Raw genomic sequence first — 144,179 nt, 5'->3', positions numbered from 1 at the left:
TTCACTGTTTTCATTTGTTCTGTGATGTTATTTATCTTGGCACCAAGCACATCTACAGTATTAGTAGAGCTAATGTGTTCGTTACTGTTGTTTAACTCTGTAGATGATGGAATCGGAGCCTTGTCGTCACTGTACCCATCTCTAGCTGAATGTGACATCTGTAAGGACATTGACATGTCTGCACCTTTTAGTTTTTCTGGATCTTCAAACGATTTCAGAAAATCTGCCATTGTGTCCACAGTTTTCACGTAGTTCAAAGTTTCAGCTTTCAAATTCATCAGCAAAACAGATTTCTTTATTTTCTCTCTTTTGTAAGACGTTGTTCTGTTCTCTAGCATTCCAGTGTCTCCTGTCTTATTGGTAAAATATACTTGACATTTATACTGGTGTAAATTACAGGCTGAAGTATAGGAGAAAGACAAGACCAGTTCTCCGTGATGTTTGGAAAGTTTGCCCTCAGATAATATCCCAGATATTTTATAATCGCGAACCTTTGAATCAGATCCTGAAATAGACGCCAACAAAATCTTCCCTTCAGATTCACTGATCCTATAGACTGACATGTTGACAAGAGCTGACATCTGAGTGTCTTCTGTTATGTTTTCTGTACACTGGAGTTGTGCACAAAATAAACTTTTCCCATGGTAAAAGTGTTCTCTGGTCATATCAACTTTAAGGCCTAGAAAACAGTAGACAAAATTAATTACGTAATATCTAACGCGTTCAATAAATTAAATATTGTGTACACATCAGAGAGATTATGTGATTTCTTAAAATCTCCAGTCCGGGAACCGAACTCGCCACTTTCCTGCTAGCAGTCGAGCTTGCCACAACCCAATTACGAAGTTCCTTCATCATTCAAACACAATAAAAACATTTCTTTGTTAAATATTGTTGAAAATTATTGTACTTAAGTTTAATTGTTTAAAAATAAAAAATTACAATCTGTGGGTTTTAGGGTCATCCACAAAGAACGTCACCTTTATATGTAGGCTACATCACTGAAGATTTCGGATGTGATGCTTAGTGAAAGAAAACTAAACGAACTCTCCTTTCATAAGCGGAAGTCACAGTTATGTCGCTTTGTGATTTTAAAATTTTTAAACCTTCTTTTATAAATACTATTGTATTACATAAGATCTGAAATCCTTTAACCTTTGAGTTTATCTTTATAAAAACATCAGTTTGCAAAAAACGATTACCTTTGATTAAAATAAAATTCTGAAATAATTATTTTTTACAATAACAAATAATTGTGAAGCTTAATTAATAAAGATCAATGAACTAGATACATGCGCGTTTCTGATATGCTATTTTTTTATAAGAGGAAATATATAATCAGCGGAATAGCCTTATTGTTTCGCTATCACCATTTAAAGGGCAACAACCAAGTTAATATTTTCTGGATAATCAACCACACCGATTTGTATCCCTTTATGTACACTTTCTATCTAATGATGATGCGTGGTACATGGAGCTGAATTGTCCAATCATTTCAAAATAATGTATTTATGGGCGAGTCATATTAAGTGTATTATGTTTATATTGTTATTTTAATGTTAAAATTTAAAACAAGTTCTTAAGTAAATTAATTTCTGTTTTATAATTTTAACATGCGACAAATGCACTATGTCTTACAAAAATGCATAAAAGTAATTAATTAATAATAAGGCTAATTAAGTAATGTTTTTATCGGCTAACATTCGACTGTTCCGTTTTAAATGATAATATTTTCAACTTGGTATAAAAGGCCTAATATAATTAAATTTAGCTTACCAAACGACAGAAATAAGTTGACGGCTAACACAGCAATAAAATACAAAGCAGACATTTTAATCTATTGCAATAAAATCAACTCAGCTGAGTACGTTCTCATAGCTGGTTTGTTTGTTAAATAGTCTCGTACTTATATACCGACCAGTTAAAAACATACATAAGTTGACAGGAGGTTGAAGGTCAACATGCACTTGTAAACAGATATCACGTAATGAGTTTGCCGCTTGAGTTGGTCACAAATAAATGTCTGAAGTTGAAACATGATGTCAGATAATATCACATAGATTTTTTCGTGTAATCGTCTCATTACATATATACTAGACTAAGAAAGTAGTCGCATCAAGAACCGACATGTAGTTACTAGCACGATACCGATTACTCTTTCATCGATACCAACATACTTATCAAAGTAACTAGAAACGGAAAGAGCAATTTGCCCCAGTTAAGAAAACTTGAGTTCCCATCACGAGTGACGTTTTCTAATTAATAAACATTAATTAAATACTGACATGTAAGAGTCAGACATTTATTTTTAACCTTTAACATGTGGTGTGGCAAAATACCGTAAGACCTCATATTATTGTCTTCATTTGAAAACATTGTTAAATTTGATGAATAACATGTATTTCTTATTGTAACATTTAAAAATATATTTATGAATATTATATATATATATATATATATATATATATATACATATATATATATATATATATATATATATATATATATATATATATATATATATATATATATATATATATATATATAAACATTTAAAATATTATATAAATGTATAAACCAAATTTTCACTAAAATATATATGTCAATTATACTACCATTTGTACAATTTAGGGGTCGTCCATAAAAGACGACACGCTTGGAGGGTGAGGGGGGGGGGGGTCGTAATTTTGTGACGGTGTGTGATGAGGGGGAGGAGGGGTTGTTCAAATGGTGCGACGTCACACTTTTACATTATAAAAAAGCAATGTTAGTAAACGAATTTTAGACGTTTTTTCGTGTTTTGGAAAACTGTTTAAATAAATTGTAATATGAATTGATTAAAATACTCTATTTTGACAGAGTTAAGACAAGATTTTGGAAAAATATCGATGTTTAAAAAAGAAATTCAACTGCAATTTTGAGGGGGGTTGTAGGCTGAGGTGTGACGTCATTTAAGGGGGGGGTCTGGCTTTTTGTAACAATGTGTGACGGAGGGGATGAGGGAGGTAAAAATAGTAACAAAAAGCGGGACGTCATTTATGGATCACCCCTTAGTGCATAGTTTTATGTTTACAACCTATATTTTAAACTCATGTGTTAACCTACACAGGATCAAGGCGGAGATAACTCCCATAAACTTTATCGTGTATTCAAAACAAACTTTATTGGTTTTAATTGGATTATTTTCTGTTTGCGATATAATCGAGTAATAGAAACGTTAGGTATTTTGAGACAAAACCACCCGTTTATTTAGAAAAAAAACCCCAGAGGTATTAAGTTAGTAGAATATACTACTTTAAAGGGAATCTATATTTCACTCAAAACGAGCCAATGTTTACAAAAGCAATATATATATATATATATATATATATATATATATATATATATATATATATATATATATATATATATATATATATATATATATATATAGAGAGAGAGAGAGAGAGAGAGAGAGAGAGAAATAGAGAAAGAGAGAAGTGCGTTAAAAGTCACCAATTTAACTTTTTGGGATCTAGAGATAGGAATTGTGAACCTTTTAAACTTAAATTTATCTATTAAAATAGTTCTAACAAATCCACATTATAATATAAACATCCTGTATAACTTGTCATAGAAACATTTTACCAAGGACTTAAATTAACCCATATTATCCCAAGGTCTCAAATTTTTATAATTTTTTGATATAGTTTAGCTTTTGGGCACTGAATGAAGGAATGATCATGGATTTTTTTTTAAAATCAATACTTTTTTAAATATCGATTTTTTAAAAAACGTCCCATAAATGGGACGCTAGCAACGAACGGCCCCATGTACATTTATTGAAAAATAAAATCATTTATCACGAAATATGGCTAATCACGCGAAAATTAAGCTGCATACTGATTTTGAATTGTTAGGCCAATGATTACATTGTTTAGGACAGCTAAAAATAATGATAATGATCAATTGGGTTAGCCATACCATGGTCTAAAATGCAGACATTTTGTTCAAAAGTCTATTTTTCTTTCAATCTAGCATCCATCAAAGTGAACAACACTTGGAAATAAGTAAAGCTGTGACTAGTACATCTAATTATACACATATGATCACAAATATTGTTATTATTCACCGAAACTGTAATATAATTAAATATAAATAATTGATTTTTTGGGGGGCGTACTTGAAATTTTCAGGGGGGGGGACTTAAATTTCAGGGGAAGGGTGGACATTGGTAAAAGTATGTTATGCATATAAATTCCATTTTGATCTGGGTGCAGAGCCCCCCCCCCCCCCACTCCTCTCCGAAATGATGCCTGAAAGAAACTCTGCCCTCAGTGAATTTGCAAAAGACGATCCTTTCCAGTCCCAGATGTCATCCAGCCATCTTCTCTTTTGTTACCCTTGCTATTCCCCCCCCCCCCCCCTCACAGGCGTACATTAGGACATCAGACATCTTATGTCTAGGGCACGGATCTGTTTCTGGGGGCTTGTATTGAGTGTTCATGGCTCTCATCCATGTATGCACCTCACTATGTGAACAGCTCCCAATCTAATACCAGGAATCTCCTTAAAAAGTTAACAAAGTAAAACTGGTATCGGTAACCTTTGGATGGGAATATTATTGGGGCATGACACTAGTACACGGCTAATTCACATTTCTGCTATATGTAGCTTGAGCTCTTATATGAAGAGAGTTAACCAACCCCCTTGACTGAATCATTTCACCTCAATCGTGGCCATTGTTATTATTCTGGTTTGTTATAATTTTAATATCACGCGCTAGTAAATTTACAGCAATACTAAATTAGTTTGTATTCAATGGTATTAAATACTTCAGTAAGCGTAATTCTGAAAACTTAAAAATAAAATGTAAGTTTTTCAATATTTGCAATTTTTTAATACAATAATATATAAGAAAATATAGCTCAAGGTCATAATTAAATATCTATAAATACTACTTAACACCCTAAAGTCAACAGTTAACAAAGTCAAAGATTGTTTCACCATAATTAACAATTTAACATGAATATTTGCATCTGTGTTTCTCGCTAGTGTCCAATAAATGTGACGTTTGTGTAACAATCTGCATAAATATAGGTCAAGGTCATAATTAAATATCTATAAATAGTACTTAACACCCCAAAGTCAGCAGTTAACATAGTCAACAATTGTTTCACCATAAATAACCATTTAACATAAACATTTGCATATGTGTTTCTCGCTAGTGTCAAATAAATGTGACGTTTGTGTAACAATCTACATGGGGCCATTCGTTGCTAGCGTCCCACTTATGGGACGCTTGTTGTACACTTGATATAACGAAGTAGTAAAAAAAAAATTTATTCTTAAATTTTTATCAGATAGAAATATGGTACTGCTACAAGTTTCAAATGTATTTTGCACTTAAAATGTTAATATTTTAGAAGATATGCATTTTCCTGTGCGCATGTTTTCTTTTTTCCGCCATTTTGACAAGTCCTGCAAATCCGCACTATAACATTTTTCTAAATTAATTTTTTTCATAAAACACACACAAATTCAATAGTCTAACCATTTTCAAATACAATGAAACATAATTTGTGTTTTAACTAGTTTTTAATAAATTTTAGCAATTTTTTTTTACAAGCGTCCCATAAGTGGGACGCTAGCAGAATATGGGTTAAAGCAAAGCTCTTTTATAACCACTTTGGTAATTAATAAAGCTTTATTTATTTAACCACAGCTTAAAATCACAGAAATAGGTCACATAAATAAGTAAACTGTGCTATATGTGTCCACGTCCTCAACCCTATTTGCCACTGTAGTTCTTGCCCTCTACAAATCACCACGCGATGTAATTGATACGATTAACAATGTTCGTAGTGTGTAATGTGCCGCGATAGTGCGAGTCGCAAGTAGGTATGTATTGTGTTTGTTTTTAAAGTCAGCAGCAATAGTTTTTTAACGCATTAGATCTTACTTAGGGTTAGGGTTAGGCTTAGAGCGGTTGGTTAGGGCTAGGGATAGTCTAAATATGATTTATTTCATTACAAATATTAAGAATTTCAACTGCATTAATAAAATAAATTGGCCTATCTTTTGACGTTGATATCAGCATTTTATGTAGGAGATTTTTTTGTTTTTCCTCAAATTATTTCGTTACAATGTTGACGAAATAGGCAAGGTCGGGGAAATAAACACTGAACTTATTTCCTCACATCCTTATGTGGATATATATATATATATATATATATATATATATATGTATATATATATATATATATATATATATATATATATATATATATATATATATATATATATATATATATATATATACGTTACGTATTTCCTCTATTGTTCGCCAAAATAAGGATTACCTTGCTATTAGCTTTGCACGATGTATTGCTAGCAAGTGAAAATGTTTTACCACTATTATTTATCTGTGGTATGTGACCATGATTGATCGATAATGTGTTCACGAATTCAAATAAGTTGTTTAAATAAGTCCTTCTTAATAACTTTAAATATACAACAACTTAGTATAGCTACATGTAAGCCCCTAACGGCGCCTCAAACAACCGCTACAGCTGTAACATTGAGATAAAATACAAACACAAAACAACACGTTATAAAAACAATTTCTTTTAAGTAGGCCAGGCCACATACCACGTTGGCTCTACACACATCGTATGTGTAGTTACAGGAAATGTTATTGGGAAAACTGTTAGCCTGTGACGGTATTGTTTTGTGCTGACCCGTTAGACAGAAAAATTGATTTTATTTATTGATTGATTAGCCTTTAACTTAGTTGAATGTTATACTGAAGCATACTACATTATAATTTAAACCTTTGTAATCTACAACTATGCTATTTATTGTATATTAATCTGTATTATAAGCCGGATGTTGTGTGTTGTATTACTGTAGCCGTCATTTAACGTAGATGTGATCACATTTCTCTCTATACATTATGCATAAGACATGCGTTGACATTAAAAACACAGAAATCACTTCTATCAGTTATACAATTTAATCAACACATTTCAAAAATTACAAAATAAAATGTATAAATTATATATATATATATATATATATATATATATATATATATATATATATATATATATAAATTATATATATTATGTATATATATATATACATTTATATATATATATATATATATATATATATATATATATATATATATATATATATATATATATATATATATATATAAATTTAGATACATATACATGTATCTTTACAAATGTATCTTTATTTGTATATAAGTATATTATATATATATATACATATATGTATATATATATATATATATATATATATATATATATATATATATATATATATATATATATATATATATATATATATATATTATATATATATGTGTGTGTGTGGGTGTGTATATGTGTGTGTGAGTGTGTGTGTATGTGTGTGTGTATATTGTGTGTGTGTGTGTTATTTGTGGACGTGTGTGAGTTGAATTACTAACCAGCACTTTAGTAGTTGATCAGCTCACCGACTCAGAAACAACAATATTTTTAGCTGATGTTCATGATAATTAAACAATACAAATGCTACACATCAAGTATCAATCCAAATACCGTGTTAAGCCATATTTATATGCATTTAACACACATTAAACATGGACACATAAACACATACTTACAAACACTTATTCTAATACATAATATACGCATGCTGATACACTTACACTGATACATACAGAAACATGCGTATATATAAATATATACACGCAAGCTTACTTACACGCATAAATATATAGAGCTTTGTATACGTAGTGAGCGGGAGTTATAGATGTGAGAAGAGAGCGTGCTGGTGGTTGCGGGACGTCGTTCCAGTTAAACTTTAATTGGTGATAAGGGGTCATCCATAAATGACGTCACACTCGTAGGGGGGAGGGGGGGTCCGTAATTTTGTGACGATGTGTGATGAGGGGGAGGGGGGGGGGTCAGATGTTGCGACGTCACATTTTTGCATTATAAAAAAGCAATGTTAGAAAACGAATTTTAGACTTTCTTTCGCGTTTTAGATAATTGTTTTAATAAATTGTAATAGTTTAGACAAGATTTTGGAAAAATATCGGTTTAAAAAAAAATTCAACTGCAATTTTGAGGGGGGTTGTAGGTTGAGGTGTGACGTCATTTTAGGGGGGGGGTCTGGCTATTTGTGACGACGTGTGACGGAGGGGAGGGGGGAGGTAAAAATCGTCAAAAAAAAGCGTGACGTCATTTATGGATGACCCCTAACTTAAAAATACTTTCTTATCAAATACTGTATTATTTTAAATAGCACGTATATATCTAGGCCCTATTTATTAATACGGAAAGAAAAAAAAACGCCGTACCTCTCCTTAAACATATTGTGTAAATTGAGAGGTTTGAAGTTTGACATAGTCAACGTTCAAAGTGAGAACGAGTGCAGAGGGGCACAATGTGTATTAATAATTTGTGTTACCCAAAAACTGAAATAAAAGTTATAATTTCGTCAAGCCGCAGAAAGTAAGTGATCTGTAACCCTTATAATGTAAACTTGTTTTCTAGATAGTGTCATTAATGGTCTTAATAGCACACAATGCACGCTGTTGTTGATTTGTTTGGGTTACCATTTCTTAAGGATCAAAGTGTGTCGCTTGTTTATTTAAAAAGGGTCTACGACGAATTCCCGAATTGACTCTTGACCGAATGCGACAAACACCCGAGTGGACACTTGCTCGAATGCGACAAACGCCCGAATGGACACTTGGCCGAATGCGACAAACGCCCGAATGGATACTTGCTCGAATGCGACAAATGCCCAAATAGACACTTGCTCGAATGCGACAAATGCTCGAATAATCACTTGCTCGAATGGGGCAAATGCCCGAATAAACACTTGCTCGAATGCGACAAATGCCCGAATAGACCCTTGCTCGAATGCGACAAATACCGAATGGACACTTGACCAAAAGCTGTTAACATTTTATATTACCAAATAATCATTCGTAATCAATTTAATTTTGAAATGTTGATAAACAATACATATCTAAGAAAAAGAAAGGGAAAAAATATTATATATTACCACTCAAACAGTAATTTGTGTTTACTGTATAAAAAGTGTACAAACATATTTTCTCTTCCATCTATGAAACTAGACAAAAATACCATTTTCATTTATCTCAAGAGTTTAAAATTAATTTTGCTTTCCTTATTAAGTAATCGCTCCAACACAATTGTCTTAACAAGGTGCATTAAATGGAGAAAAATCATAACTGACTACCTTTAGTTTTAAAATTCTCCGCCTAGACCGCGCCTAGTTCTGTTGTGAAATAATCACCACACAAGTTAAGCATAACAAGAAAAATCAAACACACGCGAATCTGTTCAATGTTGCGAGACGCCGCACCGCCAACACCGAGTCAGAAAAACTATGTAATCACCCAACACGTCGGCTAGGCAAGGTGTACAAAACATACATCAAAAGAATATAAAGACACCGCCGCCAACATCGCCTTACATTTATTAAAAAATCAAGATTGAAAACTTGAATTGATTAAGAATTTCTATTTGGTAATATTATTTATTATCTAATATTAACATTTTTTGGGCAAATGGCCTTCGGGAGTGTCCATTCGGGCAATTGTCGCATTCGGGCAAGTGTCTTTCGGGAAAACGTCCGGCTCTTATTTCAAAATAGATCTTCAATATGTGGTTAAGGTAACAACTGTGGTTAGTGTTAGATTTGTCATGCGTTATGTTAGTGTATATTTTGGCTTTAATTAAAAATATTGATATCTAAGGATAGTTCTTTATTAAATTGTTGAGGCCACTTTTCTGGCTAGACATTAGTAACATTTTCAAAAGCTTAATAAAATTCAGAGGTTTTTTTTTTCAGAAAGCCGATATACATCTGCACAAGTAAAATAGCTTTTAATGTCAAACATGTCAGCTTTGCTTAACGCTACACAGCAGCTAATGACGGCATCAAAAGAGGGTGATGAGGACACTATAAAGCTGCTGATTGAGAACGGGTGTGATGTTAATGCTATCGACAGTGAAGGATGCAATCCTTTAATGCTCGCCTCCTTTAACGGACATGAAAAACCGTTAGAGCTTCTTATTAAAAGTGGATGTGATTTTAATGCCTTCAAACGTGATGGGTTTAACGCATTAATGATGGCCTGCGAAAAAGGACATGATAAGTGTGTAGAGCTTCTGATTAAATATGGCTGTCATGTTAACGCTACCAACAGCGAGGGTTGCAATGCTTTAATGCTTGCTTCAGTATACGGGCACGAGAAAACTCTAGAATTGCTAATTAAAAGTGGATGTGATGTTAATGCAGTAAAATGTGATGGGTTTAACGCCTTAATGCTAGCGAGCGAAAAGGGACATCTCAAATCTGTCGAGCTTCTTGTTAATAATGGATGTGAGGTTAATGCTGTTGATAGTGAAGGATGCAATTCATTGATGCTTGCTTCAATATATGGACATGACACTATTCTTATGCAGCTAATAAAAGGTGGATGTGATATTAATGCAGTAAAATGTGATGGGTTTAACGCTTAAATGCTAGCGAGCGAAAAGGGACACCCCATATGTGTAGAACATCTAATTAAAAATGGATGTTTTGTGAATTCTGTCGATAATGAAGGATGCAATTCATTAATGCTTGCCTCTATACATGGACACGACACTATTCTAATGCAGCTAATTAAAAGTGGATGTGATCTTAATGCAGTAAAATTTGATGGATTCAATGCTTTGATGTTAGCGATTTACAATGGTCACTATAATGCTGCTGAAATTTTAATCAAATGTGGATGTCAAATAAGTTTACAGGAGAATAGTGGAAATGATTTTACATTGCGACAGTTTCAACAAATAATATTTTCTCTGATTAAACATGACTTCAATTTTGTAAGTATCGATAAGTTAGATTGGGTTGTGATTTTTAAAAATGTTCTAATTACCCTAAATTTCTATTAATATTATTGTTGCTAAACTTGGGTAAATATTTTTTATATTTATTTAATTATATACATATTTAATATATAAAAATGTGAATAAAAAGAAAACAAATACTGTTTCAGAGCCTATTAAATTTTTCATTAAATCAAAAGTAGATCTTGTGAATGTGTCCTTTAGGTTTTTGTGAAAATTATCAATTCAAAATTTATACCGCAGCATGTATAGGTCTTCCAAAATACTATTACTAGAATCGCTTTGCTTAGATTTAGTATAATTCATATTAGGTAAATTGATTTGATGTGTATATATTTAATTGAAAAATGTCTACGAGTCTTGTATACATATTATATACAATTAAAGCAGGTCGAGTGAGAAAACAAGATAAATAACACGATTTATATTCCGTTGCAAAAAAAAACTTTACAATCCACTTATTCACCAATAGTTCTCATCAGCAATAATGTAGCAAAATAGGAATAAAAAGAAACAATGGTGCAGGTGCTTTATTACATATTTTTCTAGTACTCCAACCAAAGTTAATGTAAAATAGCATTGAATACAAAGATAATGAAATTTTCAAAATCTAAAAATAATATGTGTAAACGAAGCCGTTAATTCATGTAAATTAGTTGACTAAAATGTTCAAGACATTAGATATTATTCCTGTACTTTTAAAATTATCGTTTCAGATACCAAATAACATTTTTTATAAACAGTGTAACTCGTATCTATTGGATGACGATATATACAAACAAGATTTTATTATTGCTGTTCTACTCAAGTTAGCCTGCAATGAAAAAGCAAAAGATGGAATGAATAAAAGCGATGAACTGATAAAAAACCTAATTAATTTACAAAGATCTGGAACTGTGTTAATGAGTAAAAAAATATCTTCGATTTTCTGGCACATAAATAAAAATTTAGTTCAGCTGCATCCTAATATAGGTATGTATTTCATTTTTAAAAAAGTGTGTTCTGCCTGTTGTGCATTCGACGCCAATACAAATATTAGACTTAATGCTACTTTATTTTGAAATTTCAATATAAATAATTATTTTAGTAAGGCAAATGATATTATTCTAAAAATTTCAGAAACTCACAAATTCACAGGACATATATATATATATATATATATATATATATATATATATATATATATATATATATATATATATATATATATATATATATATATATATATATATATATATGTGTGTGTGTGTCTGTGTGCGTGCGTACGTACGTACGTGCATGTGCTGCGTGCGTGTGTGCGTGTAGTTGCGAGTGTATGTATAATTAGGTAAGTATATTCCTGTTGCTTGAAAGATTTTCAAGTATCAATTATATTGTTGTACCAATGTACATGACCGAGTTGACCAGAATGTTTCCATTATTATTGTTGATACGGGTAAAAATCATGTTTGTATTAGATCTTGCAATCAAAGTTACTATAAAATTAAAAAAAACAATAAATAACTTAATTAAGCCTTAAATAATTCAGAAATATGATACGTTTAGTATCAATGTTACAGATGCAAATCCAAAGAACCAGAAAAAAAATATTTTTAGTTTAAGGCTAAATATCTTTATGCCTAAGTTAAAATCTGACGTTTCACTTTCTGACAAACCTTGATTGGCTGTACAGGGACTCCCTTATCGATATTCTTGAAACATCACTTCATAAAAATTTCATAGTAATTTGTACTCGATATACATTTTTTTTTAAAAAGTTCAAGACTTAGTTTAGCCAGTTTTGTTTTTCATTTCTTTGATAATGTAAACAAGTAAATTGTTTTTGGCTTTTAAAAAATTATATTTCGCTAACTAAATTACCTAAAACATCAATTACATCAAATCTTCAGTAAAGTCCAACAAAAAACAAACAGTCAGATTTTTAAAACCATATTTATTTTTATAATATCCTATATTATTTAAAAATATTTAATAATAACTTTGAGAAATTTTCGGAAGGCCATTGAGTAACACAAAATTATGCGTTTTTTTAAAAATTCTTTTCTAAGTTAGTATTGCATTATTTTTAGTTATGAAGTTTGGTTAAAATCAAATTTACATTTTTTGAATACAAAACTTCGAAGATTCTTGACTATCCCATGTCCTATAATGTTTAATAGAGCCGCAATTTGAAAATTTATAAGCAAAATTTCAAAATCATATAAACATTATGTTTAGCATTATCTTACTAGATTTTACACCAGTTTAGTGGTAAGACGCTCACATTTAAAAATAAAATTGCAATTAATTATTTTTTAATTTTTTTTTACTAACTAACAATTTATAGAAGAAGTATATATATATATATATATATATATATATATATATATATATATATATATATATATATATATGTATATATATATATATATATATGTATATATATATATATATATATGTATATGTATATATATATATATATATACATATATATATATATATATGTATATATATATATATATATGTATATATATATATATATATATATATATATATATATATATATATATATATATATATATATATATATATATATATATATCATATGTTATTGCTAAAAAATAGCATGTGGATTTTTCCCTGCAAGAAAGCTTGCCATTTTTATTTCACAAATCTGTAATGTGTAGCTCGAGTTTAGTCTTTACTTTTCTAAATTTTACTTTAATTGTACAACATTTACATTACAATTACGTCATCAATTAAAATATTAGAATATTATATTGTTGAAGAAAGGTCGTCTTAAGGTCTGTCTCCATTTTTTGCTTAATCATGGGACGGCATGATCAAATGTTTAAGCTTTCGACTTCTTACCCAAAACTCTAGAGTGCGGATCCCAAGTTTGAGTCCCTAAGTCGTCCCTGAGTCCTCCCACCTCTTATGGGCACTTGAAAAGGTGTTTAAGTGTCTGATTTATCATATGAAATATAGTAAACACATTTTTCTAATTAAGGTATATTTCAATATAGTTAGTCAAGCAATTCAGAATTTTACATTTAAACATAAAAAGTCTTGACAATAAGAAATTTTAAATATTTTACCACTTCTCTGTAGATTCCTTTTATCACTACCCAGTACCAAAAATTTGGAAACTAGGCAGGCAAATGGGACGAGGTTCCTTTGGTGAAGTATGTGTGCTGATAGATGAAAACAACCCAAATGATGAAAAATTTGTCGTTAAGAAACAGAACGTCGAAGAGGCCAAAAAAGATAAAAATAAAGTATCATGAAATTTTATTATATAATTTTACTCTCAAAATAAGCTGTTCTTCTTCTTCTTCTTCTTCGTTCTTAATTATTAGTGTTGAGGCGGATCGAGATTTATCTGCCAGTGGGTTTTATCGAGACTTTTGTTCGAATTTATCAACCATGAGCTTTCTTGCCGACTCGATTAAGCGTTACGTGTCAACTGGTTATGCGCCATTGAGGCCATTGACTCCGATTTCAGCCTGCTTTTCTTTTTGGATTTGCTTCCATAGCCTTTGTCCAACCAAGAACAAACTACAAGGCAGCAGTTGTTTAATTTTGGAGTTGTCTCTCCTAGAAGAGTGGCTGTCCCCAACTAACGAGCCTCATCTGCCCGAGGGTTCGAACTCGAGACTTTTCGGTTTAGCAACCATGAGCTTTACCGACTCGACCACGCCGACCCCTCAATATGCTGTTAAATTAGCATTGTCGAAAGTACCGGTGCATCTAATCAGAGACGTAGCGATCTATTCCGGCGCCCGGGTCTGACTTTCAATTTTGCGCCACCTCCCACCCATTTCTATATATATTTTTCATTTCTGTCTGTGAAAAAAAAAGCCCACCCCCATTGGAAAGGTTACTATCCCGTAACATTTTCTTTCTCGGTGTCACACAATTGTTAAATCAGTGTGTAATTTAGTTTCAAGCCTTGAATGCGTTTACTTACGTAATATTGATTCAATACTTCAGTTTAAAATTTTTAAAGTAATTTTTTTTACCATTTAGGGCAGCCGAGGTAGTTGTTCTTGATTTATTGTTAGTTGAAACGTCATGCCTTGTTTAACTTATTCCAATAATTTTAGTTCAGTTTCTGTTTCTCATATTATTACTTGTTTAGGCTTATGGGAAAAAATATTAATTTTAACTATTTGCTGTAATATAATTTTTAAAACTTTTAAAAGTCTTAGTTGTTTTAATTTGAATAATAGTGGAATTTGTGTGTCTGCCATAGTTGCAATATCTTTTAAACTTTTTAGATAATAGGCACTCATTGAAAGAACTTAGTAATCTTTCATGCATTATTTTTTCAATAAAGAATTATACATATTTAGTATGTATCAAGTATTAGAAATTGTATAGTTTACCAATAACTGTAAAATAATAAGCATAAAAATTGATAGTCTAATGTTAACTTGAAATGACGAACATACCTATGTGTTTGTTTAGAACACAGCTTATCAGAATATGAATAATGTTTTTGAAAATATTTATCTTCTTCAGAACCTTTTAGAGTTGCAAATTTTATTAAAAATAGAGCATAAAAGAATCGTGTCATTTTATGGATTTATTTTTGAAGACAATTACCTTAACCTAATATTTGAATGCCTAAAAAAAGTAAGTATTATAAACCTGTGAGGATTTATTCAGATATGTTTCGACAATTACTTGGTCACTAATATGTTTAATTTGTTCAAGAATATTTAATAATAAAATAAAAAGATTTATAAAAGAAATACATTTGCAATATCTTCGTATTACAAAGAATACCGTGTTTAGATTAAAGTAATTGATATCGATGTCATGACATAAATGTAAACTTCATGAAAGATAGTATAATATATTAGCTACCTTTATGTACACATAAATGTTTTCTTTTATTTCAATAAAAGTGCATGTTTGAAATATTGCACGTTTATAAAAATGCCAATACAGTATATACATTAATCAACTACTTACACAAAGTATACATTTCATTTTTTTAGGGTACTTTAAGAAATTTTGTTCACTGTAATCATCCGCTAACAGAAGTTAAAATAAAACGTTTTACAAGACAAATACTAGAGGGCCTATCATATTTACACAACTGTAAACCTAAGATTATACACAGAGATATCAAAGGTAAGAATGCAAAGTGTTAAAATTATATCAATAAAATGTGAATTGAAATTAACAACATGAAACTATACTTTTACACATGATGCCAGGCTAAATTAGTTCCCTTACGTTTGTTAGATAATTTTATTTTTAGTTGACTCAACGGGGATTACCAAACTGAAAAATACATTTTGTCGTGTTACATTTTTAACTGATTATATGTATAAAAATCAACAATTAAGTCACTTATCATTGCGGTGGGGAAGAGACACCAGGGAAAAGATGTGTGAACCTTTAAGAGAAACGCGTGTTATATTCTTTACTTAATTCAATAAACAGTTTTAAACTTAAACAGTTTGTTTAAGTTGTCATTTAGATTACGGTTAATTATTAAAGCTGTGCCAGAAATAGCAGATCAGTATATATATATATATATATATATATATATATATATATATATATATATTCTATTATATTGGCTGGTTAAGCACCCGATAATAGACACAGTGGCGGCATCAACATGTCTTTACAGCATTGTTTTTTTCCACAAAAATGTATCGCATAACATATACAAATAATAAATGACGTGGTATGAGTCGTATTTTTGTGCAAATTATTACTACCAGGTTTAAATACAATAACTGAATTGTTATTGTTATATTAATTTTGTTTTTCTAGGTTCGAACATTTTTCTTGATGATGAAGAAAATATCAAACTCGCAGACTTTGGACTTTCTCGACTAATCACATTGTCCAGTGCTCCAAAAACTGATGGTGTTGGAACAAACAAGTGGATGGCGCCTGAAGTGATGGATCCAAATAATGAAACGTACGATGAAAAAGCTGACATATGGTAATTTAAATTCCTATGCATTAAATCATTTCTTTTTAATTGTTAAGTTGTCAGTTGTCCAATGAATAATTTAAATGTACATTTTTTACCAGGAGTACTGGGTGCACAGTGGTTGAAATGGCAACAAAAGAACCACCGTTTGCTGAATTAAACAACGCCCAGGTTATAATAGTTGTAGCTGTGAACAAAGTTAAACCGAAATATGATTTACCGGAAAATTCATCAGAAGAGCTAAAAATGTTGTTGAAAACTGTTTTCAAATTTAAACCAGATAAAAGACCTTCAGCGGACAAGATATTAAACATGGATTATTTTAAGGAGACTCAGCCCTAATAAAGGTTTTGAAAAAATAACACTTCATTTTAAAAAACAAATATCACTAAAGAATTATGCATCACAAATAAGTAGTAATGATATTTTGTTTATCTTACTATACCCAAATTTACTTTAAAAGAGTGACGTAAACATTTAATAAATATTTAATAATATTATTTGTAATTAAATAAACAGTTATACAATTTTAATTTCTCTTACATCTGTGAATTTAATTATATATGTATTGAGTTTGCGTTTGTTTTTTTGTTTGTTTGCGTGTTGCGTTTGAGTTTGTGTTTGTATTTTCGTTTAAATATCTTGATTACGTGTTTCTATGATCACAATGTATTTTTGTATGCTTAGTAGGTGATGACAGGGTATGTCGTATTGAATTCTTGAAAGACCTCACTGGTCTGTTAAGAGAGGTTGGTCTGTTGTTAGGTAAGACTAGTCTATTAAGAGGGACCTGTTCTGTTCAGAGAGGCTGGTCTTTTGTATGGCAGACTGGTCTGTTTAGAGTGACTCGCCTCTTGTATAGTAAGAATGGTATGTTGGAAGAGACTGGTCATTTGTATGGTAAGACTGGTCCTTTGAGAGGGGCTGTTCTCTTGTATGATAAGACTGGTCTATTGAGAGAGGCGCTATATTAAAAGATAAAACTGATCTTTTGTTTAAATAGTCTTCTTCCTCTGCTGTATGGTGGCTTCAGAAAATACATTTTTAGATTATGTAATTAAATAATTTCAAGTTTGATCTTAGAGTACCGGGCATAAGACTCAACTGTTGTTTCCAGCTCTCTTTGTGCATTTTATCTTTTACAATTTGTATTTCTGTGAATTTCAGAAGCATATCGCTTGTCATGCTGATGATGTTGTTTTGTGTCTCTGGTTTGCAGAATGCTAGCCATTCTGCTGAAAGCTTTTAATAGGAATGTACTCAAACTGGAAATTATATCAAATCACTTTATCCCAGTTCGTTTTTCTAGCTGAGGACACGTGTTGTTTTTGCCTTGATTCTCAATGGCTGGTGCAGGAATAACTTGGACATCTCTGGTTTTTCGCGGGTAAACATTGGACATCCATTGTTTTTCCATTGTGGCATGTTTTTAAAAACCTAAATATTGCGGTATTGAGCTGAGTTTTTGCTTTCATATTTTTGTACAAGTTAGTTATGCACTCGTTTTAAACGAAACGGACGCTAACTCAAAAATTTCAAAAAGTGAACATCTGTGGCTTAGCAGCCGTGGACATCAAATATTTATTTATTATTTAACATAATAACTCGATACAATTTGTTATTAAAACTAAGTTTGTCTACAATTAAAATTTAATATATTATTATCATAAATGCTGAAGAATCAAAGCATAAAGAAGTTCGTAAAAGCGTAGTTGATATTTAAGAACATTTTAAATTTTAAATTAATTTCGTATATAAGGTGATGACTCTTTTTCTTTGTATTTTTACGTTTAATATTGTTCCTCTCTTACCGCCGCCCCAATCGAGAAAGGGGTTCGAGCGGTAAGAGCAGGTTTATATTAAAAAATACATACAAAAAATAATAAACCATTTATAGATTATCATTTTTTGATGGGCACATCATATTCCTATTGTTTATATCATTTACTTCTTCTTCGTTCTTAATTTTAGTGTTAGAAGGGATCCCCTCAATTCTCTCAACATAATTAAATATACGTGTCAACTGTTTGTGCGCCATTGACTCCGATTTCAGCCTGCCTCTCTTTTTAGATTTGCTTCCATAGCCTTTGTCCAACCAAGAACAAACTACAAGGCAACAGTTGTTTGATTTTTGAGTTGTCTCTTCTAGAAGAGTGGCTGTCGCCAGCTAGCGAGTCTTATCTGCCCGAGGGTTTGAACTCGAGACGTTTCGGAATAGCATGAGCTTTAACGACTCGCCCACGCTGACCCCTTATCATTTACTAAAAGAACACCATTTAAAAATTGGTTAAATTTGCGGAGGGAGTTTTGACAAAATAGGGTTAACATGGGTTGATATGTTTTACTGGTGGGAAACTAATACAAAACGCCTAAATGAGAGGAAGTTGCCTTGGTAATGGTGAAATGTAAGCTGTCCTTTTTTAGAGCACACGTGTAGACATACGTTATGCGGTCTTTGTGAGGTCCTTCAATTATTCTGTAGTATATACATCGTCATAGCAGTGGCTACATTGTTTAAGGTGTTTGTGAACGGTACTTTTATAAAATTCAATTACCGCGATTAATGTGTATTGGTTCTCGCATTATCTGCATTTGACTCATTCTCTTTGATGGGGTTTTGGACTAATTTTTTTGTTGTTTTGGTAGAGCTACTTGCCTGATGTAATTTCCCTGGTGTCTTTTCGTTAACTTTAGTTTGCGGTTTTGGGGTAAAATGGCTTTTTTCCATTCTTCACTTCTGTGATTTACTTGTGTCAGTCTTTGTTAGAGGTGGTGTTATGTTCACTTGTCTTTTGTGTCTACTCGATTGCTGTAGAAATTTTGGTATCAAGATATTATCTGCTTCTATCTTTGTCTCTTTATTTGGTAATGCTTAGGTTATCTACTTTCCCTTTTTATGGAGCTGCTGTTTTTGGGGGGGGGGGGGGGGTGTATCGGGTACAGAATGAGTAATTTTTGGTGTTTTTGTTATTTTCTCTTGTTCCGATGTAAGGCTGTGTTCAGTTTTTCCTTTTTGTTGAAGTGTTGTCAGTTGTTAGTTGTTAGTTGTGACTGTGGTTTACTGGTGTTTGCTATTGCTGTTTTCCCAGCTGGTACTTCCCCTGTAATCGATGTTGAGACTGTTTGTCTATTGGTTTGGGGTCCTTGCTGGTGGCTTCTGTATTGCTATCTCTGTTGCCTGTGTTATTGCTGGGTCTTTATGTTGCGATGGCTATTGGTTTGTTGCCTGACAATGGTTTGTCCAGTGTATGTTAGACCCGCATTTTTGACATGCTTGCCGTCTGCCTGGTATTGCGATTAAAAACTTTATTCTGTCTTCGTAAGTGATTTTAATGTAGTGTGGGATGTATTGTGGGTTGTTATTGTAGATGGTGAATTTTCGATTGTTAGTGTATGGGATTGTAGTGATTGTAGGTTCTGTTTTTTCATTGTTCTAAGTGATTTGAGTATTGTGTAATTAATAAGTGTAGAAGGGACCAATCTGAAGGTGCCGCTGACTTTATCTTTCTGGTGTATGGAGAACTCAAATGTGTTGTTTTGTGTTGTAGTCCAGATCTGATGCTTTCAACTTGTCGGACGTGGAAATCTATTGCCAGTATTTAATAGATGTTGTCTTTCTAATAAAGAACATCCTATTGAAATCTTACTACATTTAAAATATTAGCACCACTAAATACCGGGCTATAAATACTTGTTCCAGTCAAAATGTAGAAAGTGTTTACAATTGAAGCTGTTTAGTTTTTGGTTATAAAGAATCGTTTAGATTCAACATTAACATCAGGTAGTAATATAGAGACTGAAAAAAATTTGATATTACAATAATGTACATTCAAGCTTCAGAATAAGCTATAACATTTCCAGATTTGCTGGTATTTACACTTTAAGCGTATTTTCTTTTCAACGGTATCTAAAGTGTGTTCATATCTTGATATGTCGTCCCAGGTTATTCCTTGCGCACCGTCTCTTCTACCCCAGACACCATATTTTACATTCACACTTTCACAATTGTTATACCATCAGCTACCTTTACAATACTCTTGAGCACAACCCTTACTGATCAAAGCACGCATATATTTAATAAGGTGATCGATGTTCACTTAATGTTTTTAGAAGAATCAACCACAAAATATTGTATAACGGTAGGCGTATTTCTGTTTTCTTAATACCGTTGGTGTAATTCTGTTTTCTTCATAGTGTCGGTGTTTTTCTGTTTTCACCATACCGTTGGTGTATACTAGTCTAGTCTTACCGAGGTTGTGTTTAAATGTCAAGTTTTACTCATTTAAAATCTGTTATCTTCTTTCTGTATTTTGTTACTCTGCTTTATGTGCTGTAGTGTCTTCAATGTCATGTATATACCTGTGTTTGTAAAATCTTGCATGTGTGTCTTCAAAGCTTCTCAAACCTTTCCCGTCGTCTAGTCTAACGCATGTTGCCCCGCCCAAACCCCTCCATACAGAAGTGTTACGTTTAAGGATGACCTCTTAAAATCAAACTTCTAATAATGTGTTTTGATGCTGTTTTGTGTAGTTATAAAAATGAACACACAAAAACTCATTGCTTACATTGAAATCTTTAGTTATAGAACACAGAGACCCTTCACAATTAAAGAAGAACGTTTGGGTGAATAGATTTGTCTGATAAAAATAGGTCTTCTACACAAACATAAAGCTATAGCTATATTTAAAACATATTCAGATACTTTGTTTACACTTGACGTACTTTCATCTCAACTGAGTCTACAATATAACCATCACTTGATAGCTCATACCAGAATATTCCTGTAGTAGTTTCTGCTGTACCCCAGACGCCATTTAAAGCTGCTTCTCTACAGTCTCTAAACCACCAACCACCTTTAAAAGTTCCAGCACAATTTTCGCTCAACCAATCATTGTCCCTGTCGAAGGTAGAAAACTTCATAGCATGATGATAGCTTAGTTTGTCTTTAACGTTTCCACTGAATGACGACATGTATATTTTATACGACGCTGCTTCGTTGTCTACCTTGAAATGATCATAATGGGCGTAGTACTTTATACCTTTTCGAGTCATGTCGATTCTCAGTTCATTGTACCCCTGTAATATATATAATTCATGTAATATATTTAACTTTTAAAATATGGCTTTGGCCTGTGCGTACAGATTATATTTTTCTAAACTCACCATCATAGTAAGGTTAGAGATCCAGTCATTCCCAAGCCAGAAATCTCCAACCAATGAACCAAATCCATGTTTATAGGCGTTCCAATCTCTCGTAAAATTCACGTCACCCAAAACACGTCTCTAAAATAAGATAGTTTGCAAGATATTGATAAACTCTTTTAACCCAAAATAGGACAGATCTAATCTATACAAGATCAAAACATTTTCATAAAGACTTTAAGGTAAAAAAAAATGTTTCCAACCTGAAAAATGATCCAACCTCCACCGTCAGTTTTTGTGTCGCACAAAGCCAATTTATCTTGACCAAGTCTGACGGTCGTTCGTTCTGGTACATCAGTTTTGTCGTTCTTTTTACACTGTTTATAAATAGAAAGATGTTTGTTTTAACACATGACTAGAAACGAATGAGATTATAATCAAAGACTGACTGATATTATTTGAAGTCTTTATACCCGCACATATTTAATGATTCTAAACAATTCGTAAAGTGTATATTCGTTGATTTAACTCGCATTAAACACTTAAAAGTGCTAGTTTATGTCGAAATAAAACTATTACCTGAAGTGTCGTCCGTGACAACAAAGGATTCATGTTGTAGGTCTTTTTACTTTCTTGTACAGTTGTGTTTAAAGCTTCTATCATTCGGTTTGTTTGGTTGTTCCTTGTGATGGCCTCATTGAGTTTTACGTCTATTGCTCTAAGTTTGTCATTCACTGTTTGCATTTGTTGTGTGATGTTATTTATCTTAACATCAACCACGTCTATTGCTCTAAGTTTGTCATTCACTGTTTGCATTTGTTGTGTGATTTTATTTATTTTTACATCAACCACGTCTATTGCTCTAAGTCTGTTATTCACTGTTTGCATTTGTTGTGTGATGTTATTTATTTTTACATCAACCACGTCTATTGCTCTAAGTTTGTTATCCACTGTTTGCATTTGTTGTGTGATGTTATTTATTTTTACATCAACCACGTCTATTGCTCTAAGTCTGTTATTCACTGTTTGCATTTGTTGTGTGATGTTATTTATCTTAGCATCAACCACGTCTATTGCTCTAAGTCTGTTATTCACTGTTTGCATTTGTTGTGTGATGTTATTTATCTTAGCATCAAGCATGTCTGTAGCATTATTAGAGCTGATGTGTTTGTTACTGTTGTTTAACTCAGTAGATGATGGAATCTGAGCCGTGTCGTCACTGTACCAATCTCTATCAGAATGTGACATCTGTAAGGACATTGACACGTCTGCATCTTTTAGTTTTTCTGGATCTTCAAACGATTTCAGAAAGTCATACATTGTGTCCACAGTTTTCACGTAGTTCAAAGTTTCAGCTTTCAAATTCATCAACAAAACAGATTTCTTTATTTTCTCTCTTTCATAAGACGTTGTTCTGTTCTCTAGCATTCCAGTGTCTCCTGTCTTATTGGTAAAATATACTTGACATTTATACTGGTGTAAATTACAGGCTGAAGTATTGGAGAAAGACAAGACCAGTTCTCCGTGATGTTTGGATAGTTTGCCCTCAGATAATACCCCAGATATTTTATAATCGCGAACCTTTGAATCAGATCCTGAAATAGACGCCAACAAAATCTTCCCTTCTGGTTCACTGATCCTATAGACTGACATGTTGACAAGAGCTGACATCTGAGTGTCTTCTGTTATGTTTTCTGTACACTGGAGTTGTGCACAAAATAAACTTTTCCCATGGAAAAAGTGTTCTCTGGTCATATCAACTTTAAGGCCTAGAAAACAGTAGACAAAATTAAATACTTAATATCTTATGCGTTCAATTAATTAATTTTATTGTACTCATCAGTGAGATTATGTGATGCCTTAAAGTCACCAGTCCGGGAACCGTCCGCGTCATTTTCCTGTTAGCAGTCGAGCTCGCAAACACCCGATTACAAAGTTACTTCATTATTCAAACACAATAAAAACATTTCTTGTTAAATGTTGTTGAAAATCATTGTACTTCAGTTTAAATATTAAAAAAAAACAACAATCTGTTGGTTTCGAGTGTCATCCATAAAGGACGTCACGTTTATGTGTACAGTACTCAAGATTTCGGATGTGAAGCTTAGTGAAATAAAACTAAACGCACTAACCTTTCATAAGCTGAAGTCACAGCCGTGTCGCTTTGTGTTTTTCAAATTTTATAATTATGTTTTATAAATACTATTGCATTGCATAAGATCTGAAGTCCTTCTACTTTTGAAAAGTTAGCATAAAACCAGTGGCGTAGCTACCGTAAAGATAGCGTAAGCAAGGCATAGGGGCCCGAGGCATTTAGGGGCCCTTTTCCTTTTAAAAAAAATATTTTTTTTACGTTAGAATTTTAATATTTCTTTTATATAAATAAGTTTAAACATAAAATGAATATTTCGTTTCTTTTCTAAAAGTACCAAAAAAGCCCCAAGTCCTTTCTTACTTTACAATTAGTGGGATTCAGTGTGTTTGAGGGGGGGGGGGGGAGGGTCGAACAGGGCAAATTCTTAATATTATCACTATATCTTTACTTTAATGTTGATCTAATTAATCTTTAATCAATATGACGCTATTAACACTATAAGATTTTGGTTTTCATCCAATCGCCAAGAAACTTTTGTAAATCGTTAAGAATATGCCAAAGGAAGAGTGTTTTTTTCAAAGACATTTTTCCTGAAAGAAACTCTGACTTTGGAGATGTTTCTGCCATTAAATTTTATTTTATTTCTGAGGGCGGCGCCCGGCAGTAAGGCCGTGCGGTTTGCCACCCAGAGTTTCCCATTGAAGAATGTGCAACGGATTTCGGGCCCATGATCAACGCGACATACCAAAACATCATGAAAGCAAACTACATATCTAGTGGGTTCTTGAGCAATGGATTTTGATTTGTTTTTTTAAAAAGATTTTTGACGGCGAAAGCGTGTGATTGGTTGTAGGAGAAAGAGAACTCGGCCTTGACAATAGAATGAGAAAATGAAATACAATTATAAATAATTTTTTATATACATAAATTTGACGACAATTTTCGAGCTCACTATTTGGTCCCCACCCCTGCCCCATTCCCGCCATAGGAAACTTTGAAGGTCCGGTTAAACTGTAATAATGCCAATGTTTTCACGTGTTGCACGACCCTAATTAGCTGCCAAAGGGGATTATCGAATCACGGAATTCACTCAAATTTGAAATTTTGCCTATATTTTACACTATAGTTTGTGTAGTGGTTTTTAATATTTTCGGAACAGCTTGGTATATTGACTTTAAAATAGTACCGCAGCTACAGTATTTTATGTTTTTAAAAGATAATTATGGTCGACTTTATGCCTCCCAAACGGCCTAACCCCCCTCTACCCCCACATTGCGGGATCTGGCAGCATGGTGGTCACCTCCCCCCATGTTACCACTGGTGTGTAGAGGCAATGATCTCTACAACAATAGGTTAAGATCTGGTGCTGTTAGATACACCGGCCTCTCGCATAGAATCAAAACTCCAACGGAAAGAGAAGTTGTGGCTGATGTACTAATGATTTGTGTGCGTGAGACAATTTCTACCATATTAACCACCAGTCGTTTGATAGGCGAACACAAATTAAAACGCCCTCCCCCCACCCTTCTCTTAGCATAAGGAAGCAATGTATGTATAAGTTCCAAAGAGACATAAATAAATGTATCTCTAGCAATATACTATAGTAAGTGTAGTCTGTAATCAAGGAAGAAAGAAATCATAAGATTAGTTGATAAAGACTTACTCTAGAATACACTCCTGCTTTAATTCAGCATAATCAATGACTAAGTGGGGATGGTAGAGCACTAGACTACTAGTGAACTTTACTTACTACTCAGAGCCGGAGCGAGTGTGTGAGCGTGTATGAGTGCGTGTGTGAGTGTCTGTGTGTGCGTGCGTGCGTGTGCGCGAGCGCGCGCGTGTGTGTGTGTGTGTGTGTGTGTGATACCAAAAGAACAATATTTGTTCATTTGATAGTAATTAAGTAATTTAGCCTTGTGTCGTTGTTCTTACTTTTCTTTTTTTTTTTACTGATTTGTTATTCATGATTTGTGATATGTTAGATGGGTTATTTATCTATTTTATTAAATGTTGTGTGATATATGGCTAAAATCAATTAATATTTCTTTCACGGATTTGTGTCATTGACATAAATATTGCAAAATTATTAATTCTTTCACATGCAATGTGTAGATTAACTGATAATGCAATATATGGATTTTATATTTTCGGTAACATCTATTACTACGCCTTGTCCAAGATGTCCGTAAGTCTACGGCGTGTTAACCTACCTGGTGAATGTGCTAAGACTATCTAAAATTGTTTTTATTGAAAGAGAGATTGCGCATGGACGATGTGTACCCTGCATTTTTTTAAAAGGCCTTCGTGCCTACAATTGTAACAGTTTTTTGAATAAATTTGAATTTGAATACATTTGAATTTGCCTCTCGATTTAAAGGCTTTTTTTACTCACCATTTTTTCATAAAGAGTCAGAGATTGCAAGCAGTCATCAATTTTTTAATTGAAGATGCCGTAGACCAAACTTTTTACTGTCATTTGTGTCTGTCTTGCAATCAACGACTTTATCGCTCATGTAAATACAAGTAATTAACGAGACGTCATTATATTACTTTTACTCAACTTTACGCTGCACGTGTTTCCTTAACAAACCGCCTCTCCCCGTTTTTGTGGTCGCGCTGGCTGTTAGCCCTACACACGTGACCAAGCGAACACGTTATACACGCGATGTTATTTAAATATGTACATTTTTTTTCTTACGCAGGCGGTAGAATACAGCTACTTTTTTTATACGTTTACCACAAGAACTGCTGATTTAATTTATAATCTATATTTTATATGTATTTTAAAAAAAAATTAAATTATTATGGTTTAGTTCCGCATGTGGAAGTCTACATTGACCCCCACCCCCACACCCCTCCCTCACACGCGTCAAAAATTCCAGACCTAGCTACACCACTGTTACTACTACCTAATAATGACTGAGAGTCAAACCACCCTCTGACAAAACAAACCACATGTGGACAGACAACCTCTGGTTTTATCTACACGTACCACAAAAATGTACTCACCACAGGTTAACATTGCATTAAGAACCACAAGAACCGTCACAAACACAGCCGACATTGTAGAGCTGTGTAGTTTCTGTGTTCCCACAAACCAGAGAGTTCTGTAAACAGCTACAACTGTCTAGTGGTAAAAATGACACTGCCATTTATACACAAGACCTCACAACACGTAAAATAAGAGAAATATTTTGATTGAAAACACATGTTGGATCTCGTCTCCACGTTCCCGTGTGAAAATATGTTTCAGCAATTGTAAAAAAAATTGTTCCAGCAGTGTTTCTCATATCTTGTGTCAGTAAATCTAGGACAATCTAAGATTCTTTGGGTTTTTTTCTACTCCGTAATGGAAAAATGGTAAGTGATAAAAATAATTTGAGCTGAAGAAAAAAGTATGGAAACCCGTATTAAAATTTCTTGAAACAATTCACTTCACATACATTTATTGAAATATTTAGCTTCATTAAATTATGTATTTTGATATCGCAGCAATAACAAAGCAAATTATTTTGCCATTTTGCAGTAAAACGGTAATCATTCACTCTTCTCAATGATGCAAGAAATAAAAGACCACCGACAAATAGGCTACGACCTAAATTACCCCGACTAAGTACCACCCAAGGTAGTGTTTATTCCGTCTAAGCGTGAGGCGGCGATAACAAAGTGAGTATAGGCTCAAAACGGGGGTTCTCCAAGCTTCTATTTATAGGCATATATATTTTTAGTATTGTTGAACGGATGTTTTTTTTCCCTCCGCATAGTGTTAATTTAAGAAGTTTTTTAATCGCTACGTTGCATTATCGAGAGCTCGGCGGCTATCATGTAGATTTCGAGTTCGGAACTGATTAGAACTGTTTTTTAAAAGCATTATATTTCGTTAGCGTTAGTGGTGTTTGGTATTAAAAGTTATGGTTATGGAACCGCGTGGCATAGCGGTAAAGACGGCCTACCTAAGAGTCTCGATTTCGAAACACTGGAACGTCCCTGAATCCTCAGACGTAAATTTACGTTAGGTAACAAAGGCGGCTATGCATTGTGTTGACCACACTGTCACTTCATATTCCGAGGTCTCTGAATCAGACGAACTCTACTTCATCTGCCCCATGAGAAAGTGAGGTGGACCAGCTGTTTCCGTGACCTCGGCATATGGAGTAATTGTGTGGTCAGCATTATGACCAGCTACCATTACTTTCCTTTATGTGAGAGCTGGGTGGACTCCAGTGTTTCTTCCAGACTTTTTTCTCCGGGGGGGGGGGGGGGGGGGCACTTGAAATCTTCGGGGGGGGGGGCGGTAAATTTTCTTCGGGGGGGGGGGGGGCGGACACTGTTAAAAGTATATATTTTCTATATAAATTATATAAATTTCATTTCGTTCGGGGGGGGGGGGGGCGGTAAAAATTTTCGGGGGGGGGGGGGGGGCTAAGCCCCCCCCGAAGAGATGCCTGGAAGAAACTCTGGTTGACTCAGGTATGTTCTACGGACTTAAAGCAAAAAAATAAGCACAGTGTCTATTTCCTAAACAGTCCGTGACAGGATAAAAGCTCTTTGCTTATTTCCTCTACCGTTGTCAACAACAAGCACTACCGCCACCCAAAAATCACACTTCCGATAATTCAACCAATGACATGGCTTAAAACAAATGCTACTTTTAACTAACATAATGTATGTACTGTTGTTTGGAGCAAGATGAATATGTAATGAACTACAATTGGTATATATATATATTTATATATATATATATATATATATATATATATATATATATATATATATATATATATATATATATATATATATATATATATATATATATGTGTGTGTAACACATATGGTTACCAGCAAAAGGGGGATAAAACTATGAAGTTTTTATTCATTGGGTTGCGGCCCCTGTGGGACTGCAACTGAACTGTTGACGTTTTTTTATGCTTTTGTGAGCGAAATTACCTGTGTTCCATGTCATGTGACATGTGCCTAGTCGTGTCGCACACGCAAGGCTGCTGTCTGTGGACCAAGATGTAGACCTAATGAAGGTAGTGTAGATATATAAATTATGTTGTTTAAATACTTATGTATTCCTGCTAGTGCTGCATGTGCACACTAGTTAGGGTGATGTATTAAATTAAGTATTTATTTTGTAGTACTACTTATTGGTACTTGTTGGCAGTACTGTGTACTGGCCGAAAACATAATTTATTGTACCCGTGTATATTGTAGCTTACACGTGGTGTTGTCCTGAATGTAACTTTTTTATTTTACATTTGTTTTAGGGCTACAGTTTCTGTTTCTATTTTGATCTTTTGATCTTTTGATCTTTTGGTCTTTTGGATTGTTTGAATCTTTTGGTCTATCTTGGCTAGTTCGTTTTGTGTTGCATCGCCGTCATGGCTCGATGCTATAAATAAACGAGTACTTGACAACAACTGTCGGCGTCGGTGTGTACTTAATCTCAGGGTCAGCCCGTCTTAAACCACAACACCTCAGTGGGTAAAAGCCTCCCCACTGAGTGAGGGTTACATTTGGCGCCCAACGTGGGGCTTGACCTTGGGAGGTAGGATGGAACACAGCGACCCGACGTTGGAGAAGTTGACGGAGGAGCTGGCCAAGTTGACGGCTAAGATGGCGGCGATGCAGGCAGATGCGCAGCGGCCCGTGAAGGTGGAGGTATGTGCTCCAGCACACAGCAAGCTGAGTGTGTTCACCGGCCTTCCACCCACTGGAGGAGGGGAGGTGAATTTCCCGGAATGGGAAACTCAAGTACAGTGTTTGCTGCGGAACACCAGCGTTCCGAACCCGTTGCCACCCGTTTTAGGCAGCCTGAGAGGGATTGCCTATGAGCGGGTGAAGCAAGCTGCGAGTCCAGAGGAAGTGCTATGCCTCCTACAAAGCACTTTTGGCGACACCAGATGTGCCGAAGACAGGTATCTGCAGTTCAACCGACTCACTCCACATCCAAGGGAGTCAGCGTCGGAATTTCTCTGCCGACTGTGGTCAGAGATGACGAAGCTAAACCAGCAGCGTATCTTTACTGAGGCCGATGCCCAGAAGAAGGTGTATCACACTTTCTGCAAGGGGGTTTCACCTCTTCTGGCGCTCGAACTTCGCGGCACATTTGGTTTCGCAGGGGAAGCCAGTCCGAAGGTGGAGGACGTTCTGAAAGCTGTTAAAAGGCTGGACGGGACAGCTGAGTCCCCAGTCGTAGCCACGGCAGCAGCTAACAGGACTATCCAGGTCGACGCAGTAACGGCAGCTGTTCACCAATAGACGACGCCGCCGCTGATGCTCACGGAGGAGCAACTCGACCGTCTGGCGCAGAAGGTCGACGCAGTAACGGTAGCTGGTTGCCAGGAGACGACGCCGCCGCTGATGCTCACGGAGGAACAACTCGACCGTCTGGCGGAGAAGGTGGCAGATATCCTAGCCAGGAAACAACAGCCCTCCAGAGGAGCTTGTTACGGGTGCGGGTCCACGAAGCACTTCGTCCGCGACTGTCCGAGAAAAGCAGCTAGGCAACGGGGTCAGCAGCAGGGAAACGCCAGTCCATCAGCGTCGGGGAGCGGATGCTGATGCGTGTTCTGCCAAGCTCCCAGCCCAAGTTTACGCCACCGAGATCATCACAGTGTCGAGCAACCACAGCTCAGGTTACCTCGCCTAGCGGCAGGAGGTACGGCTGTCGGGTGTTCCACCGTGGAGGAGGGTTGCAGCCGGAGGGTGCGCGTGAGAAGGGTAGACAGCCACACTATGAAGGTCAGTCTCAGCGCGAGCAAGATCGTCGCTTGGGAGACAGACATGACACAAGCAGAGGTCGGAGACGCCGCCGGAGGAGAGGCCGACGACGTGGTGGACGCCGCCGTGGTTGGCAGCGACCCGACTATACAATGTCGAGTGCTGAACCCACTGTGGCGGAGGGGGAGCGACGGAGAGAGATCATCCCAACCAGTGAGGCAGATGAAGGTGAGGAACTGACAATCAAGGTAGTGGTCCCAACTGGACTTCGGCCGGAGGCAACGCCTTTCGTGCCAGAGGTTGTCGCCCGGGACGGACAAGAAAAGGAGATGGTCAGGCCAGCCCCACATCTGAATGAGGTGAATGCGAGGGACGAGGCATCGAACGAGGATGACTCTTGGATCAACCCAGAACCACCAGCGGAGCTGCGGAGGTCAACCCGTCAACGACGACCCGTCGAGCGACTCAACCTGGCGCATCAAGTGGTGACCAGTACCTGCACTGGAGCCTCTACCGGTTTGCCGGGAATAATCTATTTGAGTTGAAAGGACTTAATGTCTGTGTACTAGTGTACTGAACTTTTTTTTTAAGTACTATTATGTATGAGTGTAAATGTAAATGTAAATGTGAATTCCATTGTACATTTATTTGTGAGGGGGGCTGTGTAACACATATGGTTACCAGCAAAAGGGGGATAAAACTATGAAGTTTTTATTCATTGGGTTGCGGCCCCTGTGGGACTGCAACTGAACTGTTGACGTTTTTTTATGCTTTTGTGAGCGAAATTACCTGTGTTCCATGTCATGTGACATGTGCCTAGTCGTGTCGCACACGCAAGGCTGCTGTCTGTGGACCAAGATGTAGACCTAATGAAGGTAGTGTAGATATATAAATTATGTTGTTTAAATACTTATGTATTCCTGCTAGTGCTGCATGTGCACACTAGTTAGGGTGATGTATTAAATTAAGTATTTATTTTGTAGTACTACTTATTGGTACTTGTTGGCAGTACTGTGTACTGGCCGAAAACATAATTTATTGTACCCGTGTATATTGTAGCTTACACGTGGTGTTGTCCTGAATGTAACTTTTTTATTTTACATTTGTTTTAGGGCTACAGTTTCTGTTTCTATTTTGATCTTTTGATCTTTTGATCTTTTGGTCTTTTGGATTGTTTGGATCTTTTGGTCTATCTTGGCTAGTTCGTTTTGTGTTGCATCGCCGTCATGGCTCGATGCTATAAATAAACGAGTACTTGACAACAACTGTCGGCGTCGGTGTGTACTTAATCTCAGGGTCAGCCCGTCTTAAACCACAACACCTCAGTGGGTAAAAGCCTCCCCACTGAGTGAGGGTTATATATATATATATATATATATATATATATATATATATATATATATATATATATATATATATATATATATATATACACATATATATGTGTGTTTATGTATGTGTATGTGTGTGTGCGCGTGCGCGCGTGTGTGTGTGCGTGCGTGCGTGCGTGTGTGCGTGTGTGTGTATATGTGTGTGTATGTGTGTATGCCTACATGTTGAATTTTCTTATATTTTCCCACGATACAGTTTATTTTCCGTTTTGAGATTTTTTCTTGACAACTTTCTTGCTTTGACCTTCTCACGCAGCGGCTGATAAGACATGTTAACAAAAAAAATTAAAAATTCTAATAGCCAACTTTTAAATGCCCTGAGATCTTTAATATATTTCTGCGACAAAAGCTTTTATTAAACAAAGCAATTTAGTTTGTATTATCTTATTTTCAGTACATTTAAAAGCTTGCTATAAGAAAGTTTTCTAACAATATTTTCTTTTTTTTCAGTTATTAATAATTTATTAATTCGTCATTACCAATGCTGTGACTTAAAATATTGGCTGTAAAACACAATCAGTAGATCTTGAAATACTACCCCCCTCCCTCCCCGTCGTGTAAAGCAGCCGTCCGTGACGACAGTTTACAGACGACACCAAAACGATCAAGCAGATCTTGTTATTTCCTCTGAGTTTAAAAACTGTATTATCTACTCCTAATAGCATTCACAGATTCGAGCCGGCGTAAGCCACAGCTTACCAGACTGGTCGGATGATAGCGCCTAGCTTGTTAGCCCCCCTCGTGTTATTGAATATAATAAGCTATTGAGTGATTTAATTTTGTTGTCTCTCCTTATTTTCGAAAAAGTTTGATTAATTTTTAATGAATAATTAAACATCTTATTAAATTAAGAACTAAGACTTGTATTGTCAGCGAAGTGTAACATATCTTTAAAGTTTGAACGAAATCGTTGCATTAGAAGTGGGTCAAAATTGAATTACAAAATTTGCTAAAAACCCACAAACAAACAGCAGACGTTGCATGCTAAATAAAAGCTTGTAAAAACAAACAGACGTTGCGAACTAAAAAAAAGCTCGTCAAGAACGTCAAGGTTAAAAGGGTGGAAATCTACAGTCCTCACAGAAGCGTTATCCGTGAGATATTTTATTCGCACAGTGTGAAAAAATGAATAACACACTTAGAGTGCGTGAGAAATAAAATGTTACATTAGGATACGCTAAAATCTGACCAGGAAAATTACTGTACGCATTTTTTGAAAAAAATGGTACTAATTTTAATACGAATCCAGAAACTGCCATTGTGAATTCTGCTAAGCTTAATAAAACTACATAGTCATGTGTATATGAACAGTTTTTTTTCAATTTTTCTTTATTCCTCCAAAAATCAAATAAACTTTTATTGTAACACTACAAAATAGATTAATTCATACTTGTGTTTATATTATGTGTAAAATATATCTAGCATTGCTAATTTGTACTCACTAATGAATAATATTGTTCAGCTATTTGTGCTATGTCGTTGGCGATGAAGATGAAAGCAATGAGATGAATGTGCTATACAGCAAAGACCAGTTTTACAGTACTTTTACATACGATAAGTTCTCAAGAAAAGTTGATGTGTAGGCTAAAATAATTAGTCTTATAGCATTCGTGGTTCACTTATAATGTAATGATTTTAGTCGATTTTGACATTGTTTTATTGATTGTCATAGATTTTTTTTTCAACTCCGTAAAACATACCATAGTTAGTTATGCTGTGCTTGTAAAAGACTGTATTATTGTGAATTGTATTTGGAGTGAAAGGTGTGTGATAGTTCAGAGGTCTCCAAACTTTTCAGCCCGAGGGCCGCATTAACTATCAAATATCAGTTCGGGGGCCAGTTCCTTCCAGGCATCTCTTTGTGGGTGGCGGAGCCCCCCCCCCTCCCCACCGAAGAACATATACCCCCTCCGCCCCCCCCAATTCCCACCGAAGAACATAGATCTATATAAATATAAATTATATAGAAATATATCTAAATTTCAGCGACTCATCCATTGCAATTGAAAAATGACGAAACATCCTTGCATTGTTCGCTATTTGAGTCACAATGTTTTCACCATTGCACCCAAAGCTACACTTTTAAATTGTTTTGAATTTCCTGGGCAAAGTTTCACAGCCACTTCAAACAAACATTTTTTACCGACAAAAAGATCTCCGCGAGGCGGATGAGAGGGCCTTAGTTTGGAGACCCTGTGATAGTTGAATACCTGGCCATCGGAAGTGAATTTGTAAATTAAGAATGAGATCATTTGGTCAAAACTAACATATACAACGTTCAAACACATCTGTAACTTCGACCATGGCGATATAACAAAAGAATGAAAATTTAAGAATTTACTGTGACTATAAAATACTGAATATAAAAAAAGACGCAGAACCATTACGGGAAACCAGAGAACTGTTTGAAGAGATAGGCAATTCAACAACTTTCACTCATTTGGACACAGATGTTTCTGGCAAAAATAGATGGAGGAAGAATCTAAACAATGTAAGGCGTTTACAACTGAAGAAGGCGTATTTGGGTGGAATGTGATGCCTTTTGGCCTAGTAAAGTCAACAGCAACCTTCTCGAGATTTATGAGGACGATGCTGGCGAATGTAAAAAATGCTGTGCATTTTGCAGATGATACATGTATTCATACTAAACACATCAATACACATTTACACATGGCGCAACTATTGCACCTAAAAATTTGAAATTAGCTAATGAAGAAATGGGTTTCCTGGGATTCAAATTAGGCAAAGGTCAGATTTGACCTACTGAATTGAACAAGGATAAAATTCTTAATATGCAGATCCCTAAGACAAAGAAAGAAGTCGAAGGTTTAACACGAGATAACACTGACTGCACATAACTTTGTCAAAACATTAACACTCGTAACAGATGCTTCAAATTTGGGACAAGGAGCATGTTTAATGCAGAGAATAGACAACGTAGTTTTATCTAACTAGGTCACTGAATAAAACAGAGAAACTCTTCCGTGGAAAAAGAATGTCTTGCCAATGTGTGGTCAATGACCTAACTAGAGAAATACTTATTAGGGCGGAAATTTATTTTTATCACAGATCACAAACCATTGATTGCCCTAAACAAAAAAAAGGATAGTTAACAACAAACTCAGTTGGTGTGTTATAACTGAATTGGGATGTAATTTTCAGGAAACATGTAACGAGATACCCTTCTGTATTCATGGGTAAGCTAGGGTATGGACCTCAGGCTGAGTGGTGAGGGCTAGAGACATGGGACAGTTAAATGTTAGCCTTTGAAGGATGTAGACGTAATTTGTGCTGTAAGGTGTGGTAGAGCTAGTCGCTATGGCTGACCGCTATTGATGACCAAGTTTCTCTTATGTTTTAGACAAGACAAAAAACTATCATGGAGTGTTTAGTATTAACCATACATTATATCCTTATAATCTGTCCGTAGATTTATTATTTGTTATAATATTAAGTACAGAAGGGTAGCGACCCATCCTGGCTCCCTGGTCGAACTTTCAATTTGGCGCCCCATATATATATATATATATATATATATATATATATATATATATATATATATATATATATATATATATATATATATATATATATATATATATATATATATATATATATATATATATATATATATATATCCCATTTTTTACCACAGAGTATCGCACTCACTGTAACGAAAGTATGTACCTTAGCGTCAAATCACACTCTGTCGTGGCGCTGGCGGACGCGCCTGATTAAATTTAGTGAACCTCTATAATACACTTAGCGCGGATAGATAGCAGTAAACATAGAGGACATTTAGGAGTGGCTTCTAAACTGTTATTGATTAAAAATAATATTAATAAACAGAACGTTCAGTGTATAAAATAAAAAGGCAATATTTAAAATATCCATGTTTTACCTACCACATTGCACTTTATCAATCCATGCTTATTAAATAATTATATTTTTTCAACACCAAAACAACTAAAAAGTATCCCCCCCCCAATGTTATGTTGTTTTAAAAAAAAAGAATTGTTTTTTCATCTATCAAGGAAAGTAATTGGTACTAAATGAACAAAGGGAAGTAATTTGTACGCTTTAAAAAATTTTTTTTGAAGGATAATACATTTTCTATGATTTTGTTTATGCTATAGGAAGTTAATTTGGAAAATGAAATTTTTGTTTTACAAAAACATACATATTAATTATTTTTATTATTAATTTAGAACCCCCCCCCCCTTCCCTCTTCAACTCCAGGTAGAACATTTTTATTGTGCATTTTTCCCAAAAAAAGCCACTTGTGTTTTAAAAATTGTACTGTAGATCTGCATTAATAACAAAAACGATAAATCGAAGGTTTTACTCTTAATTGGACATTCATACAAGTATTCATTGAAATTACAAACCAAAATATCAGGACACGTTGTAATAGTAATGAACTGCTATAATCAACTTCATTAAGTGGGGCATAATTTTGGATACATTGTCTATAATTGTGCCATCATTAAATTCACTCAAAATGTCGGTTTCTATTTATATAAGCATGAAAGCTTTAATGTTTTGAAGATAATGAGCTCCGTAAGTGATTCTTAAAGTTTTTCATTTTAGAGTATGATCTCTCACAAGCTACAAGTGTTTCTTCCAGGAATCTCTTCGATGCAGATGCGCCCCCCCCCCCCTCCCCGAAGAAAGTCTACCAACCCCCACTTCACGAACGAAATGGAATTTGCATAGAAAACATATACTTTTACCAGTGTCCGCCCCCCCCCCCCCTACGAAATTTAGTCCCCGTCCCCACCGCCCCCCCCCCTTAAAATATCAAGTATTTCACCCCCCCCCCCGGTGAAAAAAGGTCTGAAAGAGACACTTCAAACTATATAGGAAGACTATAAAGTCAGTAAGAATTTAATATTTTTTTGCAAGATACGCATTTTGTAAGTTCGTCAAACTAATCCACAACTTGGCCCTCTTATAGAAATAATGTGGTGAATCTTTATTAAACCAATTCTCTACTGAATCATTTAACATTTGTTTTCATTATAGTATATTCCAACAACACCGTATATTTATATGTGCTTTTGTTTCCCCATACTCGACTATCTTTCGGCGCTGTGTATTAATTGTTTTGATGTTGATAAAAATAAGTTTTATTTAGAATAAATGATCATAGCACGCTTTTATTTAATAAGGAGATCAATGTAGAAAGTGTGCTCACTAATTGTTTTTATTAGAATTAACAATGACATATTGCATGACAGTAGGCGTCAGTGATGTTATTTTGGCGTTAGACTTAAATATAGTGTGTATGTAGTGTGCACAAAATTACTTTGTCTATATATTGATTTCAATTATGATTATTATACATGTGGAATTGAGAGAAGCTTCTTCGGTTTTTAATGTCCGTCATTGTATTGAACTCTGCTATATTTGTAATATTTCTAAATCACGTTAAACTATTTTACAACTAATTTGTATTTAAACGGTATGCTTTTATGTTGTAAGTTGTTCTTAATGCCAGTTTGTTCCTGTTTTCTTCATACCGTCGATGTATACTAATTGCGTCTTACCGTGGTTGTGTTTAAATTTCGAGTTTTACTCATTTAAACCTGTTCTCTTCTTTCTGTCTTTTGATACTATGCCTGGATGATTTATAGTGTGTTAAATGTCATATATTTAAACTTGTGATTTGGAAATCTTACATGTGTCTTCAAACCTTCTCAACCCCTTCCCGTCGTCTAGTCTAACGCTTGGTGCCTCGCTCAAGCCCATCCATATTAAATTGTTACGTTTATGTATGACCTCAAAAAAAAAAAACTTCTAATAAAGCAATTGGATAATATAGATTTTTTAAAAAGTGAAGCAATACTTTATGCAACAAAAATGTACCCATTAAGGCACAGCTGCAAAACGTTGTTTTATTGAGGAAAGAATAGACAATAAACTATTTAACTGTAATTGTGTATATTTTCTCTATTGTAACTGTCAGTCATTCAGATGCTGTTTTGTGTAGTTATAAAAATGAACATACAAAAACTCCATACTAATTAAAAGAATTAATTTCAAAAATTAGAAATAGGTTACTTTAAAATCTTCAGTTACAGAACAGAGACCCTTCACACTTTAAGAAGAGCAGTGGAGTGAATAGATTTGTCTCATAAAAATAGGTCTGTTACACCAACTTAAAGCTATAACTGTATTTAAAACATCTTCAGATACTTTGTTTACACTTGACGTACTTTCATCTCAACTGAGTCAGCAATAGAACCATCGCTTGATATGCTAGACCAGTATATCCCTGTAGTAATGTCTGTTTTACCCCAGGCACCATTTAAAGCTGAATGTGTACAGGCGTTATACCACCAACCACCTTTACATTCTCCAGCAAAATCTGCGCTGGATCGATCATTGTCCCTGTCGATGGTAGAAAACTTCATACCATGATGATAATTTAGTTGGTCTCTAACGTTTCCACTGAATGACGACATGTATATTTTATACGACGCTGCTTCGTTTTCTACCTTGAAATAGTCGTAATGGGCGTAGTACTTTTTACCCCTATGAGTCATGTCGATTCTCAGTTCATTGTATCCCTGTAATGTAGAATAGATATAACATGTTTAACTTTTTAAACACGGCTTTAGCCTGTATGTTCAGATAATGTTTTTCTAAACTCACCATCAAAGTCAGGTTAGAGATCCAGTCATTCCCAAGCCAGAAATCTCCAATCATTGAACCAAATCCATGTTTATAGGCGTTCCAATCTCTCGTAAAATTCACGTCACCCAAAACACGCCTCTAAAATAGTATATTTTGCAAGATATTTATACACTATTTTACCCTAAATAGAGACAGATCTAATCAATACAAGATCAATATTTTAACGTACTAAATTTTCCAACCTGAAAAATGATCCAACCTCCACCGTCAGTTTTTGTGTCGCACAAAGCCAATTTATCTTGACCAAGTCTGACGGTCGTTCGTTCTGGTACGTCAGTTTTGTCGTTCTTTTTGCACTGTTTATAAATAGAAAGATGTTTGTTTTAACACATGACTAGAAACAAAAAAGCGTATCTCCAAAGACTGCCTTAAAATGTATGTTTTATAAATGCATACTGATTTATTTTCTGTCTTTAGTACACGCACATATTGTCGTATTTAATTATTCTAAACAATTTGTATAATGTATGTTGCTTGATTTAATTCTACTTTAAACACTTAACAGTGCTAATTCACATAATATTTATGTCGAAATAAAACATTTACCTGAAGTGAAATCCGTGACAACACAGGATTGACGTTGTAGTTGTTTTTCATCTCTTGTACAGTTGTGTTTAAAGCTTCTATCATGCTGTTTATTTGGTTGTTCCCTGAAATGGCCTCGTTGAGTTTTACGTCTATAGCTCCAAATCTGTCATTCACTGTTTGCATGTGTTCTGTGATGTTATTTATCTTAGCATCAAGCACGTCTATAGCATTAGTAGAGCTGATGTGTTTGTTACTGTTGTTTAACTCTGTAGATGATGGAATCTGAGCCGTGTCGTCACTGTACCCATCTCTACCAGAATGTGACATCTGTAAGGACATTGACACGTCTGCACCTTTAAGTTTTTCTGGATCTTCAAATGATTTCAGAAAATCTGCCATTGTGTCCACAGATTTCACATAGTTCAAAGTTTGAGCTTTCAAATTCATCAACAAAACAGATTTCTTGATTTTCTCTCTTTCATAAGACGTTGTTCTATTCTCTAGCATTCCAGTGTCTCCTGTCTTATTGGTAAAATATACTTGACATTTATACTGGTGTAAATTACATGCTGAAGTATTGGAAAAAGACAAGACCAGTTCTCCGTGATGTTTGGATAGTTTGCCCTCAGATAATATCCCAGATATTTTATAATCGCGAACCTTTGAATCAGATCCTGAAATAGACGCCAACAAAATCTTCCCTTCAGATTCACTGATCCTATAGACTGACATGTTGACAAGAGCTGACATCTGAGTGTCTTCTGTTATGTTTTCTGTACACTGGAGTTGTGCACAAAATAAACTTTTCCCATGCAGTGGCGGAACTAGAAAAAAAAGGCCCCCCCGCAGAATTTTTTTTGGGCCCCTATATATATATATATATATATATATATATATATATATATATATATATATATATATATATATATATATATATATATATATTAAGTTTTCGAAGTGAGAAACACCGACTCTCTAAATCTAGCCCAACACACTAAACTGACGATGATTTATTAAGAGGCTTTTATCAAAACGTTAACAACCGTGTATTTTTTAGACGTGTGCCCTGTTTACCAGAAGTTGAATTAAATATTAACAATTTCGGCAGTTCATTTCTACCAACTAGACACGCCAAGGCATGCTGTAAGTCCCTCGGCGACGGCCCAGGTGTCAGGGGAGTCACGGGGCTTTTGGGAGCTACCGGTTACATTCAGAGTTTCTTTCAGGCATCTCTTCGGGGGGGGGGGGGCGAAGCCCCCCCCCCCCCCCGAAATTTTTTTTACCACCCCCTCCCCCCCGAACGAAATGAAATTTCTATACTTTATATAGAAAATATATACTTTTAACAGCGTCCGCCCCCCCCCCCCCCGAAGAAAGTCTACCGCCCCCTCCCCGAAAATTTCAAGTGCCCCCCCGGAGAAAAAAGTCTGGAAGAAACACTGGTTACATTACTGCACAGGGGATGGGCGCGACATATTGTTTCTTCCGGCAGTCTGGAAGAAACATTGGTGCAACACTTGATTAGATTTAGTCAGCGAGTGTAGTAGCGAGACTTATTCCTAGTGTTGTCGGAACTTTTAAACGACTGGATGTGGGGGCCAACCTGCTCATATGTGATGCGCTCAGGATGACACTGTCGCCGGTGATTTCAAGTAGTAACCTCATCCGCTTATGCAAGCTCTAGGGGCGCTAAATCACATATTTCCGTTGGGCGTCCCCACTCCAATATGTAAACAAATGTTAGCCTATGACAGAAACCTTTGCGTGGCTGTCAGAGTTTCTTCCAGGCATCTCTTCGGGGGGGGCAACGCCCCCCCCCCCCCCGAAAAAATTTTACCGCCCCTCCGAACGAAATGAAATTTATATAATTTATATAGAAAATATATACTTTTAACAGTGTCCGCCCCCCCCCCCCCGAAGAAAGTTTACCGCCCCCCGTAGATTTCAAGTGCCCCCCCCCCCGGAGAAAAAAGTCTGGAAGAAAAACTGGTGGCTGTCCTCAACAGCTTCCAGAGTTTTCATGGCGATTGGGTAAATGATGCAGAAATGCAAAATAGACAGAAACATGTTTTTCACATGTACAACTGTATGTGGCCAGCTCACGCGTCGGATAACTTTCTGATTTAGGGGGGGGGGGGGGGAATCCACAAATGACGTCACATTTTTTAACGACTAACAAAAAGCCAGACCCTCACACCCCCCCCACCTCAATAACGTCATTTATAAATAGTAATTGACTATTAATTATATAATAATGTTCAATTAATTCTAAACGTTCTAATTAATTTCTAAATAATTATATAAAAAATAATCTTACCTTCCCTGTTTTGTGAATTAGATGTGCCTAATTAATACTAATAGTATGCAAATAAATCAATATCTGTTGACTAGTGCTGTCTAGTGTCTGACAAAATGTGCTAGAGTGGTGAATCGTACGGTTAGGAAGTAGTTCATAAACGATACATTGATCTACTCGATACTTGCGAGGCTAAAAAAGAGGAATGGGATGGGGGTCGGCTCGGGAAAAATCTTGAAAGAGACAACAAAGCGCCTATGTACCATCGCCCATTGTAAAACTTACTCAGGGGAGATAATTTCAAGTATAGGCCTTAAAAGTTTACTATGATATTTCTTGTAAAAGTAAAAAAAAACAGTAGACGTATATAAAAACGAAGTTTCTAGTATTATATTCTTTTTTATGATTTGTAGGATACAAGATAGTACAGAATACAAATTCAACCACTATCACTAACACATATTAACATTGAAAAATGTTAAATGGATTTCGGCGGGTCCCTAACTAATGCCGAAACGAAGAACCGCGCATCATGAAAGCCACTTCATGTGTAGCGGCTTCTCGTGCTATGGTCTTTGTTGTTTTTTTAAAAAGAATTTTGCCGGCGACAGCGTGGGGAAATAGAACTCGGCCTTGACGATGGTTAAAAAATACAACTATAAATAAAAAGAAATGTTATCCCCATCCCCTGCCCCATCCGCCACAGTACACTTTGGAGGATCGGTCAAACAGTTACGTGTCCTCTATTTAGCTATCAAAGGGGGGCAACGAATCAAATGTGTCATTCAAATTTGAAGCGTTGCCTATATTTTACACTGTATTTTGTGTAATGGATTTTATTTTTTTTGCTGAAGAGCGTGGTATAGTGACTGTAAAATAAAGATAATCGTACCGCAGCTACAGTGTTTTTCTTTTACAAACTAAATATCAAGGCAAAAATGCACGAAAATTAAATTCAAAATTTAAAAAAATACTAATTATGGTCAGCAGTGGGCCCCTAAACGGCCTGCCCCCCCCCACCCGCATTGCGGGGTCTGGGGGCACTGTAGTTCCGCCCCTGTATAGATCTTTTGGTTGTTTTTAGGCTTAAAAGCTAGATCATTGTATCCTAAAAATTTTTAACTTTAATGTATTTAGTGTTAATAACTAATTTTCCATTAACACGTTTACTAATTATAAAACGATTAATAATATAAAGACGAGTCTTACCTTCTTGTTGTGTGAATTAGATTCGTCAACGAAATACTTCATCAGGTAAATGAACAACTACTGACTAGTGTCTTTAACAAAATGTGCAGAAGTGGTCAGTTTACAGTTCAGTAGTTCATAAACGGTTCGTTAATCTATGCATTACATCTTATTGTAAGAGTAAGGGTGTGGTGAGGGGTAGAGGTTAGGGGGATGGGGGGAGGGTAGAGAGTTGGGAAGGTTCAAGGGAAGGGGACAAGAAAGCGCCGATGAACATCTACATCAATAGTGCCGACTTTTTCCGGTCGTCTAGAAGACCAGGATAGTCGCCGCAACATTTCCCCAGCCCGATTTTCAAAGCTTTTTTGTTCTCCTAATCGACACCACTAAAAAAGAACGGTAGGCTGCGTCTTTGAAGTTGTCTATATTTCTGGCGGTCTCTCGAGCAATAGTCTGTGCATTTTTCTCATAGACGTTTGCCGACTATCGTGTTTGTTTGTAACTGTAGAAGAAAGATAACTCGACATCCACCTAATTTTTTTATTTAAATTTAAAAAAAAAATTTTTTTAAATAATTTAGCCAGGATTTTTGGGCCCCCAATCGGTCTGGGCCCCCCCGCATTGCGGGGTCTGGCGGCACTGTAGTTCCGCCCCTGTTCCCATGGTAAAAGTGTTCTCTGGTCATATCCACTTTAAGGCCTAGAAAACAGTAGACAAAATTAATTACGTAATATCTAATGCGTTCAATTAATTAAATATTGTGTACACATCAGAGAGATTATGTGATGTGTACAATTAATTAAATATTGTGTAAACATCAGAGAGATTATGTGATGTGTACAATTAATTAAATATTGTGTAAACATCAGAGAGATTATGTGATGTGTACAATTAATTAAATATTTTGTACACATCAGGGAGATTATGTGATGTGTACAATAAATTAAATATTGTGTACACATCAGAGAGATTATGTGATGTCTTAAAATCTCCAGTCCGGGAACCGTCCTCGCCACTTTCATGTTAGCAGTCGAGCTCGCCACAACCCAATTAAGAAGTTCCTTTATTATTTAAAACACAATAGAAACATTTCTTTGTTAAATATTGTTTAAAATAATTGTACTTTAGTTTAATTATTTTAAAATAAAAACTACAATCTCTAGGTTTCGATAGTCATCCTTAAAGGACGTCACGTTTATGTGTACATCACTCAAGATTTCGGATGTGAAGCTTAGTGAAATAAAACTAAACGCACTATCCTTTCATAGGCTGAAGTCACAGTCATGTCGCTTTGTGATTTTCAAATTTTATAATTTTGTTTTATTAATGCAATTGTATTGCATAAGATCTGAAGTCCTTCTACCTTTGAGTAGTTAGCATAAAACAATTAACTTTAATTAAATTAAATTTCTGAAATGTATTTTTTTTTCAAAATAAAAGATGATTGTAAAGCTTAATTAATAAAGATAAATGAATTCGATCCATACTTCGGATTTTTTTTTTAAGTAGACAATATTATCAGAATAGTAGCCATATTGTTTTGCCATGTCCATTTAAAGGGGAACAACCAAAATAATATTTTCTGGATAATCAACCATACCGATTTGTATCCCTTTACATACGCTTTCTATCTATCGTAATGATAAAACGTGGTGTATGAAGCTGAATTGTCAAATAATTTCAAAATAACGTATTTATGGGCGAGTCATATTAAATGTATTATGTTTATATTGTTATTTTAATATTAAAATTTAAAACAAGTTCTTAAGTAAGGGGTCATCCATAAATGACATCACGCTTTTTTTGACGATTTTTACCTCCCCCCCTCCCCTCCGTCACACGTCGTCACAAAAAGCCAGACCCGCCCCCCCTAAAATGACGTCACACCTCAACCTACAACCCCCCCTCAAAATTGCAGTTGACTTTTTTTTTTAAACATCGATATTTTTCTAAAATCTTGTCTAAACTATTACAATCTATTAAAACAGTTATCTAAAATGCGAAATAACGTCTAAAATTTGTTTTCTAACATTGCTTTTTATAATGCAAAAATGTGACGTCGCAACATCTGAACCCCCCCTCCCCCTCATCACACATATCGTCACAAAATTACGGACCCCCCTCCCCCCTACGAGTGTGACGTCATTTATGGATGACCCCTAAACTAATTTCTGATTCATAATTTTAACATGCAACAAATGCACTATGTCTTACAAAAATGCATTAAAGTAATTAATTAAGAAGAAGGCTAATTAATTAATGTTTTGATCGACTTACAAACTACTGTTCCGTTTTTAAATAATAATATTTTCGACTTTTCATAAAAGGCCTAAAATAATTAAAGTGAGCTTACCAAAGGACAGAAATAAGTTGACGGCTAACACAGCAATAAAATACAAAGCAGACATTTTAAACTATTGCAATAACATCAAATCAGCTGAGTACGTTCTCATAGCTGGTTTGTTTGTCAAATAGTCTCGTACTTATATACCGACCAGTTAAAAACATACATAAGTTGACAGGAGGTTGAAGGTCAACATGCACATGTAAACAGATATGACGTAATGAGTTCGCCGCTTGAGTTGGCCAGAAATAAATGTCTGAAGTTGAAACATGATGTCAGATAATATCACATAGATTTTCTCGTGTAATCGTCTCCTTACATACATACTTGAATAAGAAAGTAGTCGCATAAAGAACCGACATGTAGTTACTAGCACGATACCGATTACTTTCTCACAGAAATAGTTGAACAAGAAAGTAATTGCATCGATAACAGACATCCAGTTTCTAGCACGATACCTATTACTGTTGGATCGATACCAATATAACTATCCATGTAAGAAATGGAAAGAGCAATTAGCCCCATTTTAAGGAAACTAGAATTTATGTTTCCACTTAGCTTCTCCTAATTAGATAACATTAATTAACTACTGACGTTAATTAGTTCTTTTATTTTTAAACTTTAACATGTGGTGTGACAAATTAACGTAAGACTTTATGTCTTTACCATTAGTACAATAATAACTAAAGCTTCAAATGTAACGCAAGTTTTGAAAGTATACAACTCAATTTGTTGGACACAAAATTAGTTGCAAAATGATTTATCAAATAGCATCTTTCTCATATTAATAATACAAACTTTTTATAAGTATAAATTCATTTTGAATTTTGAACAAACTGATAATTCGCTTGTGTTTTTTAACTTAAAAAAATGAATGAAAATTACTCCACCAATTTGGCTGCCTATTTAGTCGTATCGTCGGAACAGTTAAGTTTTTTACAGCATTTAAATTTTGTTTTGTGATTGGAGAAAATTTTTGACATAAAAGAAAACAATTTTTTATTTCATTGTATACGTTGATGATCACTATAGTTGGAGGTTGGTAAAAAATTGTTTTAATATTGGAAATACGGTACATGTACTTATACTGATAGTTATGCTTAGCGTCCAATTTTATTATGGAGTTTATGTTAATTTTTTCTTCCACACTTATATCACCTAAATCAGATTAGCCAAAGTATTTTCATCTAGAAAATTCGACGTGGTTTCCCGATTGAAAGGTGGCCTGTCGGCTACATTATTAAACCCCGTAAACCTAGCACCACTGACCAGCCATCCCCTACCCAAACAAAAACACATATTTTTTTTTTAAATTACACTCTGGCAACTCACCTCCCCATATCTCTCTACATTCCTTAGTATGTCTAAACTCCTTCCTAGCAAAATTAATAATCCATTAGACACATTTTTTTTTTACAAACAAGATCATTGTTAAATTTGAAATTTAAAATTCTTTTTATCTCTCTGTTGCACCAAGTTAGCACAGATTAGTCAGGCACGAGGGCCGCTCCCACCAACAGTAGCAACCCGTGGCGTCCAAACCAATGACTATTTATTATTATTGCCTCCCCTGCTGTGAACGCTGCTTTGAAGCAGGATCAGCAATTCTTCTACTACAGACAACAGACAAACAGACAAACAGACAGACAAACAGACAGACAGACAGACAGACAGACAGACAGACAGACAGACAGACAGACAGACAGACAGACAGACAGACAGACAGACAGACAGACAGACAGACAGACAGACAGACAGACAGACAGACAGACAGACAGACAGACAGACAGACAGACAGACAGACAGACAGACAGACAGACAGACAGACAGACAGACAGACAGACAGACAGACAGACAGACAGACAGACAGACAGACAGACAGACAGACAGACAGACAGACAGACAGACAGACAGACAGACAGACAGACAGACAGACAGACAGACAGACAGACAGACAGACAGACAGACAGACAGACAGACAGACAGACAGGCAGGCAGACAGACAGACAGACAGACAGGCAGGCAGGCAGGCAGGCAGGCGGGCAGGCGGGCAGGCAGGCAGGCGGGCAGGCAGTCAGGTATATATATATATATATATATATATATATATATATATATATATATATATATATATATATATATATATATATATATATATATATATATATATATATATATATATATATATATTATATATATATATATATTTAGCCTCTCGATAAGTTAGTTACTGAGGAAGATCTAGAGAACATTGAACAAGAAATGGAGGTTGCCATAAATGCAACGACATCCTCAGCTAACATATATGCTGCCGTGGCGGAACGTCCAGACTAGTTGCGTGACAATAATATGGCCAACAGATTCTGTGTAGTTTGTGAAAAATATTGTAGTGCAGCCCATTCTTGTGGATCCTGTCGCAACGATGTCCATGCAATATGCGGATTAGCCAATGAAGCTAACGAAGAGTTCAGAGGGAACATTACTTGCAGATTATGTCCAGATAAAAAATCAGGACAACGGGTCAGCAGCTCATACTATCTTGCAAACTCAAAGTGCTAAGATGCTAACAAAATCAGATACAAATTTTAAACAAGCTGAAGTGGGAGATAATGTTCGCATCCGTATACTACATATTGACAGAGGTTGCTGTGGTCCCCGAAGCGACATTGCAGTAGTCATGAGCGTCGAGGGCGCTTTCTACAAGCTAGGAACGGCACATTTTGTTCTAAAACAACTGTATACTCGTTTATTTGTACTGAGAAAAAATTCTTACGAACCATCGCATCTTAACAACCACTGACCGGCGGCCAAGGCTACACTCGCTGCAATTGCACAACCAAGTGCACAACAAATCGTTGCAAGTGTAAAAATAACAAGCAACTATGTAATTCTAAATGCCATAAAAGTTCAACTTGTTGCAACAAGTGATAATATTCATTGAGACTATAGTATAATAAAAAAACTTGAATGTTTCTGTCATTTTCTTTAATTAATAATCAATAAAGAATTACGTTTATGATCCTTACAGTATAAAAAAACCCAAAATCTGTTCATGATCTTTTCGGACTTTGGCCGTTCTTCCCTAGCCAGATGATCTTCAAATTCGGAATGAACGGCCAAAGGCCGAAATCAAATAAAGTTTCGGACTTTGACCCGTCAATGGGAGGAGATATTGGCCAAACCGTGCTTTGGCCGATTTCGGGCTTTGACCGTATTATATATACATATATGTAAGCCCTGCTAGGGGGGGGGATACCTTAAAATCTATTCTACCCTTCCCTAGGCTTATCTAACTACTGTCCGGTCAGTGCAAGTCCGGCTAAACCCAGACTGGTTAATAACCTAACCTTAGTCTAAATTAAAAACAAAAAAACTTTTAACAATTTAATAAAATTTATTACATGGAACCAAAATTATATAAATAAAAAAATGGATTAACAAAACAGAACTTTAACGTAAATAAATAATGTAACAAAACAAACTTTTTACATCAAACAAAACATTACGTTTGACCATTTGATGGTGTTGCGCCGACTTATGATGTCTAGGATGGTCCAGGCCCTGACACACAGAAACCTCCCTTCATCCATTCTCGACATCCAAAAGTCCACACCAAACAAAACACTACGTAAAACAACTACGTACAATACGTTAAGTACAAAACAATACGTACACAACAAACTTTTTACACCAAACAAAACAATTTATATATAACAAAACACCCAGCCAAGTCGCACAAGCAACCTCACTGGAAGAGGGGGGGGGGGAGAGAGAAAGAAAAGGAGAACATCAGAAAAATGCATGGTAATGGCAGATATATACATAAATATATACACAAGTTCAAAATGCTACCTACTAATACTATCTAGCTAAAGCCTCGAGTAAAACTAATCCCTACTACTACCATTCTAAAATCAATTCTCAAAAACAACTAACCACTGTCTAAAGAAGAACTAGCAACTTAAAAATAACGTGTAAACAAATTCATTGTAGAACCAATCTTTCCTACACAAGGAGCAGCCCGAAGCCATTGGTCTACATAAACAATATCCATATTGATAACATTAAAGTTAACACACTCCGCTAAGGCCCCAATGAAGGCAGACACAAAGCAAGCGATACTCAACATGACGTTGCACGAAACAGCACACACATTAATTTTAAACAACCTAAAACTCGAGGCAACTAAAATATGCTAATCTAATTACTGTCTAAAACAACTGACTATTGACTAAGCCAATCCTAGTCAATAACACATCATAAAACAATCAGGTAAATGCACACACGCATTCACACCAGTTTAGGAAAACACTCCTAAACACACTGACCTAAACCACGTGGTCCGAAACACACGCCACGGGTTTAGAAAACACAATAATACATTTTTAAAAATAACAAAATAACACACCACGTGCATACCAGACATGCCGATGCTCACTATCTCGTTTTAGACGAAAATGAAAGAAAACGAGAAACATCGGCAGTCGCATTCATACACATCACATAAAGATAAAGTATAAAAAACAAATACCTCCACGCGTGAGGTGCGCCACGCGCCCACACAGACACAGAAACCTGACCCGACCTACATCTCGCCTCGGGTAAAAAAAAAGGAAGAAAATCATCCGACCGGTCAATTTATACTGACCGCTTCGGACGGAAGGGGGGGGGGGACCCCGTGGCCGTTCCCCATTGGACCACCATGCACTCACAGATTCGCAAAAAATAAATTAATACAAAATAATAATCCATTCACCCGCTCACATATATATATTATATATATATATATATATATATATATATATATATATATTTATATATATAAATATAAATATATAAATATAAATATATATATATATATATATATATATATATATATATATATATATATATATATATATATATATATATATATATATTATATATATATATATATATATATATATATATATATATATATATATATATATATATATATATATATATATATATATATATATTTCGTCAACTTATCTGAATTTTTTCACAGACATACAGAAATACACAAACACACAGACACACAGCTACAATTACAAAACTAAGTTTTTTTCCAGTCAGGGAGGTGTAAAACGTTGAGATTTGTGATGAAGTAGAGTTAATCTGTTTCGATGATCTCGGCAGAGCTAGTGTGGGCAGACATATATTCAGTTTTGTTTCTACTCAGAGAAGTTCTAAAGACTTGAGTCTGGTATGGTATAGCGTATTAATTAGAATCATGGATTTCATGGTATGATCAATTTTCTTTAGAAATTTTTATTTCGTTAAATTGTTTTTGAATTTATAATGTTAGTACACATATAGTTTGACGTTATTCAGCCTAATTTACATCTAATATTTATTTGTGCAACAATTAAAATATATTTCTATAGCTGAAACTTCATTTAACTTTATGTAAAAAAAACCCAATATAATCGTGTATGTAAATAAGATGTCGGATTCTGGTCAATAGTCACTTGTGCACTTTCCCGACCCCTTTCTATAGTTTATTACCAAAATGATATTGTTTAAAACTACTTTACAAAGTGTAATAAATTGATAAAAAACAAAACTTAATTCACAGACATTTTTTTCCAAGTCCTTCAACAATTACGTATAATAGCACATTATAATGAACGTACTTTCCAAATCTGCACTTTAATAATGCTAATTGCTGCAATATGATTGTGCAGGAGTTGTCGTTTCTAAACACGCCTACTCCTATCTAGTGTCTATGGCCTATCAATCGAGTTAGCTTACACACAGCCATTGTAACGGTTAGATAACAAATTGCTATAACGTCAGATGAATGCTATTTAATTGTATCCAACTATTGAATATTATTATAGTAGAGATGGTTTTAAAGACAGAACAAAAATGGAACTAAACTAATTAGCCCATGCTACTAATTACTAAACTCAGATCAGGCATTCGTTTACTAACACTATTATCTTTTAAAGGATAACACTTGTAAGGACATCCAAATTGAAATTTCACTTCGGGCGCTGCTATGTGTCGCTAAACTTTTCCCAGATATATAGTCTAAACCCATCTGTGTTAAAACTTTGCCATGTGTACAATGTTATATCAATCCTCAGTACCGGCTTCTATTTTAAGATAACTTTGTAATCTTCGGAGATGTCCATCTTCCTGACACTAAATTTGCGAAAACCATTAAAACAACAATGGCCTCGTACCTCGTCTAGGGTGAACTTAAACATACGAGGTCAATGAACATCGATCGACGTCCTGGGTCATTGTGGCTTATTCCTACTGCAAGATAGTTTAATTCTTTATTTGCACAATTACACATAACATCTTTGATTTCTTAATTAATATTTATAATAACAAAGTGCTAACACAAAGACATCTACTCATTATAAAAACGTACGTGACTAATTACATTCAATAATCAATAAACCTTTAAATTTTTTTATTGTATTGTCTGGTTGGCGGATCATTCTCTTTTTTCTGTGTTTATTCTTCTAAGTTTTATAAAATGATTTCACCATTTTACATTTTGTGTGGTGTAGTTTATAGTTTTTCAAGGCCAGTATTCAAATAAACCCAATTATATATTTGAGTTAGATGTAAAATTTGCACACAAGGCCCATGCTCTTATTATTTAAAGAACCGATTTATAGAACAAAATCAATTCAATTCAATTTATTCAATAACGTTATAGGCTACTTGTTTATAATTTCGCCATCATTAAAGTTATTTAAAACATCCGTTGAAGACAATGTATATACCTGTGTTTGGGAAATCTTGCATGTGTGTCTTCAAACCTTCTTAACCCCTTCCCGTCGTCTAGTCTAACGCTTGTTGCCTCACCCAAACCCTTCCATACAAATGTGTTACGTTTATGGATGACCTCTTAGAATCTAACTTCTAATAAAGCAATCGAGGGTGACAGGACAAATGATCTTAGGACAAATGATCTCAGACAAAATATCTCAGACAAAATTTCTCATGGACAAATGTATATTTTCGCAACTGTATTCGTCAGTAATTTAGATGCTGTTTTAGTAGTTATAACAATGAACACACAAAAACTCCAAATTAAAAAAAACGTTTCAAATATTAGAAATATAAGTACGTGGTAAAGCAATGTATTATGAAACAAATTCTAATGCAGTCGAGTGATAATGAGTGTGTATACAAATACAAATTGACGTGATAAATAGGTTACATCGAAATCTTCAGCTACACCAACTTAAAGCTATAGCTTTATTTAAAACATCTTCAGATACTTTGTTTACACTTGACGTACTTTCATCTCAACTGAGTCTGCGATATGTCCATCACTTGATAGCTCATACCAGTATATTCCTGTATTTATGTCTGTTGTACCCCAGACACCATTTAAAGCTGAATGTGTGCAGGCGTTATACCACCAACCACCTTTACAAAGTCCAGCACAATCTCCCCTGTCTATATCATTGTCCCTGTCGATGGTAGAAAACTTCATTCCATGATGATAGTTTAGTTTGTCTTTAACGTTTCCACTGAATGACGACAGGTATATTTTATACGACGCTGCTTCGTTGTCAACTTTGAAATGATCGTAATGGGCGTAGTACTTTATACCTTTTCTAGTCATGTCGATTCTCAGTTCATTGTACCCCTGCAAAGTATAACACGTGTGACATATTTAAATTTTTAAATATGGCTTTAGCCTGTATGTACAGATTATATTTTTCTAAACTCACCATCATAGTAAGGTTAGAGATCCAATCATTCCCAAGCCAGAAATCTCCAATCATTGAACCAAATCCATGTTTATAGGCGTTCCAATCTCTCGTAAAATTCACGTCACCCAAAACACGTCTCTGAAATAGGATTTTTTGCAAAATATTGATAAACTAATTTAATTTCCCCCCCCCCCCCACATTCCCCCCCCCCCCCCGTCCCAAAAACAAAACCCAGATCTAATCTACCCAAGATCAAAATTCTTCAAAAAGATTTTAACGTCAACAATTTTCCAACCTGAATAATGATCCAACCTCCACCGTCAGTTTTTGTGTCGCACAAAGCCAATTTGTGTTGACTAAGTCTGACGGTCGTTCGTTCTGGTACATCAGTTTTGTGGTTCTTTTTACACTGTTTATAAATATAAAGATGTTTGTTTTAACATATGACTAGAAACTAAAGAGCTTATCTCTAAAGACTGCCTTAAAATGTGGGTTAGTTTTATAGAAGCATACTGATTCTTTAGTCTTTAGCACAAGCACATATAGTCATATTTAATGTCTAAACAATTTGTATGATGTATATTGGTTGATTTAATTCTACATTAAACACTTAACAGTGCTAATTCACTTAATATTTATGGTGAATTAAACAATAACCTGAAGTGTCGTCCGTGACAAAACATGACCCATGTTGTAGTTGTTTTTCATCTCTTGTACAGTTGTGTTTAAAGCTTCTATTATGCTGCTTGTTTGGTTGTTCCTTTTGATGGTCTCGTTAAGGTTTACGCCCATTTCTTTAAGTTTGTCATTCACTGTTTGCATTTGTTCTGTGATGTTATTTATTCTAGCCCCAAGCACATCTATAGCATTAGTAGAGCTGAAGTGTTTGTAACTGTTGTTTAACTCTGTAGATGATGGAATCTGAGCCGTGTCGTCACTGTACCCATCTCTAGCAGAATGTGACATCTGTAAGGACATTGACATGTCTGCACCTTTTAGTTTTTCTGGATCTTTAAAGGACTTCAGAAAGTCGGCCATTGTGTCCACAGTTTTCACGTAGTTCAAAGTTTCAGCTTTTAAATTCATCAACAAAACAGATTTCTTTATTTTCTCTCTTTCATACGACGTTGTTCTATTCTCTAGCATTACTCCTGTCTTATTGGTAAAATATACTTGACATTTATACTGGTGTAAATTACAGGCTGAAGTATTGGAGAAAGACAAGACCAGTTCTCCATGATGTTTGGATAGTTTGCCCTCAGGTAATATCCCAGATATTTTATAATCTCGAACCTTTGAATCATATCCTGAAATAGACGCCAACAAAATCTTCCCTTCAGATTCACTGATCCTATAGACTGACATGTTGACAAGAGCTGACATCTGAGTGTCTTCTGTTATGTTTTCTGTACACTGGAGTTGTGCACAAAATAAACTTTTCCCATGGTAAAAGTGTTCTCTGGTCATGTCAACTTTAAGGCCTAGAAAACAGTAGACAAAATTAAATACGTAATATCTAATGCATTCAATTAATTAAATATTTTGTACACATCAGAGAGATTATGTGATGTCTTAAAATCTCCAGTCCGGGAACCGACCTCGCCATTTTCCTGTTAGCAGTCAAGCATGCCACAACCCAATTACGAAGTTCCTTCATTATTCAAACACAATAAAAACATTTCTTGTCAAATATTGTTGAAAATTATTATACTTAGGTTTAATTATTTTAAAATAAAAAATTACAATCTGTGGGTTTTAGGGTCATCCATAAAGAACGTCACGTTTATATGTAGGCTAAAGCACTGAAGATTTCGGATGTGATGCTTAGTAAAATAAAACTAAACGAACTCTCCTTTCATTAGCTGAAGTCACAGTCATGTCGCTTGGTGTTTTTCAAATTTTATAATTTTGTTTTATAAATGCAATTGTATTGCATAAGATCTGAAGTCCTTCTACCTTTGAGTAGTTAGCATAAAACATTTACCTTTAATTAAAATAAAGTTCTGATATGTTTTTTTTCAAAATAAAAGATGATTGTAAAGCTTAATTAATAAAGATAAATTAATTCAATCCATTCGTGTTTCGAATACGCTTAATTTTTAAGAAGACAATTTAGTCAGTGGAATAGCCGTATGGTTTTGCTATGGTCATTAAAAGGGCAACAACCAAGTTAATATTTTCTGGATAATCAACGACAGCGATTAGTATCCCTTTACATACAGTTTCTATCTGTCGAAATGATAAGTGGTACGTGGAGTTGAATTGTCACATCATTTCAAAATAACGTTTTTATGAACGAGTCATATTAGATGTATTATGTTTATATTGTTATAATAATTTTAAACTTCACAACAAGTTCTTAAGTAAAATAATTTATGTTTCATAATTTTAATATGCGACAAATGCACTATTTCTTACAAAAATGCCTTAAAGCAATTAATTTTAAAAAAAAAGGCTAATTAAGTAATATTTTGATCGACTAACATCCTACTGTTCCGTTTTTAAATAATAATCATTTTAAAAAATAATATTTTCGACTTGTCTTATAAGGACTAAAATAAATAAAGTGAGCTTACCAAACGACAGAAATAAGTTGATGGCTAACACAGCAATAAAATACAAAGCAGACATTTTGAACTATTGCAATAACATCAACTCAGCTGAGTACGTTCTCATAGCTGGTTTGTTTGTCAAATAGTCTCGTACTTATATACCGACCAGTTAAAAATATACTTAAGTTGACAGGAGGTTGAAGGTCAACATGCACTTGTAAACAGATATGACGTAATGAGTTTGCCGCTTGAGTTGACTAGAAATAAATGTCTGAAGTTGAAACATGATGTCAGATAATATCACATAGATTTCACGTCTAATCGTCTCCTTACATACATACTTGAATAAGAAAGTAGTCGCATCAAGAACCGACATGTAGTTACTAGCACGATACCGATTACTCTTTCATCGATAAAACATACTTATCAAAGTAACTAGAAACGGAAAGAGCAATTTGCCCCACTTAAGAAAACTCGAGTTCCCATTACGTATGACGTTTCCTAATTAATAATAATTAATTAACTACTGACATGTAATAGTCAGACATTTATTTTTAACCTTTAACATGTAATGTGGCAAAATACCGTAAGACATCATATTGTTGTCTTCATTTTACAACATTGTTAAATACATTTTTGAATAACATGTTCTTGATACTGTAACAATCGATATGACACAATGTATTAATTTATATATATATATATATATATATATATATATATATATATATATATATATATATATATATATATATATATATATATATATATATATATATATATATAGTTAGATAGATAGATAGATAGATAGATAGAGAGATAGACAGAAAGAGAAAGAGAGTGAGAGAGAGAGAGAGAGAGAGAGAGAGAGAGAGAGAGAAGGGGTGAAAAGTCACACATTTCACTTTTTAGGATCTAGGGACAAGAAATGTAAACATTTTACAGTGTCAGTACACCAGATAGTAGTTCCACACTTCGGAATAAATGGTCACGACATGCTCGTGACAGACTTGCAAAATGGTGAATTAGAAATGTGTCATTTTAACCCAGTGTAACGGACGCCTTCTGTCAGACGCAGAATAGGCGAACGCCCCCAGGTTCGTTTAAAGTAGTCAGACAGAAACCTTTCTGGACAGTATGAGTACACCTACATCTACGTGGGCTTGCATCAAAAGTCTAGGAGTATTGACACGTAGGATAGATGAAACTCAACTTAGGTTAAACTGACAACTACTATTTTAATTTATGCACAAGAATGTACAATAGTCAATAAGTCAACACCAAAGTAAACTTCATTAAGAGTAATAATTAAACCATAAAAATATCACTCACAGATAACTCAATGATACTGTAATATCTCTAACAATTAGATATTAAAGTCACAGGTAAAGCCGTGGTGTAATACCACACCTAAAATACAATATCATAAACCTGGAATGACCATACAACTTGGTGAAATAACACACCTAAGCAACATCTCATAATCATTTGAATAATCACACAACTTAGTGAAATATCACACTTAAACAATATCATAAGTATTGGAAAGACCATATACTTGGTGAAAAACACACCTAAGCAATAACTCATTAACACTGGAATAATCACACAACTTTGTGAAATATCACACCTAAACAATGTATCTTAAACACTGGAGTGGTCAACAACTCCTATGGTGAGGAACTAATATATATCACCACGAACTGAACAATTCAATATAAAACCACACACACACACACACCGCACTGTGCCTCCCGGAGTCTAGGTCAAAGTCCCCTGATGAAGTCGTGTCTCGACCTTTTATCAGAGATCAAACCCAAGGGAGGCTACTATAATGTAGCAAGGCCATTGGTCGAGGATCGGTTAAGGATCTTCAATACTAAACACCCATTGGCCGAGGTTCTGATAATGATTAAAATCCAAGTCACATGCCGTGACTGAGTTCAGTTGACCGATGCGTACCAGTGAACTGACAATTCTCCCAAGGTCAATAATAAAACTCAGGAGACTAAATAATAAAAAGAAATAAAAAGACCTAAGTAGGTCACATCCCCTCCCTTTTAGAGAGACATTTTTGTTTCACAAAAATGGCAATCATTATATTGAACAAATCTGACATAAAAAATGTCCAATTATAGTAACTAACAAAATTTCTATATCAGGAAAAAAAATCCTTAGAAATTAAAGGGAAACAATTCACCTTTTTACAATTTACCAAAGGGGAATAATCTTTCCAAAAAAAAGAATACATCAAAGTTCCTTATGCAAAAGTAACAAAACATATCCATCTGGATATAACATGTGGGAAACTTACAAGGTAATTCCTTTATTTAAATGTCCCACTATAACATCAACTGAATAATGTAATACATTTAATAACAACTTAATGCACATTATACAAAAACACCTTTAAATAAGGTTCATTTGAAAATAACAGGCATTTTCAACAAGTATCAGGTTTGAAAAAACCGCACAATTCAGATCTGATTGAAAGCTTGGAACTCCAGCCACTAGGCTACAGTTCAATCAAACATGACATTTGTAAAATGGTCATAACTAACCAAAATAGTTTCACATGATCAATGTGAAATATCAAAAATTGTTTTACATCCTTGACAAACAGTCAGCTACAATGTTATCAGTTCCTTTAATATGGGAAATAACCAGATTAAAGTTTTGAAAAAAATAAACACCATCTTAAAATTCTGTTGTTATTCTGCCCCAACTTAGTAGTGAACTTAAGAGGATCATGGTCAGAAAATACCATGATTGGATTTATTGAGGAAGTGACATAAACCTCAAAATGATGTAAGATCAGGACTAAAGCTAATGCTTCTTTTTCAATGGTTCAGCAACAGCTGAAAAGTTTTTACAAAACCGTCTATAATAACCAGCCATCCCTAAGAAAGGAGGGTAAAGTTTTAACTACCTGTGATAATTCCTGATTCTCATCAGAGGATAAATGTACTAGAGGGTTTTCTAAATGGGCCAAAAATGGGGAATTTAACAATTTTGGGGACCTTAACTTGTCATGAGTAGCATCATCAGATTCATTAGACATACTTATAGATAACAAACTTAGCTGTGGAGAAAGAGTTAATGAATTAACATGGTAGATTGGTTGCTTCTTTCTCCGGACTGGTAAGTCGGTGACGCAGTCCTTGGTAATCTTGTTAAATGCTTCGTGTAGCACAGGAATCTGTCTCAACGGGGCCTTGGGAATATTTTGATCGGGTTTCTCAACCAACTGACAGTTCTTACAATGTCTGCAATAACGGGTGACATCGTTGCGCATTCTCGGCCAAAAGAACAGTTCTTTGATTTTAGCCATGTTTTCCTGACTCCAGGATGAGCTGACATCTGGTTGTCGTGGGATAATTTCAAGATCTCCAGCCGGTACGGTGGAGGGACCCATAGTTGATTTTTCACCAACCACGGTTCGGCAGGCGTAGCAGTCGATGGGAAAAAGCGTCGGAAGACCAGGTCATTTTCGATGTAATACTCCCCATCGTCGGCCGAGAGGGATTTCACGACCACCGATTGGAGTTCAGCATCTTCTTTCTGCGCTTTTACAATGTCCTCATGGGATATTTCCAGAGGTAAATCCATGAATGGACCCTCTAGAGGCACAGATTCTGGTTTGGGAATCGGACTGCCCGAAGTCGACTTGCGTAGATCTGGACCTGTATCAGCTGGCTTCTTGGTTTGGCTGCGTGTTACCACACAAACTGGATACAGTTCATTTTCACCGTCGGGGTCTGTAGAGAACGGGTTCTGAACTTTCTGGGGGAGGACTTTGCTTCCCGCTAAGTCGTTACCTAGGAGCAAGTGTACTCCTGGGACAGGTATGGAATCGATCACCCCAAGGATGACATCTCCTTGGATGAGCTGATGTCTCAGGTTGAACTTATGTAGTGGAACTACAGTTGGTTCAGCTCCCGCTCCTTGGATGATGGTAACATCGCCGGTGTTGGTTTCTGGTGCAATGTTCAATGAGTCTCTCATCAAAAGTGACTGAGAAGCCCCAGTGTCTCTAAGGACTACGATACTCCGCGATGATGCTGGATCCCCAGGGTTGCTGATGACAGCATCTGTCATGAATGACGTGAAGCCAACAGTTCTCGCTTCTTCACAATTGGTTGCCTCTGATGTAACCGGTTGGTGAAGAGGATAGTCATAAGATGACTGGACGAAAGTGGTGGGCACTTCATTACCTCCCTGTGGACACGCAGGTGTAGTGTCATCACGACGGGCGAGGTTCACATTTGGACTTGCTTGATGGGGGAGAGCGTTACGAGATGATGTTCGTATATACTCTCGGTTGTTTCGTTGTCGCAGGAAACAGTTCTTGATGATGTGCCCAGGCTTCGAACAATAGTGGCAGATCACTCGTTGCCTGGCTGTGATTCTGGGTTTCTGTGGTGACTGACGAGACCTCAGCAATTGGCCAGCAGGGGGATTGTTGCTGATGAGAGGGAGTACCGGATTGAATTTGGTACCAGACCCCTGTGATTTCTTATGCACCAGCTCGTAGGTATCAGCTGACTCTGCTGCCCTTTTGATGTCTGTTATTCGGTTATTCAAGATGTGTAGTCTGATCTCTTCTGGTACTGCGTTGAGAAAATCTTCTCTTAGTATCAGACTTTTGAGTTTGTCGAAGTCGTCGACATTCTCAGAATGGAGCCATCTTGAAAAGATTTTTTCTTTTTCAAAAAGGAACTCAACATAGGTTTGGTTCTGTTGTTTCCTAATTTTTCTGAACTTAGTTCTGTAGGCTTCCGGAGTTACTTCGTAAGCCTTCAGAATGGCAGCTTTGACCTTTTTGTAATCGGATTGGACTTCCCGGGAGAGTGCCTGGTATGTGGTGGCAGCTTTACCTTTTAAAACAGTGTTTAATAACGTCGTGACTAAGTTACTAGGCCATTGACAACTTTCGGCCATGTTCTCAAATGTATTAAAAAATACAACAAGATCTGACTCATCAAACTTAGGGACTAATTTACAAAACTGGGCCAATGTTTGGGCCACAGACAACTGAGAAGGACCTCCTGACCTCGTACTACTGCCAATAACACCAAACTCATACTCCAACCTCTTCATCTGAACTTTTCTTTCTAACTCAAGTCTGGCCTCAAACTCCCTATCAACAATTTTCACTTCACGTGCCAAAACTTCAGAAAGGAGACTCTCATCTAACATACCTTCATTAATGAAATAGACCATAACTTTGTCCTTCAACACCCTAGAGGTCTGCGTAACAGTATACTCAAGGTTCAACTCTTTGACAACTGTTATCAAATCTTTCCTACCTAAGTTCTCAACTGTTTCCACAGTGGGACTTAACAACAAAGCCTCCATAGCCAACAACTCACAATGTTTACCCTCAACTGATAACAAAAACAACTACACAAGAACTAGTTCAACTTATTTGAACTTCTGACCTAACTCTAGATCACAAACTCCAACTAGTGCCAAACTTGCACATAAATCAAAATCCCGGACGAGCCCCCAGTTGTAACGGACGCCTTCTGTCAGACGCAGAATAGGCGAACGCCCCCAGGTTCGTTTAAAGTAGTCAGACAGAAACCTTTCTGGACAGTATGAGCACACCTACATCTACGTGGGCTTGTATCAAAAGTCTAGGGGTATTGACACGTAGGATAGATGAAACTCAACTTAGGTTAAACTGACAACTACTATTTTAATTTATGCACAAGAATGTACAATAGTCAATAACTCAACACCAAAGTAAACTTCATTAAGAGCAATAATTAAACCATAAAAATATCACTCACAGATAACTCAATGATACTGTAATATCTCTAACAATTAGATATTAAAGTCACAGGTAAAGCCGTGGTGTAATACCACACCTAAAATACAATATCATAAACCTGGAATGACCATACAACTTGGTGAAATAACACACCTAAGCAACATCTCATAATCATTTGAATAATCACACAACTTAGTGAAATATCACACTTAAACAATATCATAAGTATTGGAAAGACCATATACTTGGTGAAAAACACACCTAAGCAATAACTCATTAACACTGGAATAATCACACAACTTTGTGAAATATCACACCTAAACAATGTATCTTAAACACTGGAGTGGTCAACAACTCCTATGGTGAGGAACTAATATATATCACCACGAACTGAACAATTCAATATAAAACCACACACACACACACACCGCACTGTGCCTCCCGGAGTCTAGGTCAAAGTCCCCTGATGAAGTCGTGTCTCGACCTTTTATCAGAGATCAAACCCAAGGGAGGCTACTATAATGTAGCAAGGCCATTGGTCGAGGATCGGTTAAGGATCTTCAATACTAAACACCCATTGGCCGAGGTTCTGATAATGATTAAAATCCAAGTCACATGCCGTGACTGAGTTCAGTTGACCGATGCGTACCAGTGAACTGACAATTCTCCCAAGGTCAATAATAAAACTCAGGAGACTAAATAATAAAAAGAAATAAAAAGACCTAAGTAGGTCACATCCCCTCCCTTTTAGAGAGGCATTTTTGTTTCACAAAAATGGTCACACCAGTGCAGGGTCAAAAGTCAAATGCTTGGGGTGAAAAGATCTATTTGATCCCAAAAACATTTGTTGCAATTTAAAATATTTTCCCTTAACAATCATGAATATTAATGAATGTTAAGATTATATATATATATATATATATATATATATATATATATATATATATATATATATATATATATATATATATATATATATATATATATATATATATATATATGAATGAGGTCCAGGTTTGTAATTATTACAAAGTTTACATAAAACAGTAAAAGATTAATTTTAAACACATTTGATACAAGACACGGGTAGAGCCGCAGACATAACACAGGGTCAGGTGCCAAAGGTATTAATACAGGACTGTACTAAAATTGAAAATTGAAATTGAAACTCTCACTAAAATTGAAAAAAACAAATGTAAAGCTGTCTTTTAGTTAACATTTAAAGAATATTTAGGCTTTATATTTTACGATGTCTTCAATGAATAAATTGCCACTCGATAAAATTGTAATTTTGCTCCCCAAAATTTTTATTTCTTAATTCGATACTAATACCTTTTATCTATCTAACCCGAACATTTCGGACTTCTACAGCTTACGGTTATCCGTTTATTGCGATGTGAAACATGGTACACCCGGCAAGTTTTCACACTACTACGCGGACAGCGGCTATCTTCGAACGGGTATTACATGTATTTATGGCCCGCGAGGCACCATAAACTTTACAGCAATCTAAGGGCCAAGCACTTGTGTACCCGCTGGTGTAGTGACCTTTTCTTTTGTTCTAAAAATAAGTGAGATAGAAGTTGTTTTCAACAAAGTAAAATTTTATATCAAACTCCATATAAGGGCATACGCGTAAAAATTATGAATGGGAAGAGATTCATTGATACGCTTGACCAATCATATTATAGTGCAGTAAATCAAAATAATTCACGATAGGCTGCAACTAACCACGTGTGCTAGGCAGCCATCTTGTTTCTAGATAAACAAAACAATCGCCTGTCTCGTTTGTTTACCTCATTTGCGTATACTCTTCTATTTGTTGTTTTAAAGTTATAGTACAACATTAAGTTTAGTACTTGAAACGTGGCCTAGAAATGCACTGTTGATTATCACTGGAACAATATAAAACACTGTTTCGTACGCTTTATACTAAGCTGAAACAATGCGTCATGGAAATGTCTATCAGTTTGAAGAATGTACTGTCCATCCCCTTTACCCCCTTCATTCCCTTCTCGCCATTCAACCAACGGCTGGTATATAATCTTGTTACGGCATGCTGTGATAGGCTTGAACGCGTTCATCAGGCTTTACACCGGACTGTATACGACACATGTGTTAATGTGTATGCCCATCTCTCCGTATATGGTGTGGTAGCAACGAATGTAAATACTAGATAGGATAGCTGAGAAGCATTCACTTAGGCCCTGTACTTGGCCCTATCTACACAGATGTGTTATTCGCGGTTGAATGAACATTGGTAATCTATGGCTCATCGGTTCTTCACGCACTATCCAGCGTGGGGTGGGGTGGAGGGGGCGTGTCTAGCCTCAAGCGTTGTACCCAGTGTTGTGTTGTAGGCTATTATCATAAGGCAATAAACTTGTGTAAGCTACAATTTGAGTAGAGAAAGACATTATTTTGAAGTGAGAAGACCGGCTAACAAACAAAACTTGATCTGGTTTGAAGATAGCTGTTCTGAGAATACCGCTCGATTGATAGGATGTGTAATACTTAATAGTCATACATTCATTACCTGTTGTATACATATTTTCTGCTTACATAGAAAAAATCTGTCTAAAACTTACAACATAAATCAAAGCGTATGTTATTAGACAAATGGTTCTTCCACATATAACAAGACGTTTTTTTTCTGTTTTCTATAAGAGAAAACGCACCGTGCCTTTTCCCGCTCTTCTTTTCACGTTTTCTCAACTTTGCATTTTTACTCAAAATTCAACATTCAAATCGCTAAGGCTTTGGAACCCTTTGTCATACAAGAATAAAACATTCCACGGGCATTCATCATGTTACCATCTACAAAACTACGTTTGTACATTAAGTTTACTACAATACTTTAGGAAATATTGATATTTATGTAACACCACCCCCTAATTTTTATACATAAATTTACGTACAAATTTGTATTAAAAATTGAGTACAAGATATCGCAATGAGTAAACGTAGAAATGTATAGTTTGGTTTGAGAAATCTAAATCTTTCATCCGCTTTTTAAAATCTCTTATGGGAACAAAGCCTTAGCGATTTGAAAAGGTGTTAGTTTTCACACCTTTTCGCGGTTTCCATGGCAACCAGTACTTCTATTGACGGCTATATATTATTTTCGTCTATAGTTTAACAACTATAATTATATAAACTTATTAAACAACCAGAAATGTGTTAAATAAAAAAAAATTTTTTATCCGTGGTGCCTATCCTTAAAACTGTCAAGTAAAGATTAGCATTTGAAGTGTATACTTTTTATGCAAAAATTGTTCTTAATGCCAGTTTATTTCTGTTATCTAAATAGCGTTTTTTCTTTTTTTTTTTTATCATACCGTCGGTGTAAACAGGTAGGGTCTTTCCGTGGTTGTGTTTAAATGTCGAGTTTTACTCATTTAAACCTGTTCTCGATTTTCTTATTTTTGTATTTTGTTACTCTGCCTGGATGTGCTTTAGTGTGTTCAATGACTTGTATATACCTGTGTTTGGGAAATCTTGCATGTGTGTCTTCAAACCTTCTCCAACGCTTGTTGACTCGCCCAAACCCCTCCATACAAAAGTGTTACGTTTTTAGATAACCTCTTAAAATCAAACTTCTAATAAAGCAATAGGATAATATAGATTTTAAAAAGTAAAGTAATACTTCGTGCACAGCTGCTTTTTTATTGTGGTAATAATAGACAAAAGACTATTTAAATGTAATCATGTATATTTTCTCAGATTCGGATGCTTTTTTTCTTAGTTATAAAAATAAACACAAAAACTCTATAGCCTACTTAAAAAACAATTAATTTAAAAAATAAGCAATATTTTTACATAGTAAAATAATGCATTATGAAACAAATGCAACCAGTCAAATGATAATAAGTGTGTATAAAAACACAATTATGTTGACGTATTAATTAGGTTACTTTGAAATTTTCAGTTACAGAACATAGAGAACCTTCACACTTTAAGAAGGAGAGTGGAGTGAATAGATTGGTCTAATAAAAATATGTCTGCTACACTAACTTAAAGCTATACCTATATTTAAAACATCTTCAGATAGTTTGTTTACACTTGACGTACTTTCATCTCAACTGAGTCTGCAATATCTCCATCACTTGATAGCTCTGACCAGACTATCCCTGTAGTAAGGTCTGTTGTGCCCCAGACACCATTTAAAGCTGACGTTCTACAGGAGTTATACCACCAGCCACCTTTACAAAGTCCAGCACAATCTCCGCTGTATCGATCATTGTCCCTGTCGATGGTAGAAAACCTCATACCAATATGAGGGTTTAGATAGTCTTTAACGTTTCCACTGAATGACGTCACGTTTATTGTATACGACTCTGCTTCGTTGTCTACCTTGAAATGATCGTAATGGGCGTAGTACTCTTTACCTTTTTGGGTCATGTCGATTCTAAGTTCATTGTATCCCTGTAATGTATAACACGTGTAACATTAAATAAGGCTTTAGTCTGTATATACAGATTTTCTTTTTTTAAACTCACCATAAAAGTAAGGTTAGAGATCCAATCATTCCCAAGCCAGAAATCTCCAATCATTGAACCAAACCCATGTTTATAGGCGTTCCAACCTCTCGTAAAATTCACGTCACCGAAAACACGTCTCTGAAATAAGATATTTGCAAAATATCGATAAACTATTATAACACAAGATCAAAATTTACAAAAAGATGTTAAGGTATTAAATTTACCAACCTGAATAATGATCCAACCTCCACCGTCAGTTTTTGTGTCGCACAAAGCCAATTTGTCTTGACCTAGTCTGACGGTCGTTCGTTCTGGTACATCAGTTTTGTCGTTCTTTTTACACTGTTTATAAATATATAATATTTATATTAATAATTCTTAACAATTTGTAAAGTGTATATTGGTTGATATAATTCTGTATTAAACACTTAACTGCGCTAATTCATTTAATATTTATGTCGAAATAAAACATTTACCTGCAGTGTCGTCCGTGACAACTCAACTTGTACAGTTGTGTTTAAAGCTTCTATCATTCGGTGTGTTTGGCTGTTCCCTGTAATGGCCTCGTTAAGCTTTACGTCTATTGTTCTAAGTCTGTTATTCACTGTTTGCATTTGTTCTGTGATGTTATCTATCCTAGCACCAAGCACGTCTATAGCATTAGTAGAGCTGATGTGTCTGTTACTGTTGTTTAACTCTGTAGGTGATGGAATCTGAGCCGTGTCATCACTGTACCCATCTCTACCAGAATGTGTCATCTGTAATGACATTGACACGTCTGCACCTTTTAGTTTTTCTGGATCTTCAAACGATTTCAGAAAGTCAGCCATTGTGTCCACAGTTTTCACGTAGTTCAAGGTTTCAGCTTTCAAATTCAGCAACAAAACAGATTTCTTGATTTTCTCTCTTTCATAAGACGTTGTTCTGTTCTCTAACATTGTCGTGTCTCCTGTATTATTTGTAACATATACTTGACATTTATACTGGTGTAAATTACAGGCTGAAGTATTGGAGAAAGTTAAAAACACGATTCACAAAATTTCCTGTTGACAGACAATAGAGTCGGAAGAGTCCTCCTTGTGAGGGCATACCGGTGAATTACGCAGTGGATTCCCTTTGTGACAATGTAATATTGTGTAAAATAAACCGGGAGTGATCTCCCCTAAACTTTCTCGAATATTCTTATATAAAATAACAGGGGATGGGAACTCGGGCTATAGACATGATTTTTAATCCATTTTAAATACTTAAAGTTTTAAAAATATAATAAAATCTCGTAGACAAATTAATTGCACACCAAGTGAACGCTAAATAAAAAAGCGCATAATGGTGCGCAATATTATTAGTACTTTTAAAATTTACATTAGTTTTTTGAGAAATCGGGAGTAGCGTAAAGTACTACTTCCAGTCAACGGAAATGACTCAAAATTTAATAGAAGGTAGAGAATTAGATCTTTTACTTACATATGAAATTTCATTTATCTATCTGAAATAGTACTCAAGTTATAGGCTTTTGAAAAATTCAAAGTAGGAAAAGTACCACTTCCGGTTATCGGAAATCGCTCAAAAGTTGATACGGATCTACGATTTTGATTAAATACTTATATATGAAATTTCATCAACCTAGCTGTAACGGTACTCAAGTTATCGTGTTTACACACGGACAGACAGACACACAGACACACAGACAGACACACAGACATACGGACAAGATTGCAAAATTATGTTTTTCCGTATCAGTGAGGTGTGAAACGTCGAGATTTGTAAAAATCTCGATTTTTTTTTTTGCACGATTACAAGACTTTCTCTATACTTCGTATATACGAGAAAGTAAAAAAAACAAAAAACGAAAAAAACGAGCTGTTTAGTCTCAATCTTCTTTAACCCGGCAGTGCTAGATTATCAGGTTTGAAATGGTTTTAAGTTTAAAAGAGGAGTAAAGGTATTTGCGAATACTTGTTTAGTTCTAAAAATAAATTAAAATACTAATTTATGAAGTTAAATCAAGTGAAGAAATTCACAAACTTACCAGAACACCAAAAGAAGTTGACAGCAAACACTAGAACAAAAGCACCAGGAGACATTTTCAGAGTCCCCATGGATGTAGTCACACAGCGCTGAAACAAATGACGTGATTCTCAATTAGACTCATCGCTATATAATACTATTTTTATGTGTTCTATCTAGTTCGTCCTGCGGCCCTCATCTGGCCAACAACTTTAAATTATAAGTACTCTGACGAACATAATATTGTATGTTGTACTATTATTTTAGCTATTTGTCTAAACGACGCAAATATCTAGTGTCACCTTATATTTTTAGAATTTTTAATAAAGCCGTGGAAATATAAGAAAATACGATTTGAATAGATAACTCTTTCTTTTCTATAATAAATATTTTCGTGCGGCGTCAAAACAGCCCCGACAGAAAGGTCTCAGCAAAAGAACTCAATCAAGTCTACCCGACAAAAGGGCTAGCGAAAAATTGACGCCGTCATTTGGCTCCGGATAAAAACGTCCCCATCATTTCGACATTTTACAAAAAGGCTCCCGTTAATAAGGTTCTCGACAAAGGGCTCAAGTCAAAAGGGTCCCTGTCTCGACGAAACTGATTTATATAATGTGACCCTAATATGACTCTTCTTTAATACTTTCTATTTCTTACTTTCTTCTTAGTACTTCTTTTAATACTTTCCTAGTTAACCAGACCAACACCTTGTATTAATACATTTTTGTAGCTTTTGCTCGGCAAGCCTCACTTAAAAGTTATTTTACCTATTGTAAGATATATTTTTTCTTATTTAAGTGTCATTTAGGTAAGACGTTCATCGAATAAGTCGGTTGTGGGCTGTTCCAACTCAGTTTGTAGGGAGAGAGGAACAGGCGGTAGCTACATTTATCTTCAGTATGCTTGTAGTTTTTCAAAACAAAACATCGTTTATCATGTAAGTGTAAGCATCTTGCACATTGTACATTTATACTTCTGTGCTCGCGTTTAATCATAATGTCTTCACTGGACTTAATAAAACGATGCAACGAATATTTTTGTTGCAAAAGCATAAAGTCATGTAGAATTACAAAATGAAGTTTAAAAATTTTGATAAAAATACACAGTGGCCCACGTGCCGTTTTGTTTTCATCAACTTACGTCAGCTTGACATTTGATTAAAAGATATCTATTATCATAGTCATAAATATGTCTAAAATCAAGCTTATGTAATATACTAAATAAATACAAGTGGTGGTGTCATCAACGTAATAATTGAACAGTCAAATTGTTTTGAATTAACAATACGATATAAATCATAGATAAAAATAAATATAGCCCCCGAGTCAATAAAAGCTTTATTCTCGCAATCTGTTAAGGGTCCATTCGGGCATTTGTCTCATTCGGGCGAGTGTCCATTCGGGAAAAAGCCCTTCGGGAAAACGGCATTTCGGAACTTTGTCGTAGACCCGCTGACAAGATTTGCCGAAGTTGGGAATGTTTGGTAGTCCAGTTGATAAACAATTTATTTATGCATATCGTTTTGTTGCTTGTGATGATAGGAGGTGGGGGTGGGGCTGGGACTTAAAGTAAAAGGAAGGGGACAACAAAGCCTATGTACGCCGGCATCAATAGCAGGCATCTATAGCCCAAGATCGACGCAACAAACCGTACGTCATGAAAGTTGACTAACTGCGGCCTTTCGAGTTGTGGTCTTTGATTTTTTTCTCAAAGAATTATTTTGATGACAGCGAGCCTTTTATTGAAAAAGAAAAAAAGCAAATTTAGTATCCACCACGAGTTTTAATATATTTGGCGAATATTTTGGACCACCTATCCGTCTAAAATACCACCTCCCCTACTCTTAAAGCGCATTGCGGGGTCTTGCGGTATAATAGTTCCGCCCCTGCAACTAATTTACGAAAACAATTAACACAAACCATTGCCTCATAGGGTGAGCTTCAAAATACGAGGTCAATGAACATCGATCGACGCCATGGGTCATTCGGACCTAGCCCTACTGCAATGCAGTTTGATTCTCAATTGGCACAAACACATTTAACATAATTAATTTCTTAATTAAATTTAAAATAATCGAGTGCTAACACTAAGACATCTACTCATTACAGGCACGTACGTGACTAATTACTTTTAATAATCAATAAACAATTAGTTTTTTTTTATGTTTTGTCTGGTTGGCAGATAATTTGTGAATATGTGTGTTAGCAATAAAATATAATGGTATCTGGATAGACTAATATTATTTTTTTTAAAAGATCTATTAAATCAGTGATTGTTCTACAGTAAATAACACACACTACGGCATAGACAAAAAAAGGAACAATATGAGCTATTGTGTTAAAAAAGTCAAACCTTCAAACCTCTTCCATGACTTATCACCACTATTTAAAGTTAATAGGGTGCCAAAAAGCTCATTTTAATAGTTTTGTACAAAGAAAACTTAAAAGTAATGTCATCTCTTAATTATTATTAATTTAAAATATACTAAAGAATTACACAGATGTAAAAAGAAAATTGTTCAAAATTATTAATATAAATGCAGAAAAACCTAGAATAAAACAAACACGGGAAAGCATAACACATATCATATTCCCTTGTTTAAATACTTTTAACAGGCTAGCCTGAAAATTATCTATTGCGGGGTGGTTTTTTTTTCTAGTTCCGCCACTGGTGTCAATCCCCAATTTGTGTGATGTGTTTTTTTCGCTGAGATTTTGGGTTTGGTGATGATCTAGGTGAGGTCATGAGTTTGTGTGTTTGACATCTAGGTGAGGTCATGATTTTGTGTGTTTGACATCTAGGTGAGGTCATGAGTTTGTGTGTTTGACGTCTAGGTGAGGTCATGAGTTTGTGTGTTTGACATCTAGGTGAGATCATGAGTTTGTGTGTTTGACATCTAGGTGAGGTCATGAGTTTGTGTGTTTGACATCTAGGTGAGGTCATAAGTTTGTGTGTTTGACATCTAGGTGAAGGCGCTTGTGTTTCTAATCCAGGTTAGGTTAGGTTTGTTGTGCTGGTCATCTATCTGAGGGCTTTTGGTGTGGTAGTCTACATGAGGGCTAGTCTTAGTGTGGTGTACGTGAGGGCTTTTGTTGAGGGCTCTGTTCTGATGTTTACATCTCAAGAAATAGCCTAGAGCTTGTTTAAACCCTACCTCGCCGATCTCCTCTCGTAGTTCTTACTACGTGTCAAGTTTAAAACTAATCGGTTCGGGAGAATTCGCTGCCGTTTTGCTCGCAAGATTCCTCTACTCACAACAGTGCTTAGGTTTAAATAAAATCTTCTTAAATGACGCGGTTTGGATAAATTGCTAAACATTTTAAACTTTTTGTTTTCACGAAGCATTCGATTTAATTATTTTATAATCAAAATAATTATAGGAAAAGTTGATTGGTTAAATTGATTGAAAAATTTAGTAAATTAAAGGTGTTGGCTGAATAGCTGAAGACAGAAAGTATTCTACATAATGGGAGCGTGTTGGCTCATATATCGTATGAACCAAAGAATATGTAAGTAGTTTTTATAAGTTTATGCAATCCTAAAGCAGGCGAGATCGTAAAAAATGGCATGCCACATGACAGGAGGGCTGTGAGCCAATTTCTCAGTTGTGAGTCACAAGTATGTAAGGCTCTAGAGACGTTGATGAAAGGTGATGATTCTGAGATTAATAAACTTGCGTCGGACGTTGTTTTGTTGACTAAGAACCTAAAAGTAATTAATGTCAAGCTCCAGGCAACACAAAGTAATCAACCAGTCTGTCAAAATAAGCTTCAGGTACTAGAAGATCAGCTGCTGGCGATTCAAAACAAGCTAGAAGGTCTACAAAGCAATCTCAAGGCAGTCAACATAGTATCAGGGCTACAATACCAGTGTCGCTGGTAATTATGACACGTTCAAGTATAATCATTTGTAAAATCACATTAAAAAAATTACTTAGACATGATGGACTGCTTGGTCGAGCAGTACAGCGCTAGATTGCTAACCCGAAAGTTTCGTTTTAAAAGACCGGTTCTAGTCACTAAAACATCATGAGTCTACCTACGTTAGGGAAAGTAAAGGGGGCTGGGCATAGTGCCCGCCACATTGTGACTTCATATGGCGAGGTAGGCCGCAGAAACATGTGAACTTTACTTCACTGACCCCATGGATCGTCAGTTTTGAAAAGGGAACATTAAGCTAGACATTAGTTTATAGAATTAATTACTTCCCGAATTTGTGTGTGTATCTAGTGTGTAAATTTAGCGCCAACAATCTATTATTAGCAAGACAAATCATTGATTTGTCGATATGTACTGATGTCATTCATTCATGTATCGAAATAATGAGTACGAGGGTCGACTTGTATTTTACCAAGGTAGTCTTCAAGGAAGATCAATATTATTAGTTTTGCATGCTCAACGCCTAAGTATCTAATATAATTTAATGTAGATTTTTAAAATTCTAAATACATTATATTCGGCTTAAATAGGTTTTTACATTTGCGACATTCGGAATTTCATTTACCATTTGCGTATTCTGTATTTAGATATTTTTACCGCAAAAAGTTCTCAAGCTTGAGATGTAAAAGAAATCATAAAGCTCTCACGAAATATTTGGCTGTCAGGTTTGTAAAAGACGAAGATCTGACCTGGTGTGGTCTGATTACTGACGGTGGAGGATGGGTCGTCATTCAGGTTTTCCTGCTGTTATCTATCTTTATTTAAATAAAAGAAAGTATATATGTGTGAGTGTGCTTGTGCATATGTCTTTTATGTATTAGTACACCATTCATCCGATCGCGATGAAACTTTGTGGAGTCGATGAAAATACTCATTGGTGGAACTTAGATCTAATTAGAATAACAAATTAAGATATTATTAAAGCTAGCGTCAAAATAACAACAATTGGAACAATTCACTCGCGTTGGGATTTTCCACTGTGTACCATCCGAACGGGAGGATTTGTAAAACAAAATTAGGACTGCATTGGTTTTAGTAGACCCGAAATTTAAAGAAAAGTGTCTAACAGGCTGTCGACTGTGCCAGACCACCAGACAAGCCATAAAAATATTCCTAGCTATTTTATAAGTTATAAGCTTTTTTTAGAATACGAAAGAAGAGTATGTATCACTTTCGGTTACCGAAAATCGTTAAAACGTTGAGACAAAATTACACATTTTATATAATACCTATATACAGGCACGCACGCATGCACATCTCCACAGGACTTTCTCCCAAATTACAAATTAAACAATATGTCATGGACACTCAATGGGACGGAGTGGTCTAGCGGGTTCAAGTCAGTAAACCGTCCCTGAGTCCACCCAACTTTGATGGGTACCTAACTCACGTTAGGGAAAGTAAAGGCGGCTGGGCATAGTGCTGACCACACTATCTCTTCATATGCCGAGGTCACAGAAACAAGTGAACTCTACTTCACTTGGCCCATAGACCGTCAGGTTTGAAAGGGAAACTTTACTTTTTACTATATATAGGCATGGATGTATATATATATATATATATATATATATATATATATATATATATATATATATATATATATATATATATATGAACATCGATCGACGACATGGATCATTGTGACCTAGTCCTACTGCAAGGTAGTTTGATTCTTTATTGGCACAACTACACATAACATCTTTGATTCCTTAATTGAAATATTAAAATGCTAACACTAAGACATCTTCTAATTATAAGCATCTACGTGACTAATTACTTTAGTATTCAATAAAGCATTAGTTTTTTTATGTTCTATGTGGTTTGTGGATCATTCGCTTATTTGTGTATTTGTTCTTTTAAGTTTTATAAAATGTTTTTACCATTTTACATTTTGGTGTGGTGTAGATTATAGTTTTTCATGGTCAGTATTCAAATAAACCCAATTATATATTTGAGTTAGATGAACAATTTCCACAAAGTCCATGCTCTTATCAGTGTTATAACACAAAATCAATTTAATTTACCCTGTAACGGTAACAACAGCAGACACGGGGGCCTTTCTCACATCGGCCGTTTTTTTTAAACAACACAATTAAAGCAATTTATTAAAAACCAAATGAGCAGTAAAGACATAACATTTTAATAAAAAGCAAATGAGTAAAATAAGTAGTAATGACATAGCAGTAACACAACATTAAAAAATTTGGAATATAGAAATAATATTACAAAATGAGATAAAATGAGAATACAATAGATGAATGAAAAGTGTTGCAATGAGTCATTTAAGGAGGTCATTAAATAATTGTTGTTTTAGTTTAGCTTTGAATATATTTTATGGTATAGATAGTTTTATTTTAATAGGAAGATTGTTTCATAATTAGAACCAGCGTAGGCGAAGCTATCATGTTTTTAATGGGATTTATTTTTCATGTTTCATTGAAATCAGTTATAGACTGATCAAATAATATATGATTTATTTTAATTATAGATTTACATCTTATAAGAAATTAGTTTATGTATGTTTATGTATTCTAAAATCAATTTATTAACTTGAATTAATTTTTTAAAAACAACACTTAACACACGTCCTATTGGAACTAATAAATAATTTATTAAAATTGAATTACTGTTTGTTTGAAAATAACCAAGACCTATTCCGACAGTTTTACAGACGTGATCATCATTTATTTTATTAGATTAGATACGTAAAATAACCACACCATTTAGTTTTAAACTACAGTCAATTATCTGATAACTACTGTCTAAACATATACTGGTCATATGACCACATAGCTATAGTTCTTCTGAACACCATGTTAAGACATTGGTAGCCTACTATTTTAGAACGTTGCCAGTTAACAGTGTAAGGACACGGTCAGCCTATTATATAAGGATATTGCCAACCTACTGTATCAGTAAATATGCGTTTTTATGAGGGATGCTGGAGCCATTTCACATCACCGGGTTTGGAACCCGGTTACATTTTGGAAAAAAAGAGGCCAAAACCAGAAGGCCCGAGCAAAGAACAGAAATCCGGACATGCGGATTAGTGTTTGAGCCAGTTCTCTTCTTCTTTGTTCTTAATTTTTGTGTTGGAAGGGATCGAGCCTTATCTACCAGAGGGTTTGAACTCGAGACTTTTTTTTCGAACTTATCAACCATGAGCTGTTTGCCGATTCGACCACGCCTCCATCACAATTAAGGATTACGTGTCAACTGGTTATGTGCCATTGAGGCCATTGACTCCGATTTCAGCCTGCTTTTCTTTTTGGATTTGCTTCCATAGCCTTTGTCCAACCAAGAACAAACTACAAGGCAGCAGTTGTTTGATCTTGGAGTTGTCTCTTCTAGAAGAGTGGCTGTCCCCAGCTAACGAGCCTCATCTGCCCGGGGGTTCAAACTCGAGACTTTTCGGTGTAGCAACCATGAGCTTTACCGACTCGATGTCCATTAAGAAAGAGATAAAGAAAAAGCAGGTTAACATCTTATTTTCCGTAATACATTGACATTGGCCATTTTCTGCAAGTGATTACATGTTTAAATTTAAATATTTGCTTAATGTGTCCACCTCGCCTTTGTGTACTCATGTATTATGGGAAGATTTCTTTTATTTTTAAGACCAGATGCAGTTTTGTGACCAGAATTAACTTATTTTGACTTCGTCGCTCTCCTACCACAATAACCCTGATACGTCTATGATTCAGAATCAAATCACTTAAAAAAAAAAGAAGTAGATTTACCACATCAACATAAACATGAAGCGATCCTTTATTTAACTTACTACAAAACATGCAAGAAATGACACAAACATATAATATGTTTACGCCATTATATACATATACCAGAAAAAGCATTATATTATAGACGACGGCATTGTAATTTTGTAAAAAAAAATAATTTTGGGTGGTTGGGGGGGGGGGGGCGTAGGGAAGAATAGAAATAATAAAAATAGAATAGAATAAATGTATACACTGTTTTTAATGTTTACAATTTACGTACTTTCATCTCAACAGAGTCCACGAAAGGTCCATCACTTGATAGCTCATTCCAGATTATTCCTGTACCTGCGTCTGTTGTACGCCAGACCCCATTTAAATATACATATTTACAGTCTCTATACCACCAACCACCTCTACCCACTTGAGCACAATTAAGATCGCTGCGTAAATCGTTGTCTGTGTCGAAGGTAGAAAACTTCATACCATCGTGATAGCTTAGTCCGTAATTATTTTGCACGTTTCCACTGAAAGACGACAAGTATATTTTATACGACGCTGCTTCGTTGTCTACCTTGAAATAGTCGTAATGGGCGTAGTATTGTTTACCTTTCCGGGTCATGTCGATTCTCAGTTCATTGTACCCCTGTAATGTATAACACTTGTGACATATTTAACTAGTTAAATATGGTTTAACCTGTATGTTTAAATTAATTTTATCAAAACCCACCATCATGGTCAGGTTAGAGATCCAGTCATTCCCAAGCCAGAAATCTCCACTCAATGAACCAAATCCATGTTTATAGTCGTTCCAAGCTCTGGTAAAATTCACGTCACCCAAAACACGTCTCTGGAATTTGTAAAGCATATGTTAATTATTATAGTACAACAACGTAAAAGCGTTTCTACACACATTTAATTATACTAAAGGAATTAACGAATTAAATTCACCAACCTGAATTATGATCCAACCACCACCGTCAGTTTTTGTGTCACACAAAGCAACGTTGTTTTCATCAAGACTAATTGTCGTTCGTTCAGCTGCATCTATATTGTGATTCTTTTTGCACTGTTGGCAAATAAAAACATGCTAAATAATAACCACAAGATTCAATTAGAATTAGCTTGACACAAAGTAGTGCTAAAAGATATGGGTTAGATATATTGGACCTTGCTGATAGTAAACGGAAACATTAACATTTTCAAATATAATTTCGTGTAAATATATAAGTGGTATTTAGAATATTTTATGGTAAAACAAACAAATCACCTGCAGTGTCGTCCGTAAAAACGCAGGATTTATGTTGTAGTTATTTTTACTTTCTTCTACCATACGGTTTGTTTGTTTGTTCCTTGTGGTGGACTCGTTGAGTTTAACGTCTATTGCTCTAAGTTTGTCGTTCACTGTTTGCATTTGTTGTGTGATGTTGTTTATCTTAGCATCAACCACGTCTATTGCTCTAAGTCTGTTATTCACTGTTTGCATTTGCTGTGTGATGTTATTTATCTTAGCATCAACCGCGTCTATTGCTCTAAGTCTGTTATTCACTGTTTGCATTTGCTGTGTGATGTTATTTATCTTAGCATCAACCACGTCTATTGCTCTAAGTCTGTTATTCACTGTTTGCATTTGTTGTGTGATGTTATTTATCTTAGCATCAACCACGTCTATTGCTCTAAGTCTGTTATTCACTGTTTGCATTTGTTGTGTGATGTTATTTATCTTAGCATCAACCACGTCTATTGTTCTAAGTCTGTTATTCACTGTTTGCATTTGTTGTGTGATGTTATTTATCTTAGCATCAAGCATGTCTGTAGCATTATTAGAGCTGATGTGTTTGTTACTGTTGTTTAACTCAGTAGATGATGGAATCTGAGCCGTGTCGTCACTGTACCAATCTCTATCAGAATGTGACATCTGTAAGGACATTGACACGTCTGCATCTTTTAGTTTTTCTGGATCTTCAAACGATTTCAGAAAGTCATACATTGTGTCCACAGTTTTCACGTAGTTCAAAGTTTCAGCTTTCAAATTCATCAACAAAACAGATTTCTTTATTTTCTCTCTTTCATAAGACGTTGTTCTGTTCTCTAGCATTTCAATGTCTCCTGTCTTATTGGTAAAATGTACTTGACATTTATACTGGTGTAAATTACAGGCTGAAGTATTGGAGAAAGACAAGACCAGTTCTCCGTGATGTTTGGATAGTTTGCCCTCAGATAATATCCCAGGTATTTTATAATGTCGAACCTTTGAATCAGATCCTGAAATAGACGCCAACAAAATCTTCCCTTCAGATTCACTGATCCTATAGACTGACATGTTGACAAGAGCTGACATCTGAGTGTCTTCTGTTATGTTTTCTGTACACTGAAGGTGTGCACAAAATAAAATTTTCCCATGGAAAAAGTGTTCTCTGGTCATATCCACTTTAATGCCTAAAAAACAGTAGACAAAATTAAATACTTAATATCTTATGCGTTCAATTAATTAATTTTTTTTTGTACTCATCAGTGAGATTATGTGATGCCTTAAAATCACCAGTCCGGCAACTGTCCGCGTCATTTTCCTGTTAGCAGTCGAGCTCGCAAACACCCGATTACAAAGTTACTTCATTATTCAAACACAATAAAAACATTTCTTGTTAAATGTTGTTGAAAATCATTGTACTTCAGTTTAAATATTAAAAAAAAATACAATCTATTGGTTTCGAGTGTCATCCATAAAGGACGTCACGTTTATATGTACATCACTCAAGATTTCGGATGTGAAGCTTAGTGAAATAAAACTAAACGCACTAACCTTTTATAAGCTGAAGTCACAGCCGTGTCGCTTTGTGTTTTTCAAAATTTATAATTATGTTTTATAAATACTATTGCATTGCATAAGATCTGAAGTCCTTCTACCTTTGAGTAGTTAGCATAAAACCAGTGGCGTAGCTACCGTAAAGATAGCGTAAGCAAGGCATAGGGGCCCAAGGCATTTAGGGGCCCTTTTCCTTTTTAAAAAAAAAAATTTTTTTACTTTAGAATTTTAATATTTCTTTTATATAAATAAGTTTAAACATAAAATGAAAATTTCGTTTCTTTTCTATTGTAGAAATAATTAAAAGTTCCAAAAAGGCCCCTAGTCCTTTCTTACTTCACAATTAGTGGGATTCAGTGTGTTTGAGGGGGGGGGGGGAGGGTCGAACAGGGCAAATTCTTAATGATATCACTATATCTTTACTTTAATGTTGATCTAATTAATCTTTAATCAATATGACGCTATTAACACTATAAGTTTTTGGTTTTCATCCAATCGCCAAGAAACTTTTGTAAATCGTTAAAAAATGCCAAAGGAAGTGTTTTTTTCAAAGACATTTTTCCTGAAAGAAACTCTGACTTTGGAGATGTTTCTGCCATTAAATTTTATTTTATTTCTGAGGGCGGCGCCCGGCAGTAAGGCGGTGCGGTTTGCCACCCAGAGTTTCCCATTGAAGAATGTGCAACGGATTTCGGGCCCATGATCAACGCGACATACCAAAACATCATGAAAGCAAACTACATATCTAGTGGGTTCTTGAGCAATGGATTTTGATTTGTTTTTTTAAAAAGATTTTTGACGGCGAAAGCGTGTGATTGGTTGTAGGAGAAAAAGAACTTGGCCTTGACAAAAGAATAAGAACATGAAAAAAAAATTACAAATAATTTTTTATAAACATAAATTTGGCGACAATTTTCGAGCTCACTATTTGGTCCCCACCCCTGCCCCATTCCCGCCATAGGACACTTTGAAGGTCCGGTTAAACAGTAATAATGCCAATGTTTTCACGTGTTGCACGACCCTAATTAGCTGCCAAAGGGGATTATCGAATCACGGAATTCACTCAAATTTGAAATTTTGCCTATATTTTACACTATAGTTTGTGTAGTGGTTTTTAATATTTTCGGAACAGCTTGGTATATTGACTGTAAAATAGTACCGCAGCTACAGCATTTTTTTTACAAACCAAACATCAAGGCTCGAAAAGTAAATTTTATATTTTAAAAGATATTAATTATGGTCGACTTTGGGCCTCCCAAATGGCCTGACCCCCCTCTACCCCCGCATTGCGGGATCTGGCGGCATGGTAGTCCCCTCCCCCCTGGTTACCACTGGTGTGTAGAAGCAATGATCTCTACAAAACTACGTTAAGATCTGGTGCTTCTAGATGCACCGGCCTCTCGCATAGAATCAAAACTCCAAAGGAAAGAGAAGTTGTGGCTGATGTACTGATGATTTGTGTGCGTGAGACAATTTCTACCATATTACCCACCAGTCGTGTGATAGGCGAACACAAATTAACCCCCCCCCCCCCCGCCCCTTCTCTTGGAATCAGGAAATAATGTATGTATAAGTTCCAAAGAGACAGAAATAAATGTATCTCTAGAAATATACTTTAGTAAGTGTAGTCTGTGATTAAAGATGAAAGAAATCATAAGATTAGTTGAAAAAGACTTACTCTAGAATACACTCCTGCTTTAATTAAGCATACTCAATGATTAAGTGGGGATGGTAGAGGAATAGACTGCTAGTGAACAGGTGAACTCAACATCACTTGCCTCATAGACAGACAGGTATGAAAGGCATTTTTACTTACTTCGCAGAGCCGTAGCGAGTGTGTGAGCGTGTATGAGTGTGCATGTGAGTGTCTGTGTGTGCGTGCGTGCGTATGCGTGTGTGTGTTGTGACACTAAAAGAACAATAGTTGATAATTTGATAGTAATTAAGTAATTTAGCCTTGTGTCGATGTTCTTACTTTTCTTTTCTTTTTTACTGATTTGTTATGTATGATTTGTGTTCATGTGTTTTTTTTCTATTTTATTAAATGTTGTGTGATATATGGCTAAAATCAATTAATATCTGTTTCACGGATTTGTGTCATTGTCATAAATATTGTTCAATGTGTAATAATATAAATGAAAACATTTTTTTATTTTTAATTACTATTTAAAAGTGCGCGTTATAAAATAACACATTTTTAAAAATGTATTCAGGGGTCATCCATTTATGACGTGCACAAAATTTTGTAATTTTAGAACCCCCTCTCCTTTCCACTCGCGTCTACTTTCGAGGAACACCCCCCCCCCCAATCCTTGTGGACGTCCACAAAATTTAGTAGACCTCTCAATACATGCTGCAAAATTATTAGTTCTTTCACATGCATCGTGTCCATTAACTGATAATGTAATATATGGATTTCATATTTTCGGTAACATCTATTACTAGGCCTTGGTCAAGATGTCCGTAAGTCCATGACGTGTTAACTTACCGTGTGAATGTGCTAAGACTATCTAAAATTGTTCTTTATTGAAAGAGTTATCGTGCATGGACGATGGGTAGGCCCTTTCGATTTTAAAGGCTTTTTTTACTCACTATTTTTTCATAAAGAGTCAGAAATTGCAGGCAGTCATCAATTTTTTTTATTGAAGATGCCGTAGACCAAACTTTTTACTCTCATTTGTGGCCGTCTTGCAATCAACGACTTTATTGCCCGGGTAAATACGGGTAATCAACGTGACGTCATTATATTACTTTTACTCAACTTTACGCTGCACGTGTTTCCTTAACAAACCGCCTCTCCCCGTTTTTGTGGTCGCGCTGGCTGTTAGCCCTACACACGTGACCAAGCGAACACGTTATACACGCGATTTTATTTAAATATATACATTTTTTTTTCTTACGCGGGCGGTAGAATACAGCTACTTTTCTGATACGTTTACCACAAGAACTGCAGATTTAATGTATAATCTACATTTTATATGCATTGAAAAAATTATAACATGTAAGTAGGCCTATTTTATGGTTTAGTTCCGCATGTGGACGTTTACATTGACCCGAACCCTCCTCACACGCGTCAACAATTCCAGACCTAGCTACACCACTGTTACTACTACCTAATAATGACTGAGAGTCAAACCACCCTCTGACAAAACAAACCACATGTGGACAGACAACCTCTGGTTTTATCTACACGTACCACAAAAATGTACTCACCACAGGTTAACATTGCGTTAAGGACCACAAGAACCGTCACAAACACAGCCGACATTGTAGAGCTGTGTAGTTTCTGTGTTCCCACAAACCAGAGAGTTCTGTAAACAGCTACAACTGTCTAGTGGTAAAAATGACACTGCCATTTATACACAAGACCTCACAAAACGTAAAATAAGAGAAATATTTTGATAGAAAACACATGTTGGATCTCTTCTCCATGTTCCCGTGTGAAAATATGTTTCAGCAATTGTAAACAAAATTGTTCCAGCAGTGTTTCTCATATCTTGTGTCAGTAAATCTAGGACAATCTAAGATTCATTGGGTTTTTTTTCTACCCCGTAATGGAAAAATGGTAAGTGATAAAAATAACTTGAGCTGAAGAAAAAAATTATGGAAACCCGTATTAAAATTTCTTGAAACCAATCACTTCACGTACATTTATTGAACTATTTAAATTCATTAAATTATGTATTTTGATATCGCAGTAATAACAAAGCAAATTATTTTGCAATTTTGCAGTAAAACGGTAAACATTCACTCTTCTCAATGATGCAAGAAATTAAAGACCACCGACACACAGGCTTCGACCTAAATTACCCCGACTAAGTACCACCCAAGGTAGTGTTTATTCCGCCTTAGCGTGAGGCGGCGATAACAACGTGAGTATAGGCTCCAAACGGGGGTTCTCCAAGCTTCTATTTATAGGCATATATATTTTTAGTATTGTTGAACGGATGTTTTTTTTCCTCCGCATAGTGTTAATTTAAGAAGTTTTTAAATCGTCACGTGGCATTATCGAGAGCACGGCGGCTATCATGTAGATTTCGGGTCCGGAACTGATTAGAACTGTTTTTTAAAAGCATTATATTTCGTTAGTGTTAGTGGTGTTTGGTATTAAAAGTTATGGTTATGGAACGGCGTGGCATAGCAGTAAAGACGGCCTACCTAAGAGTCTCGAGTTCGAATCACTGGAACATCCCTGAATCCTCAGACGTTAATTTACGTTAGGTAACAAAGGCGGCTATGCATTGTGTTGACCACACTGTCACTTCATATTCCGAGGTCTCTGAATCAGACGAACTTCATCTGCCCCATGTTTCTTGGGCACGAACGGGAAATTTTATGATGATGAGTTAGGGTAATAGGAATTAGATATTTGAGATAGGGCCAAGGATAGGGTTAGTACAAGAATATAATATCAGGTATCATGAATTTCAACTGATTAATGAAATAAGCACCTTTTGTAAAATATCTACGTATTCTTGTAGGGTTGTTTTTTCTTTTACCCCAAGATAGATGAAATAAAACAACCTTATATCCTCTCAACCGTGAGTGGATATACAAGTCAAGTTCTCTTTCAAACCTTACAGTCCATGAGAAAGTGAGGTAGACCTGCTGTCTCTTATGTGGGAGCTGGGTGGACTCAGGGATGTTCTACGGACTTAAAGCAAAAAAAAAATAAGCAAAGTGTCTATTTCCTAATCAGTCGGTGACAGGATAAAAGCTGTTTGCTTATTTCCTCTACCGTTGTCAACAACAAGCACTACCGCCACCCAAAAATCAGACTTCCGATAATTCGACCAATGACATGGCTTAAAAAAAGTGCTACTTTTAACTAACAAAATGTATGTACTGTTGTTTGACGCAAGATGAATATATAATGAACTGCAATGGATATATATATATATATGTATATATATATATATATATATATATATATATATATATATATATATATATATATATATATATATATATATATATATATATATATATATGTGTGTGTGTGTGTGTGTGTGTGTGTGTATGTATGTGTGTGTGTATGTGTGCGTGCGTGCGTGCGTGTGTGCGCGTGTGTATTTGTGTGTGTGTATGTGTGTGTATGTGTGCCTACATGTTGAGTTTTCTTATATTTTCCCACGATACAGTTTAATTTCCGTTTTGAGATTTTTTCTTGACAATTTTCTTGCTTTACCTTCTCACGCAGCGGCTGATAAGACACGTTAATAAAAAATAATATGTTAAAAATTCTAATATGCAACATTTAAATGCACTGAGATCTTTTACATATTTCTGCGACAAAAGCTTTCATTAAACAAAGCAATTTAGTTTTTATTATCTTATTTTCAGTGCATTTAAAAGCTTGCTATAAGAAAGTTTTTTAACAATATTTTCTATATTTTTGTATTCATAATTTATTAATTCGTCATTACCAATGCTGTGACTTATAATATAGGGTGTAAAACACGTTTAGTAGATCTTGAAAGACTAACCCCCTCCCTCCCCCCGCCGTGAAAAGCAGCCGTCCGTGACGACAGTTTACAGACGACACCACAACGATCAAGCAGATCTTGTTATTTCTTCTTAGTTAAAAAACTGTATTATCTACTCCTAATAGCCTTCACAGATTCGAGCCGGCGTGAGCCACAGCTTACCAGACTGGTCGGGTGATAGCGCCTAGCTCGTTAGCCCCCCTCTTGATATTGAATATAATAAGCTATTGAGCTATTTAATTTTGTTGTCTCTCGTTATTTTCGAAACCGTTTGATTAATTTTTAATGACTACTAAAACATCTAATTAAATTAAGAAATAAGACTTGTATTGTCAGCGAAGTGAAACATATCTTTTTAAGTTTGAACGAAATCGTTGCATTAGAAGTGGGTCAAAATTGAATTACAAAATTTGCTAAAAACCCACAAACAAACAGCAGACGTTGCATGCTAAATAAAAGCTTGTAAAAACAAACAGACGTTGCGAACTAAAAAAAAGCTCGAAAACACAAGAACGTCAAGGTTAAAAGGGTGGAAATCTACAATCCTCCCAGAAGCGTTATCTGTGAGATATTTCATTCGCACAGGGTGAAAAAATGAATAACAACATTTAGAGTGCGTGAGAAATAAAATGTTACATTTGGATACGCTAAAATCTAACCCGGAAAAATAATGTACACATTTTTTAAAAATGTTAGTAATTTTAATATGAGTCGAGAAACAGCCGTTGTGAATTCTGCTAAGCTTAATAACTTAATAAAACCACATAGTCATGTGTATATGAACAGTTTTTTTTTCAATTTTTCTTTATTCCTCCAAAAATCCAATAAAATTTTAATGTAACATTACAAAATAGACGAATTCATACTTGTGTTGATATTATGTGTAAAATATATCTAGCATTGCTAATTAGTACTCAATATTGAATAATATTGTTCAGTTATTTGTGCTATGTCGATGGCGATTAAGATGAAAGCAGTGAGATGAATGTGCTATACAACCAAGACCAGTTTTACAGTACTTTTACATACGATAAGTTCTCAAGAAAAGTTGATGTGTAGGCTAAAATAATTAGTCTTATAGCATTCGTGGTTTACTTAAAATGTAATGATTTTAGTCGATTTTGACATTGTTTTATTGATTGTCATAGATTTTTTTTTCAACTCCGTAAAACATACCATAGTTAGTTATGATGTGCTTGTAAAAGACTGTATTATTGTGGATTGTATTTGGAGTGAAACGTGTGTGATAGTTCAGGGGTCTCCAAACTTTTCAACCCGAGGGCCGCATTAATTATCAAATATCAGTTAGGGGGCCAGTTCCTTCTAGGCATCTCTTTGTGGGTGGCGGAGCCCCTCCTCCCCACCAAAGAACATATACCCCCCCCCCCCCAATTCCCACCGAAGAACATAGATCTATATAAATATAAATTATATAGAAATATATCTACATTTCAGCGACTCATCCATTGCAATTGAAAAATTACGAAACTTCCTTGCATTTTTCGCTATTTGAGTCACAATGTTTTCACCATTGCACCCAAAGCTACACTTTTAAATTGTTTTGAATTTCCTGGGCAAAGTTTCACAGCCACTTCAAACAAACATTTTTAACCGACAAAAAGATCTCCGCGAGCCGGATGAGAGGGCCTTAGTTTGGAGACCCTGTGATAGTTGAATATCTGGCAATCGGAAGTGAATTTTTAAATTAAGAATGAGATCATTTGGCCAAAACTAACATATACAACGTTCAAACTCATCAGTAACTTCGCCCATGGCGATGTAAAAAAAGAATGAAAATTTAAGAATTTACTGTGACTATAAAATACTGAATATAATTACAAAAAAAGACGCAGAACCATTACGTAATACCAGAGAACTGTTAGAAGAAATATGTATTTCGACAATTTTCACTCATTTGGACACAGATGTTTCTGGTAAAAATAGACGGAGGAAGAATCTAAACAATGTAAGGCGTTTACAACTGAAGAAGGCGTATTTGGGTGGAATGTCATGCTATTTGGCCTAGTAAACTCAACAGCTACCTTCTCGAGATTTATGAGGACGATGCTGGCAAATGTAAAAAAATGTGGTGCATTTTGCAGATGATACATGTATTCATACTAATCACATCAATACACATTTACACATAGTTAGAGAAAAAATTGAGGGAACATGGCGCAGCTATTGCACCTAAAAAATTGAAATTAGCTAATGAGGAAATGAATTTTCTGGGATTCAAAGTAGGCAAAGGTCAGATTAGACCTACTTAATTGAACAATCATTAAATTCTTAATATGCAGATCCCTAACACAAAGAAAGAAGTCAAAGGTATATTGGGTCTATGTAATCTACAGCAAATTCATACCGCAGTGCTCAGATATAACTCTACTTCTGAGATAACTCATCAACACAGACAGCAGTAGAGTAAAAAGCTGGTCTAACGAATGTCAAAATGCTTTACCACAGATATAGCAATCATTTGAACACGAGATAACACTGACTGCACCTAACTTTGTTAAACCATTAACACTAGTAACAGATGCTTTAAATTTAGGACAAGGAGCATGTTTAATGCAGAGAATAGACAACGTACTACGGCCTATTTTTTTTACCTAACTAGGTCACTGAATAAAACAGAGAGAAACTACTGTGGAAAAAGAATGTCTCGCCATTGTGTGGTCAATGACCAAACTAGAGAAATACTTATAAGGGCGGAAATTTATTCTTATCACAGATCGCAAACCATTGATTGCCATAAACAAGAAAAGGATAACTAACAGCAAACTCGATTGGTGTGTTATAACTGAATTGGGATGTAATTTTCCGGAAACGTAACGAGATACCCTACTGTTTTCATGGTTAAGCTAGGGCATAGACCTCAGGCTGAGTGGTGAGGGCTAGAGACATGGGGCAGTTCAATGTTAACCTTTGAAGGATGTAGACGTAATTTGTGCTGTTAGGTGTGGTAGAGCTAGTCGCTATGGCTGACCGCTATTGATGACCAAGTTTCTCTTATGTTTTAGACAAGACAAACACTATCATGGAGTGTTTAGTATTAACCATACATAATATCCTTATAATCTGTTCGTAAATTTATTATCTGTTATAATATTAAGTACAGAAGGGTAGCGACCCATCCTGGCGCCCTGGTCGAACTTTCAATTTGGCGCCCCATATATATATATATATATATATATATATATATATATATATATATATATATATATATATATATATATATATATATATATATATATATATATATATATATATATATATATATATATATATATATATATATATATATATATATATATATATCCCTTTTTTACCACAGAGTATCGCACTCACTGAAACGAAAGTATGTACCTTAGCGTCAAATCGCACTCTGTCGTGGCGCTGGCGGACACGCCTGATTAAATTTAGTGAACCTCAATAATACACTTAGCGCGAATAGATAGCAGTAAACATAGAGGACATTTAGGAGTGGCTTCTAAACTGTTATTGATTAAAAATAATATTAATACACAGTACGTTCAGTGTATAAAATAAAAAAAAAAAGCAGTATTTAAAATATCCATGTTTTACCTACCACACTGTACTATATCCGTCCATGCTTATTATATAATTATATTTTTTCAACACCAAAAAAATAAAAACTATCCCCCCCCCCAATGTCATTTTAAAAAAATGAAATAATATTTTTTTTTCATCTATCAAGGAAAGTAATTGGTACTAAATGTACAAAGGGAAGTAATTTGTACACTTTTAACATTTTTGTGAAGGCTAATACATTTTCTGTGATTTTGTTTATTCCATATGCCGTTAATTTGGAAAATGAAAGTTTTTTGTTGTTGTTTTTTTTACATAACCATCCATATTAATTTTTAAAATAATTAATTTAGAAAGTCCCCCCCCCCCCCCCCCCATCAACTCCGGATAGAAAAATTTAGTGTGCCTTTTTCCCAAAAAAAAAAGCCACTTGTGTTTTAAAAATTGTATTGTAGATCTACAGTCATAACAAAAACGATAAATCTAAAGTATTACTCTTAATTGGACATACATACATGTATTCATTGAAATTACAAACCAAAATATCAGGACACATTGTAATAGTATGTATAGCTATAATCGACTTCTTTAAGCGGGGCTTTATTTTGGATAAATGGTCTATAATTGTGCCATCATTAAATTCATTCAAAATATCGGTTTCTATTGATATAAGCATGAAAGCTTTAATGTGATGAAGATAATGAGATCCGTAAGTGATTCAGCGTTTCTTCCAGGCATCTCTTCGATGCAGAGCCCCCCCCCCCCGAAGAAAGTCTACCGCCACCCACACCCCTCCCCCCCCCCCCCCGGACGAAAGGGAATTTAAATAGAAAACATAATTTTACCAGTGTCTGCCCCCCGCACCTCCGTAAAATTTAGTTGCCCCCCCCCCGAAAATATCAACTACCCCCCCCCCCCCCACTCCGGTGAAAAAAGTCTGGAAGAGACAATTCAAATTACACAGGAAGACTATATAGTCAGTAAGAATTCATGTGCACTAAACATATATTTGTATGCTTGAACAAAGAAACTGTCTTTATGGCATACGGAAAAAAAAAATGTTTTTGCAAGATACGCATTTCGTAAGTTTGTCAAACTAATCCACAACTTGGCCCTCTTAGAAATAATGTGGTGAATCTTCACTAAACCAATCCTCTAATGAATCATTTAATATTTGTGCTCATTATAGTATATTCCAACAACACCGTATATTTATATGTGCTTTTGTTTCCCCAAACTCGACTATCTTTCGGCGCTGTCTATTAATTGTTTTGATGTTGATAAAAATAAGTTTTATTTAGAATAAATGAAGACCTTAGTGCTAAAAGTACTTAAGTCACAAAAACAACATTTTGAGAAAAATGAGTTCAAAGATTAAAATATACTATGAAACATTACGTTTTTATATTATTTGTTTGTTTGGAAGAGAAAATTAAATAAATTCTTCAGTATCACTATTTGTTTATAAGATAAAGTTAAACTAGAGGAATAACGATCAATGCTTGGTTTGATTTTCACAAAAATGTGACTTAAGTACTTTTAGCACTGGGCTCTTCAAATGATCATAGCACGCTTTTATTTAATAAGGAGATCAATGTAAAAACTGTGATCACTAAATGTTTTTGTTAGAATTAACAATGACATATTGTATGACAGTAGGCGTCCTTGGTGTTATTTTGGCGTTAGACTTAAATATAGTGTGTATGTAGTGTGCACAAAATTACTTTGTCTATATATTGATTTCAATTATGATTATTATACATGTGGAATTGAGAGAAGCTTCTTCGGTTTTTAATGTCCGTCATTGTATTGAACTCTGCTATATTTGTAATATTTCTAAATCACGTTAAACTATTTTACAACTAATTTGTATTTAAACGGTATGCTTTTATGTTGTAAGTTGTTCTTAATGCCAGTTTGTTCCTGTTTTCTTCATACCGTCGATGTATACTAATTGCGTCTTACCGTGGTTGTGTTTAAATTTCGAGTTTTACTCATTTAAACCTGTTATCTTCTTTCTGTCTTTTGATACTATGCCTGGATGATTTATAGTGTGTTAAATGTCATATATTTAAACATGTGATTGGGAAATCTTGCATGTGTGTCTTCAAACCTTCTCAACCCTTTCCCGTCGATTAGTCTAACGCTTGGTGCCTCGCTCAAGCCCATCCATATTAAATTGTTACGTTTATGTATGACTTCTAAAAAAACAAACTTCTAATAAAGCAATTGAGTAATTATAGATTTTAACAAAGGTGAAGCAATACTTTATGCAACAAAAATGTACCCATTAAGGCACAGCTGCAAAACGTTTTTTATTGAGGAAAGAATAGACAATAAACTATTTAACTGTAATTGTGTATATTTTCTCTATTGTAACTGTCAGTCATTCAGATTCTGTTTTATGTAGTTATAAAAATGAACATACAAAAACTCCATACTAATTAAAACAATTAATTTCAAAAATTAGAAATAGGTTACTTTAAAATCTTCAGTTACAGAACAGAGACCCTTCACACTTTAAGAAGAGCAGTGGAGTGAATAGATTTGTCTCATAAAAATAGGTCTGTTACACCAACTTAAAGCTATAACTGTATTTAAAACATCTTCAGATACTTTGTTTACACTTGACGTACTTTCATCTCAACTGAGTCAGCAATAGAACCATCGCTTGATATGCTAGACCAGTATATCCCTGTAGTAATGTCTGTTTTACCCCAGGCACCATTTAAAGCTGAATGTGTACAGGCGTTATACCACCAACCACCTTTACATTCTCCAGCACAATCTGCGCTGGATCGATCATTGTCCCTGTCGATGGTAGAAAACTTCATACCATGATGATAATTTAGTTGGTCTCTAACGTTTCCACTGAATGACGACATGTATATTTTATACGACGCTGCTTCGTTTTCTACCTTGAAATAGTCGTAATGGGCGTAGTACTTTTTACCCCTATGAGTCATGTCGATTCTCAGTTCATTGTATCCCTGTAATGTAGAATAGATATAACATGTTTAACTTTTTAAACACGGCTTTAGCCTGTATGTTCAGATAATGTTTTTCTAAACTCACCATCATAGTTAGGTTAGAGATCCAGTCATTCCCAAGCCAGAAATCTCCAATCATTGAACCAAATCCATGTTTGTAGGCGTTCCAATCTCTCGTAAAATTCACGTCACCCAAAACACGCCTCTAAAATAGTATATTTTGCAAGATATTTATACACTATTTTACCCTAAATAGAGACAGATCTAATCAATACAAGATCAATATTTTAACGTACTAAATTTTCCAACCTGAATAATGATCCAACCTCCACCGTCAGTTTTTGTGTCGCACAAAGCCAATTTGTCTAGACCAAGTCTGACGGTCGTTCGTTCTGGTACATCAGTTTTGTCGTTCTTTTTGCACTGTTATAAATAGAAATATGTTTGTTTTAACACATGACTAGAAACAAAAAAGCTTATCTCCAAAGACTGCCTTAAAATGTATGTTTTATAAATGCATACTGATTTATTTTCTGTCTTTAGTACACGCACATATTGTCGTATTTAATTATTCTAAACAATTTGTATAATGTATGTTGTGTAACGCTTACCTATCTATCAGCCAGATAGAAGGTGAACGTCCCCGGATTCTTTTTTTGGGGTTATATGCAAATGCCTTACGGCCTAAATGGATGAACACTAACACAACGACACACTAGGGCTCGAATTCGATGTCTAGGGAAAACTAGTGATACTATTGTAATTAACACTCATCCAATCTGCATACAACCTTTAATAAGCGAACACAGTTGTGGCAGAACACAAGGTTAAACTAGATAAAATATTTAATGTATAAAATATCAAAACCCAACTTACAAAATGTAGGGAAAAACACTATCACAGATTTCAACACTGCCTAATAATAGCCACAGGCCACACAACACTGCTATAGCTTCAAGAATTACTTGGCGACAAGTAATATTATACTAGAAGACTAAATCAACTTAAGAAAGCAAGGCACACACAGGACTTAAGTTCTCTCACGTTCAAATGGTCAGAATCTATTGCCGGACAATATGGACGGTTTGGTCGTAATGGACCGTTTGATCCTGGTAGACTGCCTGATCAAGGTGAAACTGCCACGTGTGGCGAGTGTGCGGGGCAGTTAAAGACTTCTGCCACAGGGGAGGTCATCCTCAACTCATGTAGCCATTGGTTGGGAGGGTCATATGATCAGAATCATTCAATCAGATCTTAATGGAAAATTTCTACGTCTTAGACACCCTTGGTAAGACCGTGGAAAAACCCCAGGAGTTACACAATCATTCCATATAAGGTATTATACAATGTCAAAATAAAAATGGAACCTGACTCGACCTAAGTAGGTCACATCCCCTCCCTTTTTGGAAGTGACAGATAGGTTCCACAAAAGCATACAGAAGGAACCAATCTGGCAATGAAATAAAAAAATGTTTTACAAATGTAGGCAATCAAAATCTTAATACCAGATGAAAACATCCCTGAACATAAAAGGGAAGTAACTCAAACTTTTACAATTGGTGAAAGGGAAGTAACCCTTCAACAGGTAATTATACATCAAAATCCCTCAAAAAAGGGTATTACAATATTTCCATGTGGATATTAAAAGTGGTAAACCCGCCAGGGTAAGACCTTTATTTCAATGACTAGCTACAATATCAACTGAGTCATATGAGACATATTATTATAAAAGATTACATATAATCAAAAACCACCTTTAATTAAGGTTCACCTGAAAATAAACAAAATATTCAACAGGAATGGAATTTTGAAAAAATCAAAATCATACCACTCATTTCCATGTTAAAACACAACACTTGGGTATGGTCTTAATGAACCACAAAACATGTCACATGATCAATGTGTGTAATAAGATTTTACATCCTTGACAAACAATCAGCCACAACATTATCACTACCCTTAATGTGTGAAATTTCCAGATTAAAATTTTGGAAATATAAGCACCATCTCAATATTCTTTGATTTGTCTGTCCTAACTTAGAGGTAAATTTCAGGGGATCATGGTCAGAAAACACTCTGACTGGATTGGTTGAAGCAGAGACATAGACTTCAAAATGTTGTAATGACAAAACCAAAGCTAAAGCCTCTTTTTCAATAGTAGAATAATTCTTTTGGTTCTCATTTAACTTCCTGGAAAAAAAAGCAATGGGATGGTCAATTCCCATGTTGTCTTCTTGAAATAGGACTGAGCCAATGGCTAAGTTGCTAGCATCAATGGCAAGTTTAAAGGGCTTGCTGAAATCTGGCGCAGCCATAACAGGAGCATTAGATAAAAATGACTTAATGGTAAAAAAAAGCTTCTTGACATTTATCTGACCATTCAAACTCAACACCCTTTTTCAATAATGCAGTAAGAGGTTCAGCAATAGCTGAAAAGTTTTGACAGAACCGCCTATAGTAACCAGCCATCCCAAGGAACTTTTTGATTTCTTTACAATTTTTGGGAGGAGGTAACCTTACAATAGCATCTACTTTAGCTTCAATGGGCCGAACTTGGTTCGTTCCCACTTGATAACCCAAATAGGTAATTGAACCTTTACAGAAATTACTTTTATGTAAGTTTACAGTAAAATTCACTTCAGACAATTTTCTAAAAAGGTTAGTCAACTGAACAATATGTTCTTCAAAAGTATTAGAAAATACAACTATATCATCTATGTAGGCCTCACATTGGTCTATGTCAGCAATGACAGAGTTAATGACCCTCTGGAAAGTTTGACCAGCATTGCGCATACCAAAAGGCATACGTTTGTATCTATAAAAACCATTAGGGGTTACAAAAGAAGATATTTCTTTAGCACGGTCAGATAAGGGGATTTGCCAGTATCCTGAAAGTAAATCAATTTTGGAAATTATCTTAGCCTGACCAACTTTATCAATAACGTCTTCTATTCGAGGTAAAGGATAGGAATCAGCTTTGGTGAGCGCATTCACCTTCCTAAAGTCGGTCACAAACCTGAAAGATCTACCGTCTTTCGGTACTAGGAGACATGGGGAACTCCAGTTGCTGAAACTGGGCTCAATGATATCATTCTTGAGCATATAATCAATTTCATCTTTTATCAAAACAGCTTTTTCCGGGTTAACTCTATAGGGGTGTTGTTTAATGGGTTTTGCGTCACCTACGTCTACATCATGAGGGGGTACCTTCGCTTCTTTGGGGACATCCCCAAAAATAGAGGGAAATGTCTCGAATAATTGAGACAATCTATGGCTTTCCTCTGTGGACAAATGCATAAGGTGGACATTCAAATTATCTAAAAAGGAAGAATTTACCAATTTTGGGGGTTTCAATTTATCATGTATCACATCATCAGAAACATTTGAACATACAGGTAAAGTAATTTTAGCTGTGGAATGAAAATTGTTACAATTATCATAATACTTTTTCAGTGAGTTAACATGATACACTGTCTGTTTCTTTCTTCTGTCGGGCGTATTGACAACATAGTTCAAATCACTTAATTTTGAATGCACAGTAAAGGGTCCACAATATCTCAAGGATAACGCATTGTTCAGATTAGGCACTAGCACAAGAACTTTGTCGCCTGGATTGAATGTTCGTTTACAAGAACTCTTATCATACAGTCCTTTCATTCTCACTTGGGCCTTTCTTAAATTCTTGTGAGCCATTTCGCACACGGCTTTCAGTCGAACGTGAAAATCGTCAAAGTTTTCCACAGGATGATCACTGGTACCTGTCCAACGTTCGTGGATCAGCTTCAGGGGGCCACGGACAGAATGTCCAAACACAAGTTGAAAAGGCGAGTAGCCTAAAGAGTCCTGGACACAGTCCCTCGCGGCGAAAATAATCCAAGGAACAGACTCATCCCATTGGGTGTTACTGTTAGCGAACGTTCTTAGCATGGTTTTGAGGGTTTGGTGGAACCTCTCAAGTACGCCTTGAGACTGAGGTTGGTAGGCTGAGCTAGTGATGTGGGTAACGCCTAGCTTGGCTAGTGCTTCCTGAAAATGGTGACTGGTTAAGTTGCTGCCTTGATCCGTTTGCACGATTCTAGGTAATCCAAAGGTAGTGAAGAACCGGGTCATGGCTCTGACTACAGTCTTTGCCTTAATGTTCCGTAAGGGAATCGCCTCGGGAAAACGGGTACTTGAACACATAAAGGTAAGTAGGTACTCGTTGCCCGCCTTGGTTTTAGGCAAGGGACCTACACAGTCCATGACGATTTTAGAAAAAGGTTCTTCTAATACAGGAATCGGACTCAAAGGGGCCTTAGGAATTGTCTGGTTTGGCTTTCCGGCCAACTGACAGTTCGTGCAACTTTTGCAGTACCGCGACACATCATTTCTCATTTTGGGCCAAAAGAACAGTTCTTTGATCTTCGCCGTCGTTTTAGTGACTCCTGGGTGTGCTGACATTGGATGGTCATGTGCCAGCTTAAGTATTTCATGCCGATAAGGTGGAGGGACCCACAGCTGGTTTTTACCCAACCATGGTTCGGCTGGTGAGGCATTCACTGGTATAGCGCGACGAAAGAAGAGGCCGTTCTCGGAGAAATATTCTCCATCGTCAGATGATAGAGATTTTTCGACCGTTGCTTTGAGTTCCGCGTCGACTTGTTGAGCTTTAATGATGTCTTCCTGAGATATTCTCAGGGGTAAGCCCAGGCTTGTGTTTTCTGGAAGCATAGACTCCAATTTGGGAGTCGAATTTCTTGACGATGATGGCGGGTGTGGTTCAGACGTTATGTCAGCCAATTGTTTGGTCTGGCTTCTTGTCACCGCACATGCAGGATACAGTTCATAATCATTATCTGGAACTGTTGACCAAGGGTCTGAAACCGTACAGGGGTATACTTTGCTTCCCGCAAGGTCATTCCCTAGAAGTAGGTGTACTCCTGGGACAGGAATACTATCTATCACACCTAAAATGACCTCACCTTCGACGAGATGATGTTTCAGAGCAAACTTGTGTAAAGGGACGACAGTTGATTTTGTCCCCACTCCCTGGATAATGGAAATCCTTCCGGTGTTCGTCTCAGGTGTAATGTCCATTGAACTTTTCAAAAGGAGTGATTGTGACGCTCCTGTGTCTCTTAGGACGGTGATATTCCGCTGAGACAACGGATCACCTGGTTTGCTAATGATGGCTTCGGCAATAAAAGATGAAAAGTCAACTTTTCTCGATCCCTCGAGATCGGTAGACTCGGAAGAAACTGGATGGTGGCGAGAACAGTCAAAATGTGACTGTACATAATGCGTGGAAATTTGACTACCTTCTTGCGGACACTTAGGGTTAGAGTCCTTTAGAATTCTAGAGTTCATAGTTGAGCTGGCTGCTTGAGGGGATAGAGCATAGTGCGCGGAAGTACGCACTACCTCTCTGTTATATTGACGACGTTTGTAACAGTCCTTGACAAGATGACCAGGTCTTTTGCAGAACTGGCATACCGCTCGACGATTGGGAGTTGATCTTGGTTTCTCTCTGGACTGTGATGCCTTCAAGTATTGGCCAACAGGAGGATTGCTGCCAAAAAGGGGAAGCACGGGGTTGAGGCGGTTTCCTGACACTGGTGGTTTCTTATGCACCAACATATATGTGTCAGCCGACTCAGCAGCCTTCTGGATGTCAATTATCTTGTTATCCAGTATGTGTAGTCGTATCTCTTCAGGCAGGGACGATAGGAATTCTTCCCTTAGGATAAGTGACCTGAGTTTCTCAAACTCAGAAACTTCCTCAGAGTGTAGCCACCTTGAGAATATTTTCTCCTTTTCAAAGAGAAATTCCACATATGATTGAGTGGGTAACTTGCGGAGTGTTCGGAATTTTGTCCGATAGGCCTCGGGCGTCAGTGCGTAGGCCTTCAAAATGGCAGTCTTGACCAAACTATAGTTATTTTGAACGTCGTGAGAGAGTGCCTGGTATGTTTTTGCAGCTTTCCCAGTAAGGACCGAGCTCAATAAAGCAGTAATGGAAGTTTCGGGCCATTCACATGTCTTCGCTAAACTCTCAAACGAGTTAAAGAAAACGACCAAATCTGTTTCATCAAATTTAGGAACTAATTTCCCAAATTTGGCAATCACTTGCCCCACCGACAACTTTTTTGGATCTACCAGAGAAGTGACATCACTAACTTGACCAAACTCTAATTCCAACCTCCTCTTATCTAAAGCAATTTTAGCCTCTAACTCCTGTTTCTCTAGAGCACTTTTAGTTTCAAACTCCTTTTCTTTTAAAGCCTTCTCTAAAGCAATTCTAGCTTCTAATTCTATCTTCTCTAGAGGTTTCTCCTCGCGGAGTAACACACCAGCCAACAAACTTTCATCAAATACTCCTTCATTAATAAAATGAACAACAATTTTATCTCTCAACACCTCTGACTTCTGCGTAACAGAATAATCCAATTTCAATTCCTTAACAACATTAATCAAAACTTTTCTACTCAACTTTTCTACCTGCTCAAAAGTGGGATTAGCCAAAAAAGACTCCATAACACTAACTTTCAAATCACAACAAGCCTAGGTTCACTAACTTAACACGGTGCGTTGGGCCGTGTACTTGACCTCTTCAATCTAGGACGACACGTCTGGCTATTGACCTAGATACCTCTATGCTTGCGCGCGTTGTAAGAACACTGCGCTACTGGATATAAAAACAACTAAATCAAACTAAACTTAGTGTTTACTGATATAACCAACAACTGGAACGACAGATTAAATCCCGTACGGGCCCCCACTTTGTAACGCTTACCTATCTATCAGCCAGATAGAAGGTGAACGTCCCCGGATTCTTTTTTTGGGGTTATATGCAAATGCCTTACGGCCTAAATGGATGAACACTAACACAACGACACACTAGGGCTCGAATTCGATGTCTAGGGAAAACTAGTGATACTATTGTAATTAACACTCATCCAATCTGCATACAACCTTTAATAAGCGAACACAGTTGTGGCAGAACACAAGGTTAAACTAGATAAAATATTTAATGTATAAAATATCAAAACCCAACTTACAAAATGTAGGGAAAAACACTATCACAGATTTCAACACTGCCTAATAATAGCCACAGGCCACACAACACTGCTATAGCTTCAAGAATTACTTGGCGACAAGTAATATTATACTAGAAGACTAAATCAACTTAAGAAAGCAAGGCACACACAGGACTTAAGTTCTCTCACGTTCAAATGGTCAGAATCTATTGCCGGACAATATGGACGGCTTGGTCGTAATGGACCGTTTGATCCTGGTAGACTGCCTGATCAAGGTGAAACTGCCACGTGTGGCGAGTGTGCGGGGCAGTTAAAGACTTCTGCCACAGGGGAGGTCATCCTCAACTCATGTAGCCATTGGTTGGGAGGGTCATATGATCAGAATCATTCAATCAGATCTTAATGGAAAATTTCTACGTCTTAGACACCCTTGGTAAGACCGTGGAAAAACCCCAGGAGTTACACAATCATTCCATATAAGGTATTATACAATGTCAAAATAAAAATGGAACCAGACTCGACCTAAGTAGGTCACAGTTGCTTGATTTAATTCTACTTTAAACACTTAACAGAGCTAATTCACATAATATTTATGTCGAAATAAAACATTTACCTGAAGTGAAATCCGTGACAACACAGGATTGACGTTGTAGTCGTTTTTCATCTCTTGTACAGTTGTGTTTAAAGCTTCTATCATGCTGTTTATTTGGTTGTTCCCTGAAATGGCCTCGTTGAGTTTTACGTCTATAGCTCCAAATCTGTCATTCACTGTTTGCATGTGTTCTGTGATGTTATTTATCTTAGCATCAACCACGTCTATAGCATTAGTAGAGCTGATGTGTTTGTTACTGTTGTTTAACTCTGTAGATGATGGAATCTGAGCCGTGTCGTCACTGTACCCATCTCTACCAGAATGTGACATCTGTAAGGACATTGACACGTCTGCACCTTTAAGTTTTTCTGGATCTTCAAATGATTTCAGAAAATCTGCCATTGTGTCCACAGATTTCACATAGTTCAAAGTTTGAGCTTTCAAATTCATCAACAAAACAGATTTCTTGATTTTCTCTCTTTCATAAGACGTTGTTCTATTCTCTAGCATTCCAGTGTCTCCTGTCTTATTGGTAAAATATACTTGACATTTATACTGGTGTAAATTACAGGCTGAAGTATTGGAGAAAGACAAGACCAGTTCTCCGTGATGTTTGGATAGTTTGCCCTCAGATAATATCCCAGATATTTTATAATCGCGAACCTTTGAATCAGATCCTGAAATAGACGCCAACAAAATCTTCCCTTCAGATTCACTGATCCTATAGACTGACATGTTGACAAGAGCTGACATCTGAGTGTCTTCTGTTATGTTTTCTGTACACTGGAGTTGTGCACAAAATAAACTTTTCCCATGGTAAAAGTGTTCTCTGGTCATATCCACTTTAAGGCCTAGAAAACAGTAGACAAAATTAATTACGTAATATTTAATGCGTTCAATTAATTAAATATTTTGTACACATCAGGGAGATTATGATGTCTTAAAATCTCCAGTCCGGGAACCGTCCTCGCCACTTTCCTGTTAGCAGTATAGCTCGCCACAACCCAATTAAGAAGTTCCTTTATTATTTAAAACACAATAGAAACATTTCTTTGTTAAATATTGTTTAAAATAATTGTACTTTAGTTTAATTATTTTAAAATAAAAACTACAATCTCTAGGTTTCGATAGTCATCCATAAAGGACGTCACGTTTATGTGTACATCACTCAAGATTTCGGATGTGAAGCTTAGTGAAATAAAACTAAACGCACTATCCTTTCATAGGCTGAAGTCACAGTCATGTCGCTTTGTGATTTTCAAATTTTATAATTTTGTTTTATAAATGCAATTGTATTGCATAAGATCTGAAGTCCTTCTACCTTTGAGTAGTTAGCATAAAACAATTAACTTTAATTAAATTAAATTTCTGAAATGTATTTTTTTTTCAAAATAAAAGATGATTGTAAAGCTTAATTAATAAAGATAAATGAATTCGATCCATACTTCGGATTTTTTTTTTAAGTAGACAATATTATCAGAATAGTAGCCATATTGTTTTGCCATGTCCATTTAAAGGGGAACAACCAAAATAATATTTTCTGGATAATCAACCATACCGATTTGTATCCCTTTACATACGCTTTCTATCTATCGTAATGATAAAACGTGGTGTATGAAGCTGAATTGTCAAATAATTTCAAAATAACGTATTTATGGGCGAGTCATATTAAATGTATTATGTTTATATTGTTATTTTAATATTAAAATTTAAAACAAGTTCTTAAGTAAGGGGTCATCCATAAATGACGTCACGCTTTTTTTGACGATTTTTACCTCCCCCCCTCCCCTCCGTCACACGTCGTCACAAAAAGCCAGACCCGCCCCCCCCCCCCCCTAAAATGACGTCACACCTCAACCTACAACCCCCCCTCAAAATTGCAGTTGACTTTTTTTTTTAAACATCGATATTTTTCTAAAATCTTGTCTAAACTATTACAATGTATTAAAACAGTTATCTAAAATGCGAAATAACGTCTAAAATTTGTTTTCTAACATTGCTTTTTATAATGCAAAAATGTGACGTCGCAACATCTGAACCCCCCCTCCCCTCATCACACATATCGTCACAAAATTACGGACCCCCCTCCCCCCTACGAGTGTGACGTCATTTATGGATGACCCCTAAACTAATTTCTGATTCATAATTTTAACATGCAACAAATGCACTATGTCTTACAAAAATGCATTAAAGTAATTAATTAAGAAGAAGGCTAATTAATTAATGTTTTGATCGACTTACAAACTACTGTTCCGTTTTTAAATAATAATATTTTCGACTTTTCATAAAAGGCCTAAAATAATTAAAGTGAGCTTACCAAAGGACAGAAATAAGTTGACGGCTAACACAGCAATAAAATACAAAGCAGACATTTTAAACTATTGCAATAACATCAAATCAGCTGAATACGTTCTCATAGCTGGTTTGTTTGTCAAATAGTCTCGTACTTATATACCGACCAGTTAAAAACATACATAAGTTGACAGGAGGTTGAAGGTCAACATGCACATGTAAACAGATATGACGTAATGAGCTGGCCGCTTGAGTTGACCAGAAATAAATGTCTGAAGTTGAAACATGATGTCAGATAATATCACATAGATTTTTTCGTGTAATCGTTTCCTTACATACATACTTGAATAAGAAAGTAGTCGCATCAAGAACCGACATGTTGTTACTAGCACGATACCGATTACTTTCTCACAGAAATAGTTGAACAAGAAAGTAATTGCATCGATAACAGACATCCAGTTTCTAGCACGATACCTATTACTGTTGGATCGATACCAATATAACTATCCATGTAACAAGAAATGGAAAGAGCAATTAGCCCCATTTTAAGGAAACTAGAATTTATGTTTCCACTTAGCTTCTCCTAATTAGATAACATTAATTAACTACTGACGTTAATTAGTTCTTTTATTTTTAAACTTTAACATGTGGTGTGACAAATTAACGTAAGACTTTATGTCTTTACCATTAGTACAATAATAACTAAAGCTTCAAATGTAACGCAAGTTTTGAAAGTATACAACTCAATTTGTTGGACACAAAATTAGTTGCAAAATGATTTATCAAATAGCATCTTTCTCATATTAATAATACAAACTTTTTATAAGTATAAATTCATTTTGAATTTTGAACAAACTGATAATTCGCTTGTGTTTTTTAACTTAAAAAAATGAATGAAAATTACTCCACCAATTTGGCTGCCTATTTAGTCGTATCGTCGGAACAGTTAAGTTTTTTACAGCATTTAAATTTTGTTTTGTGATTGGAGAAAATTTTTGACATAAAAGAAAACAATTTTTTATTTCATTGTATACGTTGATGATCACTATAGTTGGAGGTTGGTAAAAAATTGTTTTAATATTGGAAATACGGTACATGTACTTATACTGATAGTTATGCTTAGCGTCCAATTTTATTATGGAGTTTATGTTAATTTTTTCTTCCACACTTATATCACCTAAATCAGATTAGCCAAAGTATTTTCATCTAGAATATTCGACATGGTTTCCCGATTGATAGTTGACCTGTCGGCTACATTATTAAACCCCGTAAACCTAGCACCACTGACCAGCCTCCCCTACCCAAACAAAAACACATATTTTTTTTAAAAATTACACTCTGGCAACTCACCTCCCCCATCTCTCTCTACATTCGTTAGTATGTCTAAACTCCTTCCTAGCAAAATTAATAATCCATTAGACACATTTTTTTTTACAAACAAGATCATTGTTAAATTTGAAATTAAAATTCTTTTTATCTCTCTGCTGCACCATGCGACAGATTAGTCAGGCACGAGGGCCGATCCCACCAACAGTAGCAACCCGTGGCGTCCAAACCAATGACTATTTATTATTATTGCCTCCCCTGCTGTGAACGCTGCTTTGAAGCAGGATCAGCAATTCTTCTAATACATACAACAGACAAACAGACAAACAGACAGACAAACAAACAGACAGACAGACAGACAGACAGACAGACAGACGGACGGACGGACGGACGGACGGACGGACGGACAGGCAGGCAGACAGGCAGACAGACAGACAGACAGACAGACAGACAGACAGACAGACAGACAGACAGACAGACAGACAGACAGACAGACAGACAGACAGACAGACAGACAGACAGACAGACACACACACACACACACACACACACACACACACACACACACACACACACACACACACACACACACACACAAACAAACAAACAAACATACATTGATATATATATATATATATATATATATATATATATATATATATATATATATATATATATATATATATATATATATATATATATATATATATATATATATATGTTGCGGTTAAAGCCCGAAGTGCTTACCACTAAGAGCGTATTTCGTACATTGGCCGGCCAATGCGCGCACTGGCCTGGATGTCCTGGCCAATGTCTTATCCAGACTAAGTTGTGATCGCGTTTTCATTATTCTGGGTGCGGTTTCTTTGTAACGTATTGTTTGGCTCTTGTTTGTATAGTATTCTATATGCAATGCGATATGGACCAAAATGGCCGTCAGACCAAGAGGCAGACATACCAGATGGCTGCCAAAATATTTCTGAACTAAAGAACATGTGGCCTGAACTTAAACTAGTTCACGGAAAACCAAGGCATAGCCAAAGCCAAGATTCAGTAGAAATTGCTAACCAAGATGTTCAGAACATAATGATGACATGGATGCAGACAAATGAATCAGCTCAATGGGCTGAGAGTCTCAAGTTCAATTTATATAAAACCTTTCTTTTCATCAAGGAATCCAACAATCGCCATACGAAGCCTTGCTTGGATGCAAAGCAAAAGTGGGACTTAGCACTTCAAATCTACCAAGAGTCTCTGGATAATTTAGTTACTGAGGAAGATCTTGAGAACATTGAACAAGAAATGAAGGTTGCTATAAATGCAACGACATCCTCAGCTAACACATATGCTGACCAGTTGCGTGACAATAATATGGCCAACAGATTCTGTGTAGTTTGTGAAAAATATTGTAGTGCAGCCCATTCTTGTGGATCCTGTCGCAACGATGTCCATGCAATATTCGGATTAGCCAATGAAGCTAACGAAGAGTACAGAGGGAACATTACTTGCAGATTATGTCCAGATAAAAAATCAGGACAACAGGTCAGCAGCTCATACTATCTTGCAAACTCAAAGTTCTAAGATGCTAACAAAATCAGATACAAATTTTAAACAAGCTGAAGTGGGAGATATTTTTCGCATCCGTATACCACATATTGACAGAGGTCGCGGTGATCCCCGAAGCGTCATTGCAGTGGTCATGAGCGTCGAGGGCGGTTTCTACAAGCTAGGAACGGAACATTTTGTTCTAAAACAACTGTATACTTGTTTATTAGCACTGAGACAAAATCCCTATGAACCATCGCATCTTAACAATCACAATCACAAGTGCACAACAAATCGCTGCAAGTGTAAAAATAACAAGCAACTATGTAATTCTAAATGCCATAAAAGTTCAACTTGTTGTAACAAGTGATAATATTAATTGAGACTATAATACAACAAAAAAACTTTAAAGTTTCTGTCATTTTCTTTTATTAATAATCAATAAAGAATTACGTTCATAATCCTTACGGTATAAATAACCCCAAAATCTGTTCATGATCTTTTAATTCGGACTTTGGCCGTTCTTCCCTAGCCAGATGATCTTCTAATTCGGACTGACCGGCCAAAGGCCGAAATCAAGTAAAGTTTCGGACTTTGACCGGTCAATGGGAGGCGATATTGGCCAATCTGTGCTTTGGCAGATTTCGGGCTTTGACCGTATTATATATACATATATATATATATATATATATATATATATATATATATATATATATATATATATATATATATATATATATATATAAATAAGTAAATAAATAAATAAATATATATATATATATATATATATATATATATATATATATATATATATATATATATATATATATATATAATTTGGTCAACTTATCTGAATTTGTTCACAGACATAGGGAAATACACAAACACACAGACATACAGCTACAGTTACAAAACTAAGTTTTTTTTTTCCAGTCAGGGAGGTGTAAAACGTTGAGATTTGTGATTAAAAAGAGTTAATCTGTTTCGATGATCTCGGCAGAGCTAGTGTGGGCAGACATATATTCAGTTTTGTTTCTACTCAGAGAAGTTCTAAAGAGTTGAGTCTGGTATGGTATAGCGTATTAATTAGAATCATGGATTTCATGGTATGATCAATTTTCGTTAGTAATATTTATTTCGTTAAATTGTTTTTGAATTTATATTGTTAGTACACATATAGTTTGACGTTATTCAGCCTAATTTACATCTAATATTTATTTGTGCAACAATTAAAATATATTTCTATAGCTGAAATTTCATTTAACTTTATGTAAATAAACCGGGAGTGATCTCCCCTAAACTTTCTCGAATATTTTTATATAAAATAACAGGGGATGGGAACTCGGGCTATAGATATGATTTTTAATCCATTTTAAATACTTAAAGTTTTAAAAATAGAATAAAATCTCGTAGACAAAAGAATTGCACACCGAGTGAACGCTAAATAAAAAAAGTGCATAATAGTGCGCAATATTATTAGTACTTTAAAAATTTACATTAGTTTTTTGAGAAATCGGAAGTAGCGTAAATTACTACTTCCGGTCAACGGAAATTACTCAAAATTTAACAGAAGGTAGAGAATTAGATCTTTTACTTACATGTAAAATTTCATTTATCTATCTGAAATAGTACTCAAGTTATAGGCTTTTGAAAAATTCAAAGTAGGAAAAGTACCACTTCCGGTTATCGGAAATCGCTCAAAAGTTGATACGGATCTACGATTTTGATAAAATACTTATATATGAAATTTCATCAACCTAGCTGTAACGGTACTCAAGTTATCGTGTTTACACACGGACAGACAGACAGACAGACAGACAGACACACAGACATACGGACAAGATTGCAAAATTATGTTTTTCCGTATCAGTGAGGTGTAAAACGTCGAGATTTGTAAAAATCTCAATTTTTTTTTTGCACGATTACAAGACTTTCTCCATACTTCGTATATACGAGAAAGTAAAAAAAATAAACCGGGAGTGATCTCCCCTAAACTTTCTCGAATATTTTTATATAAAATAACAAGGGATGGGAACTCAGGCTATAGACATGATTTTTAATCCATTTTAAATACTTAAAGTTTTAAAAATAGAATAAAATCTCGTAGACAAATTAATTGCACACCAAGTGAACGCGAAATAAAAAAGCGCATAATAGTGCGTAATATTATTAGTACTTTTAAAATTTACATTAGTTTTTTGAGAAATCGGAAGTAGCGTAAATTACTACTTCCGGTCAACGGAAATTACTCAAAATTTAACAGAAGGTAGAGAATTAGATCTTTTACTTACATGTGAAATTTCATTTATCTATCTGAAATAGTACTCAAGTTTTTGGCTTTTGAAAAATTCAAAGTAGAAAAAGTACCACTTCCGGTTGTCGGAAATCGCTCAAAAGTTGATACGGATCTACGATTTTGATAAAATACTTATATATGAAATTTCATCAACCTAGCTGTATCGGTACTCAAGTAATCGTGTTTACACACGGACAGACACACACACACACAGACAGACAGACACACAGACATACGGACAAGATTGCAAAATTATGTTTTTCCGTATCAGTGAGGTGTAAAACGTCGAGATTTGTAAAAATCTCGATTTTTTTGTTGTTGCACGATTACAATACTTTCTCTATACTACGTATATACGAGAAAGTAAAAACCAATCTAATCGTGTATGTAAATAAGATGTCGGATTCTGGTCAATAGTCACTTGTGCACTTTCCCGACGCCTTTCTATAGATCTATTACCAAAATGATATTGTTTAAAACTACTTTACAAAGTATAATAAATTGATAAAAAACAAAACTTAATTCACAGACATTTTTTTCCAAGTCCTTCAACAATTACGTATAATAGCACATTATAATGAACGTACTTTCCAGATCTGCACTTTAATAATGCTGCAATATGATTGTGCAGGAGTTGTCGTTTCTAAAGACGCCTGCTCCTATCTAGTTTCTATGGCCTATCAATCGAGTTAGCTTACACAGCCATTGCAACGGTTAGATAACAAATTGCTATCACGTCAGATGAATGCTATTTAATTGTATCCAACTATTGAATATTATTATAGTAGAGATGGTTTCAAAGACAGAACAAAAATGGAACTAAACTAATTAGCCCATGCTACTAATTACTAAACTCAGATCAGGCATTCGTTTACTAACACTATTATCTTTTAAAGGATAACACTTGTAAGGACAGCCAAATTGAAATTTCACCTCGGGCGCTGCAATGTGTCGCTAAACTTTTCCCAGATATATAGTCTAAACCCATCTGTGTTAAAGCTTTGCCATGTGTAGAATGTTATATCAATCCTCAGTACCGGCTTCTATTTTAAGATAACTTTGTAATCTTCGGAGATGTCCATCTTCCTGACACTAAATTTGCGAAAACCATTAAAACAACAAAGGCCTCGTACCTCGTCTAGGGTGAACTTAAACATACGAGGTCAATGAACATCGATCGACGTCCTGGGTCATTGTGGCTTATTCCTACTGCAAGATAGTTTAATTCTTTATTTGCACAATTACACATAACATCTTTGATTTCTTAATTAATATTTATAATAACAAAGTGCTAACACAAAGACATCTACTCGTTATAAAAACGTACGTGACTAATTACATTCAATAATCAATAAACCTTTAAATTTTTTTTATTGTATTGTCTGCTTGGCGGATCATTCTCTTTTTTTACAAGCTTTTATTTAACTCACTTCCTCTGTCTGTCTGTCTAGACGGAAACGCAGGAGTGAAAATTCGGACAGTTCTACTTGACCGAAACGATTCACAGTTGGCACGTGGGTCAAGACATGAAGACAATGCAATCTGAAACTAAATTTGACTTAATTGGATGCCTAATTAATTTTTTATGAATTAATTAAAATTTGGACCGAATTAGTAGGCATGTCTAGCCAACCACACCACACGCGTCATCACCTTCAATAGCTGCGCCATCACGTAATGGCTGCGTTCAAAAACCATTGCGCGCCTACTGAACTTGATGTTCAGTAGGCGCGCAATGGTTTTTAGTCATGTAACTCTATTGTAAATAAAACATGTAAAGTACTGAAAAAAAAATTCATAAAAAACGTTTTAATAACAAGCTTTTATGTAATGATGCACTAAAAAATAGAAAATAAATTATAGACTACTATTTAAATAACTATAAAGAAAAGCGTGGGTGTCTTCCTTAACATTAGTAAAGGTATCCAATAGATACTAAAGTGACCCACGCTTTTCTTTATAGTTATTTAAATAGTAGTCTATAATTTATTTTCTACTTTTTAGTGCATCATTACATAAAAGCTTGTTATTAAAACGTTTTTATGAATTTTTTTTTCTGTGTTTATTCTAGTTTTATAAAATGATTTCACCATTTTACATTTTGTGTGGTGTAGTTTATAGTTTTTCAAGGTCAGTATTCAAATAAACCCAATTATATATTTGAGTTAGATGTAAAATTTGCACAAGGCCCATGCTCTTATTATTTAAAGAACCGATTTATAGAACAAAATCAATTCAATTCAATTTATTCAATAACGTTATAGGCTACTTGTTTATAATTTCGCCATCATTAAAGTTATTTAAAACATCCGTTGAAGACAATGTATATACCTGTGTTTGGGAAATCTTGCATGTGTGTCTTCAAACCTTCTCAACCCCTTCCCGTCGTCTAGTCTAACGCTTGTTGCCTCGCCCAAACCCCTCCATACAAAAGTGTTACGTTTTTGGATTACCTCTTAGAATCTAACTTCTAATAAAGCAATTGAGGGTGACAGGACAAATGATCTTAGGACAAATGATCTCAGACAAAATATCTCAGACAAAATTTCCCATGGACAAATGTATATTTTCGCAACTGTATTCGTCAGTAATTTAGATGCTGTTTTGAGTAGTTATAACAATGAACACACAAAAACTCCAAATTAAAAAAAAAGTTTCAAATATTAGAAATATGAGTACGTGGTAAAGCAATGTATTATGAAACAAATTTTAATGCAGTCGAGTGATAATGAGTGTGTATACAAATTCAAATTGACGTGATAAATAGGTTACATCGAAACTTCAGCTACACCAACTTAAAACTATAGCTTTATTTAAAACATCTTCAGACAGTTTGTTTACACTCGACGTACTTTCATCTCAACTGAGTCTGCGATATGTCCATCACTTGATAGCTCATACCAGTATATTCCTGTATTAGAGTCTGTTGTACCCCAGACTCCATTTAAAGATACAGATATATAGCTATGATACCACCAACCACTTTTATGCTTTCCAGCACAATCTGCTCCGCTGTGTATACAATTGTCCCTGTCGATGGTAGAAAACTTCATACCATGATGATATTTTAGATAGTCTTTAACGTTTCCACTGAATGACGACATGTATAACGTATACGATGCTGCTTCGTTGTCTACCTTGAAATGATCGTAATGGGCGTAGTACTTTATACCTTTTCGAGTCATGTCGATTCTCAGTTCATTGTACCCCTGTAAAGTATAATACGTGTAACATATTTAACTTTTTAAATATGGCTTTAGCCTGTATGTAGAGATCATATTTTTCTAAGCTCACCATCAAAGTCAGGTTAGAGATCCAATCATTCCCAAGCCAGAAATCTCCAATCATTGAACCAAATCCGTGTTTATAGTCGTTCCAATCTCTGGTAAAATTCACGTCACCCAAAACACGTCTCTGAAATAGGATATTTTGCAAGATATTGATAAACTATTTTAACCCAAAATAGCAATAACACAAATCTAATCTATAAAAGATCACATTTTTTGAAAAGATTTTAACGTATAAATTTACCAACCTGAAATATGATCCAACCTCCACCGTCAGTTTTTGTGTCGCACAAAGCCAATTTGTCTAGACCAAGTCTGACGGTCGTTCGTTCTGGTACATCAGTTTTGTCGTTCTTTATACACTGTTTATAAATAGAAAGATGTTTGTTTTAACACATGACTAGAAACGAATGAGCTTTTAATCAAAGACTGACTGATATTATTTGAAGTCTTTATACCCGCACATATTTAATGATTCTAAACAATATGTAAAGTGTATATTGGTTGATTTAACTCGCATTAAACACTTAACAGTGCTAGTTCACATAATATTTATGTCTAAAATAAAACTATTACCTGAAGTGTCGTCCGTGACAAAAAAAGATTCATGTTGTAGTTGTTTTTACTTTCTTGTACAATTGTGTTTAAAGCTACTATCATACGGTTTGTTTGGTTGTTCCTTGTGATGGACTCGTTGAGTTTTACGTCTATTGATCTAAGTTTGTCATTCACTGTTTGCATTTGTTCTGTGATGTTATTTATCTTAGCATCAACCACGTCTATTTCTCTAAGTTTGTCATTCACTGTTTGCATGTGTTCTGTGATGTTATCTATCCTAGCACAAATCACATCTATAGCATTAGTAGAGCTGATGTGTTTGTTACTGTTGTTTAACTCTAAAGATGATATAATCTCAGCAGTGTCGGCACTGTTCCCATCTCTACCAGAATGTGACATCTGTAAGGACATTGACATGTCTGCACCTTTTAGTTTTTCTGGATCTTTAAAAGATTTCAGAAAGTCGGCCATTGTGTCCACAGTTTTCACGTAGTTCAAAGTTTCAGCTTTCAAATTCAGCAACAAAACAGATTTCTTGATTTTCTCTCTTTCATAAGACGTTGTTCTTTTCTCTAGCATTCCAGTGTCTCCTGCCTCATTGGTAAAATATACTTGACATTTATACTGGTGTAAATTACAGGCTGAAGTATTGGAGAAAGACAAGACAAGTTCTCCGCGATGTTTGGATAGTTTGCCCTCAGATAATTTCCCAGATATTTTATAATCGCGAACCTTTGAATCAGATCCTGAAACAGACGCCAACAAAATCTTCCCTTCAGATTCACTGATCCTATAGACTGACATGTTGACAAGAGCTGACATCTGAGTGTCTTCTGTTATGTTTTCTGTACACTGGAGTTGTGCACAAAATAAACTTTTCCCATGGTAAAAGTGTTCTCTGGTCATATCCACTTTAAGGCCTAGAAAACAGTAGACAAAATTAAATATCTAAAGCATTTAATTAATTAAATATGGTGTATACATCAGAGAGATTATGTTATGTGTACAATTAATTAAATATTTTGTACACATCAGAGAGATTATGTGATGCGTTCAATAAATTAAATATTGTGTACACATTACAGAGATTATGTGATGTGTACAATTAATTAAATATTTTGTACACATCAGAGAGATTATGTGATGCGTTCAATAAATTAAATATTGTGTACACATCACAGAGATTATGTGATGTGTACAATTAATTAAATATTTTGTACACATTAGAGAGATTATCTGATGTATACAATTAATTAAATATTGTGTACACATCAGAGAGATTATGTGATGTCCTAAAATCCCCAGTCCGGGAACCGACCTCGCCACTTTTCTGTTAGCAGTCGAGCTTGCCACAACCCAATTTCAAAGTTCCTTCACAATAAAAACATTTCTTGTTAAATTTTGTTGAAAATTATTGTAATTCAGTTTAATTATTTAAAAAAATAATCATAATATGTAGGTTTCGAGGGTCATCCATAAAGGACGTCACGTTTATGTGTACATAACTCAAGATTTCGGATGTGAAGCTTAGTGAAATAAAACTAAACGCACTTTCCTTTCATAAGCTGAAGTCAAATTCATGTCGCTTTCTGTTTTTTAAATTTTGTAATTTTGTTTTATAAATACTATTGTATTGCATAAGATCTGAAATAATTCTACCTTTGAGTTTATCTTTCCGAAATCTTTAGCTTACATAAAACAATTACCTTTAATTAAAATAAAATTCTGATTTTGTTTTTCTCACAATAAAGGATGATTGTTAAGCTTAACTAATAAAATCAATGAACTAGATTCATACGCGTTTCGGATACGCTAAATTTTTAAGAAGACAGTAATTATATTCAGCCGAACAGCCGTATGGTTTTGTTATCACAATTTTAAAGGGCAAATACCAAATTAATATTTTTCGGACAATACAACACAGATTTGTAACTCTTTACTTACACGTTCTCTCTATTGTAATGATACGTGGTACATAGTTCTGAATTGTCAAATCATTTCAAAACAACGTATTTAATCGGCAAGTCATATTTAAATGTATTATGTTTATATTATATTTTTAATGTTAAACTTCAATACAAGTTCGTAAGTAAACTAATTTATGTTTCGTAATTTTAATATGCGACAAATGCACTATATCTTACGAAAACGCCTTTAAGTAATTAATTAATAAGAAGGCTAATTTAATACATGTTTTGATCGACTAACATCCTACTGTTCCGTTTTTAAAGTTATAATATTTTTGATTTTTCATAAAAGGCCTAATATAATTAAAGTGAACTTACCAAACGACAGAAATAAGTTGACGGCTAACACAGCAATAAAATACAAAGCAGACATTTTAAACTATTGCAATAAAATCAACTCAGCTGAGTACGTTCTCATAGCTGGTTTGTTTGTCAAATAGTCTCGTACTTATATACCGACCAGTTAAAAACATACATAAGTTGACAGGAGGTTGAAGGTCAACATGCACATGTAAACAGATATGACGTAATGAGTTTGTCGCTTGAGTTGACCAGAAATAAATGTCTGAAGTTGAAACATGATATCAGATAATATCACATAGATTTCCTCGTGTAATCGTCTCCTTACATATATACTTGAATAAGAAAGTAGTCGCATCAAGAACCGACATGTAGTTACTAGCACGATACCGATTACTGTCTCATCGATACCAACATACTTATCTAAGTTACTAGAAAAGGAAAGAGCAATTTGCCCCACTTAAGAAAACTAGAGTTCCCATCACGAGTGACGTTTTCTAATTAATGAACATTAATTAAATAATGACATGTAATAGCCAGACATTTATTTTTAACCGTTAACATGTGGTGTGGCAAAATACTGTAAGACCTCATATTATAGTCTTCATTTTAAAAAATGTTACATTTGATAAATAACATGTATTTCTTATTGTAACATTTCAAATATATATTTATGAATATATTTAAACATTTAAAATATTATATAAATGTATAAACCAAATTTTCACTAAAATATCTAAGTAAAACATAGTAACATTCGATTTAGGATTTGTTATGAAACAATCAATAAAAAAATAACCTATTCAGTACAATATACTTATGTTTCAAGCTCTTAAAATTTCGGCAAGAGTATCGTCTCCCGCCTACCCGCTCCAACCGTATGCTATTTTACTGATCGGATATTTATTTCTCTTTAATACAGTGATCCAGGCAGATGTAATGGAATCCAGTTTAAGTATCTGATCTATAACGTTGACGTTGAGGGAATCGTAGAATCTTACAAAGAACTAGTCGCGTCATTTCTTAAACAAAACCAAATGGTGAAATTGAACATTACGAATTAATACAATTGGATTCTTTTCTAAGTGTTAAAAGAGTTATCTACTCACCAATCCAGTACAAATACTTTGCGATTTTTGTTCGCGAAAAAAGCCACCCCCCCCCCCCCCACACACATTCACCTCCCAACCATCTTGGACAAAGTTTGTAGAGCGGGTTTTAACGTAACTAAATTTTCTAACTTTAAAAAAAATGTTACACAATTGTACAATGGTCTCTAGTACAATTAGTTTCTTTTCTAAGTGCTAAAGTTTTTTTTACTAAAAATCCATTGTAATTTTGCGATTTTAGTTACCCTAAAGCGCAGCCCCCCCCCCCCCCCTGCACCATCTTCATAAAAGTCACTAACGTATTTTACGGTTAAACATTCGTACAATACGTTTTAATACAATTGGTTGTTTTTATAAGTGGTAACGTTTATCCACTTACCAATCTAGTGTAAATTCTTCCTATTTAAGCCTAAAAAAAGCGCCCCCCCCCCCTCTCATCTAGGAAAAGCTGGAAAGCGGTTTTGCCGTTCACTGTTTCTTAAGAGTTTATGTTTTACAGTTAATAATTTAAGTTAGAAAACAGTTAAACCAGTATAAAGGCGTGTAGCCATTACATTTCTTATCTTAGACTGTTTATAATTTTAAAAAATGCAGCATAAAATCAGCTTTTAAAAAAAAATTACATCTCTTTTTGCGCCCTCCTAGGTTAGGCGCCGGGGGCGGCCGCAGCCCGCCCCCCCCCCCCCAGCTACGCCTCTGCTACAGAGCACACTTTAGGTAAACAATAACACAAAGATAATAGGTCTCCCGTATAAAAAAGGATGGCTGAATTTAGCCTGACAACTCAAGCAAAGACTACACTTGTGAGTTAAGATTGATCTGTATGTGGTTGACGTTCTATATACAGCAGGAATAACACAAACCACAGATGTACATGCGCTTAAGTGGACAATGTGGCAAAATAGCGCCTCGCACATGCCTGGCGTAGAGCTAGGCGCCGATAAGTATGCCAAGAAGTAGGCTGTACATATACTTGCGATGAGTTATTAAAGATGTGATATTTAGAGTACATAACATGACAGTCGTTGAACTCTTTGATTCATAGTTTCAGTTTGTGTTTGCTGTTGTTGTTGATTTTTTTTGTTGTGTGTTTTGAGGAACTTGTTTAAAATGTTTTTTAATTATTCTCCGAAAAAATGCGAGACCATCTTTAGAATGGTCGTAGGGAGAGCAGTCGCTGCCCTTGCTCCCCCTCCCTGCGTACTCTACTGTTTAGCATGTTTACGTCATGTTATCACCTCCACCCATCTCCCCCCCCCCTATCCTTGTCGGAATTTGTCAGTTTTGCTCTTAATTAAAAGGAATTTCTAACTGAAATGATTATTTTTTTTCTATATAAATTTAGCTATTTTTGCCTTGGTGTCACCACCCTAAATGGTGTCATCCGGTGTAGTCCGCACGCACCCGCCCTCCGGTCGCGACGCCTCTGGAATTGTCCATAAACTCAATCGGAAGATACTATTGTACTAAGCAAGTTAAATTGAATTTCTTCTCATTATTATTAATAAAATAATAATAAAGTACACTAAAAAATGACATAGCTTTAAAATGGAATCGTTTCAAAACTAATATATATATATATATATATATATATATATATATATATATATATATATATATATATATATATATATATATATATATATATATATATATATATATATATATATATATATATATATATATATATATATATATATATATATATGCGTGTGTGTGTGTATGTGTGTGTGTGTGCGTGTGTGTGTATGTGTGTGTGTATGTGTTTTATTATAAAGCTTGACATTTATGTATTGTTTATGCTCAATCGGCACAAAAAATTATTGATGATGTCCTTATGGGCGACCTTAAACATAAGTGAAATTTGTTACTGCTGAGTTTGGTCCTTTATTTCAAGTATTAATTTTTTTTTCCACAAGCCTAAATAAACTCGCTAAAAAAGTATAACGTTTTAAAAAGTAAATAACGCTGGCAAGTTTACAGTCACTAGACTATTAGCAGTTTATTTCCTAAATCAACACTTTTGTTATACAAGCCTGAATCAATCGTATTGATACAATAAAAAGGTCAATGTCCTTTTATCGGACCATCAGCTCGTTTCTTGTCGTAGCGACGGTAGATAACTCTATATAATAACTTCCATCTCGACAACAATAGTTACCTCCCATCAGATGTGTATCACGTAATTATGTGCTAGTTACGTTAATGGAAGTCCAACATGAAATTGGTTTCTGTAGTGTATATAAGGTGACACTGGCGGGGTACGATTGTATTCATTCAGGTGAGCTGAGTGAGACGTTCTTCACTTGCTGAGAAACTTAACTGCTTGAGATATGCTGGTGAGATTCTGTTGTTTTGTTTTGTATGTGTTTGGGTTTATAATTTGGTTTATTTTTGTTCAAATTTTACTTTCGACTAACTGTTAGTCTAGTTTTAGCCTTTTTGTTTTTAATTTGGACAAGAGGTTAGGGCCTAGTTTTATCATTATATCAGATTTTTGAGAATAAATTTGGACTAGATTTATGCGGTTTTTCCGGTTCTTTTTACTTTCTCGTATATACGAAGTATAGAGAAAGTATTGTAATCGTGCAAAAAAAAAATCGAGATTTTTACAAATCTCGATGTTTTACACCTCACTGATACGGAAAAACATAATTTTGCAATCTTGTCCGTATGTCTGTGTGTGTGTCTGTGTGTGTGTGTGTGTCTGTGTGTAAACACGATTACTTGAGTACCGTTACAGCTAGGTTGATGAAATTTCATATATAAGTATTTTATCAAAATCGTAGATCCGTATCAACTTTTGAGCGATTTCCGATAACCGGAAGTGGTACTTTTTCTACTTTGAATTTTTCAAAAGCCTATAACTTGAGTACTATTTCAGATAGATAAATGAAATTTTACATGCAAGTAAAAGATCTAATTCTCTACCTTATGTCAAATTTTGAGTTATTTCCGTTGACCGGAAGTACTAATTGACGCTATTTCCGATTTCTCAAAAAACGCTTGTAAATTTATAAAGTACTAATAATATTGCGCACTATTATGCACATTTTGTTTTGGCGTTCGCTTCATGCGCAATTCTTTTTTCGATGAGATTCTATATTTAAAAGTTTAAGTAATTAAAAACCATGTCTATATTCCAAGTTATATAAGAATATTCGAGAAAGTTTAGGGGAGATCACTCCCCGTTTATTTCATATTTGCTGCATTTGTGCGAGTATTAAGATATTTATAAGCGTAATGAAATATTTTAGTGGTTGAAAAATTCAGGGGTCGGCGTGGTCGAGTCGGAAAAGCTGATGGTTGCTAAACCGAAAAGTCTCGAGTTCAAACCCTCGGGCAGCTGATGCTCGTTAGCTGGGGACAGCCACTATTCTAGTCAAAACAACTGCTGCCTTGTAGTTTGTTCTTGGTTGAACTAAGGCTATGGAAGCAAATCCACAAAGAAAAGCAGGCTGAAATCGGAGTCAATGGCCTCAATGGCGCATAACCAGTTGACACGTATCCTTAATTATGATGGAGGCGTGGTCGAGTCGGCTAACGCTCATGGTTGATACATTCGAAAAACTCTCGAGTTCAAACCCTTTGACAGATAAGACTAAAAATTAAGAACGAAGAAGAAGAAGAAGAAAAATACAAGCCAATCTCCATACATTGGCTAATGTATATCAGTTGACTTATATTATAGTTTACCTGCGCTCCAAATATTTATCAAAGATTTATTTTAGTAGAACAGCAAAAAACAGAGGATTCAGCTAGGTAGTTGTAGGGTGGATCGCTGTGGTTGTGGGTGGATCGCTGTAATATAGAAAAGAATAACGGGTTGATAACACAGTCAGTGATTGTTCACACAATCTAGCCTTCTTTTAGCAAATACTGGCTGATCATTAAGTGATTGTGCATATAATTATGAATAGTCGATTCGTCAATGATCAATAATTACTTGTTACTAATATTACATTTTTATTTTTCAATCGACCCTTAAATGCAATAATTAAAAAATGTAAGTTTCACATATGCCATATACATGTTAATATGTTGAGAACATATCAAAAATCAATACATATATGAAATGTTAAATTTGAGACAAAACTGTCAATGTATTACATGGTGAGCTGTCGGCAGTTTTTCACATTGAATAAGTAAATCGTGAGTGCCAATCGTTAACCGTTATTTCTACTGTTCCAATAGGCTGTGGTTTTTGCCATCGCTGTGGGCTGGGTTTTTCCCATTTTGAATGAGGCTGCTACGATAGACACGGCCATAAATGCTACAACTACAGGTGTTGAGGTGAGTGGTTGTAGTTTTGTGGGTGCTGGTGTCATGCGTGTGTGGTGGTGTCATGGGTGTGTTGTTGTGTCAGTGGTGTGAGGTGGTGTCATGGGTGTGTGGTGGTGTTATGGGTGTGTTGTGCTGTTATAGGTGTGTGGTTGTTTCATGGGTGTGTGGAGGTGTGGTGGTGTTTTGGGTGTGTGGTGGTTTCATGGGGAAGTGGTGGGTTTGACGTTGAATTGTGGTTTTATAAATGAGTGATTGTTTCATGGATGAATGATTGATAGCTAGTGAATGTTTTTTTTATTAAAATTAAGATCTAAATGACAAGCTGTTTGGAGTGTGTCTTCCTGTTTTTCTATGTAAATGTTGTTGTTGTTTTACATGCTAATTGTTATTGTTGTTTTACATGCTAATTGTTATTGTTGTTTTACATGCTAATTGTATGTTGTTGTTTTACATGCTAATTGTATGTTGTTGTTTTATATGCTAATTGTATATTGTTGTTTTACATGCTAATTGTTATTGTTGTTTTACATGCTAATTGTATATTGTTGTTTTACATGCTAAATGTATATTGTTGTTTTACATGCTAATTGTATATTGTTGTTTTACATGCTAATTGTATATTGTTGTTTTACATGCTAATTGTTATTGTTGTTTTAAATGCTAATTGTTATTGTTGTTTTACATGCTAACTGTATATTGTTGTTTTACATGCTAATTGTATATTGTTGTTTTACATGCTAACTGTATATTGTTGTTTTACATGCTAATTGTATATTGTTGTTTTACATGCTAATTGTATATTGTATAACTCTTTTGGTTGATGGATTTTGATGAGGTCAAATGTAATGCTGATTTAAATAAGCTGGTGATTTTCTAGTGGGGAAGTTGCTACCTACTTATCTGATAATGTGTAATTTAAATCATTATATCATATTTCTTTCATTAATGTCACACAGAAGTCCTTATATGTAACAACACGCCAGTGATCCCATACCTCACACACTTCATCTAATGTAACCCATCTGCCTCACCACTTCAAACACGTCATTTTATGCAACACACCTGTCATCCCATTTCACACACCTGTCATCCCATGTCACACATCTGTCATCTCATGCCACACCTATCATCCCATTTCACACACCTGTCATCCCACGTCATACACCTGTCATTCCGTTTCACACGACTGTTCAAACAGGAATTAAAACAGCGGGTCACTGACCTGGAGACAATGATGACCAACCTGGCCCGTCAGACCATGTCGCAGCAACTGTTTGTTGAAGAAAGGTACACAACTCTTGTCTTATAAAATACAATCTCTAAAGGCATGTCGTAGCAACTGTTTGTTGAAGAAAGGTACACAACTCTTGTCTTATAGAATACAATCTCTAAAGGCATGTCGCAGCAAATGTTTGTTGAAGAAAGATACACAACTCTTGTCTTATAAAATACAATCTCTAAAGGCATGTCGTAGCAACTGTTTGTTGAAGAAAGGTACACAACTCTTGTCTTATAAAATACAATCTCTAAAGGCATGTCGCAGCAACTGTTTGTTGAAGAAAGGTACACAACTCTTGTCTTATAAAATACAATCTCTAAAGGCATGTCGTAGCAACTGTTTGTTGAAGAAAGGTACACAATTCTTGTCTTATAAAATACAATCTGTAAAGGCATGTCGCAGCAACTGTTTGTTGAAGAAAGGTACACAACTCTTGTCTTATAAAATACAATCTCTAAAGGCATGTCGCAGCAACTGTTTGTTGAAGAAAGGTACACAACTCTTGTCTTATAAAATACAATCTGTAAAGGCATGTCGCAGCAACTGTTTGTTGAAGAAAGGTACACAACTCTTGTCTTATAAAATACAATCTCTAAAGGCATGTCGCAGCTACTGTTTGTTGAAGAAAGGTACACAACTCTTGTCTTATAAAATACAATCTCTAAAGGCATGTCGCAGCAACTGTTTGTTGAAGAAAGGTACACAACTCTTGTCTTATAAAATACAATCTCTAAAGGCATGTCGCAGCAACTGTTTGTTGAAGAAAGGTACACAACTCTTGTCTTATAAAATACAATCTCTAAAGGCATGTCGCAGCAACTGTTTGTTGAAGAAAGGTACACAACTCTTGTCTTATAAAATACAATCTCTAAAAGAACGTTTAAATTCTTTGATTTAAGAACGTTTTACATACACACACACACACACACACATACCCACCCACACACACACACACACACGCACACACACGCACACACACACACGCATATATTCACACACACACACACACACACACACACACACGCAGATATATATATATATATATATATATATATATATATATATATATATATGTATATATATATATATATATATATATATATATATATATATATATATATATATATATATATATATATACACACACGCAATTATTTTCCCAACGGTCAGGATTCGGTCTGACGGTCACTCGGGGGTCAAACAGCTCAGGGACTACACCCACGGGACGTCCAGTTACTTTGATGCCACCCACATCGGCAAGGCGGTCAGCGCCATGCACGACCACAGCAACTACAACGACACCCTGGGTATGGGAGAAACTATAGTCGTCATGAACGGGGTGGAATTTAGGTAAGTATCGTGGAAAAGGTGGAAAGTATGTGTTTGTTTAACACTTTTGTTGTAATTAAAAGAATAAAGTCTTTTTCGGCTAAATGTTATTGCTGTGGTAGATATTTTTACGGAATCTTAAATGAAAAAATGTACTTTATTGTTTTAGATTAATTTTAGATTTCTTTTTTAAACAAATTTTTCATCTCTTTCATTTCTTTTTTTTTCATCTGCATCATCTCATTTATATTTTACTAATTAGACTATAATCTCGGTTTTTAAAACATATTTTTGTCATTATGCCATTTATGTCATTTACATCCATGCAAAAATATTTTACTGCTTGTCTCCCATAGACCGTATTCTGATTTCTTCTATTTTTATGCCACAATTTTTCTTTAAATTATTATAACTATGTCATTCACATCAAACCACTAATATTTTTCTGTGTTCCTCCTATAGAGTATATTTAAAAAAAAAAATTTCCATGTACAATAATTTTTTAAATTTCATCCATTAATTAATATTTTGTTGATAGTCTCCCTTAGAACATTTTTATATATTTCGTTTTTCATTTGTGATAACCCTGGTATGTACATCCATGAAAAAATCTTTTACTGTTTACTGTTTGTCTCCATTTTTCTGATTTATCTTTCATTCACATCCACTCAATAATATTTTACTGGTTTCTTCCCTTAGACCATTCTCACGTTCTACTAACAATGTAGGCTTATTGTATGCGTTTTTGGTCTGCTGTACTGTATATGCAATGTATTTTACCTAGTTAGGCTTTTGAGCTACCACTTCTCGCAGAAATCTAAACAAAACATAAATACCAGTCACTTTATTTCAACAACTATACAGCAGCGTATATAATATCTCAACGTGAAATTACATTTAACATCAATCGCAACGTGCCAATACATTAAATGCACTACAACGAGACTACAACACAAGTCTCGCTGCTATGTCTAACAACGTCGTAATATGACAATCCAACACCCGTCCCGCTGTGATGCAATGTGCTCTCTGTCCTACAGGACCCGTCACAACGACTACCGGATGGTGCAGCCCCACCCCACCAGTAAAGTTTTCCGTGCTGTGGTCAACCTCTCCCCACCCCCAATACCACCAGCTGTGCTTAGTAAACCAACGGTCGATGTAAGTAAAACATTCATTTGTTTATTATACTCTTATATATATATATATATATATATATATATATATATATATATATATATATATATATATATATGTCGTTATCCTAACGAGTCAGCTTTTTGTCCTATTATCCCTGTCCTCATGAGCAAACACATCAAACTATCCCTATCCTAACGCCTCTCCTTCCATGCCATCAGCTTCAGATCACGGAGATGGTCGAGTGGTTCCGGGCCTTCTACCAGCAGAACTACACGGTCCGAGACTACAGACCTTACTTCCGGCCTGCCATGTGCTACATGGAGGGTGAGTACTCACTTGGATGTGTTGTTTGGATGTGAACTAAACTCCTGTATCGCGGTTTGTAATATGTTGTTTCCCTGTAACCTGAATTTTCTCGCCACAACAGTTGTTTATCCCTTAAATATAGTTTGCTTCCTTTTATTCGGGATTTTCTACATAGAGTACGGTTAATTTCTCTTTATTCTGAAATGTCTCCCCATAGTAGGGGTTATTTCCCCTTAATACGTATAATTTTTTCTTAATTTTTTTAGCCTGCATTGCCTTGCATTGGTACTGCGCTAAATAATCATATTCATATTTATGAATTGCGTGCACTTGTGATAATATTAACTCTATAACACAAATTGACCTTTTGGAAGTGAAAGTGTTAAGTACTAACCCAAGTATGCTTGTCATAACTTCTCATTACATTTCTGACTTTTGGAAGTGAAAGTGTTAAGCACTAGCCCAAGTATGCTTGTCATAACTTCTCATCACATTTCTGACTTTTGGAAGTGAAAGTGTTAAGCACTAACCCAAGTATGCTTGTCATAACTTCTCATCACATTTCTGACTTTTGGAAGTGAAAGTGTTAAGCACTAACCCAAGTATGCTTGTCATAACTTCTCATCAAATTTCTGCCTTTTGGAAGTGAAAGTGTTAAGCACTAACCCAAGTATGCTTGTAATAACTTCTCATCACATTTCTGACTTTTGGAAGTGAAAGTGTTAAGCACTAACCCAAGTATGCTTGTCATAACTTCTCATCACATTTCTCCCCAGGTGCCTGGACTCTCGATGCCAAGATCCAAGAACCGTTTGCCAGTGACCGACACAACTTGGTGGCTGACTCCTGGCTGGACCTTCAGCAACAGGTGATGTCAACATACCACTCACACACTCACACACACACATAGACACATAGACACAGGCACACTCACACACTCATACACACATAAACACATAAACACAGACACATATACACAACACACTCACATACACACAAACTCACATACACGCGCACACACACAGACACTTACTCACACAAAAACACACACCCCCAGTTATAGCACACACGCGCACTCACACATACAGACACACACACAAACACACACATTTAAGTCTCGTATTCAGAATCACAGACTCAAGTTACGTAGGACGTGACGCCTCCCATAACTAAGGCGGCTGGGCTTAGGACTGACCACACTGTCCCTTTATTTGCCCAAGTCCCGTGTTTAAGCTAAGTCAGCTTAAAGCTAAGAATGAGCTAAAACAGATTATATTTTTGAACTCAGTTCTAACATGACTCTGGAAAAGTTTCATCTCAAGTCTTTTTTTGTTTGTTTTGGTTTTAACTTCTGTTTACGCTACCTTTATCTGAAGTTTTCTTGTTAAAATTCAAATTTCTGTATACCCTATCTGTATCTAAAGTTTTCTTGTTATAATCCAAATTTCTATAAACCCTATCTGTATCTAAAGTTTTCTTGTTAAGTTAAGATCAAAACTTCTATATACCCTATCTGTATCTAAAGTTTTCTTGTTAAGATCCCAACTTCTGTATACCGTATCTGTATCTAAAGTTTTCTTGTTAAGATCCCAACTTCTGTATACCCTATCTGTATCTAAAGTTTTCTTGTTAAGATCCAAACTTCTGTATACCCTATCTGTATCTAAAGTTTTCTTGTTAAGATCCAAACTTCTGTATACCCTATCTGTATCTAAAGTTTCTTATGATCCAAACTTCTGTATACCCTATCTGTATCTAAAGTTTTCTTGTTAAGATCCCAACTTCTGTATACCGTATCTTTATCTAAAGATTTCTTGTTAAAATCCCAACTTCTGTATACCCTATATGTATCTAAAGTTTTAAGATCCAAACTTCTATATACCCTATCTGTATCTAAAGTTTTCTTGTTAAGATCCCAACTTCTGTCTACCCTATTTGGATCTAAAGTTTTCTTGTTAAGATCCAAACTTCTGTATACCCTATCTGTATCTAAAGTTTTCTTGTTAAGATTTGACTTTCTGTATACGCTATTTATCTAACGATTTCTTTGATCCTAACTTCTTTATACACTGTTTATCTAAAGTTTTCTTGTTAAGATTCAAACTTCTGTATACTCTATCTGTATCTAAAGTTTCTTATGATCCACACTTCTGTATACTCTATCTGTATCTAAAGTTTTCTTGTTAAGATCCCAACTTCTGTATACCCTATCTAAAGTTTTCTTGTTAAGATCCCAACTTGTGTATACCCTATCTAAAGTTTTCTTGTTATAATCCAAACTTCTGTATACCCTATCTGTATCTAAAGTTTTCTTGTTATGATCCAAACTTCTGTATACCCTATCTGTATCTAAAGTTTTAAGATCCCAACTTCTGTATACCCTATCTGTATCTAAAGTTTTAAGATCCCAACTTCTGTATACCCTATCTGTATCTAAAGTTTTAAGATCCCAACTTGTGTATACCCTATCTAAAGTTTTCTTGTTAAGATCCCAACTTGTGTATACCCTATCTAAAGTTTTCTTGTTAAGATCCCAACTTGTGTATACCCTATCTAAAGTTTTCTTGTTAAGATCCCAACTTCTGTATACCCTATCTAAAGTTTTCTTGTTAAGATCCCAACTTCTGTATACCCTATCTAAAGTTTTCTTGTTAAGATCCCAACTTGTGTATACCCTATCTAAAGTTTTCTTGTTATGCTCCAGATCCGCTACACCCCCTACACTGGCAACAAGGATCTGAAGGAGAACTTCTCCTAAACTTGTGTATACCCTATCTAAAGTTTTCTTGTTATGCTCCAGATCCGCTACACCTCCTACACTGGCAACAAGGATCTGAAGGAGAATTTCTCCTACCTGCCCACGGCCATCATCTCCATCAACGAGACCACAGGCAAGCCCGTGTATGCCCAGTGGAACTACAGGATCCTGTGTAAACCTTACAGTGGGGACATTCCAACCTCGTACTTCAGACAGGTGAGGCTAGACAGGTGTCTACGTAGACAGGTGGGTCTAGACAGGTGAGGCTAGCCAGGTGAGTCTAGACAGGTGTCTACATAGACAGGTGGGGCTAGACAGGTGAGTCTAGATAGTTGTCTATATAGGCAGGTGGGTCTAGACAGGTGAGTCTAGATAGATGAGGCTAGACAGGTGTCTATATGGACAGATGGGGCTAGACAGGTGAGGCTAGATAGGTGAATCTAGACAGGTGAGTCTAGACAGGTGAATCTAATATGGTGAATGTAGACAGGTGAGTATAGACAGTTGTCTACATAGTTAGATGGGTCTAGACAGGTGAATCTAGACAGGTGAGGCTAGACAGGTGAATCTAGTATGGTGAATGTAGACAGGTGAGGCTAGACAGTTGTCTACATAGACAGGTGGATCTAGACAGGTGAATCTAGACAGGTAAGTCTAGACAGGTGCGTCTAGACTGTTGTCAACATAGTTTACAGATGTGAGTCGTCCCCCCCCCCCTCCCATAAGGCAACCAAATACTGGCGGTATACACAACGCCAGAACTCTATTTTTTTAGACTGTCTTAACAATATTCTTTTTTTTTTGACATCTTAACAATCTTTGATTTTATAAATTTAGTAGGGTACTGGACATTTGCTAACTAAGGAGTAGCAATAATATATCAATAGTGAAACACTAAGTTTTTTTTACATATTGTTTAATTATAATTAAAAAATGTAAGATTACTTTTATAATTTTGACAGAAATTATATAATATTTTAATACCCCAAAATTATTTGAGTTAATAAAAAATAATTAACATTTATTAATTATTAATTATTGAATTTCTCGGAATGAATTGTTTTTACTTTGAACACATAAATTCAGTTTGCCTACCTTGTTTTTTTAAAAGTTATAATAAATTATTAGGCAGTAAATGACGAATAAATATTCATCTCAAAACAAGTTTTGGAAGATTTATATTCCACCATTAAATTTAAAATGAACAAGATATTTTTACCCACATCACAGTTAGTATACGAAGTGTCTGAGGTGTTTTTTTTTTAAAAAAAAGGCCATTTCCTGAACTACTTTACATTTCTATTAGTACATTTTGTTTATTGGGAAACTGTTGTTTACTTCTTATTTTAATCTTTTCGCGACTTTACTAGAGCTTGTCGTCGCCTCTCTTGTTTGCCTAAATTGTTATTGCAAACAAAAATTTATTAGAGAGTTAGACACTAAAAGCATCGTCAACTTGATAGCGTCTAGTCGACATTTATACTCTCGTAGACATCCAGCAATCATCAGTAACTTTACCGTGAATCACAAAGTACTATTGTCTCCCCTGAAATCCAGTCACTAATATAACTCTGTACAATTATCTCCCCTCACAGCAAGACGACGGGCCGTACCAAGAGAGTTACCGCCAGCCCCTGAGCCGTGTGTTGGCCACAAGAGCCGCACGGTTTAGACTGTCAGAGTACAGCGATGAGAGGTAGGTGGAGGGGGGGGCGTGGTTGTTGGTAGGTGTTTGTTTTACTGCTGATACTGTCACATGTTTAGTTTTGGTACCTTTTGTTTGGGTTAAGTGGGAAAAACCTTAAGAGGAGATGAAAAACTTATGTCAGAAGTAATGGCGGGTTCTTGGAATAGCCATTGTTTTTACCGGAATAAATTTTTTAATTCGATGTCAAAGGAAAACGTATAAAAATGGTTCATTTTTGTTTTCGACAGTCAGTATTGTAAGTTAACCAATATACCAGATATTTGTTTCTAGCTTAGTTTGTAGTCGAGTTGCGTACATATTTCAATGGATTGTTTCTTGCTTTGTTTGCGGACACATATCTGATTGGTAATGGGTTAATAGAGTAATTTTCTTTGATACGGATAGAAGAAGCTTGAAATAACAATAAAATGTAAATAGTTTTTTTGTAATATATATAAGTATTCTTGCGTAGTATTTTATAGCTCTAGCTCTATTCTTGTTTAGCATATTGAAATACAAAATTCTTCTGTTTCCATCGTCTGCTCCATCATTTTGAAATTCTCTTTTGTCGTCTGCAGACAATCTCAACATTCCTTTTTCAAGTCTGCCATCGCTTCTTGAATCTGTCATAACAATTAGAAATTCTCTTTTGTTGTCGTCTTCCAAACATCTCAAAGTTTGTTTTTCGTAAGTCGAATCTCATTAATGTTCGAATGGGTCGTCTGCTAGTGTTGACTTCTATCGTCTGCTGTAGATTCACGTGGTTCACGTTACTGGACAAGATCTTCAGCGAGATCCCAGGAGCAGACAACAACCCCGACCTCCTGAACGAGGCAGCTTTTGGCCAGGACATCTACTCACAGGACAGCTCCAACTTCACCAAGCTCAACACCGGCTACTACCACAGGATGCTCAAGACTGGCGCAGCGGGTGCTATGGGAACCTCGGTCAGTTCATTACAGCTTCGTATCCTCTTTTGCTTCAGTCTTTTTAACTTCTTAATCAGTCGTTTACTTCTTTTTCATCTTGTTCCCTTCTTTTTCATCTTGTTCCCTTCTTTTCAGCTTTTTCAGCTTTTCCCCTTCTTTTTCATCGTTTTCAGCTTTTTCCTTTCTTTTCAGCTTTCTACTTCTTTTTCAAACATTTAAGCACTGTTTACTGTATTTATTATATTTAGCTTTATATAGTAAAATAAATTCACCAGTAGGATATATTTTAATGAATTATACACTCAAGCTTTCTACCAGTACTCTAATAGCACTTATCCCAGTTACGAAACCATTTTTTTTTCGTTGTTATGTTTTGTTTTATTATAGTATCGGTAACTTTTCTAACATCAAATGATAAAATGTGATTGGGCAATGACATGTGGTCTTCTTGCAGAGCGTTTTCCGGGGGTTTTCCGATGAAATGTTGTTCTTCGCTGAGACGACCCAGCCTCTTATTGCCCCTGTCGCCTTCAAGAGTTGTCCCAACACCACATACTGTATTACACGCTATTCAAGGTCATTGGGCGATTTTTGTTTTTTATAAACACGGTATATCTATTTTTAGATATGTAAAGTTCGCTGTAAGGTTAAATATACTCATACGTAGATACCCTTGCTCGTAGCTATACAAGTACACATATACGTACACATACACATAATTAAAGAGTTTTTTTCTCTAACCACATGTCATACACATACATAAAGATTTTTAAAATGTGTGAGAGATTTGCATGAAATGTCTCTTAAAGACTTCTGAAAATGTGTTTTTTTTATATCCCATAGATTCACATACGCCATTCCTCTAAAAGTTGCCTATAATTTGTTTTTTTCTCTAACCCCATAGGTTCACATACGCCATTCCTCTAGAAGTTGTCTACTTGTCTCCCTTACTTAGCTGGAACCCTTATAACTTATCCATCTATGCAGTAAGTATGAGCTTTATAATTTGATGATCTACTAGTAAATATAACATGCATAATATGTCCTTGATGACTACGATGATTATGATGTTGATAATGATGATGATGATAATAATGATGATGATGTTGATGATGATGATGATGATGAAAATGATGATGATGAAAATGATGATGTTAAGGATGATGATGATTATGATTATGATAAAGATGATAAAGATGATAAACCCGACAATGGGTTGTACTAAAAAAAGGGGTGATAGGATGTTTTAATTTTATTTTAATTTCAGGTTAATTGATATGGCCAAAAGTTAGTGATTCGGTTATGGTCAAAGTTGGATTCGAGTTTAGGTTAGGGTTAGGTTAACCTTGGCATCAGCAAGTTCTACTATAATATGATACAGCTAACCCAGCACCGCTTATCATGAGATTCCGTGGCACGGTCATACTCTTACATCAGACATACATCTGAAAGATCATTTTCTCACCTGATGTTCGCCTAGTTTAATTTTAAAGCTTTCTTTGAATTTCATAAGTGTGCGTTTATTTAAAAAGAGATGACCATTTTCTTTGTTTTTCTTCCAGAGTAACAAAATCGTTTATGCCAACGGCCGGTCCGGCAGCACGACCAACGCAACGAGAGCCTACAACGGGACGTCACCCAATAGTTTCTACTACCTCACTCCACAAGCGTTCTACTCAAGCGCAACAGGCGAGGTAAGCCACGTGACACTTTCCTTCTGTAGATTCTTCATTACAGTACACTCTGTGATAGTTTTATGTCGCTTAGACACATTGAGATTTGCCACCGCTTAACTCAACTGGCTTTAGATCCATACATTGGTAGTGTGGGCATTTTAGAACTGGTCTAGTTCCAAATTATAAAAGCGTTTAATTTGTTGATTTATCTATACATAGCCTCGTTCCTCTTCCAGGTTCTTCGGTATAAGAGAGGGGGGGGAGGGGGGGGGGCGAAATATATATATATATATATATATATATATATATATATATATATATATATATATATATATATATATATATATATATATATATATATATATATATATATATATATATATCTGCAATCTTGTAATTTTTAGAGTTTGTATGTTTCTTAGTTTTGTTGGGGCCTTTGGCAAAGCTCATGCAACCCACCTTTTGATCACCCCTAGAGTCTGACTTGTGCCTACATATCCACCCAAAACAAATAATAGTTGTTTTGGATGGATATACTGGCCGGTGTTAATTTTTTTCTCTTTCTGTTCTAATTTAAAAAGATTTTTGATGCTCGTTTGACAAGGGGAAACGCTGGTGTTAGCCCTAGTCTAGTATTAAATGCTTAAGTGCTGCATGAAAAAAAAGTTGTAATGACGTGATGTATATTAATGTGGCGACCAAAAATACATTTCTGACAAAAATGGTTGTTCAAAATTTTTAGTTAAATAAATTTTCAAAAAAGGCCACGATGCAGAAAATGGCCAAGTACCCCTTTTGCGTACTCGACTGCCTCGTACTAATATAATTGAATACTTTGTGTGAAGCAGCGGCAAGAAGACATTTTTTTAACGTTTTTTAAATTATTATCTGTGTTCACGAAATATTGAATAAAAGATTCACCGCGGCGTATACAGAAAGTATTTTATTAAGCAAATAAGCTTTGTGTGTTGTTGTTTTGTTATTTTTTTTTGTTAGCTGTGAATATTTGCTAATTTCCGGAATTTTCAAACTTGTTTACTTGTTAATCTGATGACTGTCCACATTTTATCCACAGAGTGACCCAGCCGACACTGCCGGGGGTGGGGTTGGTGTCCTGGACAAACAGGGCAACATCAGAAACGTCTCAGCTTCCGGCATCCCCATCCTCTCTCTTCCAATCAGAGGTAGCCATCTTTAGCCACCCTAACTCTAGATTTTATTTTTAATGATAGCTTGTGAACAAAAAAATGTTACAACTAATTAATTTTTATTACTTTTTGTATTTTTATGCGTATATTTATATTTGATTTAACTCGTCAAATCTTTAAACTTGTGAAACTTGCCAGGCATTGGGAGCATCCGTTTCCGGTACCCGATTCCGCCAGTTCACGCCGAGGGCAGCGTTGCTTGGAAAGAAATTGAAGTCATCAAAAACAGGATGGCGCAGATGAAAACAACGACAGGGGGTAGTGCGGCGTACCAGATGGAGGTAAGACTTGTTTGTAGAAATGTGGAAGTTCCGATATACCATTTGTCATCTCCCCTAGGGGAACTAACTCTAAACGTCTTAAATGACGTCATTATCGAAATTCCCCGTTCACATTTTAAAAAATAAGGCTCAATTTGCTTTCTAGAGTAGAATACTTTTGTGTATCAATCAAATTAAAAACAAAATGTATCTTCACTTGAGTAACAACAGTGCTGTGAGAGTATTTCATAAATTAGATACAAACACAATCGTAGCGGTAGAGTATCAGTTATACGTGTTGAAGTCACATTGCAATATTAACTGGTGGATTTGTTGATGTGATATTAAAATGTTAACTGGTGAATTTGTTGATGCCATATTATGATGTTAACATGTTGATGTGATAATTTTAATTGCTTTGAAATTTTTTGACCCCCCTCCCCCCACCCCCAGCTGTACCCGACTCTAGTGAGCGGCAACCACTACCACGAGTTCACCCTCCTCAAGTCAGACTACGACGCCATGATCAGCGGCAATGTCGTCTCGGCCACCACCTCCCAGGCCAACGGTCACGTGCACAACCTTGAACTCTGGTTGAACCCGGCCACCAAGGTCGTGGAGTACAAGGCCTGCGACTACCAGGACGTCTGCTGGGACCAGCACCCCAAGAACATCAAGATCGTCTCCGGCCCTTAGAGACGTCAACAACAATCTGTATCCGGCGGAAACAACGACCACGTGTGTAGTCTAAAAATAACCTGCTTCTAAAAATAAACTGCTTCTAAAAATAAACTACAAATAAAAAATAAAAAAAAAAATATTTTATTCTTTTGCAATTTAGAATGTATAGACTGTTGTATGATATTGTATGATAGCCAATTGTGTAATTAGACAAAGTGCCGAGTACCTACATTAAAGAAAGTAATCTGTCCCTGCATTGGATTTGTTCTGACGATAACAATTGTGTAGCAGCAGTAATCAAACAGCATCTTCATGGGTAGCTTCCCTTGCATAATTTTATTTTATCCGAGTTTAAAAATTAACTTCGATTTAACTCAGCGATCAATGATAATACACTAGTATTTTTCCTACTTCATCTACCAGTTCTTGCGTTTTATCTGTCAGACTTTTTTTATCTACCAGACTTTTTATTTTATCTACCATACTTTTTATTTTATCTGACAGACTTTTGGTTTTATCTACCAGACTTTTTATTTTATCTGACAGACTTTTTATTTTATCTGACAGACTTTTGGTTTTATCTACCAGACTTTTTTTTATCTACCAGACTTTTTATTTTATCTGACAGACTTTTTATTTTATCTGACAGACTTTTGGTTTCATCTACCAGACTTTTTATTTTATCTGACAGACTTTTTATTTTATCTGACAGACTTTTTATTTTATCTGACATACTTTTTATTTTATCTGACAGACGTTTGGTTTTATCTTCAGCTTGTTGCCTGGTCTGCTAGTTTTTTTTTTTTTTTTTTTTTTTTTTTGTTTTTTTTCCTGACTTAGCTTATCTTATTATAAACCCTTAAAAGTTGCATACACTATGTGGACGGTACTAACTAAAACATAGATAAAGATTAGCTTTGTCGAGCAGTCGATATGTTTTGTCTATCCAGAGATGAAGATAAAATGTTCAGCAGATAACATAAACAGGGAACACGCATGCGTGAACAAGAAAGACCACGTGATCAGAGCAGACATGACCTCGTCGGCCAAACTACACCTTCAGGTGGTAATCAAAAACGAGCATCCGGTCACACAGCCAGTGACCACACGTGAACAAGGGACCACAAGTGAACGAGTGACCACCAAGAATGGCGCGGTGCCAGACAGCACAGCTGCCAGAACCAGACGATCGGATATTTATCAACATACTCGTCTGACCAGAAGATGGGATCACAACATAGCGGGCAACCTAAACACTCCAAGTATAAATGTCACGTGAGCATGCCAGAATCTCCAGCATGATCCTGTCAGTCCCTCGACCTTTCATGAACCAACATACATCGCTATAATCTTTAAAGTTGTTAAGTTTTCTGTTTGAATGGAGCATGCATCGCTGAAGTGAATTTAACCATTACATAACCCATTATCATGTATTTTTTTCGCATTGCATTTAATGTCGAAGTTCTTGTCGACATAACCTTGGTGACTTTTTATATTTATGGTGGCTATTTATTCGCTAAGCCATTCAAGTTTTCACTGAAGCCAAGTCAACTGCCAGCTGTTTATCACAGCTTCGTTGTTGTTGAAGTTAACTCAGTTCAGAATGTATTTTTAGTGCCGGACTCTATTGTAATTTTTAATTTTTTTAAATTGTATTGTGTTACTAAAATTATATCAAAATATGTAACACAATTATTTCTAATTGGTAGTCAATCTCGGTGAACTATGTATGTCCACAAAAACGTATTAATCAATACAATTTTGTTACTGTGACTTAAACCTTCGCATTTTGGACCTCATTTTTTTTCCTTATAATTTGTATCAATCTATCCATGCTTATTTCCTGTTTTATAACGTTACATATGGATACTGTACATGTATGTATAAACGTTTTAAGTATACGTAATATATATATATATATATATATATATATATATATATATATATATATATATATATATATATATATGTGAGATATATAACGTGGGTTGTGAGACATATGACGTGGGCTGTGGGATATATGACGTGAGCTGTGAGATATATGACGTGGGTTGTGAGATATATAACGTGGGTTGTGAGATACATGACGTGGGTTGTGAGATGTGTGACGTGGGTTGTGAGATATATGACGTGAGCTGTGAGATATATGACGTGGGTTGTGAGATATATAACGTGGGTTGTGAGATACATGACGTGGGTTGTGAGATGTGTGACGTGGGTTGTGAGATATATGACGTGGGCTGTGAGATACATGACGTGGGTTGTGAGATGTGTGACGTGGGTTGTGAGATATATGACGTGGGCTGTGAGATATAGATATATGACGTGGGTTGTGAGATATATAACGTGGGTTGTGAGATACATGACGTGGGTTGTGAGATATATGACGTGGGTTGTGAGATGTGTGACGTGGGCTGTGAGATATAGATATATGACGTGGGTTGTGAGATATATAACGTGGGTTGTGAGATATATGACGTGAGTTGTGAGATATATGACGTGGGTTGTGAGATACATGACGTGGGTTGTGAGATGTATGACGTGGGCTGTGAGATATATGACTTGGGCTGTGAGATAGTTGACGTGGGTTGTGAGATATATGACGTGAGTTGTGAGATATATGACGTGGGTTGTGAGATATATGACGTGGGTTGTGAGATAGTTGACGTGGGTTGTGAGATATATGACGTGAGTTGTGAGGGGAGCCGGACGTTTTCCCGAAAGACACTTGCCCGAATGCCGTTTGCCCGAAGGCCGATTTCCCGAATGGACACTTGCCCGAATGCGACAAATGCCCGAATGGACACTTGCCCGAATGCGACAAACGCCCGAATGGACACTTGCCCGAATGCGACAAATGCCCGAATGGACACTTGCCCGAATGCGACAAATGCCCGAATGGACACTTGCCCGAAGGGACAAATGCCCGAATGGACACTTGCCCGAATGCGACAAATGCCCGAACGCCACTTGCCCCACCTGTAAACTGATGGGTACCTAACTCACGTTAGGGAAAGTAAAGGCGGCTGGGCATAGTGCTGACCACACTATCTCTTCATATGCCGAGGTCACAGAAACAAGTGAACTCTACTTCACTTGCCCCATAGACCGTCAGGTTTGAAAGGGAAACTTTACTTTTTTTTTTACTTATCTGTAAACTAGTCATCCACAATACCCACCCACCCTTAAACTGCAGTCACCCACAATACCCACCCACCTGTAAACTGCAGTCACTCAAAATACCCACCCACCCGTAAACTGCAGTCATCCACAATACCCACCCACCCGTAAACTGCAGTCATCCATGATATTCACTTATCCGTAAACTGCAGTCATCCACGATATTACCCACCTGTAAACCTAAGTCCCCCTTTACACCCAGCACGTATCCCTATTTCCAGAAATCAATATCGACTTGGAGTCTTTGTTCCCACCCCTGCCCAGCCTACATCTTGATACCCCACAAGGCAGATAACAGCGGGTAAGAAATGCTCTGATGTTGGGCGCTGACTTCACCAAGAAGAGAACTCGCCCAAAGATTGTAAGTGGTGTTTATCTCCCCTCCCCTTGTCTTCAGAGTTGTCCCACCATTTAGGTCACGTGACTGGCCTGGTTGACACAAACTTAATGTTGAGAATTTTCATCACATGACCTTCTTGTGGTGTTGGTTAGAATTTTCATCACATGACCTTCTTGAGGTGTTGGTGAGAATTTTCATCACATGACCATCTTGTGGTGTTGGTGAGAATTTTCATCACATGACCTTCTTGAGGTGTTGGTGAGAATTTTCATCACATGACCTTCTTGTGGTGTTGGTGAGAATTTTCATCACCTGACCTTCTTGTGGTGTTGGTGAGAATTTTCATTACATGACCTTCTTGTGGTGTTGGTTAGAATTTTCATCACATGACCTTCTTGTGGTGTTGGTGAGAATTTACATCACAAGACCTTCTTGTGGTGTTGGTGAGAATTCACATCACAAGCCCTTCTTTTGGTGTTAGTGAGAATTCACATCACAAGCCCTTCTTTTGGTGTTAGTGAGAATTTTCATCACCTGACCTTCTTGTGGTGTTGGTGAGAATTTTCATTACATGACCTTCTTGTGGTGTTGGTTAGAATTTTCATCACATGACCTTCTTGTGGTGTTGGTGAGAATTTACATCACAAGACCTTCTTGTGGTGTTGGTGAGAATTCACATCACAAGCCCTTCTTTTGGTGTTAGTGAGAATTTTCATCACATGACCTTCTTGTGGTGTTGGTGAGAATTTTCATCACCTGACCTTCTTGTGGTGTTGGTGAGAATTTTCATTACATGACCTTCTTGTGGTGTTGGTTAGAATTTTCATCACATGACCTTCTTGTGGTGTTGGTGAGAATTTACATCACAAGACCTTCTTGTGGTGTTGGTGAGAATTCACATCACAAGCCCTTCTTTTGGTGTTAGTGAGAATTCACATCACAAGCCCTTCTTTTGGTGTTAGTGAGAATTCACATCACAAGCCCTTCTTGTGGTGTTGGTTTTAAAAAATAGTATTTTAATTTTGAAATATAAAGCCAAAGTGTTTAAAACTAACAGCATAAAAATATATTGTATGAATTTCAATTTATGAAGGTTTTTTATAGTCCTATACAGAGTTTCTTCCAGGCATCTTTTCGGGGGGGGGGGGCAAAGCCCCCCCCCCCCGAAAATTTTTTACCACCCCCCCCCCTCCGGAACGAAATGAAATTTATATAATTTATATAGAAAATATATACTTTTAACAGTGTCCGCCCCCCCAAAGAAAGTCTACCGCCCTTCCCCCCCCAAAAAAATTTCAAGTGCCCCCCGGAGAAAAAAGTCTGGAAGAAACACTGGTCTTTTACTGAATACTGGCGAAGAGTTCAACTGTAAAAAACAAAAACTAAATGCGCGTCTTATCTTTTCCCAAGACCTCTATGAAGATGTGAATAAAGTCTTTCATCTCTAATATTACCACTTCTGTCACAAATGTGGAAAAATACTGTCACATTACCAAGATAGAGAAAAAGTCCTGCCATTTTTTTTACATGACCAGCAATATGGAGATTTGGAAAAAAAAACATCTCTGACATAATTATCTCTTTGAATATGAAATAAATCTTATCACTCAAATTGTCATATGTGTAAAGTTTAAAAACAAACATTCATTGACATTGTCATATTTGTCTAGACCACAAATACACCATCTTTCACATTATCTCCTCTGCGAAGAAAACACTCTCTTACATCGTTATCTCAGTGAAGATGTGAAAACAAAACACCTCACCTCTCGCCCAACCCCCCCCCCCCCCCCACCCCACTGTGTCAGATTGACGCAGAATACCTACAGGAACAGGAGCGTCTCCGTCTGGCCGAGCAGCGGCGGAGAAAACAGCACATCATGTTCAACAAGCAGAAGTCAAAGTTTGTTCTAAGTCAGTTCGTCGTCAACTTGAACCCTGACCAAAGCGATTTCTCTGATACAGGTACATTTGTTTTTAATTTTACAAAACAATATTAAAATAATTGTTACTATGAAATTTGAATTCAAAATTTTATATCACATTTTATAGCCATGTTTTTAATTATTCAAACAACTGCACAAAATTGTAACTCATTAGATTATTTACTATCTCATAATTATAATCGATATTCAAAGAAAAAAATTAAATTTCTCATTATTGTATACGAAAATAAATTAAATAATTTAAGTTTTAAATTATTTGTATCACTTTGTACAAAGACTAATTATTCTTCGTTAACATCCTAAAACAACTAATGTATATATTTGATTGAAGTTTACTTTTTGGTATCAATAGAGTACTGTAATGCTCTAAGATGAAGTGTTAACATTGTAAATGTGGAATTTTTCTTTTTTGTAATTGTGGCGCTGTGTGTGATTTTAGACGATTTTCTAGACAAGTACTGCATCTTCCAGAACGATAGTCGAGAGATGTATAGGCATGTCTTTGATACGGTATGTGGAGTTGGTAGTATGAGGGAGTTGGTAGTGTGGGGAGTTGGTAGTAGGGGGGAGTTGGTAGTGTGGGGAGTTGGTAGTAGGGGGGAGTTGGTAGTGTGGGGAGTTGGTAGTAGGGGGGAGTTGGTAGTGTGGGGAGTTGGTAGTAGGGGGGAGTTGGTAGTAGGGGGGAGTTGGTAGTATGAGGGAGTTGTAGTGTGGGGAGTTGGTAGTAGGGGCGGGGGAGTTGGTAGTGTGGGGAGTAGTATGGGAAATTTGCTGATGTGAGGAGTTGAAAGTGTGTGGATTTGGTAGTTTAAGGGAGTTGGTAGTGTTAGGGGATGGTATTGTGTGGACTCCGTAGTGTGGGGGAGTTGGTAGTGTGGGGAGTTGGTAGTGTGGGGGAGTTGGTAGTGTGGGGGAGTTGGTAGTGTGGGGGAGTTGGTAGTGTGGGGGAGTTGGTAGTGTGGGGGAGTTGGTAGTGTGGGGGAGTTGGTAGTGTGGGGGAGTTGGTAGTGTGGGGGAGTTGGTAGTGTGGGGGAGTTGGTAGTGTGGGGGAGTTGGTAGTGTGGGGAGTTGGTAGTGTGGATAATTGGTTGTTTGGGATTGTTGGTAATGTGAGATAGTGTGGTGAGTCAGTAGTCTGAGGGCTATGTTGGAATGTCGCAAGTGTCTGTATACTGAGCGTCAAGCCCTACCCGTAGTTCTACCTGCTTGCTTCAACTTCAAAGCTGGACCAGGGACGGTGGGGCTGGCTGTCCCGGGGGGAGGCAGCTACAGCCCTCAGGATCATCAACACAAAGCTCAACTCTAAGGAGGAAGAGTTTCTTTACAGGGTACGGTCTGTTGTGTTTCCTGGATGGGGGGGGGGGGGGGGGGAGTCATCATTTAGGGAAGATAAGATCAGATGTGTGAAAGAATGTGATAAAATATATTTTGAACTTAAGCTGAGTGTAGTATTAAAAGATGTTATGTAGTTGTGAACATTGTTCAGGCACGATGTCAATTTTATTACTGCACCATGAACTTCGGACAAAAATCAAACCAGGCTAAGATATCTGTGTAAGGAACTGGGAAACAGTTATCGTGTTACTGTCACACCCCACTGGTTTCAGGTCCTGGAACTGACAGGGTACAACACCTGTGACGGTGTCGACTTCAAGGTCTTCTCCGTGCTGGCCGCCCTGTCTCAGCGGATCACATCGCTAGAGTGAGTACACATTCACACGAGTGTTTGGCCCAGCGTGTTAGACCTTACCCAATTATAGGCACTAATGTAAAAATATCTAACATTATGAAGAAAAATTGACGACCTCAGGCAAGATCTCAAGCAAGATATATATATATATATATATATATATATATATATATATATATATATATATATATATATAAATAAATAAATAAATAAATAAATAAATATATATATATATATATATATATATATATATATATATATATATATATATATGTAATACTTCCCTCCCCGTTTTACTTGAAAAACGACAATAAAAGTTCGACTTTGTTGTCTTACAGTTCATGGATGAAGCTGATGATCCAAGAGTTAGACTTCAAAGACTTAGAGATAAAAACATTTCTCTGTAAGGTGAGAATCTCATTAAAATGAATACAATCATGTCGCGGGGCTGTTGTTGTTTTGTTAACCTTGGTTTTATAATACTCTAAAGCCCTAATCTTCATTGCAGAAACTGTGGGAGATTTGCGTTGACCCCACGACCAAAACAATCCCGCTGGAGCAGCTGATTGTGGAGCTGCGGTCCGGCGGTGTCAGCGAGACCCACGAGGCGAGTGTGAAAGAGAGGCTGGGTCACCTGCCGGCCCTGGATCTGCTGGACTTCCTGACTTACTCGCCACTGTTCATCATGATACACCAGGCCATCGTTGGCAACCCGCTATCCGTTGCCAGGGATACGTAGACTATATAGAACCATTATGCCCACCTCAGTGGTTCTAAAAAGTTTGGACTGTGCCCAAATGATCACCTTAAAGATGAAAAGAAAATTATGATTTCTGTAGAGTAAAAAAAATACAATTACTGAAAAAATGCGTATTGTGTACAGGAAATATGATGGCTGGACCCCTGAACTAAATTAATGAACTCTTCTCTTTCCTTCTCCTCCCCGTATAAAACACCTAAATTAATGAACAGTATTTATTGTGTCCTATAGAACACTGTGTGTTAAATTCTTCCATACGTCGTCACAAAAATGCAGACCCCCCCCCTAAAATGACGTCACACCTCAGCCTACAACCCCCCTCAAAATTGCAGTTGAATTTTTTTTAAACATCGATATTTTTTTCTAAAATGGTGTCTGAACTCTGTCAAAATAGAGTATTATAATCAATTCCTATTACAATTTATTAAAACAGTTTTCTAAAACTCGAAAATAACGTCTAAAATTCGTTTTCTAACATTGCTTTTTTATAATGCAAAATTGTGGCGTCGCAATCTGAACCCCCCCCCCTCCCCCTCATCACACACCGTCACAAAATTACGGACACCCCTCCCCCCTACGAGTGTGACGTCATTTATGGACGACCCCTAAGGTGAGTATAATAATATAAGCCCAATTCATTATGATTAGTTTTTCAAAATACCATTTTGTTGACTATGACGTTATTAGGTTGTTACAATTATACAATAGGATGAGTTACTGCTAATATTAGTCATTCTAGTTATGTATAAATGTATATTATTAACTTTTTAAAATTAAATAATGTTCTTTTATTTTACAGTCCAACAATTCCTACAGTGAATGCTGAAAAAGCTGGTTGTGTGTGAACCAAAATCAGTTATTGAGCTCACCCTTTTCAAGCAGAATTGTGAATGTCGTCATAAGCTAAAGTTGAATATGAATATTATTAGTACATTATTTGTCAAATTTGTATTAAACTATAGTTCAAATATGCTAAATAGTACTATATCAAGCTTGTGTTAGTCTGGGAAAAAGACAATAGCAACTACACATGTCAATAGTTGATCAGAAAGGTTTAACTTTTAGTGCAAGTAAACTGCGGAATTGTGCACACTATAAAATTATGAGTGGTAAAACTTCAGAAGAATGTGCAAACTGTAGTTGGCAATGGTTTCTTTTTCAACTGCTTATGTTGTAATTTTGATACTAAAAGTTTCTTCTTGATACGGCTGATAGATTTTTTTTATGGAACTTTCAATGTTTAAAAGTTAATTTTCTCAAAACATGTTTTTTTTTCAAGATTTTTGCTTATTGTAACTCTAGTGTGTTAGCGGTTTCCAGAGATAATATCTTGAAACTTGGTGTACATTTTCATTATTCATGTTATGGTGTAATTATCTATGTGAGAATGATGTGCATTGTGTATATTTTTATTTTTAAGAAATTTCACAACTAGTATGCCTTGTTTTGTATGATACATTTTTTATAAAAATTTTAGAAAATGTTTCTTTTACATTTTAATGAAAACAAACTTCCTTAGTACACTCTACAATGATTCTAGTTAAATAAACAGAAATAATACCATCATTATTTGTTCACATTATAGATTTGTAAAAAAAAAAGGTGTGTTTTTCCAAGACGGCCGCCGTTGCCATGGCAACCATGCATAATTAGGTCCTGAGAATGTGGAATTTTTATTTACAGTTGCAAACTATTAATAATAGTATATTTGTACTTGCTTATCTCTACTGTAGGCTAGTTTGTTTTACAGAGTGTAGTGGCCCCTTAGACAATTCAAATGTTTTTTTTCCTTGAACAAATCAAGATGTAATGTTTTATGTTCTATAAATGGATGAACGAACACATCAATTCAACTCTTCTAGAAACCAGCATTTACAAACTTCACATGCCAACACAGACAAAAAGTGAAACGTTTGTTGCATTCTGAAAAAAAAAAAGAACAAACACAATCTAGGTCAACAACAGTTTATCACACCAAACAAAATATACACACAACACAACCAAAAACAAACGCAACACACTCTGTCTTCTAAATATTGCAAAAATAAAAAACAAAAAAACAAAACAATTTGACATAATGACATTTTATTTAGTCAAGCGAACGTCAATAGGGGAAATAATCACTCTTAATTATAGACATGGAGTGTAGATTGTAAATTTCAAATTCAAACAGATCAATAACTATTTTACTATATAATATAGTAACTTATTACTAAAAGATGTTGTCTACAATCAGAATTAAATATATTTCCAACATAAATGCTAAAATATCACAGCATTAAAAAGTTTGTGAAAGCTGAGTTGGTTTAAAAAAAAACAAATTTCAAACTAACACTATAATTCATAGGTGGATCAGTCTCAATACTAGCCTACAAAATAATTATCACTCTTAGTCGTATACACAGTATTTTTATACTTAATTTAACTGAGGTATTTAAGTACATGTTCATCAAGTACATCTGTACGTGCTGACCATCTTGACTCATACTAACGGTCTTGAAGTTGTGTGAGAAAATGGAGTGGTGTGGGTTGGAGCGGGTGGGTTGGACTTTGGTCTAATCAGTGTGTTGAGGGGGTTTTATGTGTGTAGTGGAGTAGGCTGTGGTGTATTGGGAACGGTGTGGGATAAGTAACTGGGTGTGGATCATGTAAGTAGGCTGTGGTGTATTGGGAATGTCGTGGGATAAGTAACTGGGTGTGGATCATGTAAGTAGGCTGTGGTGTATTGGGAATGTCGTGGGATAAGTAACTGGGTGTGGATCATGTAAGTAGGCTGTGGTGTATTGGGAATGTCGTGGGATAAGTAACTGGGTGTGGATCATGTAAGTAGGCTGTGGTGTATTGGGAATGGTGTGGGATAAGTAACTGGGTGTGGATCATGTAAGTAGGCTGTGGTGTATTGGGAATGTCGTGGGATAAGTAACTGGGTGTGGATCATGTAAGTAGGCTGTGGTGTATTGGGAATGGTGTGGGATAAGTAACTGGGTGTGGATCATGTAAGTAGGCTGTGGTGTATTGGGAATGTCGTGGGATAAGTAACTGGGTGTGGATCATGTAAGTAGGCTGTGGTGTATTGGGAATGTCGTGGGATAAGTAACTGGGTGTGGATCATGTAAGTAGCGCGGTTGAGATGTGGGTTGGGCAATGTAAAGAGATATGAATCCTGGACAGTGGGTTTTAATATTGTAGGGTGTAGTGGGGTGGGGTGTGCGATGGATTGTTGGAAAAAAAGTCACAGGAAAAAAAAACACAGAAAAAAAAAACACAGAAAAAAGTCAAAGAAAAAAAGTCACAGGAAAAAGAGTCACAAATATCTATTTGCATGGAATTTGTTAATACTTTTATGAATTATATATTCAGAGAGTGCAAATTAACTTAGGATTATTAAATGTAATGTAATGTGTGTAGGTTGTATACGCATGGTAGTTTTTATAATTAATCTAAAAATATTTAGTATGAAGTTTGTTGATTGTAATTATGTTAAACATAATATTAATAGCATTTAATAGAATGCTCCAAAGTCCACGGTTTTCATCGTAATTTTAAATTACTAACATTAAATTACCGTGAAATGGTAAGCTCATCTGATTTGCTGCCCTCAACTCATCGAAACAATAGTTATGATTAGTTCAACCACCTTTACTGCCCACATTTATCAAGCTCATTACTTAACAAAGCATGGGATCAAAACAGAAAGCGACAAGGTTCAAAGGCTGTCATTTACACAAAACGCCAGCAACACAATATGTTCGGACATGGCCGACTGAGGAGAGGCTGACCAGAGAATAGCTTACGGCAAAACATATGCAAAACACAATGATGTGTCTAAATTTCTTTTATAATAAATTTTTCTACCGCGTGTTTAACGAAATACGTAACAAAAGTTGAGATTGCTGTGTAAATTATCTTAGAGTATTTTTACTTACAATTGTTATAAACCATAAGGCTTTTAACATCTATAAATAATATATGCTATAAAAAAATACAACCCACAACAATAAACATACAAAATTTTACTATTCTAAACAAATAATTCAAAATATTTCTAAAAAGATTTTTGTGACTTTTTTTCTGTGACTATTCCTGTGACTTTTTTTCCGATAAAATTTTTCCATTTTGAATTTTTTTCTGTGGCTTTTTTCCTAGCAAAAACTGTGACTTTTTTTCCTGTGTTTTTTTTCCTGTGCTTTTTTCCGTTCAACGTGCGATGTTGTGGTTCAGGATGTCGGGTGGCGTTCGAAAGTGTGTTGACGTGTGGGTCGGGGTTGTGTGAGAGTTTGCTTAGGTGTTCAGTTCATGGTGTCGTACTGTGTGAGGTGGTGTGGGTTTTGGTATGGGTGTGGTTTGGTGTATGGTAAATCGTGTGTCTGGTGTGAGATAAGTGACTGGGTGTAGATCGTGGGGTTAAATTTGGTTATGGTAATGAAGCTTATTTAAAAATACTACTAAAATTGGAAAGGGCAAATAACCATTAAAGTATTAGCGATCTCTCTATAGCTAGCCGAGGGCGGCGACTTTGGGATAACGGCTGACTGGTTTTAAATCTAATAGCTGACCTGAGAGTAAGAAGGGGGAAAATATTGTCTATGATGAGTTGAAAGATTTTGCAACCATGTGCTACAGACTTCTTTAAAAATAAACTGTAAGGTTTATTAAATTGTGTAAATAGCAAGGTTGTTTATGTATATTTATTATTATTCTCATTGCGCTTAAAAGATTATGATTATACAGTAGTTTTATTTTTATTTCAAACAAAAATCTTGTGAAGCTAGTCAAAAAAAAATACGATACGTTTAATCAGTGCCTTCCTAGTGACCAAAGGTTCTGAAACTGATTTTAAAAAAATGATGTTTGCATCAATGACATGGGTCAACATAGAAACAGCTGCTTTTTTGTAATGGTCGAGTAGGGAGGTAGAAACATTTGCTTTCTTGTAATGGTCCCTGTAGACGCTTTGTCCAAATAAAGGTGGTACAACCTGGGGATAAAACGAAACAAAATACTTCCAAAATTGGGGTCTGTGATAGTGAACAGTCAGTTGTTGGAAGCACTGCGCCAGACTAAACATCCCGTCCACCAGCTGCGTATATCATGTTTCGTGTATCATGTTTCGTGTATCATGTTTCGTGTATCATGTTTCGTGTATCATGTTTCGTGTATCATGTTTCGTGTATCATGTTTCGTGTATCATGTTTCGTGTATCATGTTTCGTGTATCATGTTTCGTGTATCATGTTTCGTGTATCATGTTTCGTGTATCATGTTTCGTGTATCATGTTTCGTGTATCATGTTTCGTGTATCATGTTTCGTGTATCATGTTTCGTGTATCATGTTTCGTGTATCATGTTTCGTGTATCATGTTTCGTGTATCATGTTTCGTGTATCATGTTTCGTGTATCATGTTTCGTGTATCATGTTTCGTGTATCATGTTTCGTGTATCATGTTTCGTGTATCATGTTTCGTGTATCATGTTTCGTGTATCATGTTTCGTGTATCATGTTTCGTGTATCATGTTTCGTGTATCATGTTTCGTGTATCATGTTTCGTGTATCATGTTTCGTGTATCATGTTTCGTGTATCATGTTTCGTGTATCATGTTTCGTGTATCATGTTTCGTGTATCATGTTTCGTGTATCATGTTTTCGTGTATCATGTTTCGTGTATCATGTTTCGTGTATCATGTTTCGTGTATCATGTTTCGTGTATCATGTTTCGTGTATCATGTTTCGTGTATCATGTTTCGTGTATCATGTTTCGTGTATCATGTTTCGTGTATCATGTTTCGTGTATCATGTTTCGTGTATCATGTTTCGTGTATCATGTTTCGTGTATCATGTTTCGTGTATCATGTTTCGTGTATCATGTTTCGTGTATCATGTTTCGTGTATCATGTTTCGTGTATCATGTTTCGTGTATCATGTTTCGTGTATCATGTTTCGTGTATCATGTTTCGTGTATCATGTTTCGTGTATCATGTTTCGTGTATCATGTTTCGTGTATCATGTTTCGTGTATCATGTTTCGTGTATCATGTTTCGTGTATCATGTTTCGTGTATCATGTTTCGTGTATCATGTTTCGTGTATCATGTTTCGTGTATCATGTTTCGTGTATCATGTTTCGTGTATCATGTTTCGTGTATCATGTT

The 144,179-nt window shown here is 35.5% G+C and overlaps 8 protein-coding genes across 12 annotated transcripts in view; 2 read left to right on the top strand and 6 right to left on the bottom strand.

Moving 5' to 3' along the window:
- LOC131944284 (angiopoietin-related protein 7-like) overlaps positions 1–1,875 on the bottom strand; it is a 5,112-nt gene extending 3,237 nt beyond the window's left edge. Inside the window, exons 1-2 of the mRNA XM_059304845.1 lie at positions 1,777–1,875; positions 1–679 (exon numbers count right to left, since the gene is read on the bottom strand). The exon at positions 1–679 is cut by the window's left edge and continues 151 nt beyond it. Of these exons, the coding sequence (XP_059160828.1) occupies positions 1–679; positions 1,777–1,831 (734 nt within the window). The 5' untranslated portion in view covers positions 1,832–1,875. The remainder of the gene's footprint in view (positions 680–1,776) is intronic.
- An 8,051-nt stretch (positions 1,876–9,926) lies between these two features.
- LOC131944199 (mitogen-activated protein kinase kinase kinase 2-like) lies at positions 9,927–17,211 on the top strand. The gene is made up of 6 exons (XM_059304733.1): positions 9,927–10,506; positions 14,019–14,185; positions 15,432–15,545; positions 15,914–16,049; positions 16,704–16,878; positions 16,971–17,211. The coding sequence occupies exons 1-6, from the start codon at positions 9,927–9,929 to the stop codon at positions 17,209–17,211; spliced, it is 1,413 nt and encodes a 470-aa protein (XP_059160716.1).
- Positions 17,212–21,439: 4,228 nt separating this feature from the next.
- Positions 21,440–45,414, bottom strand: LOC131944269 (fibroleukin-like). Of its 2 annotated transcripts, none has more exons than XM_059304833.1 (5): positions 45,288–45,414; positions 22,591–23,780; positions 22,275–22,388; positions 22,033–22,152; positions 21,440–21,945 (listed from the first exon to the last, which is right to left on the bottom strand). In XM_059304833.1, the coding sequence occupies exons 1-5, from the start codon at positions 45,340–45,342 to the stop codon at positions 21,577–21,579; spliced, it is 1,848 nt and encodes a 615-aa protein (XP_059160816.1). In that variant the 5' UTR covers positions 45,343–45,414; the 3' UTR covers positions 21,440–21,576. The 2 variants fall into 2 exon arrangements, with proteins under 2 accessions (XP_059160816.1, XP_059160808.1); XM_059304825.1 differs by lacking the exon at positions 45,288–45,414 and adding an exon at positions 27,116–27,288.
- LOC131944294 (angiopoietin-related protein 7-like) lies at positions 38,120–40,257 on the bottom strand. Its single transcript, XM_059304854.1, has 4 exons — positions 39,469–40,257; positions 39,105–39,218; positions 38,881–39,000; positions 38,120–38,795 (listed from the first exon to the last, which is right to left on the bottom strand). Exons 1-4 carry the CDS (start codon positions 40,198–40,200, stop codon positions 38,427–38,429), a joined length of 1,335 nt encoding a protein of 444 aa, XP_059160837.1. The 5' UTR covers positions 40,201–40,257; the 3' UTR covers positions 38,120–38,426.
- A 6,993-nt stretch (positions 45,415–52,407) lies between the features above and the next one.
- Positions 52,408–100,312, bottom strand: LOC131944247 (angiopoietin-related protein 7). 4 transcript variants are annotated; one of them, XM_059304797.1, is made up of 5 exons: positions 100,217–100,312; positions 97,921–98,750; positions 53,283–53,396; positions 53,006–53,125; positions 52,408–52,920 (listed from the first exon to the last, which is right to left on the bottom strand). In XM_059304797.1, the coding sequence occupies exons 1-5, from the start codon at positions 100,269–100,271 to the stop codon at positions 52,552–52,554; spliced, it is 1,488 nt and encodes a 495-aa protein (XP_059160780.1). In that variant the 5' UTR covers positions 100,272–100,312; the 3' UTR covers positions 52,408–52,551. The 4 variants fall into 4 exon arrangements, with proteins under 4 accessions (XP_059160780.1, XP_059160789.1, XP_059160797.1 ...); XM_059304806.1 differs by lacking the exons at positions 52,408–52,920; positions 53,006–53,125; positions 53,283–53,396 and adding exons at positions 64,968–65,740; positions 65,815–65,934; positions 66,025–66,138; XM_059304814.1 differs by lacking the exons at positions 52,408–52,920; positions 53,006–53,125; positions 53,283–53,396; positions 97,921–98,750; positions 100,217–100,312 and adding exons at positions 64,968–65,740; positions 65,815–65,934; positions 66,025–66,138; positions 66,273–66,745; positions 67,826–67,924.
- Positions 75,701–77,891, bottom strand: LOC131944226 (fibroleukin-like). Its single transcript, XM_059304768.1, has 4 exons — positions 76,728–77,891; positions 76,413–76,526; positions 76,188–76,307; positions 75,701–76,103 (listed from the first exon to the last, which is right to left on the bottom strand). Exons 1-4 carry the CDS (start codon positions 77,880–77,882, stop codon positions 75,726–75,728), a joined length of 1,767 nt encoding a protein of 588 aa, XP_059160751.1. The 5' UTR covers positions 77,883–77,891; the 3' UTR covers positions 75,701–75,725.
- A 7,597-nt stretch (positions 100,313–107,909) lies between the features above and the next one.
- Positions 107,910–111,581, bottom strand: LOC131944237 (angiopoietin-related protein 7). Its single transcript, XM_059304779.1, has 5 exons — positions 111,489–111,581; positions 109,222–110,123; positions 108,894–109,007; positions 108,653–108,772; positions 107,910–108,567 (listed from the first exon to the last, which is right to left on the bottom strand). Exons 1-5 carry the CDS (start codon positions 111,541–111,543, stop codon positions 108,196–108,198), a joined length of 1,563 nt encoding a protein of 520 aa, XP_059160762.1. The 5' UTR covers positions 111,544–111,581; the 3' UTR covers positions 107,910–108,195.
- Positions 111,582–116,680: 5,099 nt separating this feature from the next.
- Positions 116,681–130,222, top strand: LOC131944189 (uncharacterized). The gene is made up of 16 exons (XM_059304722.1): positions 116,681–116,692; positions 116,774–116,872; positions 118,062–118,150; positions 119,313–119,492; positions 120,512–120,632; positions 120,830–120,935; positions 121,694–121,785; positions 123,718–123,891; positions 125,271–125,371; positions 126,117–126,309; positions 126,746–126,867; positions 127,196–127,277; positions 127,854–127,985; positions 129,043–129,143; positions 129,303–129,456; positions 129,889–130,222. Exons 1-16 carry the CDS (start codon positions 116,681–116,683, stop codon positions 130,129–130,131), a joined length of 2,001 nt encoding a protein of 666 aa, XP_059160705.1. The 3' UTR covers positions 130,132–130,222.
- Positions 130,223–144,179: the final 13,957 nt, after the last annotated feature.

This window comes from Physella acuta, unplaced genomic scaffold, assembly GCF_028476545.2.
Source record: "Physella acuta isolate Inbredline_101_S28 unplaced genomic scaffold, ASM2847654v3 ptg000042l, whole genome shotgun sequence".
Classification (NCBI taxonomy): Eukaryota; Metazoa; Mollusca; class Gastropoda; family Physidae; genus Physella; species Physella acuta.
The sequence above is the reverse complement of the archived record's forward strand: the minus strand, read 5'-3'. Positions and strand labels throughout refer to the sequence as shown.

What these genes read in the sequence shown, in the direction of transcription:
- LOC131944269 (XM_059304833.1), bottom strand. Translation starts at nt 45,342, where the DNA reads ATGTCTGCTTTGTATTTTATTGCTGTGTTAGCCGTCAACTTATTTCTG. An exon ending in CAACTTATTTCTGTCCTTTG is followed by an intron (nt 23,781 to 45,287) that starts GTAAGCTCACTT and finishes ACTGTTTTCTAG; the next exon opens with GCCTTAAAGTTGATATGACC. An exon ending in GAGGTTGGATCATTTTTCAG is followed by an intron (nt 22,153 to 22,274) that starts GTTGGAAACATT and finishes ATCTTATTTTAG; the next exon opens with AGACGTGTTTTGGGTGACGT.
- LOC131944247 (XM_059304797.1), bottom strand. Translation starts at nt 100,271, where the DNA reads ATGTCTGCTTTGTATTTTATTGCTGTGTTAGCCGTCAACTTATTTCTG. An exon ending in TGTCACGGATTTCACTTCAG is followed by an intron (nt 53,397 to 97,920) that starts GTAAATGTTTTA and finishes ATTTATAAACAG; the next exon opens with TGTAAAAAGAACCACAAAAC. An exon ending in GAGGTTGGATCATTATTCAG is followed by an intron (nt 53,126 to 53,282) that starts GTTGGAAAATTG and finishes ATCCTATTTCAG; the next exon opens with AGACGTGTTTTGGGTGACGT.
- LOC131944294 (XM_059304854.1), bottom strand. Translation starts at nt 40,200, where the DNA reads ATGTCAGCTCTTGTCAACATGTCAGTCTATAGGATCAGTGAATCTGAA. An exon ending in TGTCACGGATTTCACTTCAG is followed by an intron (nt 39,219 to 39,468) that starts GTAAATGTTTTA and finishes ATTTATAAACAG; the next exon opens with TGCAAAAAGAACGACAAAAC. An exon ending in GAGGTTGGATCATTTTTCAG is followed by an intron (nt 39,001 to 39,104) that starts GTTGGAAAATTT and finishes ATACTATTTTAG; the next exon opens with AGGCGTGTTTTGGGTGACGT.
- LOC131944226 (XM_059304768.1), bottom strand. Translation starts at nt 77,882, where the DNA reads ATGACCAGAGAACACTTTTTCCATGGGAAAATTTTATTTTGTGCACAC. An exon ending in TTTTACGGACGACACTGCAG is followed by an intron (nt 76,527 to 76,727) that starts GTGATTTGTTTG and finishes ATTTGCCAACAG; the next exon opens with TGCAAAAAGAATCACAATAT. An exon ending in TCTCTAACCTGACCATGATG is followed by an intron (nt 76,104 to 76,187) that starts GTGGGTTTTGAT and finishes TATACATTACAG; the next exon opens with GGGTACAATGAACTGAGAAT.
- LOC131944237 (XM_059304779.1), bottom strand. Translation starts at nt 111,543, where the DNA reads ATGTCTGCTTTGTATTTTATTGCTGTGTTAGCCGTCAACTTATTTCTG. An exon ending in CAACTTATTTCTGTCGTTTG is followed by an intron (nt 110,124 to 111,488) that starts GTAAGTTCACTT and finishes ACTGTTTTCTAG; the next exon opens with GCCTTAAAGTGGATATGACC. An exon ending in TCTCTAACCTGACTTTGATG is followed by an intron (nt 108,568 to 108,652) that starts GTGAGCTTAGAA and finishes TATACTTTACAG; the next exon opens with GGGTACAATGAACTGAGAAT.
- LOC131944189 (XM_059304722.1), top strand. An exon ending in GGCTGGACCTTCAGCAACAG is followed by an intron (nt 121,786 to 123,717) that starts GTGATGTCAACA and finishes GTTATGCTCCAG; the next exon opens with ATCCGCTACACCTCCTACAC. An exon ending in TGTATTACACGCTATTCAAG is followed by an intron (nt 126,868 to 127,195) that starts GTCATTGGGCGA and finishes CTAACCCCATAG; the next exon opens with GTTCACATACGCCATTCCTC.
- LOC131944199 (XM_059304733.1), top strand. Translation starts at nt 9,927, where the DNA reads ATGTCAGCTTTGCTTAACGCTACACAGCAGCTAATGACGGCATCAAAA. An exon ending in TCTTATGCAGCTAATAAAAG is followed by an intron (nt 10,507 to 14,018) that starts GTGGATGTGATA and finishes ACTTCTCTGTAG; the next exon opens with ATTCCTTTTATCACTACCCA. An exon ending in TATACACAGAGATATCAAAG is followed by an intron (nt 16,050 to 16,703) that starts GTAAGAATGCAA and finishes TTGTTTTTCTAG; the next exon opens with GTTCGAACATTTTTCTTGAT.